General features: G+C 39.5%; 2 protein-coding genes across 10 annotated transcripts; one reads left to right on the top strand and one right to left on the bottom strand.

Annotated features, from left to right (window-relative positions):
* Nucleotides 1-2,352: 2,352 nt before the first annotated feature.
* TOR3A (torsin family 3 member A) lies at nt 2,353-16,675 on the top strand. Of its 2 annotated transcripts, none has more exons than XM_032463660.1 (6): nt 2,353-2,692; nt 3,831-3,944; nt 4,547-4,812; nt 6,521-6,635; nt 15,055-15,195; nt 15,797-16,675. In XM_032463660.1, the coding sequence occupies exons 1-6, from the start codon at nt 2,410-2,412 to the stop codon at nt 16,045-16,047; spliced, it is 1,170 nt and encodes a 389-aa protein (XP_032319551.1). In that variant the 5' UTR covers nt 2,353-2,409; the 3' UTR covers nt 16,048-16,675. The 2 variants fall into 2 exon arrangements, with proteins under 2 accessions (XP_032319551.1, XP_032319550.1); XM_032463659.1 differs by having other exon boundaries at nt 2,357-2,692; nt 6,457-6,635; nt 15,071-15,195.
* A 1,074-nt stretch (nt 16,676-17,749) lies between these two features.
* On the bottom strand, nt 17,750-112,063 carry ABL2 (ABL proto-oncogene 2, non-receptor tyrosine kinase). Of its 8 annotated transcripts, none has more exons than XM_032463654.1 (13): nt 111,624-112,063; nt 44,639-44,701; nt 43,180-43,350; nt 39,157-39,452; nt 36,317-36,589; nt 35,181-35,265; nt 34,066-34,243; nt 33,265-33,449; nt 32,078-32,230; nt 31,101-31,190; nt 27,925-28,098; nt 27,158-27,391; nt 17,750-26,848 (listed from the first exon to the last, which is right to left on the bottom strand). In XM_032463654.1, exons 1-13 carry the CDS (start codon nt 111,778-111,780, stop codon nt 25,677-25,679), a joined length of 3,231 nt encoding a protein of 1,076 aa, XP_032319545.1. In that variant the 5' UTR covers nt 111,781-112,063; the 3' UTR covers nt 17,750-25,676. The 8 variants fall into 8 exon arrangements, with proteins under 8 accessions (XP_032319545.1, XP_006183083.2, XP_032319542.1 ...); XM_006183021.3 differs by lacking the exon at nt 111,624-112,063 and adding an exon at nt 49,356-49,942; XM_032463651.1 differs by having other exon boundaries at nt 17,750-27,391.
* Between the last annotated feature and the right edge of the window lie 7,963 nt (nt 112,064-120,026).

The raw sequence follows: 120,026 nt of genomic DNA, 5'->3' as shown, positions 1-120,026 counted from the left end.
AGAGAATGGCTTGACTTTTACCCAAAGATTGTTTTCAAGGCAAACGGTGTTCTGACAGCCTTCAGCAAGGTGGGGAAGATGTCTATTGCACAGCAAGGTCCCATTCAGATGACCTCAGTAAAGGTACCGTGTGCCCATTTTCTCTTTGAAATACTTTGGTAAAATGCATAATTTTGACTGAGTAGGTTTGGCGCCTGGATTTCTGCAAGTCTAAGAAGCTCCAGGGCAGTGCCAAGGCAGCTGGTCTTTGGACCTTACAGGAGCAGCACTGAGACTGCTTGCGAAGGAATCACCCACCTGTAATTTCCACAGGCGCCTCCAGGTGTCCCCATCACCCACGAGATCCTGCTCCTGGAAGCTGAACAGTGTCTCCAAGGGCTGAGTATGAAATATTGGCAATTTATTGAAAATAGAAGCTTATCTAAAAACTGGTGTTTGGATTCACTGTTTCTACATGAAACTGACTCTGGTGAAAAGAATATATTTTTTAATCTCTCTTAGGAAAAAGAGCTCTTGAAATCAAATTGTCCAAGTACTTCCCAGCTACCTACTTTATTTACCAGAAACTGTTAAATCCTAATCAAAACATCTTAGAAATGAGCAGTTAGCCCTACGTGAAAGTTACAAGTAGAAAATCATTCCCACAGTCTTAAAACTTGGATTTTCTTTAAAGAAACCAGGGTGAATACTAGTAATTTTATCACCATAAACTCACCTGTAAATTTCACTAGTATAAATAAAAGTTTTCCAAACTTTTATTTGTGTGGACCATCCAGAGTCTCCTCCAGGGCAAGGCATATACAATAATAAAGGTTAACATGGAACTGAATTAGTTCATTAACTCTCACGGCATCACTATGAAGTGACTCTTTTAAATCCCCCCATTTTATAGGTGGGGAAACTGAAGCATAGGACAGTTAACACCCAGGCTGACACATCAGAAATGGTAGAGGCCATTCATGGACAAACAACATTTACTGAATGAGTTAATGTTTTCAATTTCCAAATAAGCATAATGGTGTGTCCCTTGTTAACTGTTCTTTGAAGGGTTTCCTGAGCTTGATTGCACATAACACAGCACTGGTGTACTGGCCACTGCTCTGTGGAAGGTTTGGATTTAGTTCTGATGTCACTCTGAATGGCTAAGACATACAATATACATACATAATGTTACTTTCCAGTGTGACTTGCTTGTCACACTGGAAAGCACTTACACAGCTGCTTATCCGATTTCTGTAGCTGTTTGAATGAAAGGCAGAAGCACACGTGGTGAGCTCTTGAGGAAGGAGCAGACCTGGCATCAAGTGCTATCGAAGAGACTGGAGTGACATATGAACCAATTTGGCTGTGACGTTTGTGAGAGATGGCGCCAGTATTCACCTTGCTGTATGGAGAGCCCGGCCTCAAAGCCACTGAGCCTACGAAATTAGTCAAGTCTCATGATTTCTAGGCAGCAATTTCTTCCTAAGACAAGATGGCACTTAGGCAATGGCTTCAGTGACTCAGGTGATTTTGAAAAATGCATTAAGTTCTTCAGAAATCTAGCAACTTTGCCATATGCTCATGTTATAGAGAAGGGAGTCCCAGGAAAGAGCCCTCCAGTCTTTTGCTAGTGGTGCCTGAGAAGTTGCCCATAGTCGCAAGCACTTGAAAGCTGCAAACTTAGCCAAGAAAGTGCAGCCAGTACTCAGCCTAACTTGTTTTTAATGGAATATGATTACATTGACAGGAGACCTTGAGATTTTTCCCCTAACTCTGGGAGTTTCCAAAACCCAGATGACTCCAGACTAGAGCCCACCAGCTTCCTCTTGCTTTTGGTGGACTCCCAGCTGTGGAAACCTGCTGACTATTTGCTGCTCTGTTTCAGTTCCCTTTGTAGAGGAGCCAGGCCCAGGGCTGACTCCCCTGGCCGACTCCCCTGGCCAACTCAAGCCCCTGGGTGAGACGGTTGCCCGGTTTCGTCTAACAGGTTGGCAGGAAGTTGATCTGCAGACGGGACCGGGCACAAATGGGGCCCTTACTGGGTAGGCCTCAAATGGGCCACCAGAGCTGCCCTAAAGTAACTGGGTAATCCCAGTGGGTGGCCATCTCAAGGCCTGAGTTCAACCTCTTTGTAGCCACAATCACCCAGAATAGACTGCTGCCCAACAGCGAGCCCCTGTCGGGTGGGCGGCGCCTGCAGTTGGGCTCGGGATGCCTTCCCGGGCACCAGCTGGGTTTCGGTTCCGGACCGGTGCGGGGCTCGCGCTGGGTCACATGAGAGGCGAGCTCAGCCTGCCCGCGGTTCCCGTGGCAACGCCAAAGCCCGGCCAATCAGGGCCTGGGAAGTGCCGGCGCGCGCCCGCCCCGCCCGGGGCTTGACAGAGTCGGGGAGGCGGGGCGGCAGAGGGACCGGCTGCCGGCCAGGCCATGCCTCGCGGGCCGCGGCGTCCGCTCGGGCTCGGGCTCGGGCTCTGGCTCGGGCTCGTGCTGCTGCTGCCGCCCCCGGGCGCGCAGGGACACGACGGCCGTGCGAGGCCGAGCGACAGGGCAGAGGAAGCGGGCTCGGGCCGGGCCTGGACGGCCTTCCAGGGCCTGCGGGAGCGGCTGCGGGCGGCCGGCGCCCTCTCCAGGCGCTACTGGGCGCTCTTCCGCTGCCGCGTTTGGCCCGAGGACTGTGGGGAGGAGGGGGAGGCGCCGGCGCGGCCCCTGGGTAAGACCCGCGGGCTCAGGAGGGCGGGAGCGCGGGCGGGATGCCCGTGGCACCGTGGAATCGGGGCGCGGCGGTCAGCGCCTCGCGCCTGCCCTGGGCCAGCGTGACTGGGGCCACCAGGCGGGCGCCTTAGCCGTCGGCTTTGCTGTTCTGGTCCCGCCTCTGGTCCAGGCTGAGGGCAGGGCAGCTTCTGCGGGACCGGGAAGCCCCATCACTGCCCTCTCCGGAACCACCCCTGGCGCTGCGCCCTTATGCAAACCAGGGGGCCTGGCTGCCCTCCCCAACGCCCGTTCCCGACTCATCCTTGCTGTCTCCCAGCCTGCCCTGGCGTTATTCCAAGGAGCTGCTCTTGCCCACCTTCTTGACGGCTTTAAGGAAAGTCCCCTGTTGGATACACCCCCAAGTGCCTTCTCTGCTGCTGTATGTGGAGGCGGAGCCTGGACTAGGAGTTTCCCGGGCCTGAGTTCTGGATTGCTGCTCTGACACTGACGAAGTGTATGGCAGGGTTGTCACATAACAGTCGTGGGCCCACTGATCTTTGAGGCTCCTTGAAGTCTGGGTCGTTAATTCTGGGTCCTGTAACAGTACTTGTGATGGTAAGCCTGTAATGGTGCTATAAACATCTCATTTAAATCAAAAGACCCCTAAATTCTAGTGAACTGGTTTTGTTTTCATTTTTGTTAATGCTAGGCACATTCAAATTGACATTTGATAGAATTTAGAGTCGCTTAGGGCTGGCTGTGATCAGATGATTCTGGAATCTAAAGCAAGTAAGAAGAATGATAATCACCAGTTACTGTTTGTCTTCCTACTCGACTGCAGACTCCTTGCAGGCAGGGCCTAGGTTTCTTACACTTCTGGTACAAAGTGCTTAGAGGCTTCTTTGTTGAGTAAATGGATTCTTTGCTGCAGCTGGAGCTGCATCTCTAGCAAAGCCATCTACTTCTCACAGCTGGAGGTTCCCACTTGTGCCCATTCCGCGGTGCCCGAGGAAGGCCCAGGGCAGAGCAGTGAGGGGTGGCTCTGGAGAGAGGATGGGAAGAACTGCCCTGGTCCATTGGTTGGTCTTAGGGAGGCAGTGCTTGGCTCTCCCTCGGCCCTAGGCTCCATCTCTGCATCACAGTGCCTCCTTTTCCAGGCTGGAGCCTTCCCCTGCTGGGCCAGCAGTATCTGGATATCCTGACGACGTGGTACTGCAGCTTCCAGGACTGCTGCGACAGTGGGGATTGCAGGATCGTCAACAACTTCACAGGTTGGACCTTACACGGCCCTAGGGGCCAGGAATCTGTGGGGGGGAGGCAATTCAGGGAAGTGCCAGGGTGAAGCGACCCAACCTCTGCCTGCCCACCCCTGGCAGCACACCCTCCCTGTCTCCACCGTGGCTCCCAACAGCCCTTGATCCAAACCCTGCAGCCTCGCTCACTGCTGAGAGGAAGTAAGGGCTTTGCTGCCCTCAACAGGTGTTTGCTGAATTGAATTAAAATGAATAAAATGAGAGTGTCCATAAAATATATAGGGGTCCTGAAACTTCCAGGAGGGAGCAGGAACCTCATGGTGGTGGTTGGGGGGGAGGTCCTCCTCCAGACAGGACTCTGCTGACCATCCTGGGACGTCCTCAGGGGTTTCAGAAAGGGTGATTCCATTCTCTCCCTAAAGTCATCCTTGATTTCTCAAATTCTTTAGAAAATAGCCCCTGCGTCTCTTCCGCTGCAAGGTCTGCCCAGTGGCTTCTTGTCCTGAGGCCACCAGACAGGATGGCTCCCACCTCAGAGGTGCTCAGTCTTGACCATGGCCGAGCCTGGTAGGGACTGCGCCTGTGTGCGCCTCTCACCCTGGCCTCTCTCCTGTCCCCAGGCCTCGAGACTGACCTGCGTGTGCGACTGCATGGCCAGCACCTGGCCCGGGAGCTGGTCCTGATGGCAGTGAGGAGCTACTTAGAGCTGCCCCGGCCAGACAAGGCCCTGGCTCTGTCGTTCCACGGCTGGTCTGGCACAGGCAAGAACTTCGTGGCGCGGATGCTGGCGGAGAACCTGTACCGGGATGGGCTGAGGAGCAACTGCGTCCAGGTGTTCATCGCTACGTTGCACTTCCCTCACCCCAAGTATGTGGACCTGTACAAGGTGAGGCTGGCCGTCCTGGGGGGCTGTGCCGGCGGGGCGGGGGCCCCACTGTGGCCTCGACAGCCGAGGCGCAGGCCTCTGTGCTGGGAGGGAGGCTGCAGCCAGCCCTTCCTGTAGGAGGTGGGCCCCAGAGAAACCTGGGTGTGGTGGCTGGGGGATGGGGGCCGTTAGGCAGAACCTGTGACCCCCACAGACGTCCACTCCACACAGACGAGGCCCTGAACAGCGAGGAAGGACTGACCGTCCAAACACTACTCATCTGAGCTCTCTCCTTATCAGCCATACCTGAGAGGCCAGACACTGAGCTTTTAAACAGAGACTCCATCTGTTCAGTTTACTGTCACAGAAGTAGTGGAAGTGCCTCGGGAAGCATGGAACAGAGAAAAGCAAAAGCGTTCACAGTCTCCCCACAAGGGACACAACCCCAGTTGGCATCCTGGTGTACTTCCTTCAAGCCTTTCCCCTGTGCTCTGCTCACTGTAATTGTATTAGGCAGAGTGTTGCACATCCCCCTATATTTTTTAAAGAGGCTTATATCATAAGTGATTTTTCCACGTCTTCCCAAAATTACTCATTATATGCCAACAAGTGGGTAGCAATGTCCCTGCTGCTCTGCTATTTTGGGCTTCGTTCATTTAGACAATAGCCAGACGACGACCAAACCCCATCCACTGCCGTACGACAGGCGCGTCTGCGTCTATCTTTGGCTCTCAGTTGCAATATTTGGAGTGTGTTAACCTGGGAGATTATGTAAGCCTTTGAGGACAGACTGCCTGAGTCACCGGCAGTTTTTGAGTGCAGCCTTGGAGAGCAGGGGTTGGCTAAACTGTCCTAAGGGCAGGCTGCGGGTCAGCCAGGCCTTCCCAGAAAGAACTGGCTGGCTTTGCAGCAAAACTGCCGTGGATCTCTGCTTTCACTGTGAAAACTGACGTGTACACACTCTCTCTCACCCCCTGCACATCCTTTCACACACACATTGAGGGGACAGAGGGCCAAAGTCAGAATCCAGGAAGGCTAGAGGTGGCTAGTGAGTGTGGGCTTTGCTGCAACACCCCACCCTGGGTCAGGAGCTCACCCTGCTTAGTAAACCCTGCAGGGCAGCATCTTTTTAGTCAAGGGCTTACTATCTTGCCTGGGGTGGGAACCCCAGTTTTGAGTTGGCTGGATCCCAGACAGGTCCTCCCCTAGGTTATTCCCTGAGATCTCAGCCAGCAGGCACTCTGCTCCTGGGAGTTCAGGACAGGGGACTGGCCGCCTCCAGGCACTGGAGCCAGTCTCTCCCCATCACCCCTGTGTGAGAGCCCGCTTCCTGCCCCTGGGTGGGAGAGTTAGCAGTTAGCTCTGAGATGAAGCTCATCCTGGAGGGGAGGGAGCAGGGCTGGGGCCACTTCCCCAAAGCCCTCTCCCCAAGCTGGCTCCACCTAGTTGACTTTCAAACCACAGGGTGCAGGAGAAACCCCTGGAAGGCTTGTTAGAGGCAGATGCCCCAGCTCCACCCCCGGAGGTTTGGACTGGGTAGTTCTGGGGGTGGGCCAAGCCCCAGGTGATCCACTGCAGCTGCCCTGGGGACACCAGCCTCACCAGGGCCCTCCGGTCGGAAGGCACCTCCCACTGCTCCCCAGCAGCTCCCTGTACTCCATGCAGGAGCAGCTGACAGGCCAGATCAGGAAGACGCAGGAGCACTGCCACCAGACCCTGTTCATTTTAGATGAGGCTGAGAAGCTGCACCCGGAACTGCTGGAGGCCCTCCGGCCACACCTGGAACACCAGGCCCCCACGAACCCCAGGCCCGAGTGCCCCAGAACCATCTTTGTTTTTCTCAGGTGAGGTCTGAGGAGCCAGAAGAGGTGGGCTGGGTGGGGGGAGGAGGAGCCCGTCCAGGTGCCGCGCAGCGCGTGCACCAGGCCCAGGAGCGGTTACTTGGCCTGTAAGCTTGTGGGGGCTTCTGCGCTTTCCTAGGCTGCCGGCTGGCCCTTTTCCACAAGGGAAACCAACACAGACTCCAAGAGAGAAAACAAAAGCGCAGCTGCTGGGGTGGTAGCAACGGGGGGAGCCTTCGGTCTCCCTGCTCCTGCCCTGATCCTACCAGGGCATTTCTGAAGGACTCTGGCCCCGCAGCACAGGCCGGCTAGCTCCCAGGAGCAGCCTGGGGAAGAGCAGCTGTCCCTCTTCTAGCCTCCTCCGTGGTGCTCTTAGGGTGGGGAGGCCTCCCTTAGCCTCCCCAGTTAGTACACAGTTTCCTGAGGGAGGGACACTCGGAGTCCCCACTTAGAAGGGCATTAAGTTTTGGGTTTTTTAAATTGAGGTATAATTGACCTGTAACATATTAGTTTCAGGTGTACAACATGATTTGGTATTTGTTCATCTTATGAAATGATCACAAGTCTAGTTAACATCTGTCACCATACATAGTTACAAAACTTCTTTGGCCTTCTGATGAGAACTTTTAAGATCTACTCTCACAGCAACTTCCAAATATGCAGTACAATGTTACCATAGCCACCATGCTGTATATTACATCCCCACAACTTATTATTTGACGTTTATACTTTTTGACCCCCTTCACCCCGTTCTTCCACTCCCACCCTCCTTTCCCCCTCTGGCAACCACTAAGCTTGGCTTTTTGGTGTTTCGAGTTTTTTGGGTTTTTTTTTTTTTTTGAGATTCCACATGTCAGATTATATAGTATTTGTCTTACATGTCTTTGATTTATTTTACTTAGCAGAATGCTCTTAAGGTCTATCTATGTGTTGCAAATGGCAAGATTGCCTTCTTTTTTATGGCTGAATACTCGTGTGTGTGTGTGTGTGTGTGTGTGTGTGTGTGTGTGTGTGTACATTTTCTATATCCATTTATCTGTTGATGGACACTTAGGTTGTTTATCTTGGCTATTGTAAATAATGCTGCAGTGAACACAGGGGTGCAGATATGTTAGTATTTTCATTATCTTTGGATAAATACTCAGAAGTAGAATTGCTGGATCATATGGCAGTTCTATTTTTTATTTTTTTGAGGAACATTCCATACTGTTTTCCATAGTGGTTGCACCAGTTTATTCCCACCAGCAGTGCACAAGGGTGCTCTTTTCTCCACTTTCTCACCAGTGCTGGTTATTTCCTGTCTTTTTGACTGTAGCCATTCTAACAGGTACAAGGTGATATCTTACTGTGGTTCTGATTTGCATTTCCCTTGTGATTAGTGCTGTTGACCATCTTTTCATGAATCTGTTGGCCACTTGTATGTCTTTGGGAAAAATGTCTATCACATCTTCTGCCCATTTTTTTATTGGATTTATTTATTTTTTGCTATTGAGTTGTATGAGTTCTTTATATATTTTGGATACCAAACCCTTACCAGAAATATGATTTGCAAATATTTTCTCCCGTTCAGTAGGTTGCCTTTTCATTTTGTTGATGGTTCCTTTGCTGTGCAGAAGCTTTTTGGTTTGAGATAGTCCCACTTGTTTATTTTTGCTTTTGTTGCCTTTGCTTTTGGTGTCAAGTCCAAAAAATAACTGCCAAGACTAGTGTCAAGGATCTTCCTGTGTTTTCTTCTAGGAGTTTTATGGTTTCAGATCTTAAGTACTTTTGTTATTTTTTGTGTAGGGTATATGATAGCAGTCCAGTTTCATTCTTCTGCATGTGGTTTACCAATACCATTTATTGAAGAAACTGTCCTTTGCCCATTGCATATTCTTAGCTCCTTTGTCATAAATTAATTGACCATATATGCATGGGTTTATTTCTGGGCTCTCAACTCTGTTCCATTTACCCATGTGCCTGTTTTTATGCCAGCACCTTACGGCATTGATTGCTAAAGCTTTGTAATATAGTTTGAAATGTAACTCACATACTGGGAGTCCTCGCTTAGAAGGGCATTACGTTTTCAAGCCAGCACATTAGTTGAAAATTAAGTACAAACTACCCTTAAAAATTCCCCCCAAAAAAGTTTAAAAAAAATTCCCAGGGTATACCCAGTTAGAGGATAGTTGCCCACTAAGTCCACCATGGCCAGTTCTTTATCCAGCCTTGGAAGGTCTGCTTCTTTGATCATGAAAGGAAGTCACTGGCCTGCAATTCAAGGTGTAATGTTTTGAATGAAACGCTCTGTGGCTGTGTTGAGATTTGCAACTCGACCATGCAGGACTAATCACTTAACCACTGCACTACATTTCCTGTGTTGCTTGCCTGTGTGCCCCAGGCTCTGGAAACGGCTTTGCAAAAAGTGAATTTTGAAATCAACTTTTCCAACCGTATCTTTTTATAGCAGCTGCAATGGAAGGTCCTGCCCAAGGTCTCTTAAAAGTCAAGTATGGGTCCCTGTTGGCCCAACTTGAATGCTTCACAAGCAGCTTCTTGCACTCAGTGGACGGCACACCAGCTGCTCCACCGCCCGCCCCTGCCATCAACCCCCCCCCCCAAAACTGGCAGGCCAGTACACGCTTGCTAGGGATTTTCCCCAGCTTTAGGGTGCGCCCTGTGAGGAGACGTAGGGAGTCTGGTTTTTCATCCGTGCTTGGAAAGTGTGAAGGAGCAAGCTGTGGAGGGCGGATCTTGTTTCACTGTAGACCCACAGGACAAGGTGGAACCGGTTTACACAGTTGCTGGGTTGGGGTTTTGGTGTGTTGCTGGTTAAGTCCTTCCGGGTCTATAAGTAAGGCAGACAGGACACTGCAATGCACTGTGAAGGAGGGCAGAGGAGCCCTAATGGGTGATTTTAAGAGAAAAACAAAGATTTTTCTGATTTTTTTAAGTGATCAGAATTGGCACATGAGGACAGTGACATCTTTGGATTAACTCGCCCCTGCAGCTCTACATTACTTATCACCTGGGGCAGCCCAGCAGGGCAGCTCTCGTCCTGAGGCAGTGAATCAGGTGGGGGCTCCGAAACGCAGAGAAGGCCAAATAAGGAATCACCTTGGTCCCCGAGGCTTCCCCGCCCTCCAAGCCCTGGCAGGGGGCGGGGGCAGGGAGCCCTCGGAACTGTTCCTGCAGTTGAGTTCTGGTGCCTGGCTGCCTGGGCACGCCCTTTCCTATCGCAGGAATCCTTTGACTTCGTGCGGGCTTCTTCCCTGTCCGCTGCCTGGTTCCTCCTCCCTCCCACCAGGCCTGAGCCAGCTTCTGCCTCGTGGCTGCGGCTGCGGCTGACCTTTCCCCGATTTGGCCCCAGATGCCTGGGTGCTGCCTTCGCACGGGTTCTCAGCTTGGAAAACCTCCCCCTCTACACTGTCGGGATTTCCTAACGCGACCCAGGTGACCCAGCTGTCTCTATGCAAATGTTTGCTTTTGTAGTAATTTGGTCATTGACCCGCTGACAGTGCCCTCGTTCCTTCCCCTTCCCACACCCTCGCCCTTTCCCCCAGTGACCTGGCCTCTGTGCACTGTCCCACTGTCCGAGGCCACACGGCCCTGGGGAGCAGATAGACAGCAGGGTGGAGGCAGGGCCTGAGAAGAGAGCCTCCAGGGAAAAGCTGCCCAGTGGGCCTATGCTGGTGGGGGATGCAGAAGCCACGCGGGCCCTTGAGGAGCCTTTGAGCCCCCTGGGGAGGAGGAAGCAAGGACGGGGCCTCCAATTCCAGTGGCGCTGGTGTGGGCCTCGGCCCAGCCCGTGGTCCCTGACAGGACTGGGCGGACTGCTTGGAGCCTGAGGGCCAGCCGGCTGACGGTGCGGCTCAGCACCCCTGCCCTAGGCGCCCAGGATAAGCAGCACCTCCAAACCCCAGCTTCAGGAATTCTGGTGATGGCTGGGGGAGGCAGTGACTTCAGACCTGACTTCTACAATGAAGGAAAAGTGCAGCTGATTCAGTCTGTGGAGGTGGTGTGAACAGGTCACTAGTGTGAGGCCAGCGGATTCATCCTGAAAAGACCCCTAAGCCCGCCGTTGGGGTCAAGTGCTGGCAGCTTCGCTGGGCCCCTGCAGAGTGGTGGCGCCTGCGGGCAGAAGCGGGGAGAGGGGAGGCTGGAGCGCCCGCTCTCAGAGCAGGCCTTCGTCTGGGCCTGAGGGATTCGGGGCCCCGGGCTGGCGCCGGAAGACCAGCACTGATGACGTTGGCCCATCTCTACCAAGTATAGGCAGTTCTGTGAACGGGGTCCCAGGCCGGGAACTCGGGCTCCGGAGATCAGAGCTACTGTCCTCGTCCCACTGAAGCTGGAAAGGACGAGGGTAACGAGCGCCTGCTCTCCTTGCTCTGATGTCAGGAGAAGAACACATAGAAAGGACTTTGATTCCATGAAAAATTTATATTAGTATAGTTCTTTTAACTTTTAAAAGGCCTTGCGCCCCAGCACATAGAAAGTGCTCAAAGAAATGTTTAATTGTTGACTGACCGCTGAATCTCAGGTAGCCTAAGGAGGGCTTTTAAAATTGTCTGGTTCAACTCTCTCGTTTTACAAATGAGGAAACCAAGGCTCAGAGAGAGTGTGATTGAGTCAAGTTTGTATCTGTTCCTCAGGCAAGACTTAGCAGGGAGGCCTGGGGCTTGTTACCGGAGTTCTGGAGAGGCCTCTGAGTGCCCGTCCTCTGCAGTCTTAGGGCTGGTGACATTGCATGTTGTCCTGTCCCAGAGCCGGGGGAGAGGGTTCGTCTCTAGAGGTGCCTTCTGTCCCTGGGTCCCTTCAGGCCTCCAGGTCAGCAGGTGACCTGGGAGGATGTGGAAGGGGACTAAGGTGCTCCAGAAAAGCAACATCTGTCTAAAGGTGTGGTGCTGGTGCCAGAGTGGCGGTCCCTCAGGAGCTGAAGATTAGGGGAGGGGGTGCTAAACAGAGAAGGGGTCCAGGTCAAGTATTGGTGGGTGAGGTAAAGCCGGTAACATGGAAGAAGAAGAGAGTCATTGGCTGTGGGACAAAAGAAGAGGAGAAATTCAGGAGGGAGGTGGAGACAGTGTAAACATGCAGAGACGTCTGTTTATTCAGCAAGCATTTAATAAACACTGAGCCCCTGATAGGCACTCAGCGTGTGCTAGGCACTGTGCTACCTAAACAAACAGGCTAAGCTTCTGTTCTCGAGAAACTTCGTATCAAGTGGCATTCCAGGTAGAAATGGAGTCTGCTCCTGGGGCTGAGTAAGTGAATCCTGCTTCTCTCCCCTCTGCCCTGGATGCCTGCCCTGCAGTCCATGCATGTGTACTCCTGCCTTTGCCCCCTGTGAGGAATGCAGGGTGGGGAAGTCCCTTGGCACAGGGCAGGTCCTGCTGCCGCTGATGCAACCGTGGTCTTGCGTGTGCACAGATGACCTGCTGGCAGGCCTTCCTGCAGCAGCTTCCGCTCTGCAGGTGTCAGGGGAAGTCTGGCCGAGCAGCTGAACTTGAGCAGGGTACAAGGCGTGGGGACTGCCCTTGTTCCTGCCAGGCTCTCCAGCTGGGGCCCACGGCCCTGGGTAAAATCTGGCTGTGAGGGGCACACTGGCACCTCCAGGAAGGAGGACTGGATCCCCCGGCAGGGAAGGACACCTGCCCCAGCCTCTCCTTGCCCATCCATGGAGGCCAGCAGGGAGAGAACCACCCAGCTCCTCTGTGTCCCGAGCCTACACAGGCCCCCAGGATACACTTAGACGAGTTAACGCACCTGAGTCAGAGAGCCAGTGAGAGCCTGGTGGGGACAGAACGCAGGTCCTGGGCCCCCACTCCTTCACTTGCCGCCCGCCCCCCTGCTTCCTTCGTGCACTTACTCCCTCACTTTCTGCTGGGCCTGAAGAGAAAAGCAGGGCAGAGCTGGGTTTGTGTTAGGAGCTGACAGAAGGGAGCCATCGCCTGGGAGGGGGGCGATGGGCACAGTGAGGTGGAGAGAAGTGCACGTGGGCGCGGGGGGCCGGGCAGGATGTGCTGCCAGCCCCGGGTCTCCACTTCCTCCTCCCAGCGTTCCAGCTTTACTTCTCTCCCTCGTCTCTCTAACAGTCCTCTTTCCTGTGCTTTAGACCCGTAATTCCAGTTGCCCAGTGAAATCACATCCCCTGGAGAGGTCACAGGCAAGTGCACAACACTCATATGTGTAACTCCACGCTGGCACCTCCGCCTTCTCTATTCGACGTCTGCTGAGGGGGCTGCAGGCCACGCGAGGCAGACACTTGTTCTCTTTGTTGACCTCCTTTCTCTCACTTATCACATCCATCAGTTACAGGGCCCTGTCAGCTGTGCCTCCTGCACTAATGCTAAACCCTTCCCCACTGCCTTCATCACCTCTAAACGTGGACTACTGCAAAAAGCTCCCTGACTAGCATTCTCTTCAATCCACTGTGGTTCAAGAATGATCTGAGGAAGTAAGGCTGATCAGGTCACCCTACTACCCTTCACTCCAATGTCAAAACCCTTCACTGGTTCTCCATGGCCCGTGAGCTGAAATCCACCTGCCTGGCTGACAAAGGCCTCCCGCCAGCCTCGGCCCACCTTGCATGCCTGCGCCCCTCCAGCCCCTCTAAGAAGCTCATAAGCCCCAAGCCCCACGAGCCCTCTCTCTGATGGTCCGTGCCTGGACACATGCCCGGACACATGCCCTCCCCTGCCGTGTCTGGTGATCACTGCTCGGTCTGCATTTGCTCAGAAGCCTCATCCTCCTCCGAGGTCTTCTCCCTAAGCCTCAGTAGCTTCTACATTAGCCCTTGCCACACTGTGACTCACACACACGTGCCTCTCCTTTCCCTCAGTCAAGGGAAAGAACTACATCCTACCATCTTTGTGCTCCGTGCAGCCAGCAGTCTGTGTTTGTCAAAAGGGAGCGAGACAGGGAGGGTGGGAGGCAAAGCAGGACAGTGTCTTTTCTGTACAGACTTTTGGGTTGTGACAAGATTTCCTGGAGGAGGGGAGGTCCAGCTCCTCTACCTCCATTATTCTAGTCTCCAGTGTAATGGCTTCAGTGGTAAGATTATCCACTTGGAAGCTAAATATAAAAATAATGAAATCTAAGACATGACACCATAAAACTCCAAGAAGAGAACAAGACAAAACAGTTTCAGACCTAAATCTCAGCAATATTTTCTTGGATGAGTCTCCCAAAGCAAAAGAAATAAAAGCAAAAATAAACAAATGGGATCTAATCAAACTTAGAATTTTTTGCACACCAAATGAAACTATCAATACAAAATGAAAAGACAGCCTACAGAAAGGGAGAAAATACTCGCAAACAATACAACCAACAGGAGGTTAATTTCCAAAATATACAAATAGCTCATACAACTCAGTATCAAAAAAACAAACAACCCAATCAAAACCTGTGCAGGCCTAATTGACATCTCTCCAAAGAAGACACAGATGGCCAACAGGCACATGAAAAGGTGTTCAACATCGCTAATTATTAGAGAAATGAAATCAACACCACAGTGAGATACCACCTCCCACTGGTCAGAATGGCCATCATCAAAAAGTCTACAAGTATTAAATGCTGGAGAGGATGTATAGAAAAGGGAACCCTCCTACACTTGGTGAATGGAAATTGGTGCAGCCACTTAGGGAAAACAGTATGGAGGTTGCTTAAAAAACTAAAAATAGAGCTACTACGTGATCCAGTAATCCCATTCCTGGGCATATATATCTGGAAAAGACAAAAACTCTAATTTGAGAAGATACACGCACCCCAGTATTCACAGCAGCACTATTTACAAAAGCCAAGACATGGAAAAAACCCAAATGCCCGTCAACCAATCATTGGTTTAAGATGTGTTTATATATACACAATGGAATATTACTCAGCCATTAAAAAGAAGTAATGCCATTTGCAGCAACATAGATGGACCTAGAGGTAGTCATACTAAGTGAAGTCAGACAGAGAAAGACAAATGTATGATATCACTTACATACGGAACCTAAAAAATAATACAAATGAATTTATATACAAAACAGAAACAGATTCACAGACATAGAAAACAAAGTTATGGTTACCAAAGGGGAGAAAGGCGGGGGAGGGGTATAGTAGGAGTATGGGAATAACAGATAAGCACTACTATATATAAAATAGACAAGTAAAGAGTTACTGTGTAACACGGGATAATATATAGTATCTTATAATAACCTATAATAGAGGATAATTTGAAAAAATACATATAACTGAATCACTTTGCTGAACACCTGGGACTAACCCAACACTGTAAATTGACTATACTTCAATTTTTAAAAAATCTGTTGGGGGGCTGGGGAGAGAATAGCTCACAGTGGTAGAGCGCATGCTTAGTATGCACAAGGTCCTGGGTTCAATCCCCAGTACCTCCTCTATAAATAAGCAAACCTAATTACCTCCCCCTCCCCAAAATTAACAGGGCTTCTCTCTTTCAGCAACCTTGGAGGCAATATCATCAATGAAGTGGTCCTGAATCTGCTTAAGGCCGGATGGTCTCGGGAAGAAATCAGTATGGAACACTTGAAGTCCCACCTCCAGGCTGAGATTGTGGAATCCACAGGTAAGTGACTCCCGGCCTCACGGAAAATAAGCCTCTAGTGAGAGCCACCGTAGCGGGTCATGTGTATGTGCTGAAAGCTGTGCCCATGAGGTAGACAGGGTGCTCAGGACCACAGAGGACGCGCTGTATAATCAGTCTCCTCATTGTCAACCTCAGGTAGGCACAAGCAAAGTGCCAAGAAAGCCAAAGTCCCTTCCTGAAAATGCTTTGAAAGGGAGTAGTCTGCCCTGGCCCTGGAAGCACGGGCCGTGGTCTGTGGAGCGGGTGGACCCTGAGGTAAGAGTCTCACTGCGAGAACCTCGTGGCTCCGCCTCCAGTCGTAGGTAGGGTGGCTCCACCTTCTGCCATCATCAGATGAAACCGTGACCTGGCAGGCACAGCCCCACCCTCTGGCTTCCCCTGCGGCACACACCCCGTTAACCGTGGCCCTCTTTCCCTAAAAGAGACAGCGGCATAGTTCTTGACACAAACCCCAGACAGCCCTCCTGGACTTGGCGTATGAGAGCAAACCTTGCCCAGGCCTGAGGATGGGGGACTCCTTACAACTCCAGTTGGGTTCAGCCCCAGGTAGGACTCCATGTCCCTTTGGTCTTGATTTCAGACAGCGGCTTTGGGCACAGCCGTCTTGTGAAAGAAAACCTGATCGACTTCTTCATCCCCTTCCTGCCACTGGAGTACCGTCACGTGAGGCTGTGTGCACGCGATGCCTTCCTGAGCCAGGAGCTCCTGTACACGGAAGAGGCACTGGATGAAATCGCCAAGATGATGGTGTACGTCCCCAAGGAGGAACAACTTTTCTCTTCTCAGGGATGCAAATCTATTTCCCAGAGAATTAACTATTTCCTGCCTTGAGGGCTAGATGGAAACGTCTCAGGAAAGCTTAGCTGCCTTCCTTCCACTAACAGGACCCCGTCAGCACACTGTCCAGGACCTTAAGGGCAGGCTAGCCTCCAGCAGTCCACAAGTGATATGTAAAAGGAAGGCTTTAAACCAGAGCAGAGCCAATTCTTAAAATCACATGGTGCCTTAAAAAAGAAATATTCCAAAATATGGGCCAGGTGGTTGGAGAAAGCCACGTGGGAGATAAATCCCAAGGATTTATTAGCATCTCAGCTCTTGCCGGCAGTCTCCTGGACTTGGGTGATGGGCCCGAGGCTGCAGTATCTTCGGTGATAGGGAAGGGGAGAATGAAGCTCTGCTTACCAGTGGCAGGGAAGACACCTCGAGTCCGCGGGCTGGGTGGGCCAGCTTTCCAGTTGTTATTCCCAGAGGGAAGCTGAACAGCTCCTACCTGAGAGATCAGCAGAGCCTCAGACTGAAGGAAAAAGTGCACAGGGGAAGTTTGTTTGTTTTAAATCAAATCAGTGTAGCCTGAGACTTGTTCTGCTCTGCAGATTTAAAAAAGAATTGTTTTTCTGAGTTAGGGATCTTGACATGATTGTGTCATATGCAAAGATTAAAATTTTGTATTTTTCTAAAACCCTTGGCCTACCTTCTTACTGAGACCTAGTAATCGTGCTCACTCTGCAGAAGTGCAGATGCCAGGCAATACGGATGGGGCCTGGTGGAGACGGGCATGTGCGGGCACTCATGGAGCTGACGGGGCGAGTGCCTGGTCCGCCAGTTTACTTCAGTTTGCTTTGGGACCACATCAGCTGAGCTAGGGTACTTCAGCCTCTTACTGAAGAGGTGTCCACAACATACTGCCCATATATATGAAAACAGCATTCCTGTGCTCCCAGCTTTAAAAAGAAAAACAGTTGTTCTTGAGGATTGTTATGCAAATTTAAATCCTTACCTTCTCCACCGATAAGCTTCTAGAGGTTTGGTCAACCTCTTCCAGATACGGCAAGGGAGCGACACCCTTACAAACAGAGCTTTCCCTCATAAATGTAAGCATCTCTTGCAAAAGGTTAACTTTGACTGTTTTCAGAGCTTCAGTGTCTGCACTTTCTTAAAGATAACCAGCTTAAAAGAATCCTTAAGCCAAAGCAGCATATTTTGGAGTGGCAAATTCTGCTCCCTGACAAAAGCCATTTTTATTGGACTTTATGTGCATACCACTTGAGTATATGTTACTCATCCTTAATCAAAATGTTACTTCTAAAAGCAGTGAACCCTTTTTTTAAAAATTAAAGACCAAGTCAGACAAGACCAGAATGTCCCCTGTGTGGTTCCACATTTACTCTGTTTAGTGCTACCTTGACTCAAAACATTTTTAGAACTTATTTGAAGCTGTCCTTAGAATGAACTTTGAGAGAATTAAGTCTCATTTTACAGTCACCTCGTGTTGGATGGATGGACCCACGCCCAGCACCCACCTTCTGTATCAGCTGGGCTTCAGATGATGCCTTTGTCCATTTCCAAAACTGTAATCCATCAAAGGATGAGAAGCCACCCCCAAAGAGGAACATTCTAAAGACTGTGCCAGCGGGATGCTTGCTCAAGCAGCTTCTTTACCTCAGATGTTTATTTTATATGTAGAGAGAGAAGTTCCGCTTACAGTACCTATCAGTTAAAATCATGGGAGAAACACTCCAATCACAAGCCCACATTGCCAATAAAATATTGCAACCTTTATTTAAAATAAAACACAAGTTGCAAGCCTTGTGAGACAACAGGCAGACAGCATTCCCCTTTCAAGGGCCTCATTTATTTACATCAAGTTTAACACTGTTAGCAGTTCACAGTCAGACAACAGGGTGAAAGTATTAAATTAGAAAAACAAAACACCTGAAAATATATTACAATAACAATTAAGAACATATACCTGACAACACTGGTAGTGTGACCCATGACTGATGAGTTTTCAGTTAAATCCCATATTGTCTCACTGTGTCCCCTTAGCAATACACACAGGCAGGCCCCCCAGACCTCCCCCTCTGCGCACCCACCACACATACACCTGCAGAGCATGACCTTTGGTATAAACATTAAACAAGTTTTAAAGAATCTGAATCATAGGTTTTAAGGACAAAGTTCTATCAACCACCATGAAATGTTCAAACTTATTTTTGCCAAGTGAGCATAAAACTAGGGTTTCTCCATGGATAGTCATTAAAGAATCAGACTGCAAGAAGGAGTGTGGGGTCCACCCAGGAGACGGGGTTCGGAGCATGCACCAACAGCTCAGCCAGCCTGTGCGTGGCACACACACGGACCAGGGCACAGCTTCCACTCACCACAGGGAAAGGTCGGGCTCCTATGTCTCTCCCCCCTCCTTTCTTAGTGAGCAGGGCGGCAGTGCACCCTCCACACAGATCTGACCTATCAGTTTTCAAACAGACGCCCTAAAACACTGTAAGATGAGTACCTCACTGTTCCTCCTAAGTTGCTGAATACTAATCTCGCTGAGGGACAAGCAGCCTAATCAAGGTGATTTCTCAGGATCTCCGCAAATCTCCCTCATAATGGAGTCCCAAGAACAGTGGCCACAGTGAAAACCGGCTTGTCACAATGCGGGAAGGCTGGTTATCTGGCCCTCGTCTACCAGAAACCTGTCACTTGGCATTCCTGCCACTCACAACACATGGTACGATGCTTCTGAATTGTACAAAACAGTATTTGGATTCTCCACCAATGACCCTAAAGTATCACAGGATCCCGTGAAATCTCAATCAAGAATAAATCTGGCATACCTGTTAGGATGTTAGAACTGCTGAAAAGTAAGTATCTTTATATGTGAAAATTTTACTAACCAGAAGTCCCACTCTCCAAGTGAAGTTTATGATGCTTAATTACATGATTTAAAACTCCTATCCTGAGGCTCAGAAGCAAATCTTAAGCAAGCTCCAAACAAACTCTGTATTTCCTTTCTGAAAGCCTGCTGGCATTTGACAGTCTGCCTCCACCGTGTCCTAAAGAGTGAACTAGAGTGTTCCGAGACCTCAAGCCCCGTGTGTATAGCTCAGCAGCTTGCAATGACACGCAGGACCTGGAAACGTGTTGCTTCGAGTACGATGATGAACAAAGAATCTCACAGAACAGGCACAGATGGCGTGCATGGGGTGTGGTCTGAGGACAGTGTGGGGCCTGGCTTTTGAATTTAAAGGAGACACCCTTTCCCTTAGATGGTCTGCAGGTCTGAAGATCTGCTCACATGCCATCTGTGACCTCAGGCTGAGGTAACAGGGTCTCGCTACTGTGTTCGGGTCACACAGTAGCTGGGAGGGTGAAGGAGATAATTTTTCTAGGAGAGGTAAACAATTCCAATTTTGTAATCGTACATAGTGCACTTGGAGGGAGAGGAGGGTCCAGTCAGCGTGTCCTCCCACCAGCTCCCCAAGCTGACGGAGAAGAGTGCAGCAGGCTACCAGATCAGCACCCTGGGTGGAAGGACATCGCACTGACTGTAGCCTGAGCCACCGCGACCCAAAAACTTCATTTCTGCCAGTTCTAATTCGATAATCGTGCAACATCAACCCAGCTGACAAGTCTTTGCCTCTGCAAAATGCACAAAACCCATCCTTGAAGGCACAATCCTCTAGGAATAATCTCTACCACTCCGCTCCCGATCGGCCCAGAATCAAGACCGCCTGGCCAGGCCTCCTCACCCAGAGAGAAACACTGCATCTTCTTACCCCGATTATCACAGGGTGCAGCCTTTCCTAATTGCCTGTCCTTTGGATCTAGGCTATTGAGTCAGAAGTGAAGGAAGTATCTTGCATACTTGTTATCTCAAGATAGACCATACACCTCAGGTGGGGGCATGAAAAGCAGCAGCCCAGAGCAGAAACTCGTCTCTTTGGACACTGCAGTAAACATCATAGAAGACAGGCTGGAGCTAAGACAGTCACTTGGGCAGACGCTCTGAAGCAGGGCACAGCCCATTCCACTGCCCTGAAATCCACCCACACTTCCCCAGTGATACCGGAAGACGGGATGGCAGTGAAGGTCTGGCTGTAACAGAGCTGCAGCAAAGCAGGTAATGATAATTGTCACTCCAAGCGCTTTTGGCTTGCTAAAAAGCTAGCCTTGTATCAGATTTTGTAAAGTCTGGTAGATGGAAAATTGGAACTCTCTCCAAAGAATAAAAATATCTTGACTGTTAAGAGTAGGGCAAGTTTTAGAACCAGCCCAAGGCCTCTGCTCTCTGACTAGTGAGGCTGTGGTTAGCAGCAGTTTCCGTGTTGCCATGTAGAAGGTACAGGCACCCCTGGGGCTGCCCTTTCCTGTTTCTCTCCCGCTCCCACATAGCCCAGACTGAAGCAGGCATTTACAAAAGAACTAAGCTACTGGCTGACAGAAGCTAAGAAATACAGAGAGCTGAAGTCCATTGATACATAATAAGAAACTTACATCCAGAGAAACTTACCTACATAAAGGGGACTGGTCACAGCAGGTGCTTAGGGCACAGAGATGGACCCCAAACCCAGGTAGAACAAGTTAATGCAAGCAAGATGACGAAACCCCAAAATCATCAAGAACAAGAACATAGACAACACGAACTCCTGTGGGGGCACAGCCTGACAGTAATGACGACGTCAGTGGCAAAAGGGGGAGGGAGCGGGGGAGGTCAGAACGCAGCACAGCTGTAACGCACAAGCAGCCGCCTCTGCAATTCACTCTTGAGTGTTTTTATAATGTAACAGGTGAGTTATGTTCAGCTACTCCTCTTAGAAAACAAAATAAACATGGATGATGAATATCAAGCTCATTCATAACTGAGAGAGAATCCTAGAAAAGTGCACTGGTTCTAGAACCATCTCTGACCACCCCCTCCCCACCAAAAAAACCCCAACAAAACTATGCAGGACATAGGTTAAAAAAGACACTGTCAACATGAACGGGTGACAAGTCTGCTCCCACCACATTCTGGGTCCTAAAAGGCTGAACATGTGGACAAACGTTCAAGGGTGAGAGGGTCTCATTCTCCTTGAGTCAAGGTCTGGAAGGGCTTCTTTGTTCTGGAGTGAGTACACATGAGTACTTTTTAAAGATTATTAATGAAACCAGAAAGTTGGTCCCTAGTTTTCTGAAGTTATTCAGTGCTGAGCTACAGTTTTAGCAAAACACTCACTATACCTGCACATATGCATTTAGCAGTTTCATGTTTATAAATGTGATAAACCACAGAGCTGACTGTTTACACATTGGCATTTTCAGGTCCCCCACAGGCAAAAGCTTATGTCAATCAGCAGCTAATTAACCGTTTTATCTTCTAAATAGACATTAATAATACAACCTTTCATTACATTTGATACTTTTCTCAAAGTGCTTTCATATACATTATCTCAGTTATTAAAATGATGTGAAACAAAGTTTTTTTTTTAAAGAAAGAGGAATGTAGAACTAAGGTTTTTAAAACTTAAGTTGTTATTTCCTTATTACAAAGTGCAGATTGCTGTGTCACTGAGGTCTGTCCAGAAGAATGACCCCATAGAACTTTCTTCAGTTACTGAGTTCTACTGAGTGCCTGCTTTACTAGTGTTGCCATTACTCAACATTCAAGCCCCTTAAGGTCAGAGAGTGCCAGGAACGTGTGCTTTAGAAAGTGTGCAGCACCATGCGGACTGATTGTCGATCGGAGCCACTCTTTTTTGCGGCGTCTCACAAGGCAACAGGAATGGTAGGAAGAGCCCACAACGAGAAACTGAACAGACCTGAACTCTAGCCTCGGCTCCGCCACTGACTGCGCTGAGTATGAGCAAGTAAATTAACTGTCCTCCCTTCCAAGTTCTTAAGCTGTAAAGAGTTGCGGTATTGCTAGTGTTCACACAGCGCTGGGTATCCGAAACACCTAGCGGGATTCTTGGAAAACACACTGGCTGAGACCCAGCCCCACAGGGAATTCTGATCTGGGGTGAGGCCAATGCATCGGTGGGGGGGAGTGTTTTTGTTAATTTCTTTTAACCCCAGGAAATTTTGTCGCACATCCCTGGCTGAGACTCACTGGACTAAGTCTGAATAACAGTAGTAGTAAACGCTTGCGGAGTGCTCCTTATGTGCCAGGCACTCAAGCTAAGTATCCTACACGCGTTACCTCCTTTAATCCTTACAACACCGTGAGGTAGTTACTATTATTACCCCTGTTTTCCAGTGAGGAAACTAAGGCCCAGGAAGTTTAAGTGACTGGCCTTCTAGACTGGTTTTAGAGTGTGAACTCTTAATCACTATCTATACTGTATCCTTTAAACTCAAAAGCTCCATGACTTTGTTAAATAAACATGGGTGGTGCCTTAGCAAAGTCAGCATTTCATTAACTGGGCGCTATTTTATTAGCCAATTTTCAACTGAATTGTAGGAAAATTCTACCTTTTTTCAACACCCCAAAATGCAGCTGGGAAAGGGTCTCCACTATACTGACCTCAGTGTATAGAGGTCATCTGGCAAAACACTGCATGAATTTCTCAGGGCCAATTTCTTTTAAGGCTGTATCTGAAAATCATGATGGAGATCTGTAGGAAAATATACATATTTTAATTTACACAAAGCCTTTTAAGAAAATACTTCACGTAAAGCACAGTCAAGATGTATTCTACACAGAACACTGCATTTTTAGGTAGTAAATCTAAACTGAAATCCCATTATCTGTACATAAGATTCAGGCTGTGGCACCCCAAAGGTATGCACACATACAACCACTGTAGAAAGTATTCAACACCTTGCAGAGGAGGTTTTGTTCCTGCTATCTGCTTTGTTTTTTAACTAGACAAAATTAAACTACATTTTTAATTTCTAAAAGCAGTTTTCTCTGCTTCGAATTCAAACTTTTAAATTTACATATGGTTATTTTTAAAAATCTGGTCCTTTTCAAGTAGAAAAAAGAGAAGCCTAAATTACACTTGACAGAAGGTTGACAGCGCCTCTGTAGCCTGACCCTGAGCCCTCAGCTCCTGAAGTTACACAGTTACAGCATCATGTGGACGGGGGTGAACAGTCAATGCTACTCTCCACAGTGTTGAGAAAAAAAGCAATTCACGAACGAACTGAGCACCTACTGTAGACGAGACAGAGCCAGGTGCTGCCCCTGAGTAAGACCCAGCCCCACCCTCAAAGACTGTTCTTCCAGGAGAAAACCAGGGAGCTTAAATACCCTCAGTAGTGTTCCTCCAAGGCTTATTTTCAGCAAAGACCTCTTGCTTAAAAAAAAAAAAAAAAAAAACCCTGAAAAAACAATTATAATCCCTCAACCTGCATCCACAAGGACAAGGATAAACTTAAAAAGCAGCATAATAATATTCTAAAGTTTTAGCTTTCCCTGCCCCACCCTTAAAAGGCTAATTGCTAAAACAACTTCAAGTTTATGGAAATACACGATGAAGGAGAGCGGCAAAGGAGGTGGGTGGAGGACTGCTGGTTTTTACATCCAAGTTAAAGGGAATGCCATCTCCTCTTCCAGCCATTACAGAATCATCCAGATCACCAGCTGCCTGTGCTGCATCTGTAGGTAACAGACAGACCGGGAATTACCCAGCCCCTGAAAGGAATGCCCAGGACTGTCTCCTCCCTTTTTATCCTCCTCTTGGCCTGGGACTCCTTTGGAACAACCATGGTAAGAATCAAGGTTTCCTTTCTTTCTAATGAAAACTAAATTTCCTCCTTGGGCAAAGATGCCGAACTCTGTCCAAAACAGTTTTTCCCCTTAGTGTTCTAGCCCAATTAATACAATCTCAGCAGTTATAAATTTCATTATCTGCTACTGAGCAAAGGCGAGAATGAGAAGTTTGTATTCAACGTAACAGACTGCACAAAAGAGCTTACCAGAGAGGCTCTCAAAGGAACAGCTATAGCCTTATTTGCAAAACGCCCTTGAGAACATGTATCATTACTTTTGTTTAATAAGGAGATGGAGCTATGGCTTGACAGTGGATCAACGACACAGCCCAGGGAGGAAACTCACTGTGCATCAAGGTTCAATTCCTATCTTCCTAATACTCCTTTGGGTGGAAAAAATAATGTATTTTTTTATATTGGGTTCTCCTTGGGGAGGGGGGATGGGGAGACACAAAGTTTTAAAAAGAGAATTAAAAAGAGAATTAGGTGGTCAATAGAATTCGACATGGTATCAAGAATATTAGTAATACCTAACCAATTAGATTTGTTTCCAAATTAGGGAGCGATCCTAATTAGCTTCCATAATAATAACTGAATAGGGAAGGAAAAGGAATCAAAAGGGATCTAACTGATGTCCCCTGAAAATGACCTGCTCCTTCAATTATGCATTCTTCAATTAGAGGTGAAATGATAAAATAGATATCAAAGGATATTCCCAATATGATCTTTACAAACAAGAACAACACTGGTGGTGGTGGGGGGTGGCCAGTACGTGAGAGGAGGAAAGTACGTGAGAATAACTTAGGGTGATGCATTTAAAAACTGTACAGAGCGAGAGAATGCTCCTCCCTACTCTCTACCTAGACTGGGTCTCAGCTGATAAGGGAGAGGAAAGGTACAGAGCAACAGCCACTAGAACCAAGCCAGCTTCTCCCCTCAGCCACAGGTCTCTGGGCTGACCGCCGGGTTTCAAGAAGAGACTCTTCCCCTGGTATTTAGTTGATGAGGAAACAGCTGCTCAAGCCCTTGGCCAGCACGTCAGTATGCAGGGGCACTGTATCAGAAGAGAAGGCCCCTGTGAGACCTGGACATGACCATTATTTTCAAATCAATGTTGCTTAATGCCCTGAATGCTGCCAGGAATAAAGGAAGACAACCTGCAAGGAGCAGAGAAGAACCACCAAGGAGACCTCTGTGCCTGTGGTTTAGCTAGGCACCAACAAGCAGAAAGCCAGTCCTGACCCACTAGGAAATAATACACTAGACTGGGCGAAGTGACTTCTGTGAAGCAACGTAAGATGTTAGGAGGAGGTTTCAATCTCCCTGACTACACTTCCTAGCATTCTTTACTTCCTGCACCAATTAACACACCAATGGAAAACAGGACAGGAGCATACAGATAGAGCCACGTTTCCTAATTTTGTATGTAACCATCTGATTTGCAGTTCTTACTACAGCAATGACCTTGAACAAAACCTCTCCTGGCACATTCCCAGCTTTCCTTTCTTCTGTCCCATCCAGTAAGTTATGAGTTGGAGCATCATCCCCGTTAGTACCTACTGGAGCCCCAAGTCAATTCCCTTCTGTGTGGTGCAGAATGAGTGCCACAGCCAACACAGTCTGGGCACAGTCCCTGTAGCCTTGCTGGGAGCAGCCGTGTCTAACCAGCTCACATCACTCCAGCCAGGAACGGGCTGGACTTGGTTCTTCATGGCACAACATACACATGTTCCCTGATGTTCCAATGCAGCTTCCAATCCTGTCCGTGACTGCCCTGCCCCCACCCATCTTCCCTCTCCTATGGGTTTTGCTTTTTGCTATTTTTGAGATGAACCTGTAAACGTGAGAACTCAGAAATCTGAGGTACTTCACAGAAACACACTCAAGTATCAGTCTTCCATTTTTTGAAAACGAGAACACAGGAAACAAGTCCCTCCCCCTCTCCCCTCAGAAACGTGTGCGTCTTCCCACTCGGAGAACAGTGGCTACCTCTGCACCACGTCGCTGATTTCCTGCACACACGACAGTAAGTTGTTAAGGACAGGGTTTGCCCCGGGCACACCAGCGGCTGCAGAAGACACCTGCAGCTCCTGCAGGCTGAGTTCCAGTTTGCTCACAGCCTCGCGGAAGGCAAACTTGTTGCGAGTTTGGGGGATGCAGTCCACATAGCCTGAGCAGTAGTCGAGCAGCTGGTGCCCAGTGTCCACCAGCTGGCTGTTGGGCACAGGTTCCGTGATTGCACTGGACAGTAGGTCAGCACATTCCAGCAGGGCCTCCTTGCTGATTTTGTCAGCTGAGACTTTCTCGGCTGCCTGTTTGGCTTTTCTCAGAGCCACTTTAGTACCTGCTGTGCCGTTGGCCATCCTGGCTGGCGAGATGGAAGGTGTGGGCAGAGGCACTTGAGGCGGAGGCATCACAGGCCTCCCAGCTTTCCCCCCAACGGGCACTGCCCCTGGAGCTGCCTTTTTCCCTCCGTCCGGGGTTTCTGAAGTGGGCTGGCCTGCAGGCGGCTCTTCAGCGGAGTCTGAGCACAGGGACGGATGCTGCAGTAGCCTCACCACTGGTGGGGGGGGTGGGGCACACTTTGGTTTTACCCGGCGGGGTCGGTCCTTGTCTCCAGAGGATGTGACCTGATGCTCAGATAAGAGCTTGAATTTATTCCCCTGAGAGTCTGTGCCAATGAGCTGCACGTCAGCTGGAGTGTGCTTTAGAGTGGGTGAGATAAGGACTGGCACTTTGTGGTTGTGAGTGGTGGGGAGGGCGGCGGCAGCCTTGGCCGGAGAAGACCAGCCTGCCTGTTCGCCATCCTCTGGGACTCCAGCCATGCCAAGTCGTGCCCCACCATTCCTCTCCTTGCTCTTTGGGGCAGCTGCCCCTCCAGCCACCCCTGCCCCTGGAGAGTCCTTCTCTGTAATGGCTGGATCCCCAGAGGGGGTTCTGAGAGGAAGAGCTGTGGCTCCTCTGGGCAAAAGTTTGGCTTTTGGTCTCTCCCTGGTTGGAGCAGCACCTTCCTCTGATTTTTTTGCAAGTGTGTCATTGGCCCTGTCCACATTCTCTTCTGGCTGAGAAGAGGTGGACACTGTCCTTTCCAGCTGGAGTTTGGACCTCTGGCAGTTCCTGGGAAGGGTCATTGCCATCCTATCCTGCTCTGGAAGCCCTGAGGACATGGAAGATGTAGAGTTTGACCTTGGAAAAGGCTTGGAAGTGTCATCACTGGCTGTGGGTTTACCTGCTCGTAAGCCCAGTGTCTTTTTGATTAAGCGAGGTGTAAAGAAGCCTGTGAGGCCAGACCACCCCCCGCCAGCAGCGCCACTGCCCCCACCCCCACCACCGTCGTCATTACAGAGGTTCCTCTGTGCAAAGCTCCCCCCATAGCACTTGGGTGGCACCAGATTCGCCTCTTGCTGGGCAGGAGTGAGAGAGAACCCATCAGCATGCTGTAGAGAAGCAACAGATGAGAAGTTACCCGTGAGTTCATATTTCTTGTGGGGCTGATTCTCCATTTCTCGGAAGGAGCTGCTGCGTTTGGGGGGTGTGGGAGCATTTCTCTTTTTCATGAAGGAGCTGAAGAAGCCTCCCTTCCTGTCCCTGGTGAAGCATGTCTCTTTGGCATCTTCCAAGAGGCTGCTGGGTGACTTGTCTCTTTGCTTTCGAGGCAGTGCTGGGGACCCACTGGGGGCCTGTGCACTTCTAATGAACCCTGATGAAAAACGGCCAATCAGTAACGTGAAAGGTAGGAAGTGACTCATTTGAGTTAGTAAGGCTGGACTGTAAGAACTTTCCAGCATCTATGAAATGTCAGGTGTTAGCAGGACTCAGAGAAAACTCGTAAGTGCATTATCATTTCACACTGCTGTTCCAATGCGATGTGGGATATAAACGGAAACAAAAACCTGAGGTTTTTAACTCAACATTCATCTTTTCTCTAGAAACTACAGCATAACCTGGCCTCACCAGTCAGGCTCAATGAAGAAATTTTGGCCGAACTGTGAAGACAGTAACTACCTGGGAATCAGGAGCTGAGGAAATGGAGTGGGAGACAGAGCTGTGCGCTGGACGAACAGATCAGGACTACCCACGCTGTCGATGCAGAGCCGAGGACCAGAGAGGTAAATAAAACAGACGCCAGCCACACTTTCCTCGGGGAAGACGGGCAGGAAAGCGGAAATAGAAGCATCACACCCCATGGCTCTTTCAACAAGGCAGTCTGACCGCCTGCCTAGGGACTCATACCTGGTGCTGAACTGGAAGCAGAATTTTCTGTGGCATCTTGTGCCCCTTCAATATTCTCCTTGTTCTCCCCCTGCTTCTTCAGCGTCCGGGTCTTGGAAGGAAGTATAGGCAGTCGGGGCAGATACGGAACAACAGATGATGAGGAGGCAGCTCTCCCAAGCTCTTCAGCTACCTCTGTGAGGAAGACAAGAGGACTGATAAAAAGAACAATTTCATGACACAAAGGGGAGTTTCTCTTTTCAGAAAAGGCATACAACTAAGAAGAACTGGAGGATGCAGCACCCAAGTATGTAAGTCTAGCCACAGAGTACTGTACTCTACATCTGGCTGCTTCTGCTCAGCACTCTCTACTGTGGATTCATTCATGTTACTGCACGTGGCAGGGTTTCTTCTTGTTGCTGTGTATTGTTCGAGTGTGTGAATATACCAACACTCGTCCATTCTCCTCTTGAATATTTAAGCCGTTTCCAGTTTGGGGCTGTGATGAATATATTGCTAGGAACATCCTGCTATGTGTCTTATGCTTCACAATCGTATGCACACACACACCTAGGAGCAGGACTGTTGTTGGGCCACAGGGAGCACAAAAATTCAGCTTTGTTGGGTCTTGCCAATCTGCCTCTCCAAACTGGCTGTACCAGTCCACATCCCCATTAGCACTGTATCAAAGTTCTGGTTACTCTGCATGCTTGCCAGAGTTTGACTTTATGGGTTTTTTTGTTTGATTTTAATTTTAGCCATTCTGGGCCAGATGTGTCATGGCATCTCATTGTTTTATTTTGTACTTCTCTGATGATGGGTGATTTCCTATGCTCTTTGGTCGTTTGCATATCCTCATTTACTAAGTGCTTGCTCAGAGGATGAACAAAGCAAACAGATGTCTGCAGATATTTTTATTTCCAGGTTATGCATTGCAAAAAAGAGAAGGGTAAATACAATCCATCCACTTTATGCCAATGAAGCAAATGAGGCTCCTGAAAATGTGTTCACCCCCATTAGCATGCCTCAGCTGACTGACTCAGCCTGGTCATGGGTTTTGTGGCTTTTACTAATAAGGCAAAGACATACTTTGCTATTCATTCCTGAACAAAAATGAATTATGGATCTACTAAATTGTGAATTTCTTTTTATTATTTTACAACTTTTTGGGGGGTAATTATTTAAAACATCGACAACTCACCCTCCCCGCACCAGAGTGGGTACGTGACACATAACCCAAGCCACGCCAGTGAGACTCCGTTCTTATGCTGCTATACATGCAGCTGGGAGGCAGACATGGGCTGTAAGGATATGACCTCAAGGAAGCTGACAAATGTGTTCCACGCCACTTGGACAATTAAGAGGATGAGATCAATGCAGGAACAAAAGTAAAGAGATAATGGGTGCATGAAAGTAAGCAAAGGAGGGAGAGAGAAAGGGGAAGGAGACTTGAAGCTATTTGAGTCCACGGCTTCAAGTGACCCAGAGGTCAGCACCATCCTGTTTCTCCATGGTTTGGTTATGAGGCAATTAAATCTTCTTATTGCTTAAGAAGAGTTTGGGTTAGATTTCTTTCACTTACAACTAATAAATACATCCTTTTCAGGTAGGAACTATGCCATACCTCTACATCCTCAGACCTAGTATAGTGCCTGCCACAGACTAAATACTTAATAAAATGTGGGTTCAACAATGTTCAATTTCTTGCTTAGCAATTTTGAACTGAAATTAGCTTTGAAAAACTGGTAAGGGTTGATTTTCTAAAAGGATATAACATTTTCAAGAGAAGCAGAAATATTTAGCCAAGGACTCAACAGAAGTTAAGAGCTTACATAAAAGTACCAAAGAACTGGACCCTAATCTTTGGCCAATGTTCACGACTTCTACCACTTCCACCACTCCGTAAGAAATAAAGGGCACACAGGGAAAAAGAGCTGTGACAGACAGCTGCTCAATCCGGCCCGAAGGCAAGCAGTGCCCTCCCAGCCCCCAGAAGGTCCCTGAATCAAAGGACTAGGATGGAAACACTTTTCACTGAACTTCGCTGGTGCACTTTTCCCTCTCTTCTTACCCACACGGGATAAATCACTAAGGGAAGCAGACAAAAATCAACTTGTCTGATTTCCTCTTCTAACACTTTTTAACTTGAGCTTAAGTACTAGTAAGTTCTGTGTTCAATTATGAAGGAAAAAAAATGTGGGAAATACGTATACAATTCTGAAACTGTATCAAAATGTCTAATAGGCAAGTATAAGTAAGAATTCTGTGTTTTCAGCTCTCTAGGGTTAGTCTCTCTTTATAACAAGTAAGTTTATCATTTGACTTCTGCAGAGAATTTTAAAGAGGCATTATACACAAAAGTAGGAAACTTCCTCTGTGTGTCTACACATTTGTTTTTGTTTTTTTAATTTTTTTCAAATTGAAGTGTAGTCAGTTTATAATGTGTCCATTTCTTGTGTACAGCATGTTTCAGTCATGCATGTACACACATATATTCGTTTTCATATTCTTTTTCATTATAGGTGACTACAAAATATTGAATACAGTTCTCTGTGCTATACGGTAGAAACTTGTCATATATTTGTTTTCAGATAAGAAAATGGTTCTCACTGCTCACAGCTTAACATTCTCATTCTAAACTCCTTTCCATGTCAATATATTTAAGAATATCATTTTGAAGTATTTAACTATATGGATATAATAATTAGCAAAATAGATACTTAAATCATTCTTAACTATTCAATATTATAAACCAACACTCTGATACAACATCTTTATAGCTAAATCTCTGTTCATACTTATTTTCTTAAGATCTATTTCCAGAAATGGAATTTCTGGATATTGCTTTTGTGACTTGGTTCTGCCTCTGTAGGTGTTGTTCAGGCAGGTGAAAAACATTCTCATTTTTTTCCTCTTCTCTTTCCTACATCTTGTTAATGCTTAACCACTGAACTTATTCTCTTCCTGAAAAGACTGAATTTCTAGTTAAAATATTTCAATATTAAAAATGAGCTAGAGACACAAAGATACATTTTAAAACAGCATAAAAAGCGAAACAAGAATAATAAAGGCCAAGAATTAATTCAATACCCTGAAATGGAGTCTCAGATTACAAGAATCTATCATTTTTGAAATGTTACTACCATCACCAGCACCCAGAGCTAGCCACCACCAACAGTAAATCACCAGATTCTCACCTTCAGAAATGCTAGAGTCATGGAACATGGTTTCAAAAGCTTGATGTGTTTCAGCAAAAGAGGGCCTGTCAGCAGGGCTCCACTTCCAGCCTATGTAACAAAAGAAAGGCACTGTTAAAAGCTCCTTGCAGGAATTAAATATCCAGTGGCCTGATGGTGAGCTCCACGTGTCAGGACGTGCGCTTGATATAGCAGAGTTACAGCAAGTTCACGATGACAGTGAGGCAGCAGCTTCTTAGTTCCAAATTCAGGGGTGCAATGAACCCACTTCCTAGGGCTGGTTCTTCCATGCAGCCTCAGCTCCTATTCCCTCTGCTATACGGATGCAGAAGGGTGGGGAGATGGTTTAGAAAATGGCAAGTCCTCTTCCACAGGAAAATGAAATAGTAAAACACCTCTTCAAATTCACTCTTATAAATAACTATCTGTACACATTCAGAAACGTAACAGGGTATCAGAAAGGAAGAACGTGGAATCCACATTTGACAAAGACAGGGCAGTAGGCAAAGCCAATGCTCAAGGAGAAAACAACACAACATACTCAAACACACTGCGATTTAATTCACTGCTCACCTTCCTACTTTCTCAACTGTAACAAGTCAGACGCTTTTTGTTTATTCATCACAGAAGTCACTTTCATGTATTCTCCTCAGTCGTTAATAATCATTTTATGTAGTTGCAAACAGCCCCCCACTGCCTAATCTCCAAACCCAATTTCTTATAATCCTTCTAAACATGCAAATTTTGGGGGGGGGAATTGAGTGAATATTTGGGCCATAGACAATGATTCTTCAGATTCCAAAAAGACTCAATGGTAGAGCGTATGATACCCCAGCTGGCTAATCAATGACCAACTTTATGTCATGAGGTTGGATTCAGTCTTACAACGCTGATAGAGGAAAAATGTTTTCAATTTTGACAATCATCCTGAATTGTTTACTTAAGCCTTCAGACTTGAAGTATGCAAAAACACTCACACGCTCTCATAAGTTCATACACCTTAGGGGGACATCCTTCAGGCTGTTCCATTCGATATCCTTTTTCCAGCAGATCATAGACTTGAGACAGATCAATCCCTGGGTATGGTGACATTCCATATGTAGCAATTTCCCACAACAGTACCCCAAAAGCTGCAGAAGGGATGAAAAAAAAGAGCTTAATTTCTTTTCTCTGATTTATTATTTATTTTATATCATTAAGTATAGGTTAACTTCTCTCTCAAATTTTGGGTAACATATCACACTGTTACAATATCAGTATAGTCTTCTAATTCATAAAAACATGACTTATTCTTCTAAGATATCTGACCCAGGAACACTTCAGGTATAATCTCAAGATGGTTTTCTTTAAATTTCCCCATTTCTATTCGGATTTCCTTTACTACAGTGAGGGAGAATAAATTATGACCATATAAGAGGTCTGTGGTATAGTCAAACTATTCTTAGAGCAATTTATGATCTGTTTAATGAATTTCATAATTTTTAAGTCAGCTAGTACTAGAAGAGTAATATAAAAATGGACTCACTTAAGATAAAGTTCACACTTGAAAAAACAATTTGCTTGACTTTGTCATAGGTTATTCCTGAGTTTGAGATTTCTGGTAAAATGTGACCTAGAATCCTTCAACTATTTCTACTGGCCCCCAGTGCAAACTTCCAGACTTGTTCTGTCCCTTGAACCTCTACTAAGTCATACTGCTTTTCAGAGCAGTAGAAACAAGATGAGTTGCAAGGACAAATTCTAGATGACACTTCATCACACCTCTGAAAAGAGGCCGCTACTCTGTGTCACAGTACTCTGTAAACAAGCAACAAAGCCCAACACAGAAAACAGGGAGCGCCACAGAGAGGGAATCATCAGAACCCCAGTGCAATGCAGTATCTAGACCGAGAGCGCTCTGAAGGCGGGGACTTTTTTTTTTTTTTTTTTTTGATTTCTTCTTCACAGCTTCTTTCTACGGTAAGTGCCTCCCTCACACAATGCCTGGCAGACAGTAAGTATTTAATAAATGCTTGCTGAATGACTGAAGAAAGATAGGCATAAAGGCAGAGGATACTGATTATAGAAAAGAGAAGGTCTAAAGAATTAAAATTAAGGAATTAAGCATTTGTGAATAAAGAAAATAAAATGACAACACAGAGAAAAACGTCCCTTTCAACCTTACCCCAGACGTCAGATTTAATTGAGAAGGTGTTGTAGGCAAGACTCTCTGGCGCTGTCCACTTAATGGGGAATTTGGCTCCGGCATGAGCAGTGTAGGTGTCCCCAGTCATCAGTCTACTCAAGCCGAAGTCGGCCACTTTGACCACGTGGTTCTCTCCCACGAGGCAGTTCCGAGCTGCAAGGTCTCTGTGGGAGAGAGAACTCTAGTGTGAGCCCATTCAGACGGTTCTGGAAAATGGTCATGAATGCTCTCTTATTGGTTCTTTGTGCTACAAGCAGAGTAGATGACTTAGTGCTGACAGATAGGGTAGCATTTTATGAAAGTCAGAAACATGGTAGAAAGCCACTAATTATCCATCACTTGTAGGGTACCCATCAAGAGGCAGTTACGTGACGCCAGAATAAAGCAGGCTTCAGAAACCGTTTTCTAAGAATATTGGGATAGGTTTCAGAGGTGAGCAACCGATGCTCTTCTACAAGGTTTTAAATTCTTTACTGAAACAGAAAGCTATTTTTAAAGTTAAGCCACTAGATGGAGCAAAAAGATCCTGGATATAGTCCTGGGCAAAATAAAGAGCTTTCTGTTCTGAAAGTAGCAGAGGCCCTGTATTAATACTTTAATCCGAGTACAGGAGGTTTATAAGTTGGAAATGAAATTACAATGGTCCCTGTGAAAGAGAAAATTACTCTCTGGAGTCGTCTGAGAATTTGGGGCAAGGTTCTCACATTCTTTCCTTTATTTGCACATTAAGCCGAGGTAGCTTCGTGGTTAATTATAGGCAATAATCAGGTTTTTACACACCTATGAATGAAATTCTTCTTCTCTAAATACTCCATTGCGGAAGAAATCTGCGTGGCCATGTACAGCAGTACAACCGCAGTCACCTCTTCTCGGTTGCATTCGCGGAGATAATCCAGCAAGTTCCCATACGGCATGTATTCGGTCACAATGTAAAATGGTGGCTCCAAAGTACACACACCTGACAATTCAACAGAGCTTGTTCTATTAGCATATATTCAAACATTCCACATCACTTTGGCAAGAATAACTGACAATTTTAGCGAGGTTAAGAAGCTGGTTGATAAGGGAGCTCTGTTTCCACTATATCATTCTCTGGAAATTCATATGCATTTTGATTATGTGCTTGTTTGGGAAAAAGCAGAGTTACCTCAACTATCCCACAGAGGGTCAGGACTACCAACACTTTCAGAGTTCCACACAGGCCCACAATTCCCAGCTGCATGCTAACGACATATCCCTGAAAGTAGCAGCGACTGTGTGTATGTTAAGACTATGTGAGCCTAGCCTGTAACAATGCTTTCTAAAAAGATTATTAACTGATTCCATAGTCCAGGATTTCACTAATATACAGAAGACTCCTTTGTAAAGAACCAAAGAAACAATCTCCTTTGGCACAGTTTGGCTCAACCTGGACACCCAAAGAAACTGGTCCTGTTTTTAAAAGGGCAGTGCTTTCAGCCAAAGGTTTCTCTGCGACCCGAACAGGTGGAGAAGCCAATCTATCACAGCACAGCACTTTTTGCTTGCACAGGCAAGCTGAGGGCAGCTGGTCACAACTTTAATCCACTTCTTTTCAACAGTCCTTTGCTCAATGTCTCTTTATTTTGTAAAAATATTCTGTGATAGTTTTTGGTTTAGTATCATTTTGAAGGATTCTAACTTTGGATCTGGGGCAATTATCACAAGCTGGGCAATTTCATATATTGCAATCAATCCAGGTCACTGTTTCTTGGGTAACTGTAAACACAGAGACAGCTGATTAAAATAATAACCATTTACTGAAGTAGATTCGTACTGGAAGCTTCCACCACAGGGATTCAAAAGAGGGATTTGGAGATAACAGGGGTGAGGACAGCATCTGTGAGGAAACCTGTGGTGCAGGCAAGCTTCCTCACCTAGCAGTTGTACCAGGTTAGGGTGCTTGATTTCCTTCATCACTGCAGCTTCTTTTAGGAATTCTTCCACCTCCATAGTATCTTCCTGGAAAAGGGGAAAGATAAGAAAAAAAGGAGAGGGACAAGCCCCCATCTTAATAATCATTTGAGTCAACTCACAATCCTAAAACTTCAGCTCTAAAAGCGGGTATCTTTTGAGTAATTTAGCACTTACTTCAAGAAATTTTATCACAACGTAATATGCTCTATACAAGTCCAATTAAAAAAGAAAAATGTCTCCTTGAATTTATTCAATATTTGAAACTGGAATAAAATATAGTAGGGTAAGCAAAACTCAGCAATCATGTCCTATAACAACTCAAAGAGGAAGAGCCTTGGATGATACCTCAGTCCTCTGATAATTTACTTCTCTACAGCTCAGCCTTTGAAAGGACAGAGAGTGTCTGTCTTCCTGACAAATTCCTTAAAGAGCAATGCTTGTTTGCAAGGCTGTGCGTAGTGTCTCACACTCAGAACAAGTGCTTGCTAAAAGAACTGACCACTACTCATAGGTCAAGGGCAGTCCTTACGAGTGACATGCCAGAGCTACTGAGGCATGTGAGGGAATCTTCAGAGAACGGAATGAGTGATGTAACTTGTAATTTGATACCAGGATGCTTAAAGGTGGTGGTGGGGGGACATATCATATTTCTGTGAATATTAAGAATAAGAAGTGATCTAATCTCATGGAGATGGGAGGAGCAAGCAGCAGAGAGAGAAAGGACAGAACAGGAAAAAGAGAGCCCATGATTCTCCAACAGTGCATGAAGAATTCTGTCCAGCGGTGGTTGCTCTGAGGAAGTTAAACAGCTTGTTTTGCTTTTATAACTTGTAATTTGCTTCTAACCTCCCACTAAGACTACATCAGCAGCCTCCAGAGACAAACCTTCCCCACATAATGGGCTTCACTGCACTGCAGTGAAGTCTGCCCCTGCGTTGTCAGCAGTGGCACCAGGGTTAATCATCACCATCTGCTGATGTGCTTGGCACCAGTGGGTGGAAAGTGTTCCAAAGTTAAAGAAGGGCACGTTGATATTTCCAAGAAATTCAGCACAAAAGAAAAAGATGCCTGAAAAGTGTAATTCTCAGCAACCCACCTTCAGTGTTTTCACAGCAACCGTAAGGCTGTATTTCTTCCAGACGCCAACGTAAACCTCTCCATACTGACCACCTCCAAGTTTGTGCTTCATGGTAATATCTGTTCGTTCCATTTCCCATTTGTCATGGATGGGGGACACACCGTAGACGGTAGGCTTATTACACTTGGGTGCTGGGTAGTGTAGTGTTGTCACCAGCCCGTCAGCCACTGTGGAGTGATGGTGAACAAGCTCAGCCAAGGTGCTAAAGCGGCTCTCAGCGGTGACATACACCTGGGGGGAGAGCGGAGAAAAGCTAAGCCAACCAGGAGGCAGTCAGTGTTCCACTGGTCTCAAGGGATGAAAATAGGGCGTTATCTCATTAAGGCAAAGGGAGAATTAAACCATGGTAGCAGAGGGAAACAGAACTTCAGTTCAGTATCATTTAAACCATTCTCCCTATGTTTCCTAAAGCAGCCCTAGTCTTGAGGAAGGGAACGCTTCCAAAATCTCTCTCTGGGTCATCAAGAGCACTGGTCTTCAAGTATTTTTAAGGAAAAAGATTGTGGAGCCCAAATACGTAAGGTAATGGAAGAGACGCGCTGATTAAAGTAGATAAGAGGGGACTGGCCTCTTGTAAGAGTTTATGAAATACCACTTCAGAACCTTGCACAGAACATAACTTAAAAACCACTTATTTTGGGCCGCCTCTCTCTCTCTCTCTCTCTTCGTTTGGAGACAGCCCGCACTGTCTATGAAGTATGTACCTACTTTTAATCTGAGCACCCAACCCCAACACCTCGTGGCCTTTCTCTTGCCTTTCAATGTATCTCTTTGAATAAACCTACTTTAACTCAAAAAAAAAATCAACAACAAAAAAAATTTATTTTGATTTACTTGGTAGAGAGAGGATATTAAAATATCTTATAATTTTTATTTCAATAGGATGTGCTTTTGAGTGTCTAGGCCATTAAAAAAGCCACAATTTTATTTCAGAGGGTTGTTAACAAAATAGTAGTTAATTTCTGATAACCAGTAAGAAGTATACAGATAGCAGTCTCTGGGCCTTATCTCCCAAGGGCACTTGTTTATTTTTTAAAAAAGAAACATCTATTGTATTTCCAAAGAGTATGCAATTAATACATGGAGAATTGATGACTTTTATAACGTGAACTCACCCACGTAAATATCTCCCACACCAAGAATTATAACATTACCAGCACCACAGAAAGCTCCCTCGTGCCTTCCCAGCTGTTTACCCCTGCAGAGGTAACCACCCTGCTGACTCCTAACACCTTGGATTAGCTCTGCCTGCCTGTGAATCACACCTACACAGGATGGAATCACATAGGTAAGTATTGTGCCTGCTTTCCTGCATTCAACTTTTTAAAAACTGTGATTATAATTCATGTATCATACCATAAAATTCACCATTTCAAGTGTACAATTCAGTGGTTTTATTATATTCAGTGGTTGTCCCACCATTACCACTACCTAACACCAGAGCATCTTCATCACCCTACAAAGAAACCTCTGGCCCATCAGCAGTCATTCCCACTACCATCAGACCCGTCCACTGGGAGTCACTAACCCCTGTAACTCAGTTTTGTGTGTATGAGATTCATCTCTGACAGGGCCAGATATCAAGTATTTTAGGCTTGTGGCCATAGCATCTCTGTCATTACTCACATCTGCCGTAGTAATGAGAAAGCAGCTGTAAACAGCACATAAACAAATGGGTGTGGCTACGTTTCAACAAAATTTTATTTTCAAAAGCAAGTAGCTGGTGGGTCATAGTTTTTTCTGATAGTATGTATAGCAGTACCAAGTTCATTTTTGTTGTTGTATGAGATTCCATTTTATGAATAGGCCAAAATTTATTAATCCATTCTACTGCTGTTAGAAAGTTGGATGCTTCCAGCCTCTGACTACTACATGTAAAGCTGCTGAGAACATCCCTGTTGGGTGTAACACCATAAGCAGAGCTGAGTCTCTCCTACATTATCAGCTGTCTGACCTTATTTGGTTTCATCAAAAGTCGTCTGTAAAGTGGTGCAAAAGAGAAAGAAAATTAACAATTTACTTATTTCCTACTTTGTACCAGCCACTATGTTTTATAGAAATTATTTCACTTAATCCTCACAAGAATCCAATAAAATGGGATGGGAAACTGAGGCTTAATTAAGATCACAAGGTTAATAAGTGGTAGAGTTACCCAGCAAACTAGACCTGCCTGCTCTAAAGCCTGTGCTTTCTCCCTACGATGCAGATCACAAAGAGGGAAAGAGTGGAAGAGACAATTCAACCTAAATTTACTGTCCAACAGAACCGACACAAGGCTATGCATTATCATTTATAAAGTAAAACAGTTCCATTCCAGCACACCCATTCTTGTATGGTTGGTCTTTCCAACACGTAAACTGCTAAGTGACTGACTGATCTATTTATATTAACATACATTAATGATCAACATCAGTCTCACAAGCCTAAATTCTTACTCTGTAAACTTTCTGGCAGAGATTATTGTAATTTTCAAAGATACGAGGTTTAATTTATAAAGGCTACATAATGTATTGGATGCCTATGTGCACACTTGTATACTGAACAGCTAACTTACACAGCTGTTTCCTTCCTTCTTCACCTTCAAACCTAGCTCATCATTAAACTATTACCGTAATACTGTTTTTAGTTTCTATTACCATACTCTTTTGACAAGAATAAGCTCCAATAATGCCAAACAGCTCACACTCGTGTCAGTGATTATTTTGCGTCAAACATAAAAACTATATTCTTTAGTCGCTCTGCATACTGAGTCTCAGGAGCGGCCAGCCCGCACGTCGGGGGCTGCCGGCCGGGCTCACCTTGCCGTCTGCAGCGGCGTTGATCCTGTAGTGGTACACGCGCCCCTCGTACCTGAGCGAGATTGACAGCTGCCCGGGGCTGCTCTCACTGTCTCGCACCAGGAAGCTGCCGTTGATCAGACTGCTGAGCAGATACTCCGCGGCGCTGCGAGACACAGGTCCGTGGTACCAGGAGTGCTTCTCCAGGCTGTTCACTGGGGTGATGTAGTTGCTTGGCACCCAACCCTGGCCATTCTTAGAGCGAACTTCACTCCACTCACCATTCTGGTTGTAACCAAGGACGCATAGTTTTTCACCTAGCCAGGAGGCCACCGCAGAGGGAAAGAAAAGATGTTAAGATTATCTCAAACAGAAGTAGTCCACTGTCAAACTTTAAACTCACTGAAAAATGCATCAAGGACTTTTATGCCCCCCAAAATCTTTAAAAACAATGAAAACAAACTTGGCTGTCATCATTGCCTGACTGTATCTTCAGCCTGTAGCTTAAACAAAAGCAGCATAGTTAGAAATGGTTTTCTGGCATTACCTACAGGTTTTTAAACATTTTTTACACCATAGGAAACTCCATGTAAGGTACTAAGGTGGCATATAAAGAGAGAAAGGCTACTCAAGTGTTTGGAAATGACGCAATTTCATCCTTCAAAAAAGATAAATAAAATTCATTTTTCCCTCAGTTTATCAGGGAATGTATCTTATGTATGGTTCAACGTTAACAACAATCAAGGATTTAAGGATAAGATATGTGAAATATAAACTTACTTCTAAATCTCAGTTGGCACCAAGACTACAAAACCAACAATGTTAAAAAAAAAAAAAAAAAAAAAAAAGGACAAACCACAGAGCTTTCAGCAACATCTTCAGGAAAAAAACCGTGTTTGGGGAAGGGGTGGCCAGTGAGGACTCCCAAAGCACAGTCTTTTCCAGGACTCAAGTTTTAAAATAGTCATAGTTTTCCAATTTCCCTCCCATTCCCCATGACGAATGAATCACCCCATCCGCTCCTCCAAAATTAGTGTGTGGGAAAGGGAAGTTGAGTCTAAAGTTGAAACCCAAGACTCAAGTTACTCAGAGTGTCACTGCCGTCAACTTCAATGCCCCTGATTTTCTAATGAAGTTGTTATCAACTTTAGACTCCCTAAGCATACATCCTGCCCCTGTGCTTGCAGCACAAACCAAACAGGAAAGGTGAAAGAGATACCAATAGTAATAAACGATAATTTAAAGAATCCTTATAAGGTCTTAGGCCCCCACTTCTGAGAGATGCAAGCCTTCCTATAGAGTTCACATCCACTTCTCAGTGTCAGAAAACAGAAGAAACCCAGCTCAATCAAAAGCACATAGCCCAGCAGTTACCAGGGAGGCAAAGGTTGTTGAGGAAAAACCCAAAATTATTATTCTGGCAGCCATCTAACTTTTTTCAGTGGCCTACAGAAATGTTTTACCGTTAAGATAGCTTTCTGTTAGCGCCTACTAACTCACCCAAGACCCTTGGACATGAGACATTCAATAAGTAAAAATAAGAGTATATGCATGTGCACACACACGAAGACATATATATATATATACACACAAATGGATAGGAGTGTGTATGCACATGGTGGTGGAAATGCACAAGTGTACAGATAAATACTTCCCAACCATATCTGCAGGGGAAAAAAAATCTTAGTGTTGCTAAAAAGCCAAATAAAACTTGGTCGGTAGCTTTTCTCTAATACACCAAGAAAACAGGAAGTGAAGACTAAGTCCAGCCCTAAGTATACTGATACTATTGTTGCTTCCTTACAAAGAACTGACGACAGGTCATCACGATCAGGATACAGTCACACACCCTAGGTCTTTGGTTGGTTTCTCTTTTTGGCAATTACAAGCAGAATTTTCTACTCTGAGAGTTTCGAGTGCCACAGAAATTGACAACGGACATAAATATTGGTCCTATTACCGGAAGAATCCTGGGAGAACTTTGTTTATTCACTGAAGCAAGATATCATCTTCCAAGAAGAAATTAAGTACTGCTATTTTATTTTTAAAATATTTTCTTGTCTTTTCAAATAATAAAATAGCTTTAGCATGGTATCTTTGTATCAATAAGAACCTGTATAAAAATCTGGCATTTCATAGGTTTTAAGAGAAATCACTGTTGGCCATAAGATAAAGAGACTCACACTTCTTGAGCCGCATACTCGTGGTTACCCTAACTGGTAACCGATGAATCAACAGACTTTCTTTATCAATGTTTCCTTGGTGACTGAGCTACCTTGGAAACTACTAATATGAAAATTATACCAAGGAAAGAATGTTCTGAGTCTTCACTTCACAAACTTCTCCACTGAAGAACCTAAAGGTAAAAGAGTGTGTTTTAGCCCAAAGAGACTACCTACCACGCAGCATAAAATGTCTCTGAAGTCCTTTGTTTTATCCTAAAACTTTGTGTAAAATTTTCCTCCCAATGCAGAAAACACCCTCTGACATACACATACAAATACCACCACCATCCCGCCCCCAAAACTACCTAAAATCTTTAGATTGACACTAGGAGATAATACTGCTCTTTATTTTTCCTGTACCTTTGAAACCTCCTGGTACATGTATTCATACCGTCACATCCACTCTGGGGACATACCTATACCCTACTTTGAGAAACTCAGTTTTAAGGATTTCTGCTTGTGATGAATTTTTAAAAACTGATGTATATAAAGATTTTATTTAGGGGTAACATTCTTTGAGTGGAGGCCTGTCCTCTATTAATTTGGTATATCCACTCCTACTTAACACCTCAATCTGAACCTTACAAATAAGAAGAATGTGTTTGACAAATAATCATTTAAGTTACAATTTCATTTAGTTAAAAATTACTAACTACTATATATAAAATAGATAAACAACAAGTTTATACTCTATTGCACAAGGAACTAATATCTTATGGTAACCTATAATGAAAAAGAATATGAAAAAGAATATATGCATACATATGTATGACTGAAACATGCTATACACCAGAAACTGACACACTGTAAACTGACTATACTTCAATTTTTTTTAAATGGGAAGAAAATAATTTAATAAAACTAAAAAATTTTTAATTATCCTTTAACATATTTTTCCCTGTAAGAAGCTTTCAGAAGTTCAAAGGACAAGAAGCGCTTATGCAAATTAGCAATTCAACTCATGTACATAATGAGAATGCCTCACTCTCCTATTTCTTTCTCGTAAAAGTTCCATATTTTCTGTCCTTGTTCAAAAAACCAATAATGGATGATTTTACTTGATCATGTTCTTGGTGTTCCCTTTGATAAGAATTTACTACTGAAATAAACTACTACTCTCTTGAGGTTATTACTACAATAGAAACCCTTCCTACTAGTCCTTTCACTAACCCACATACACACAAATGTGGGACAAGCTGTCTAGGCCAGCGCTACTCAAAGCACGTCCACAAGATAAGACACAGGTGCCAGAACGTGAATCACCGAGCTACCTTCTCATACTAAAAGTCTTGTTCCCAGGAGAAAAAACAAGTCAGCTAAACTAAATAGTTAAGTACTGAGCTTACTTATGTAGTTGGTTTACAATTTGGGTGCAAGTTCTTAATCTCAGTGCAGACTGGTTGCAAATGGTTCTCAGATAGGCAGCATCCACGAACACTGAGTTGTGCTGGGGTCTGGCACCACGACTCATCTCAGTCAGCCACGGTTCAGTGAAAAGAGGCGCACAGGTGAACCTTACCTGTGCGGCAGATGAATGCCGCTTACTACACATAGAACAGAATCTGAGGATGAGTAAATGTGTATATTGTGCGGTATTTTTTCTAAAGTATTTTATTTCACTCTATCCTTAATAAATCCTATAAAGTAGATAAAGGCGGCATTATCCCAACACAGGTTAAAAAAAAGACAATGAACCAAAAGTATCTGTGCCCAAATCACCAAGCTAATTTCAGTCAGAAGCAGAAACTAGAAAAGCCCCCTTTATTTCTTAACCACTAATGTAAACTGAGAAGTGAGAGGATGTTACACAGAAGCTCACCTTTAGTGATACTGAGTGTGTTATCACCACTTGCTACAAAATCATAAAGTGCAACAAAGAGATTAGGGTCACTCTCAGTGGCTCCGAGCAAGTTCTCCTTGGAGCTCCACCTGATGGCTTCATTCAGGGCCTGGGGCTCAACATCACAGCCATAGGGGCGGTGCAAGGCTTCTGAAAGACACAGAGAAACAAGGCCGCAGTAAGTCCAAGAACTGCAAATTCACTTCCATACAGTACATACACAGTATTTTAGCTGCTGGCATATGCTAACGGCTCCAGGGTGGAACAAAACTGTACACGTAGCTGTGATGTCATGAAGAATGAACAAATGGCACCGTCTCCTAAACATGAGAGAAGTCTACTCATTCAAAATATACCAAGATAGAGAAAAGAACACAAAATGAGCATTTAACTGTGATGAATGTGCAGTAATCAAAATCAGAAATAAATGAATAGGAAATCCAACAGTTTCCTTAAAATCTCAAAAATGGAAAAAGGAAACTTAAAAAGAAATGGCAATCCATTTTAAAAACCATACAAGATAGTTTCTCCGGGTGATGGTGGCTTTAAGATGGAATAGTTACATGTGTCTCCCAAATACTTAAGATCCCCCACCACCAAAAAAAGGAAATAGTTATGTTTTGTAAGTCCTGCCAAACTACCTTTCTTCCCTTACACTCTCCATATAAAACAAATTGTGGAAAAGATAACAGAGATTTTAAGAAACACGTACAGATGGCATTCAGACCTATTTACATATAGAAAATTATGGAAATAGTGCTTTTGGGGGAAAAATCCTAAAATTATCTACTAAGCAACAAAAATATTTTGGTTTAACACAAAATATTCTTGGCATCCCAAAATACCTTTGTGTTACTATGCACTGCCTATAACATTGCAGCTTTCAATTGTTAATTGTTTAAAGGAAAAAAAATTTAACCCTATTTTCTTTTTCTAGGTGGTATATTTTTATAAACTATCTATAACTTAATTAGGGCTTTAGAAAATATCACCAACAATGGACATGATTTACTGAGTTTCCACCACGTGTAACAGTTGAAGCCTTGTAAGACCTGGTTTCTTCAAGGCTTTAATGGTTGCCAAGTTTAGTGTGACTACACAAACAGGTGATCTCCATGCCATCTTAAAGTTCACCTGCTTCCCACAGCCCAGGACTATTAAAATACACCGCTCTTCCCCCAGCAGCAATTTTCTTAATCACTAAAGCTGTTTTTAGTGGCTATCTGCCACTATCCAACTGCCTATGTGATATAACAACACTTCTCTAGTATGCCTCTCCCTCCCTCTCCCTCCACTCATTTTTAACTTAAACTTGGTTTTATCATCACACATGAAGGAGAAAAACACTTTGATCTGCGGCTTTCTTTCTTTCCCAATCCATTCCCTCTTCTCCAGCCCTACTGCCAAAGCCTTAGTTCAGATCCCCGTCATCTCTCACCTGGACTACTGCCTCCAGTCTTGTCTCCCTCAAATCCATCCTCCACACAGCTGGCAAAGTGATCTATTTAAGACAAAAATTTGACCATGTCACACTTCTTAAGATTCTTCAGTAGTTCACCATCAAGCTAAAATCTCTTGAACATGGCCTTCGAGGTATCATGATCAGGTCTCCACCTACTTCTCCATCTTCACCTCTCCCCCACTCCACACTTCTAATTTTAAACTTTGACAGGTACCATGACACTTCCCACCTTTTTGCCTTTGTTCACACAGTCCTGTCTACCCAGATATGTGACCTCATCCCACTCTTTTTTTTGACTGGCTAATCTCTCCCTTTTTTTTTTTTTAAACATTCAAACGCCAATATAACCTCCCCTGGGAAGTTTCACATGCTCCTCCACATTGTGCTCTCAAAAGCATTACACTTGCTGCATTAATACCCCCTTATTTATATTTAGAATACCTTCAACTTATGTTTATTTCCCCAACTTCACAACATGCTCCTTGGTACAGGAACTGTATCTCTTTTCTAGTAAGTTGCATAATATGTGTTCAATAACTGCTGACTGAATGAATGACCAAATTACACAAAAATATAAGTGATGGGAAACAATGAGATGTATTTTAAACTTAAAATAGCATTAACCAATGTTTTAAAAATGGCTTCATAACCGTCTACATGATATAGGCAGACATTCCTCTCATAGGTTGGATGGTCTCCTAACAGTATGTTTAATTTCACTTCATTACATTCCTTCCTCTGCTTAAAAAGAGTATGTATTTAAAATTTCACAGCTTATTAAACTGTCTTACATTAAGAGTGTTACAACAAATCTAAAGACACGTCCAGACATCCTGAAAAGCTGATTTGAAACAAGTATGTTGTTCCTTGTTTAAATGTAGAATTATAGTGAACAGGAACAGCTGTATTATTTACTAAGACAAATTAGGATTACCCAAAACCCAAAATACCATTTTTATATAAAACACGCTTCAAACTGGTCTCATGTACTATGTTTTTCTTTATTCTAATAAAAAACTATCTACTCTAGCAGAATTTCCATTGGGCTACATTATTAAAATGAAAATACCAAAACGAAGTACAGAGAATATTCACAACTTTTTTTAAGTTCTATACTGAATACCACATGATCCACAATAATGTTTCCTGCCAGTGATAGTGGTAACACACTACAATGTTTTATGATTATTACTTGATTTAATGATTATCAAACAGTTCAAGTATATTTCCTTCTTTTTAGACAAAAGGAAGTCCCCCGTGTTTGAAACTGTAAGACCAACAAAAGCCAAGGATAATAAAAACTTTTGTATTACCAAGTCAGAAACAGTAATGAAGCAGACACTAAAGCCAACTCAAATCCTATCAGGCAAAAAACAGCAAATAACATATACTTACATCTTATTTTGTAAAACCCAATATATTAAAATTTTAAGATTTACAAAACTAATAATTTTAGTGAACATTTACTACAAACAAGTCACCATGCTGGGCTTCAGAATACGAAGATTATAAATCACCAATAACATTACTTGCACTTGCTATAAAAAAAAACTAGTCTCCATTTTTTCCACCAAATCTGCTTCTCTCACAGAATTCTACACCTCAGATAATGGCAATTTCATCTTTTTCAGCTGCTCAGGCCAAAAACCTTGGAAGTTTGGTACAAACTATAGGACAAATAAATTCTAGAGATCTAGTGTATAACAGTGGTTAAAATTAATAATACTGCATTATATACTTGAAAGTTGCTATGAGAATAGCTCTTAGATATTCTCACCACAAAAAAACAATGGTAACTATGTGACCTGACATACGTATTAGCTAATGCTATGGCGGCAATCATCTTGCAATACACGTACCAAATCAATACTTGTGTATTACACCTTAAATTTACACGTTACATGCCGACTATCAATAAAGGTAGGGGGAGAAAAACAAAAGACCTTGGAATCTTTCATGACTCCTTTTTTGCTCTCAAATACAACGTCCAATCCATCAGGAAATCCTACTGGCACTGCCTCCAAAACTGTAACTGGAATCTGTCCATTTCTCACCCCCTCCACGACTACTACACTGTCACCACCACCATCAGGTCTCACCTAGGTTATTTCACTAGACTCCTAACTGATCTCCATGCCTCAATCCTTGCTCTCTTCTGTCTACTTTCAACACACTAGCCAGCTTTATACACACTAGCCAGCTTTTAAAGCGTTAAGTCAGATCACTTAATTGCTCTGCTCAAAACTCTTTGATGGCTCCCTATCTAAGAGTAAAAGCCCTTACCAGGACCTGCAGGCCCTCTGCAACATGTCTTGCCCAAAACATTTTCCTACTACCCCTTCCCTACTTTACCTCATTCTGACCAAGAGCCTCCCTGCTGTTACCTGAACTCCTACCTCAGGACCTTTGTACTGGCTTTTCCCTCTGCCTAAGACATTCTTCCCCAAGATATCCACATGACACTTCAAGCAAATGTTACCCTCTTGGTACGGCATTCTCTGACTATTCTATTTTAAAATGCATCTATTCCTGACCCTTGCACATCCCCCATGTCTCCTTTCCTAATTTATTTCTCTCCATCGCTCTTATTATCACAAAATATGTAATCTATTTATTTATCATTATATTCATGTAAACTATTATCTCACCCTACTGGAATATTAGTTTTATGAGGACAGGTATTTTTGTCTGTTTTGTTCACTGATAAATTCCAAGCACCCAAAAAAGTGAATGTTTATAAGAGGCTCTCAAAAATGATTTGTTGAATAAATGAATCACACTTACTGCTATACTTACAGAGGGTGCTATGAGAGAACAGAATAAAAAACAAAACTCCAGAGTCAGAAAAGGTTTCAGAGAAAAGAAAGCCTTTAAACTGGATGAGCAGTAATTGTGCACTGATGACAGCAGAGTGACAGACTGTCAAAGTGCAAGAACATGCCTATGACATGAGATGCAACAAGCCTAGAGAGGAACTCCATCAAGCTCAAAGGAGGATTTTTCAAAGGCAAGTCAGCTTCTTAAAAACCATGTTATTTGACAAAAAGAGAAAAGACAACAAGACCTATGGCACAATTTTGTGAAAATTAAAAAATATATATTTAGGCCACACAAAACTCTCCATTTCTCAAATACATAAGATGATAAATATAGCGAAAAAGTCATTTTGAGGCTAAAGTACTAAAAGAACCAAAACTTAGAAAACAATTCTTTTTATTCTCCAATCCCCTTCTTCTCATCTCTGGTTTTAGAGTCTTTCTGGTCAAGTCAAAAGATCTTATTTCCTTCCTTTCTTCTTTCTTCCCACTCACACTTTTGTTCTCACAGAACTAAGGGTCAGTTTCCTGTACAGTCTGCCTACACAGGATATCCACTTACACACCATCCTACCCACTAGCACCAAACAAAAGGGGAAATTTTTCAAAGACAAAAGCATCCTAACATCTTCCTGAGGCCAAGAATGAATAAGTAATAAATCACAGAGTTAAAGAACTAAATGGGGGAGAACAAGCTAAGGAATAAAGACAAAAGGGGGTGGGGGAGAAGGAAGAGCAAGTAAACGCCACAGTGTTATCCAGTGGGTCCTGACTATTGCCACTTTCCTCACTGGCTTAAGTCAGACAAATCTGGATGATTCAGATGTACCGCACCCGCGCAAATGCAAGTGTGTAGGCTGGGAACGTTTTATTTTTGAACAACGTGAAGTGACTACTACGTAAGGTACTTGAGGTATCTTTCATTAATTCCTGTTATAGAGGTAGATCACAGACTTAAGATGAGACAACAGAAGACTCTAATTTTCACTCATGGAATATAGGACCCAGGTAGCAGGAGTACATTCTAAGCACTAAGGAAATTTTATTACTTTTTTCTGATTACACTTGGAGGATACAATAAAAATAAGGAAAACATAGAAAAAGCAGCTTGTACAAATTACCAGGATTAAACAAGTTAAACCCCAGAATAAAACTCAAACTCCAATTCAAAGATAATTTCTAAATTTAATGTTTAATTTTATTAAAAATACTTTTCAGAGGAGAGGGCATAGCTCAGTGGTAGAGCTGCATGCTTAGCATGCATGAGGTCCTGGATTCAACCCCCAGTACCCCCATTAAACTAAACTAAACTAACTAAATAAATAAAACTACCTTCTCCCCCCTCCACCAAAAAAAAAAAGAAAAAATTTTTAAAATCACTTTTCACCAATTATTCAATGACTTTTATCCGTTTAAGCAGAAATTTGTCAGGTAGTAATTGGAGAGATTAATATACAAAATTTTCAGTTTAGTCACTTTCTAGTATTCTACAAACACTTATCTTGCCAGAATTCTACTTTGTCTGCATATTCTGTAAGAAGCTAATACCTCTTTTAAAAACTAATTAAGGTGGTTGGATAGATCATTCAATTGTTCTCAATACAGCTTAAGTTCTTCATATGACGGCCACATGTATCTTAATACCACAAAATATTACATATCATTCACTCATTCTTTCACTCACTTACTGAGTCCCACTATGAGTCCTTACTTACTGAGGCCCTGCTATGAAACATCAGGAGAAAAATACATGAAACTTCACTGGCCAAGCATAAAGATAACAGATAAGATTAATTTTTTGAAATCTCCATTCATGCTTGATTGGCTGTGATTATCTTCCCTCCCCCAGACTACCACCTCTGAACCATACACCATACCTGTCAAGTTGGGTCCAACAGTTTCTGAGGCCTCACTGCACAGGCAGCAAAGGAACGTGTCCTGATCTCTGCCATAACTACTAGGCGGAAGCAGAACTGTCCCAAGGACCATTCTCTGCCCAGAAGCACAAAAGTTCAACTGTTCGATGTGAAGAGGAAGTCCTGGAATTCCACTCTCTAACAAGCAATACCACATGCATGTGACACTTACTCATGTTCTCAGTGGCTAGAATGAACCAATGGAAGGGCAGGCATTCACAAGTCCCAAAGTGGGTGGAGAGTTACCTAAAGGAAAATGTCTAGCAATCGGCAAAATATTGAGTCAGAATGGAGAACTTCAAAACATCCGGAGTATTTTGGAAAAATAAATAAGCAAAGTAAAAACCAAAACACACAAGTAACAAGTAAGATACGCAGGGATTAGTACACAGACTGGATTTCATTCCTAAGCAATGATGAATTGAGACTGTAGCGAAAAGTTTCCTTGGAGAAAACAACAAAACACCAAATATACTTTTAAGAGAGAGGAAACGCCTAAGGAGACTCATCTTCTGCATCACTTAAATTTGTTCAAGCAACCACAAATCCGAAGTCAAGGAAACAGTTACAATCTGATTTCTAAACACAGAAGCCAGGAAGTGACAGCCTTCAGTAACATTTTGGCTCTCTAACTTAATAACGGTTAAAAACATGGCATGAAAACTTGAATGTTAAAACTTTTAAAAGCAAAAGCCTAATCCTTATTAATATATAGGAACAAAATTAAATAAAATTTAAGAACCTGAAAATGAGAGTACCTTTTAAGAATTAAACTAGTAAAATCTACAAATGATCGATGCCCTTAGGGGCACAATTTACAAATACCAGAATGTTTGTTACTGTACAGCTAAGAACATTCATTGAGTCAATAAATAATTTATTAAGTACCTACTATGTACCAGCCCGTGTGATGGGTTCCAGGTCAATAAAGGTAACAGTAAAATTATAGACAGCAGGACTGAAATAGCGTTCAATATGAAGATTAAATAAAATTATAAAGTAACCTTAAGGAGTGAACAACTTTGATATAGGTAATTATTAATAGTCTTTAAAAAAAAATAAAGCTTATGCTTTCAAAGAAATTAACCTTTTATGAAGCCAGTACTGTTAACAACATAGGGAAAGCAAGAGTTAAGTTAAATGACTACCAGGTTACCTCAATTAGTAACTCAGAATTCCAAATGCTGGGTTGAATTTCTCCTTCCCTAAATTAAAAAAATGTAAGGGAAAGGAACTCCATAGCCCATGTTCTATACATGTCTATATTCTATACCATATGATTTACTATTTAATCAATAAATCTGCTAATTACCAGTAATTTATAGTTACTTTCAAATACACTTGTAATCAAGAGAACAAAGGGGATGAACAAATAAACATGTGGTACAGACATATAATGGAATATTATTCAATCACAAAAAGAATGAAATTTTGATATATGCTGCAACATAGATGGGCTTTGAAAACATGCTGAATGAAATAAGCCAGACACAGAAAAATAAATATTTTCTGATTCCATTTATATGAAATATCCAGAAGTTGCCCCAGTTCTCAAAATCTAGTTCTGCAAATGAATGGTTACACAACGCTGTGAATATACTTGAGGCTACTAAATGTACACCTAAAGATAGTTTAAAAGTTTTATATTAAGTATACTTTACAATAAAAAAGTTTAATTAAAAATTTAAAAGTATTAAACATCTCCAAACCTGTCATGTGGGTTATATCTATCATTATTTACCATATTTGAAATTAAAACTAAGAAATTGTAACAAATTAAAAATAACAATAAACCCACTACGTTAACATTTTATTAAAAAATAACTACTCTTGAAGAGAATTAAGAGGCAGGAGTAACACTGTCATAGTACATAGATACGAAAGTACAAGAGGAAGGGATATTTTGTTATTCTTTCAGATTAGTTACGGATACTCTTCTTTGACACCATACCAAAACTTGACAAGTAAGAGTCTTTTAAAGGTTACTTGTAACATGAAATCTGAAACCCATAAACAAAATTTCTATAATCTGTCAAATTAAAAATCTGTTGGTTTATCCTGTACTTGGAATGGGTCTATTTTGTCCTTTGAATTTTTTTTAACATCATGAATTGAGCACCTAAAATACTGGTTCACTAAGATGTTGATACGCATTTCATTACACAATACTGATACATCATATTCATTACGATCACCATCTATCTCATTAGAAAAGTTTTAGTACTAGGAAGCTGTGATGGTCACAATGGAGGCTACTAATTTTATTAAATTCTAATTTTTGCTTAAAAGCTCAAATTCTACCATTTCCAACAATTACTATCTGTTTTCCTTGAAGTAGCAAATTCAATCCTTTTTCAAGAAAATGTCTGCCAAATCCCAATTTTGAATAGTTTGTCATTCAGTCTTTCAAGTAAAAATAAGTGTTCCATGAAAAAAGCAGCCAATCTCAAACTCCCAATTTATCCCTTCCCACATCCTTTCCCCCTGGTAACCATAAGTTTGTTTTCTATGTCTGTGAGTCTGTTTCTGTTTTATAAATAAGTTCATTTGTCTTTTTTTTTTTTTTTTTTTTTTTAGATTCCACATATGAGTCTCCATAGGGTATTTTTCTTTCTGTTTCTGGCTTACTGCACTTAGAATGACATTCTCCAGGTCCATCCATGTTGTTGCAAATGGCATTATTTTATTATTTTTTATGGCTGAGTAGTATTCCACACTCCCTTCTTAAACAGTAGGATATTTCACACTCTTCTTGCTCTTCTCACTTATATGTAAGATCACTCCACAGCAGCACAACACAGAAATAGGTCTCTTCCTATGTACAGCTGCATAACATTTCCTGTCAATTACTACACTTAAATGAGGACAATTTAGAATAAATAGTAAGATTTTATATTCTGGATCATGGCTGTGAAAAAAAGCCAATTAAATTTAAATGGTACATTCATAAATTTGGAGAACTAATCAGTGCTATTTCTGTGTTCAACTCCTATTTAGGCATCCAGACATCTCCATTTAGGCTATAAAGTTACACACACAACCAGAAATCAACATACACTTTTTGCTTAAACATGCTGACCTCCCTCTGAATAATACTATATAGAACTGAATAAGTCACCCCTAAAATAATCTTCAATGATTCAATATTTCTCTACAAAACCAAGTTCAGATAATAACTATATTTTCATTTATAATTCATGGGTAAGAATAGTTACAATAACGATAGGATATCCAGGAGCACCATTACACTAAATACTGCTTGACTGCAGTCACACAGCTCCAAGGAGAAAGTAGAAGGAAAAAAACCTGCACAACTCCCACAGTAGAAACTAGGCAAGGTTCGGAAAAAATCAGTCATAAACAGCGTAGAAATAATGTACGAAAGAGCTCTGTGGGAAATGAAATTTAACAAGTTAGAAAGCTACAAAAATTAAGAAAGATACTACAAAAGTGGAAGATAAAAAGATACTTTTGTGATTCTATGCTGCTTTTAATTACCTAAACCCTCTAATACCTTTAACATTTTAGAGAATGAATCATACGAAAAAGTACACATGAAAAACTAATCACTAAAAAATGATAAATGAAAGCTTAGGAAGATTAAACTCAACAAAATTATTCGTGTGACATGCTTTCATTTTTTAAATTGTTTTCAGTTTATGAAAGTGGTGTATGTTCATTATATAAAATTTGGGAACTATACACAAATAGACAACACACTATCCACTTATACATCCCCACTTATTAAATTATTAAAATAATATTGATAGTTTTGCATCTTGCCCCTTTAATCTGCATCATGTTTCATTCACTCAGCCAGTATTTACTGAGGGGCTACTATGTGCAAAGCATTTTGCTAGGCAGGATATACTAGGTGCTAGGCAAGAAATAAACAAAGTCCATAAGAGACACAGAGAACTTCAGAAAAGGTGACAAGGCCAAAAGCAAAAGAAGGATCTAAGTAGAGAGAATGTAGCAAGCACAAAAACCCCAAGCTAGTAAGGAACCTGGTACATAGAGGAAATGAAGATTGTGGCTGTAATTGAGGAAGTCAGAAGAGGAGCATGAAAAAACAGTAAGGTAGACAGGGGCCAGCCAGACCAAGCACTTAAAGACTGAAAATTCTATTCCAAGTACAATGGAAATTCACTGAGTAGTGCTAAGTAGGGAGGTGATATGTTATGACTTCCACTTTGTAAAACACCACTCTGGCTACCAGGTTAAAAAAAAAAAAAAAAGGATTAGATGGGGGAACAAAATTAGAAACAAGAGAATATGCAGCAGTTCAGGAATGGGATGTTGCTGTGAAATAGAACAGTGTCAGTGAAGGCAAAGAAAAGTGGAATTGATAGGGCTTGCAGATTACTTGGATATAAGAGAGGGAAAAAATAAAGAATGGCTGCCAGTTTCCAGCCTTAAATAAATGGGTAGATGGCCATGTAATTCACTCAAAAGCTATAGTAGTATAAATCAAAAGTTCCACCACTGAGAAATAAATTTGAAAGATACAGTTAAACAGCTTGATATATAAACCTGGAGCTCAGAGAGGATCCTGGGCTACAGACATCAGCATATTCAAAACCATGGATTTGGATGAGCTCACTTTAGGGAAAGGAGACTCTGCAGGATCACACTTACAGGGGAACAATGACTGGAATACTGCAGATTTTTCATCTGAAACTTTGTGGAGTCCAGAAAGAAATGAAAAAACATTATCTTAAGCGCTGAGAGAAAAAACAGTCAGTCATCCCAAATCCCATCTCCACAGAAAATATCCTTCAGAAATGAAGGTGAAATAAAGACACTCTTAGTTGAAGGGAAGAAGAACTCGTTGCCAGCAGACCTGCTCTAAAAGAACTATTAAAGGAAGTTCTTCAGACAGAATGGAAATACCAGAAGGAAACTTTATTCATTAGGAAACTTGATTCATTAGGAATAAAGAAAGAGAAGCTAAACTGAAAATAGAATAGACTACTCTTCTTGAGTTCCTTAAAATATGTTTAATGGTTGGAAGCAAAAAGTGTAACACCACCTGTAAGGACTCTTCAATATAAGTAAATATACCATATAACAACTATAACATAAAGAGAGGGAAGAAAACAACATGATGGTAAGATTTCCATATTTCACTTGAGGTGGTAAAATAGTGACTCTTAAGTAAGGTATGAAAAGTTCAGTAAGTATAATGAACTCCCTTGAGCAATCACTAGAGAACCCATACAAAGAAATATAGCAAAAAACACAACAGATAAATTAAAATGGAATACTAAAAAAATGTTAACAATCTGTGAGAAGGCAGGAAAAGGGAAACAGGAACAAACAGAAAAAAAATAAAACAGTAGACCCAAATCCAAACTTTAACAATTACATTAAATGACAATAGTCTAAACACAATTATGTGCAGATTGTCAGAACAGATAAATAATATGATCCAACTATATCTAACAGAAACTCACTTCAAATATAATCATATAAATAGTTTAAAAATAAAAAGATGAAAAAATACACCCACACAAAAACTTGTACACGAACGTTTATAGCATTATTCGTAATAGCCAAAAGTGGGAACAACTAAAATGTCCATCAATTAATGAATGGATAAATACAATTATTCAGCAATAAAAAGGAATGAAGTGCTGATACATGCTGTAACACAGATAAACCTCGAAAGCATGGCAAGTGAAAGAAGCTGGTCAAAGTGAACACATACTGCGTGATTCTACTCAGGTCTAGAATTGGTAATCTACAGAGACAGAAAGAAGATTAGTGGCAGTCTAAAGCTGGGGGCATGGGAAGGAATATGGAATGACTGCTCATGGCTATAGTGTTTATTTAGGGGCTAAAAAAAATGTTCTAAGAATAGACTGTACTCATGGTTGAAGAACACTGTGAATATACTAAAATCACTGAATTATACACTTTAAATGGGTGAATTTTATGATATGTGAATTTGTATCTCCATAAAGCACTAAAAACATTATGCTATTTAAAGTCTACATGTTGCATGATTCCCTTCACATGAAATGTTCCAAAAAGAACATACATAGAGACAGAAAGCGGGTAAGTGGTTACATGGGCCTGGTGTAGGAAAGCTGACTGACTACCAACTAGCACAAGGGACTTTTTGGGTTATGGAAATGTTCTAAAACTGGACTATGGTGAGGGTTACACAACTACGTACATTTTTTAAAAAACCACCGAATTGTACATCTTTTAAAATATAAGTTTTATAGGCTATACATAACTGAATAAAACTATTTTTAGGCATAAAAGGTAAAAAAAAAAAAAAGCAAAATCAGACTTCTGTTCCAGTTTACAATGGGAACCAGCATTCCTTGGTTTGTGGTCACATCACTCTAATATTCAAAGTCAACGTCTTCATGTCTCTCTCTGCTCTATCTTCCTATCATCTTCTTTGCGTATGCAAAAATCTCCCACTGTCTTCCTCTCGTAAGGATAAATGTGATTGCATTTAGGGCTCATCTGGATAACCCAGATGATCTCCTAATCATATCTATAAACACACTCCCTCCTTTTATTGCCATATGAGGTAATGTTCATGGATTCCACGTATTAGGTCATGGATATCTTTTGAGGGGCACTTTTCAGCCTACCACAGCTCCCAAATCCCAACAACTCAGATCACTGTCCTGAGCAACAGATCACCTGACTCTTACAGTCTATGGATAAGTACACTTAGATATTCTAAAAGAGCCAAAACCCCATTTTGTTCCTACTTCTGATTTCATTTCTTTCTTTGTTTTAGGGTGTGTGTGTGTGTGTGTGTGTGTGTGTGTGTGTGTGTGTTTTGTTGGTTTAGGGTGTGTGTGTGTGTGTGTGTGTTTTGTTGTTGTTAATGGCACAGCCATTCACCTAGGCATCCAACCCAGAAACCTCACCATCATTCTCGACTCTTCTTTATTCCCTAATTTCTTCTATCACTATATCCTACAGATTTTGGCATCTAAATATCTCTCAAATCCATCTCTTCCTCTCCAACCACTACAACTGTCCTACTTCATGGCCTTCTTCATTTCCTTGCCTGAGCTACCACAACATCCATCTACCTCATCTTCCTGCCTTCAGTCTCATTCGGCTCCAATCTAATATCCACAAAGGCTCCAAACCAATTTTTAAAGGGCAAACCTCAAGTTATGTTCCTACTTAAAACCTCTAATTGGCTCTCTACTGCACAAAGTTAAATTCCAAATTCCTTAGCATGGTATAAGAAAGATCCACCACGATCTGGCACTTGCTTACTTCTCCAGCCTCACCTCTTACCATTCTCTCTCAAATCTTATGCTTCACCCAAATCTACAGCTCTACCAATAGTTCACTGAACATGCCAACTTGTTCAGTCTGTGTACATGCTAATTCTCTCTTCCTAAAATCCTCTTCCCTTTCAGTTACCTAGTGAACTCATCATTTAACACAATTCATATTTCATCTCTTCTGTTCAATGTTCTCATAAGTATTTTCTCCCATACCTAAAATAAATTTATAACTCTACACTTGCATCACAATCACATAGATTGATGGGAGGGTAGAAATACTGTACCATACAGAAAAATACAAAGAACTACTATTTTTATGTCTGATTCCAGTCCCACTCCACTCAAAGTCAGGGACTATATGTCTTACTCATATCCATTTTCCTAAAGTATGTACTTAATATCTGTGGACACATTTTTTCTTAATTATTGAAGCAGTATTTCCCATTTTCTAGACTCTAAAACACACATTAATGAAGACAATCATTATATGAATCATTAAATGAAGACATCATTTAAAAGCAATCTTGGGAAAGAAGGTATAGAACAGTGGCAGAGTGTGTGTTTAGGATGCATGAGGTCCTGGGTTCAATTCCCATCACCACCATTAAAAATAAACAAACAAACAAACAAACCTAATTACCTCCCCCCTCCAAATTAAGTAAATAAATTAAAAGAAACTGCCACTTAAAAAAAAAGGCAATCATGATCCCACCACCCAGATATAACTACAGACAATATTTTTCATACATTTTTATCTAGTCTCTTCCTTATTGTGTCCTTAAAGATGTTCTTTAACACATACTTGTACATCAATTTTTAGCTTTGAGGTTAAAATGAAAATATAACCTACCAATTCCTGTAACTTAAGATTTGAAATCCAGCAATAGGAGGAATTTAGTCCATAGATTTGTTTGGGACATATGCAAATTTATTTCATTTACATTTTTATTTTACATATTCAGATTCCTAAGACCCAAGATCTATAAAAGTGATATTTAAGAAATTCAAAGCAACTCTATCAAAGGTAAGTTGTTTTTATATATTTATAAAGCATAAACAATTCTAATTTTCAAGGATGAACAAAATTTAAAATGAAACACATGTTGTGATCCATTCCTGAAGTATTTTGGCCATTTATTCGCCAAAATACCAACTGCCCAAAAGTATAAATAGTCCTCACGTGTTCCCAAAATTAAACAGCAAAGTTACCAAAGTCTGGATATTTCAGAAACTTATCCTAACGAGCGTATAATTTTTGTTTATTTTTATACGTCACACTTAATTATGCACTGATCTCTATGGGAGAAAAGTTGAAGTCTCCTCTCTCCTTTACCAGATCTTCATTCTCCTCACAAAACAGAATCAGAATCTTGACTTTCAAACTCCACCCTCAAGGAAATGGAGGACTTGTTGTAATTCATTATATTCAGAGATGCTGATTGGTCTGTACTTTCTCTACCTACTGTGTTTTCCCCTTGTTTCTTATTGAAAGGCATGGTTTTTTTCATGCAACTAAAGAGGTAAGATCTATAATCTGGTCCTAGCTAATTATATTTCTTATATTTGGCTTGAGGCCAAAACTCCTCCTAACAACAGAAAGTGTATCCTACCTTGCTTAGGTTAGGTGCATGCACAGATGTCATCCTTGAAAGAAAACCCTGTTTAAAAGAGTGATACAAGGAGACTTAGGAATTCTTACGTTGTCTCCAAGAGAACCTCTTTAACAGCAACTCCCTAATAGTACCCTCTTATTATTTCCTACATTATTATTTGCTCTCTTTTTGAAGGTATAGTTGTTGTGAGACAATATTAAGATATCCGCATTTGGGAAAGAGTCACCTAGCCTTTTGCAGATAATACTCTTTAAACAGACAGCTGTTTGCATTCAACAATGTGATCATTACTTTTCCTCTGTGTTTATCACTGTACCTTGCAGGTAGTAGGCACTCAAGTATTTCTTAATTAATGTTCACAAAACTCCACTAGCATGAGGTTTTCATGCATGACTCTAAATGACTACAAATTTAAAAAAGCAATTCTAGGTCTCTCTACAGTATAATAATAGCTACCACTTATGGAGCACATATTATATACCAGGCACTTCACAAACCTTAATTGATATATTATAATTTATAATGTTATTAACTACAGCCTTGAAGGACAGTCATTAATATCACCAATGTATAAATGCTCAGAATTGCTAAGTAGATTATTCAAGCTCCAGAGCTAACTGGTGAAGCCAGGATTCAAAACTTAGGCCTTGTTTAACTCCAATTCCCATGCACCTTTCACTATTTGAGGCTGTCTCTCTTATTCAATAGCGAGTGGTACAAAAACAACTGGGAAAAGTTTTCTTCTTATCTTTTGGAGAAGAATCTGAAAACAGCCAGACTCCCCAAGTGATTCCACTGCTTCAACTGTCCATACATAGGATGACAGTTAAGAGTCAAACCTAAGACTAATTCTAACTGATTAGAATGATACACATGTGCTCACCAACCGGTCCATTCCATTATCTCCCAATTCTTTGAAGAATCTTATTTAGACCAAAACAGAATATACTATGTCTTTACTTTTGACTTGTCCTCAAATGAGCTGAACAAGTCTTCCCTTAATGCATGGCTCATCTCATAAACATCTCACATAAATAAAATACTGTATACATGGGTATTCATTAGGAAATATTTCTTATAGTTCTAAAGATCCTCTAACCTTACCCTTTAGGATACCTGTCACTGCCCTGTAGATAACTCAGTAACATAACAATCCTTTCATGTGATGCTAAAAATCAAAAAAGCTGGTTTTCCCTGTTTCAGACTGGTAGCACTAGTTTTCCAATGTCTCTGAAGAGGCATGTCTATGTGTATACACTATACTCCCTATACTTGGGTCCTGGCTGCAAGCTATTTCCTGCTGGCTGAACTCAGATATTTCCAATGGCCTTAACTAAAACAAACAAAGACTTTATTCATTACCCTTATTTCAGCAGCTACTGGCTGTCCAAAGTAACAGAACCCTCCCTAACAGCATGAGTGTTAGAGGTAAGAAGGAAAAAAAATACTTCAAATTACAAAATTCTTTTCATCTAGGGCTGATATTAATATATATTTTTTGTTTAAATAATCTATAAAAACATACTCAGGATTCAATCCCTATGATTTCATTGCTGAACTCTATATTTCTCCCCAGCTTAAAATAAGACCACCAGTGAAGTTACAAAATTACTGAAAAATTTTAATGATATATCTTAGTTAATAAAGCTCTCCATTAAAGTTATTTTTACTAGAAGATCTGTCTGTGAATACACAGTACTCTAAATAACTAGTACTATGTAAATACTATGTATTACTTGACTGGATACTATGACTCATAGTTAAAGTTCACTATTGTCACTGGTTTAATTTATGATGTGGGGTAAAAATCATACAGGGCAGCAAAAACGTCTGCTTTAACACCACCACCACCACCACCACCACTAATGTCTTTCCAGACCACTAGTTCAAATATCAGGTGAGAGTCACAGGGGAAGGGAGAAGAGGAAAGGTAGGAGGGGAAAAAAGAATACTTCAGAGGTACCCAAAAGATAAAAATACAGAATCCTTAAGAGCAAGAGCTAGTAGTTTCTTCATCAGGACGCTGGGCCCAGCTCAAGAGAGTAGTGGCTTTGTGCATTTAAACCATCCCGAAAGTATGACTAATTTCAATTTTCCTTTTCAGTTTTGCCAGATTTCCACCCATACTATCTTAATGGTGAAAGGGCAGAATATTGTACTAACAACATTTATAGGACAGACTAAGGAAGAATGTGAATCAGACATCAAAACTCTTTTTGAATGCTGAGTCAGATTGTGAGGAAAAGAAATAAGAGAGATGGAAGAATACAAGGTTGAAAAAGCAATGTTATACCAACCCTATAGGAGCAAACCTTAAATTCTGGACTTTTGAGCACCACATCACTTAGGAGCAATTGAGAAGACAGAGAATGAGAGACAGTTAACATCTAATAGTTGCTGAGTATGTGCTTATATAAACCAAGCACTTATATCTATTACCACTAATTCTCATCTTAACACTGATAGAAATATACTGGGGGAGGGTATAGCTCAGTGGTAGAGCACATGCGTAGCATGCACGAGGTCCTAGGTTCAATCCTCAGTACCTCCATTAAGATAAATAAATACATAAAAACTTAATCCCGCCACCCCTTAAAAAAATACAGAAAATTTTAAAATTAAAAAAAATACTATTACCCCATTTCTCAAGTAAACAGACCACATAATGCAGACTATATACATTTTTAATATTAATTTTGACTAAGATTTTAACTAAGATTTGAAATTCTGCCTCTGGCACTTATAAGCCTTAAAATTGTGGGCAATTAATAACTGAGAATAAATAAAGCCATTGTATTAATAGCAGGGTAAAACAGAACCATAATAGTGTCACAGAAATATACATGCCTTATTAAATATCCTTCCATGCCAGGGATCACTTGCCCTGAACTACCAACACCAGAATGTTTTATAGACACCCTCCTTCCCCCAAGTCAACTGACTGTTCAGCTTTTTGACTTGTGCAGCAAAATTGACCTCTGACCTAAAGCTAGAAGTGGGTGAGTAAAATAAGGCTTATTCTATGAGGAGGGTATAGAAGGAGGGTATAGAAGAAAAGATAAAGCCAGAAAAAGGTATCACAAGAAGAGAAAACTACAGACCAATATCCCTTATAAATATAGATGCAAAATTCCTCAGTAAATTACTAGCAAATCAAATCCAGGAATGCAGTAAAAGGCATATACACCATATCAAGTGGAATTTATCCCAGGAATACAAGGTTGGTTCAACATACAAAAATCAATCAATGCAATACACCAAGTTAACAGAATAAAGGGAAAAAGAATATGATCATCTCAATATAACTGCTATTCTTACTATGGGGAAAAATTTTAAAGCATTCCTATTTAGATATGTAATTTCTAGTTTTTTAAAATTGATGTTTTAAAGTCATACCTTATAGAATTCTTTCTAGTTGTCCTTAACAAGAATATATGAAAATATCAAGTCTCATTTTTTGAGTACCTAACACATGTAGAAGTGACAGGCACACGAAATTTGATTTAATTAAAACTGCCCTGAAAGGTGGCTGTTATGAGTATAAATAGGCAGTAAAGCATAGTAGTCAAGAGCACAGACTCTGAAGTCAGTTCTCTGGGTTTGATTCCTAGTTCTACCACTTACTATGTGACCTTCACCAAGTTAATATTTCTGTGCCTCAGTTTCCTCATTCAAAAATGTACAGTATAATAGTACCTATTCTTATAGAAGTGGCATAAGAATTAATTGTTATTGTATGGAAAGATGTTAAAACAGTATCTGATACAAAATAAGAGTGATATAAAATGTTAGTTATTTGGTTGATGAAGATGAAAAAGCTGATTAGAAGGCATATACACCAAGTCCTATTTTTAGACCTTAACAGTGAAGTTTCTGCCTTTTCTATCAAACTGTATTGAATGCTTGGATGAAAGCTGGTTTCAATTTAATGTGAGTAAAATGCATACTATAAGGACAGATAATCTCCTTTATCTGGAATCCTTAGAACCTGATGTCCAAGATTAATTAATTTTCCAATTCATAGAGAGGGTCTATGCTAACACTTTTCACAACTAAGGTAATAGATAATATAACAGTCATAGAGCACATGAAGATTATTGTATCTTGCTGGTGAAGGAGTGGTAAGTAGTCCTAGACAAGATAGAGGCTCAAATGTACTTAAAGATTATTTCATAAATTATCAGCAACAGCTGTTTATGATGGGATTTCTGGTTCAGGCAAATTCTTGATTTTCTATGAATTTAAGAGATTAGTCTGCTTAAGAAAGAGGCTAGATTCTAGGTATTTAGTTGTTTTAGATACAATGGAAATGTTTATGCCAGTTATAAAATTCTGGTTTTTGTGAAGTGAAGAAAAAAAGTGAATGAAGGGCCACAAATGGCAAATCTCCTTTTTCATGGGTGGGTTGTATTCTATTACATACATATACTACATCTTCTTTATTCACTCATCTACGGATGTGCACTTACGATGCTTCCGTAACTTGGCAATCAGTAAATAATATTGCTGTTAATAGCAAGGTGTATGTGTCTTTTTGAGTTAATGTTTTTGTTTTTCTCAGATATATGCCCAGGAGTGGAGTTGCTGGACCATGTGATAGTTCTATTTTGGGGTTTTTGAGAAAACTTCATATTGTTTTCCATAGTGGCTGTACCAATTTGCATTCCCACCAAGAGTGTACAGGGGTTCCCTTTTCTCCACATCCTTGTCAACATTTGTTATTTGCATTCTTTTTGAGGATGGCTATTCTGACAGGTGTAAGATGATATCTCATTGTGATTTTAGTTTGCATTTCCCTGATAGTGGTGATGTTGAGCAACTTTTCATGTTCTTGTTGGCCATCTGCATTTCCTCTTTTGGAAAGATGTCTGTTCAGTTTTTCTGCCCATATTTTAAATGGGTTGGTTGTTTGTTTGCTTTTTAATTGAAGTAGGGTTGATTTTAAATGCTGTATTAGTTTCTAGTGTACAGCATGGATAGACTTGGAAGGTATTATGCTAAGTGAAATAAGTCAGACAGAGAAAGACAAATACTATAAGATATCACTTACATGTGGAATCTAAAAAAATACAACTAGTGAATATAACAGAAAAGAAACAGACTCACAGATGTAAAGAAGGAACTTAGTGGTTACCAGTGGGGAGAGGAAGGGGGAGGGGCAAGATGGAGGCAGAGGATTAAGAGGTACAAACTATCAGGTATAAAGTAAGCTACAAGGATGTACATGGGGAATATAGCCAATATTTTATAATAACTACAAATGGTGTATAACCTTTAAAAATTGTGAATTACTATATTGTATAACTGTAACCTACAATATTGTACATCAACTATACTTCAATTTTAAAAATATTATATTGTAAAATAAATGCATAAATTTAAAAAAGTATTTTAAAAAAGAGGCTAGAAAATAAGGTGGGAACTATGCCTATTTCCCTTCAAAATTTGCCATGTCTGGTTGTTCTTGTAAATGTGTATCATTACCTTGCAGCCTTCCTGGAAGTCTGATTAAAAACCATAGGTAGCTACACTTTAGTACACTTGACTAACAGACTAACAAAGAATTATATTAATCTTTCAAATAAACTGGATTGAATGTGTAATGTGTTTAAAATACAGGTGTCTCTGAAGCTGCTTGCACTGATACAAAGTTTTGAATACAAATTCTCTATTTTCTTCACCATTCCTACATACCAAAACACTATTTAAATTGAAAATCAAGCTTTTGGAACATATATCAATATATATCTAATTATCATATTAGTATGTATCTAATAAGTGCACATCTAATTATCTAATTCTCATAATAATCCTGTCAGGTAAATAACTTATCCAAGATCATAAAGATTTGCTCCAATTTCCTTCATCTTCCCTACATACTATATTTTATGATAAAACTTCACCTTTGAAAGATAATACTGAGACATAAGTCTTTTTAAAATACTTAAATTATATCCTTAATAAAATATTGTGTACCTTATATGACAGTTCACAATTTTTTAAACGAAACCATTTAATTGAAGACTTCTCAACCATGACACTACTGACATTTGGGCTGACTCTCTGTTCTGGGAAGCTGTCCTGTGCATTGTAGGATGTTCAGCAGCAACCCTAGCTTCTACTCACTAAATGCCAATAGCATCCCATTCAGCTGTGACAACCAAAAATGTCTCAAAAAGTTGTCAGATGTCCCCTGGATGACAAATTGCTCCCAGCTGAAAACCACTGATTTAATATTTACAACAATCCTATGATACACAGAGCTTGGACAAAAGTTCCATCTGAGTGATACTCAAAGCCAAGTTTTCAGGCTTTGAATCCAGTACTCCTTTCTCTACAACACACTTACTCCCCCTTATATGCCCCCAACCCATAATCCACAGGAAGGAAAATATGTGATAGTGTGACCTTCCTTACAAATACGTACAAATGAAACAGTCACAAAACATATTCTTACCACCTGTGATGCATTCTTACGTTCCCTTTCCTTCTCCTCTCTACCATCTCAGCTGCTAGTGGATTCCCACTGAACTGATTTCACAACCTGTAATTGGAAAATCACTAATGCAACAAAATGAACCAAGCTATTATATTAGTGTTCTAATGTGTTTTATCAAGTTTTTCAATATCAACAATAGTACAAAAAGGTATTAAGGTTAATCCTAGTCAGACTGAGATGATTTGAATCTTCTCAGATTTTGTTGCTTTAACAAAATCCCAAATTGAGTGGTTCCCTAGAGTAGGTTCTCCAGCTTCAGCACAACTAAGAATCACCTGAAGAACCTGTTGGAAAACACAGATTATGGGACCTCACTCTGAGTTTCTGATTCAGTTGGCCTGGGGTGGGACCTAAGAATTTAGCGATATTGGTGGTACTGGTATAGGAATCAAACATTCAAACCACCTCCTAGAACTTCCTTAAAAATAGAATAAATGAGTCATAAAGAAATAACTTTAAAAAAAAAAACGAGAAGGATATAAGCTGCATAACCCATCTCAAGATAAGAGTTAATATATTTCTAAATGCTTGTTTCAAGACCTAAAACTAAATGAAATCACATATCTATATATTTACTAAATAATGAGTATTTATCATGTGCCACACTATTTGGAGTAACATATTGACTTACTAGTATTTCCCAAAGTGTGTTCCATGAAAGTAGATTAAGCAGTTATCACAGGCCAAGTATTCCATAATTATTTAAGATTAAGACAATACTCAATAAAACAAGTCCTGCAACAAAGAAATGTCTAACTTATTAAGAGTCATTAATGCCCTCATGTTTACAGCAGCCTTTCAGAAGGCAGCTACCGCAGGTAGCAATGTATCTCAGATTCCTTTTCCCAGGCTCTACTCACTGAGCATCAAAAGACTAGTATTCCAGGGAATGTACTCTGAAGTATGAACAGAGGGGGAGGAGAAAGGTTTAGGTACACTGATAAGTCAAGCACTTCATACACATCAATTTAAGTTATCTAATTTTTCATAATAATCACATCAGGTAAATAATTTGTCCAAGATCACAAGATGACTTATAAAGTAACCCACATTTAAAACCTGGCTGTTGGTCTGTCTCTGAAGTCCTGTGACACTGTGTTTTCATACGAAAAGTGATGTGAACAAGAAATATTACTCACTGAGGATATGCAAAGGCCAAAGAAAAGTGAGTTAAATGCTAAGACATTAAAAAAAACAGGCAAAGGACTTGAACAGACCCAGACCCTTCACCCAAGAGGTTATGTAAATGGTGAATAGGCACATGAACTAATGCTGAACATCAGCAGGCACTAAGAAAACGCAAATTAAAACCACCATACCACTACATTCCTATTAGAATGGGGAATATGAAACACATCGACATTATCAAGCACTAAGGATGCTGACCAACTGGAACTCTCAAACATTGCAAGGGAGAATGCAAAGTGATACAACCACTCTGGAAAACAGTATGACAGTTTCTTACAAAGTAAAAAACAAGCAAACCATATAATCCAGCATTCATACTTGTGGGCATTTACCCTAGTGAAATGAAAACTTACATTCACAAAAACCTATGAAACATTTATGGCAGGTCTATTCATAATTGCTCCAAACAAGAAAAACCTAAGTGTCCTTCAACACATGAATGGATAAACTTTCTTATGTCCATACAGTAGAAAACTACACAGCAATAAAAAAGGAATGAACTATTGATACACACAACAACCTGCATGAATCTCAAAGGCATTATGCTGAGTTTCCAATAGAAGCCAGTCTCAAAGGTTACATACTGTATGGTTCTAATTTGTATGACATTCTTGAAGAAACAAAACTACAGTTGACCCTTGAACAATATGAGTTTGAACGGTGCAAGTTCACTTACATATACTACAAATTTTCACTAAATACGTACTACAGTACTACAACAATCTGCGACTGGATGAAACTGTAAATGTACAACTGCAGATACCAGGGCCGACTGTGAAGTTATATTTGGATTTTCCACTGCTCATAGGGTTGGTACTGCTAACCCCCACGTTGTTCAAGGGTCAACTGTGTACTGATAGATAACACATCAGTGGTTGCCAGGGGTTAGGGGTGGAAGGGAGATGTGACTACAGAGGGACTGCACAAGAAAGTTTTGGGGGATGATGTAATTGTTTTGACGATGTGCTTGTGGAATTACACGAATCTATAGGGGTTAAAATTCATAAAACCATATAAGAAGCAAAAAAAAATCAATTTTACTGTAATTTAAAGAGAAAAAAGGCCAAATATGGGGCTGAAGCACATTTTCACACTCGTTCTATGAAAATAATAAAAAGTCATGCCATAAGAGTATCACAGAACACTAAATTTTAACAATACCTATAGATGAGAATTTTCAGCTTAATTTAAGAATCTAAAATTTCCACACATTTATTTATTTATAAATAAATATCCTTCTCTCCAGAATTGTGACAGAAGTTGAGAGGAAAGTAAGATCCTTCCTAAATACATAAAATTTGTGGAATTCAGCATTCCAAAAATCTTTGCATCTTAACAGAAACACATCATTGCCTATGTCGTTTAGGCAAACGATAAGGAAGTATCTATGGGATGAAAGGAATGTGCCAATCCTCTTTCCCTCATGGAATTCTCAAAGACAATGTAGCTGGCACCTGGTACAATGCAAGCTCAGAGCTGACATTCCTTAGGAGGGGCTCACAAATAAACCTAGATCATTCCTACAGATCTACAATACAATCCTTGTAATCTAAGCAGTCAGCTGTTATATTGAGACTAGGGAAGCAGGCAACAACTGCTTACATATATACACACACACATTTCTGCATGGAATGCATATGATGTGCCTAAGCCCACCTAAACAAACAACTCAATCCACACGCAATTCTAAAATGCCTAACTCTCAGTATTAATCAGTGTATTAACTATTCAAATATTTATTGAACATCCTCTTTGTGCCAAACACAATACAAAGCACCACGGATAGATCAGTAAACCAGAAAGATGAAATCTGGCTTTCATGTATCACCTCCAACTTAAAGACATACAAGTCATTTTTGTATCAACCATCTGAAGTAAAGTGAATGAGGGCGAAGGCATTACAAGTAAAGGGTGATTAATGACAGCAAACTGCATAACACATTATGGAAACAAGCAAACAAAAAATCAGTATGGCTCCAGGGTTTCTGTTTGCATTTCTGTGAGGAGGGGAGAATGGCATGAAATGAAGTGCCTGAATGCTTGACCAGGAAGTTCAGATTTATCTTGCTGGCAATTCGAAGCCATTGATAGCAGTAACAGTTCCAGTAGTTTTTCATTCAGACAAATACGTATTTTGAATTTTCTGGATTACGGAGGGGACAAATAGTTTAACCAAGGAAATAGAAAATATACACAAATATACACTAGGTCACTGAGATACTAGTTAAATATTGTTTCTCAATCTTCAATAAAATACTCACTTATTAACTCTTTTCCCAAGGAATTCAAACAAAGAACATTCTGCACGATATTAATAACTGGTATTTGTATTCAACTTTACTATTTACAAATAATAAATAGTAAAATCATTTTCAACATATACAGCCAACATTCACACTGTTTTAGAAAATTAAAGACTGAGAACATATGTTAATCGAAAAACCTCCCTGTTCTAACATTTAAATTATATATAAATGAGAGAATGTAACCAATGTACTTACACTGGCTGAAAATAGTACAAATTAGTTCTCTGTGGCTCAACAATATCTCTTTCTGGCCCTAATTCTACAACCTTAGCTTAGGCCACCTTCACTGGTCACCTGGGTTTTTCTGATGGTCTCCTCACTCGTCTCTCAGTCTCTGGTCTTATCTAATATCAACATAATATGTGTAAACAGCCAAAGGCAATTTTTTCTTCTAGAGTACAAGAAAATCTGATCAAATTACTACTCTATTTAAAACCTTCCTACGATTTCCCCACTGCATTCAAGTCAACGTCTAATCTCCCTCATACATCGTAAAAGGTTCTTTTGTGGTGACCTCAGCCTTACTCAGCCTTAGTAAACACATGACCTCTCACCTCATACTTTGGACATACTCAACTCTGTAATCCTCCAAACCCTCTTTTCCTTTGACAAATATTGTTCCCTCAGTCCCCAAATACTTTGTGCCCACTGCCCCTACTTTGACTTTGTCTGGCTAACTCCTACTGTTTCAGATTTCATTTTAGGTGTCTCATTCTAGAAAATATCCATGGACATGAGAGAAAACATCTCATAAAAGAGGCACACAATAGGTTGGATTGCTGCTCCCAATTTTTTAGTTCCTCCCTGTTACAGAATTATACATCCAAATTCTTAGCCAAAAGACTTTGCAGTTACCTACCAGAACAGGCAGAGTACATTTCCCAGCCCCACTGAGGCTGGGCTTGGTCACGTGACTTTCTCTGCTCAATAGTGTGGGTAGAACGCCAATTTTGAATTCAGGCCTTAACACTCTCTCCACGAGAAGACTATGAAACATGCAGAGCAGACACATGAGCCTGGAGCCAAAACCAGCTGAACCCAGTCAAACTCAACTGGTATCAACCAAATCCCAGCTGACCCAGAGACTCATGAGGGAGAGAAAAGAAATGTTTTAAGTCACTGAAAATTTCAGAGTATTTGCTACACAGCATTAATGCATTTCCAATAAAATCTTACTTTTAATTATCAAAAATATACTTAAATTGTTTTGATTATGTAATAGGTTAAAATCTTAAATCATAAAAATTTTTAAACATAGAGAAACTAAAAATCATCTAATTTCAATTTATATACCTATCTTAGGTGCAGGGAATTATGATATGGTATCCAGATAATCAATAAAATGAAATATTAGGATAAAATTCTAAGAGGGAAGTGGAATAGAAATACAAATACAAAGAAAAGAGGAATAATTTACAACTTTTAGCTGTTAAAAAAGAGTTTATGTAGTTTTAAAAACGGGTATGGTAAGTGACAAATCACTGTGGTATTTAAATTCCCTGGATACTTCTTTAAAATGATGTAATAGTTTTATTTTAAAATATCATTATTTATAATACATCAAAAATCATATAATTGGCAACTGTTGAAACTTGTGATGAAAAAACAGTTTTTAGACGTCACCCATAACATATGCAAGAGAGTAAAACAACTATTTCCTTCCTTCTGGAGTACAGTTCTATGAATGTAGTACGTGCATTGATTCATGTAATCATCACGTTTTTGTACAAGATACAGAATAGATACATACATTTCCCTCATGTTATCCCTTTACAGTTACATCCTCTTCTAACCTAGACATTCCAGAAGTTCTTTTAGGATATATGTGAACAAAAAAGTGTAAAGAACACTGCTGTACAACACTAACTAGCATGACTTACTTGCCCAGTGACTGAGGTTTCAAATTTTCAGCCAAATTCTAGTTCATTCAGTAATATTAATGAAAATATCCCATAAGTGATGGTAAAATCTACTCTGGGGATCAAATAATATATTCAAGTCAATTAAAATGGAGTTGGTTAATATACTTACCCGACTCACAGTTCATTTCAGTCAACATTTAAGTTTCTCCACAATATTCAGAGAATGATACAGACTAATTTAATCTGGAAACTATTCTTATCTTTAAATAGGTTTGCTTGGTTATACTAAATAAGGATTAAAAAATCCCTGAGTTAGAATTTTCTCCCATTTCCTGCCTGCTCTAATTTTTCAAAAATTTGAGACTTCAATAAAATACTACTTCTAAAGAGCAATTCCAAATGAAAATCATAAAAGTGTAATACAAACAAGAATAAACTCTTCTGCATACAAAAGGGTTTTAACCCATCTCTCAAAACACCAAGCATACCACCACCAAAAGAAGCATCAGAAAAGTCAAAACGAAGGAATGTTAAACAGCTATGAAAAAATATAAACAGGTAAAGTCAAATACAGGAAATAACCTAAAGTAGTTCTTGTTGAATTACTTAAGAATATTGTTTTCATTCTATCCAACTCTATAGAAAAATCTGGGAACAAAGGTGGATTATTTTAGCCATTAAGATTAAACATTCAGTAATACTTCTCTCTAAAAAAAAAATACACAATACAAATCTCCAACATAGTAGTATCTGAGAGTAACAAAGAATTAAATGGAAAGTAGAAACTTCAGTAGTTTGTGTTAGTATTAATTAATTAATACATACAGAAATCCCCATTCACTCAAAACATTTTGAACTAATCTGTTCAAGGGACTACAGTTGTGATATAACATGATTGGTATTTGGCTCTATAACTACTGGCCATCTGTGCAGAATCACATTGATAATTCTACAAAACCTCTTAGTAACACATCACATTTTGAACCCAGCTTACAGCAGCGTTTTACTGTTAGCAAGATACTGGGGGAATACAAAGATGAAAGACAGCAAGACTGCCCTCAAGGAGCTTAACATTTAAGTTAGAGATTTGGGTAGAATAAGTTCATTTTACACTGTTATGAAATAAAGAACCATACTACTTAATAATGCTACACCTAAATACAAAGAAATAGAAATAAAATTCTGTAAGGGAACTCTGTGAAACTTCAAAGAATGAGTTTTCATGTACCCAGGAAAAGAGCAATAAAACCATCAAATCTAAGTGTGATCACTGTTGGTCACAGGCACACCTTACTCATTGCTGTGATATTTTCCCAAGGAGGGGATCCTAATACCCTTCTCCTTATTAAAACTAATCACAGAGCTAGAGCTTAAAACAATTCATGACAAAGTAAAAAGCAAATTAATTCACCTTAAAAATAATAAAAAGTTATCAGCATTTTCAAACAGCAAAGACTAGAATTAAGAGTTGGTTTATGCAGCACCTCAAGAAAAGGTAATTTGTTAATCAGGTCTTGTCCTAGGGAAGGTCACAAAGTAGGCCGTAATGGGCAGGTGCCCTCCCTTCCTGACCTCTCTCACCAATCTGTCCCCTCACTTCCCAAGGACTCTAACCCTTCACAATGCTTTTACTACTCTCTGTACGCACACATCCGTGAATGCACATACAGACTGTCCCAGGTCAGCTTTTTTCTATCTGAAGGACTGAAGTGATTTTATCTTTAACTGGAGAGTGGTAATAGGGGGAAATGAACGGATTCTGTTTGTTTTTACTATACAGGAACTAAGGGTGTTTACTCTTCCAGGCAACATCTCTACAACTGTGCCCTAGAACCTTAGAATTTATAAAGATAATACGATAGGTAACTTCTACTAAGACGTTAATGTACAAATTAATGGTGCTGAATCCCACCCCCTCTATTATAGCAATATCTACATTTTAATAAATTATATAGTTAAAAAGAAATCCCCCCAAAGAAAGAATTTTAGGCATGAACTAGCAGACAGACACTGCTGGCGTTCCTAAAATCATGCCATAAAACCTACTGTATCCCTATTAGAAATACACATGGGCTAGCTCTGTTTTAACTCTGGCCAAAAAGCAAGCAAATCCCTTCTAAACTTACCAAATTAAAAGGGTCAGACAAATGTCCATCCAGAATACCATGGGGAACTCTGCATTGTAAAACATGTACATAACAAGCCTCACCTAGACTTTTAGACACTAGTATTAAAAATCGTAAGTTACAAAGAAAGGTTTTAGTTAAAAAAAAACTTCCATATGCATTGTTCCAGAACCCTCAAGAAATACTTTAAAAGCATGTTCTAAGAGATAGCTGATATAATTAGAGTAACGCAGTAACAAATTGTAAAGCTACAAAGGCCATTAACAGCTTTTTAGAAATAACCTTTTCCTTTGTGAAAAACAATACCAAAAGTGAAGGCAGGGAACCTACAGATCAACAAGAGATTTAAGAGACATATCAACTCCATTAGATATGATATTAAATATTACAACAATTATTTAAAATATCATTGTGATAAATAGGTCTTATCTGGATACTAATTCAAAAAAGAATGACATCTGAAACACTAACTGGGTATGTGACTATATAAAAGCAAGCAAAAAAACGTTTTTTAAAAAAATAAATTACAATGACTCTCAAAAAAACCCCTGAAGCGTAACATTGTTACCAGGGGAAAAAAAAGATTTCAAATATACTGGTAACCCAGCATTTTTGTTATGGTTTCCCCTTATTAATTATTTGTGTGTGTGCCCACGCATGCACAGTTCATATCAAAAATTTTATATAAAGAAGAAAAAATGCCATTTTTTGCTATTCTGACCTAGGTACATGCCTTAAAAGCAGCTGTAGAGCCTCCCTTCAGTACTAACGTATTCCCTTCCTTTGTGACTTTCCCTCCCCTCCCCTGCATGCCCTGGAAACGTGTTACTCTACTCCTACATCCTCACCTTGGATCAAGGAAGAAGCTAACCTGACCCCCACTACTTGCAGGCACACAAAGCCTTTCCAGTACTGTAGTTGGTTTCTCTTTGATATTCCTCACTGACATCCCCTGCATCTGTATGTACACCTGAGAATTAGTGGGACATATTTTGAAATATATATGAATGTTACTTCATTCAGTCCACGGTATGATCGTAAAACCTTCAACAACTTTCTTTTTTAATATATATCCATCAACTTTTCTGTTGGTTTTCAGCAAAAAGGAGAAGGTAGAGAAATACAAAAAGGAGATTAGCCCCTGACCTCCTCATAGGGCCTTTACCTTTTGTTATTCCCTGTGAAATTTCTTGAGCACTTTTTAATTTCAAGAGCAAGAGAAAATACGTGAGAAAGGGGGTTTCTTAGGGTTTTGCTTTGGTTTTGGTTTTTGATTGGCAAGACAGAAATACATGGCCACAGCAGCAATAGGAATTTAGGGATACCAAAACAAGAGAGAGAAAATTGAGTCAGAATGTTAGACCAGGCTGAATTAGATGTTGAGTTAGCTTCTTTACCCTATTCCCTTCACCCCTTAAACTGGCCTTCTGTTCCTTGGCCAGTCTCAGAAAAGCAAAGCCACCACCAGTCAGTTGGAGCTGGTAAAGACTAGACTTCCATAGCCAAGAATATTTCACAATAGTAAAAGCTTAGCAAATATTTTGTGGCTTATTTAGAATACTGCAACAGACAAGTTTAAAGCTACCTAAAGGAAATAAATTAGCTATTTGAGGAGTGGGATGAGAGGGGGCAGTTACTCTCCTTAAATGGATGTCCTTAAGGAATAAACATCTAGCTCTTAATTTTAGTCTCCTAGCAGACAAATGTCCTAGGAAGTTTTACTACTGTCTGGTATGCTACTGGCTTGTAAATCTAATAAATGGGAATGTGAGCTCATGCCCTAGGCAGTAAGGCATACAGGCTGATGAAAGGGACAATGAAGTAAATTAATAAAGGAGATTACAGGCTAGACAAATTCTTACCACAGACTCCACAATCAAAAGAGGTTACAAGAAATTGATCAAAATCAATTATCAAACACAACATTGCAAGTCAACTATACTTTTTTTTTTTAACGGAGGTACTGGGAATTAAACCCAGGACCCTGTACATGCTACGCATGCACTCTACCACTGAGCTATACCTTCTTCCCATACTTCAGTGTTTCAAAAAATGAAAAAAAAGGGGGGGGTAGAAATAAATTAGGAGTTTGGGATTAGTAGATACGAACTACTATATACAAAATAAACAATAAGGTCCTACTGTATAGTACAGGGAACTACAGTCAATAGCTTATAATAACCTATAATGAAAGAGAATATGAAAAAGAATATATACATGTGTAACTGAATCACTATGCTGTACAACAGAAACTAACACATCGTAAATCAACTATACTTCAATTTTTTAAAAAATCAACTTATATCAGTTCTTTTTAACTATATGCGTGAGAGTTCTCAAAGTTCTAAGAGTCTCTCACTTTGGCAGACAAAGGCAAATATCTGGGATAGTCAAGTGCTATTCAAGAAAAAAAGCCATATTAGGCAGTTATTAACAGCAACTAGTTTTTAATGTTGTTACATTTTCCTAAGAAAAATACAAGTAGTCAATCATTTTTTAGGAGTAAAACTCTAGACTTTGATGAGCCAAACTTAGGAGTGAGTACATGGATAGAAAAAAATCAGCTTTAACACCCTAGTCTGGGGAATAGAGGGACTAGTGAGGTGCATATTTCTGTTACTGACAAGAACAACAAGGTTTAAAAAGACTGTAATAGATTAAAACACAAACAAATAAAAACACCCTAAAAAAAAAAACAAAACAGAACAAAAACTCTGGTTATACACTGGGCTGTTACACTAGGCATCTTGATTATTCCAGATGCCCTGAGATTCAACCCAACCCTTCTGGCTTCTGCCAAAGAAGCACAGAAACAGCCAAGTTGAGTTCCAAGAATAGTCATGACATACCATTCCCTTCCAACTAGTCACCCTCAAGGAGACAGCCAGTCTTTAGGAGTACACTGCTCTGGGACTAAAGGGTAATGAGTTGTAATCACTGCTTCCTTCCTGATCCACTGAAACCCAACTAAACAGGAAAATAAGGAACCCTGGATTTAACAATAATTTATTCACTGAATTTTTTAATTTTAGAAAAAATGGGGGGGGGGTAATTAGGTTTCTTTCTCTCTCTCTCCCTCCCTTTCTTTCTTTCTCTCTGTTTTAATTTAACGAAGGTACTGGGGATGAACCCACAACCTTGCACATGCTAAGCCTGTGCTCTACCACTGAGCTATATTTCCCTCCTTATTTATTTAATTAAATAGCAACTATCTCATGTAATTCATTGAGGGCAGCAATAATAGGCTAGAACTGTTACTTCTTTCAGAAATCTTGTTTTCTGACGCTATCTGGAAAACAATTACTAAAATCAACTTTTAAAATACTTAAATATAGAAGATGGCCCCTTTTCTTGCAAAGCTGAGGTAAACTGTATATTAACAGGATACATAATCGGTTTAAAAGTGGGGTTTTGGTCAAGGAATAATAATTACTTATACTGTTCTTCCAGTAGTCATTAGCAGCCAGGGGAAAAATTCTTGATAAAATTTCTTTACCTTACTCCATTATGGTCTTTTGGCATGTCATAACCTTCTAACAGAATGCTCATAACGTGAGATCTAAGACTTCTGGCCTCCCTACTCATTACATGTGCAATACATTCTGGTATGTAATTCAGGTGCTAGGCAAACATACGTGTGTGTGTACACATACACACACATATGTTTCATCAATGACATAACTACACAGAATGGAATAAACAAAATTTGGCAATAAAAGGTCCAAGTTCCAAGATGCCAAAATCCTACTGAAAAATCACAACTGTATTAAAGCATGTACTGACTTAAGTTCTTGCTTATATGTCAACTAAATACACTTGTTTCAAAATACCCATTTTTTGTTACGAGAACTATTCTTTCAGGTTTTAAATTTGCAGTTATCCTTGATTCCCTTCTCCCCTTTATTTCAAGCTTTCATTAAGCATCTAGAGATAATTATCTCTATGCAAATAGTGCTACACTCTTAAAAGTAATCTGCTTTAGGGGGTGAGGGTATATATAGCTCAGTGATAGAGCACGTGCTTAGCATGTGCCAGATCCTGGGTTCAATCCCTAGTACCTCCATGCATAAAACTCCAAAAAAGAAAAAAAAGTAATCTGCTTTCTTGTAAGTGCTAAGTATTTTATTATGCAATTCTATATTTAATATATATGACAATATATAAATACAATATATATTTTTATATGTCACTAAGCAGGATGGTGTGCAGCAAAATCTTTTTTGACATAATTGTACAAAAAGTAAATTTCTGCCTAAGTTATGATTTAATGCCAAAGCATACAGTTTAATTAAAGTTTACATTTCAATGTAGATGTATCTGAAAAAGTCTTTAATAAACTTATATAAAGTGGTTCATATCTAACAAGTAAGAATTAGTATTTGACTTCAATTGAAAATAAAATAAAAATCTATCAACATTAAAAAAAATTAATATTTGGAGACTTGTATATACTTGTATCACCAGACACACAGAGGTTCTGTCTCCTAGTGTATGTCAAACTGCTCTTTTTTTTAAAATGGGAGGAGAGGACAAAAGAAGCGCAAATGTAAACATCATGGAAATTTATCATAATGTCAGTGAGGGAATTTTAGAGATAGGAGAACTTTCTACATTATCTAATTCAAGCTCCACTTTTGAGGATGAAGTAACTGAAATACAAAGAGAATTTAAAAGACTCGTCCAAGGTAATATATAACTAGTTAAAGACCTTATAGTTGGAATTATCTCCTAATAATGAATCCCAGTACATCGCATACATTGTACAGTACAATGTAAAATGGTCAGCTTCTGTGGAAGTTTGGTGGTTCCTCAAAAGCCAAATAGAGAATTATCACATGACCCAGCAATTCTACTCCCAGGTATATACTCAAAAGAATTGAAAACAGGGATTCAAACAGATACCTATATGCCAGTGTTAACTGCAGCATTATTCCCAACAGCCAAAAGACGGAAACAACCCAAGTGTCCATCAAGAAATGAATGGATAAACAAAATTGGTATATACATACGATAGAATATTATTCAGCCATAAAAAGGATTGAAGTTCTGATACATGCTATAACATGGTGAACTCTGAAAACATTATGCTAAGTAAAATAAGCTAGATACAAAAAAAAATATATATATATATATACATATATACTTCCACTTATATGAAATGTCTAGAATAGACAATTTCACAGAGACAGAAAGTAGATTAGAGGTTTACTAGGGACTGTGAAAAGGGAGGAATGGGGAATTATTGCTTACTGGTGATATTTTCTGCTTGAGTTGTTAGAAAAGGTGGAAACAGTGGTTCAACAGTTGCAACACATTGTAAATGTAATAAATGCCACTGAATTGTACACGCAAGTGATTATAACGGCAAACTTTGTTATGTATATTTATAACAATACAAAAAAATTTTTAAAGAGTTAAGTCCTGTAAAAGCTGAGGTGGTATAGGCAGGTAGTTCCAGCATGGAAGAGCTGGCCTGCACTAGGGTAAGAAAGTGATTAGAGATGTCTTCAATCTCACACTTAAATTTTAATTTTTTTAAATTATTTAAATCTAAATTAATTTGGGCTTTCACAATTGTTGTTTACAAAATTATTATTTATGGTACTTATATTCATGGCCCCAAAATCCAGGACATTTTTAGCATGCTTAAGTTTCCTTGAATACTGTTTCACCTAAATGATTATACAACTAAATTTAGGAACAGAAGAAGTCAAAACTTATGGTAAGATGATTAAGAGTCTGGGCTTTAAAAAGGAAGAACATCTAAAATAAAGCCTTCTTGTAGGAACAAATAATGTGTCATCCACTGACTAAGTCATTAATTCTAAGTAATATCCAGATGACACAACTTCTGACGTCAATAATAAAAAGGAAAGCAACACTGATAAAAGAGAGTAGAAATTAGGAAACACAAACGGATTAATAATAGTTACATCTAAAGTAGGAACAATTTAATTAGCTACCAATTTAAAATGTGCAAATTCAGATGTACTGATCTAGAAGAGTTTAAAACTTATTATAATTTTCTTCAATTATTTAAAGAGCTCAGATAATTCTTCCACATGAAGATGAAGTCTGCAATTATAATCTTCCTACTCAATATCCCAATCCCACAATTAGAAATCATATTATACGAATTATGACTTATGATATATACTCATTGGAATACTGATTATTTCTAAGCAATTTTCACTTTGGGAAGCAAAGAAATGAAATTAAAAAGCCAGGAAGAGTCAACATAAAGCTACGAATGTAAATATTAAGAAACAAGAGCAACAGCTATCTTAAAGGCTTTTTGTAATAGCAAGTGCCTGCGAAGAATAAGCCAAGAGCTAGGGAGTACTAAAATCAGTAAGATGTGGTCCCTGGCCCTCAAGAAGCTCCCATACTAATGAGAGAAATAAAAAAGTACATCAGCTGTTATATACAGAGATGTGGCCTGAATGCTTTGCTATCACAGAGCCAGAGTGCTGAATGGTCTAGTCAAAAGCAGAGAAGGCCTCTTAAAAGATTCTTGGCCTGAGTCTTCACAGAAAGTCAAGAGTTAGCCATGGAATAAAAGATAATATGTTAACTGCACCCCAATGTTCATAGCAGCACTATTTACAGTAGGCAAGACATGGAAGCAACCTGAGTGTCCATCAATAGATGAACAGATAAAGAAGATGTGGTATACATATAGTGGAATATTGCTCAACCTTTAAAAAAATGAAATAAGGCCACTTGCAGCAACAAGGATGGACCTAGAGATTATCATACTAAGTGAAGTAAGGCAGAGAAAGACAAATCTCACAGGATATCACTTATATGTGGAATACAAAAATATGATACAACGTTACTTACAAAACAGAAACAGACTCAAAGACATAGAACACAAACTTACAGTTACCAAACAGAAACTCAGTAAGGGATGGAATTCAAAAATGATGCAAATCTTTAAAGAATACAGTATTTCTACAATTTGGACTACATCTAATGACACAGAATAGAGGAGACTATTAAAATCAATCTAAGCACATGTAAAATGCGTTGATGCCTTTAGATGTTCGAGTACATTCATAGAATATCAAAAGACACAGCACCAAGAGTCATAAAACAAGAGAATGATGCAAGCTTCTAAGAATTATGTCAACATTATTAAAGCCCAGAGTAAGCAAACATTCATAAACAATGTGAAAGCCAGAAAAAAACAGAATAACTTAAAATCTATGCTTTGAGAAAGAAAATGAGGAAGGAAAGGATGGGGCTTCTTGCTGGAAAATACAAGCTAAATAAATAGATGACACCATGCTAGGAAAGAAATAATAACATAGAGACTAAAGACAGCCAAACTTAACCAATATGACAGGGGAAAAAAACCTTTAAAAATCACTTGTGGATATACTTCATTTTCAAAGATTGATTATGCTATTAGCTTCTTCTGAATGATTTCTCTATAAAATTATTTCTGTATAAAATTTAAAAAAAAATTTTTTTTAACTTCCGGTTACCAAAGGGGGAAAAGTGGGGGCATTGGGAGGATAAATTCGGAGTCTGGGATTAACAGATACACATTACTATATATAAAAGAGATAAACAACAAGGACCTACTATCTACCACGGGGAACTATATTCAGTATCTTGCAATAACCTTTATTGGAAAAGAATCTGAAAAAGAATATATATATATACACATACATAAAATATATATACATATATATAACTGAATCACTCTGTTGCATACCTGAAACTAATACAACATTGTAAATCAACTATACTTCAAATTTAAAGAAGTATGCTAGCATATAAAAAAGTACAAGCGCAATACATATATATGTGTGTATGTATATGTACGTATACAGTTTTTCCTTCATTCTTCTAAGAAATATTTCTGGGCTACCTACTACGTGCCAAGCACTGATCATGTTCAGAGAATTACATGTATTTTAGTACAGCTGAAGCCTAGAGAGCATGTATGAGACTAGGCAGGTACCAGATCATAAAAGCCTCTGATGCTCTGCTAAGGAGTTTAGACCTCATTCTGAAGATGATAAAAAAAAATAAATGAAAGCTTTTAAGGAAATAACAAGATCAAAGTTGGATACATGATTCAGGCTCCTATACAATCTCTGAGGAGCTGGCACGCAGGCTGAAAAGGAAAAGTAGTAAGGAGCTGATATGACCAATGTTACACAGGTATTGTATGAGGAACAGCAGCAGCTAAGGTCTACCACTTCTCTTGTTCTGTCATCAGACTTCACTCTAGTAGTCTCCACAGAAGGAGACAAAAGAGTAGTAACAGAGAGGAAAGGGGAATTCCTCTGGCCAAGGTACATCAGGGTCATCCACAGGGAACTACTCATTTTAAACAGAATACTATATGAACAAAAAATTAGAGTATATTAAAATATTATCTGATAAGATGGTAAATTTTATGCTGTATGTATTTTACCACAATTAAAAACAATTTTAAAAAAAGGGAAGAAAAAACATCTGCAATTTAGGTACCCTATTTTTCTGCTCTGGCAAACATCAAAAATGTAAACTTCAGTTCATACTCCATTTAATTACAATTCTCTCATTCTTCTTTCACATTTAAAGAATTCTTCAAAATCTGCCCCCCACCACAAAGCTAAATGTTTAAGAACAGAAAGAAAAGGTATGATAATTACTACCATACTAGGGAGAGAGAGGAGAATCATAGCTCAGATGGACATCATCCAATAGCCACTACTCTTTTCTAGAGACCTGCCATGGTACAAACTGCCATGATAAAGAATGCACATGGATTTGGGCAGACACATTCTAACAGCACAGCTGTTTGTTCAGGCATGCTGCTGAAAGAATAGTGCATTTCTACTTGTCCTGTCTCCCACCCACCATAAGCCCCCTCACATAAGGGAGTTTAAACTACACTGTCTTATTCACACCTCTAAAATGTGTGTGTGTGCTTAATAAGATCACTTCGGTAGTAACAGTAGCAATGACCCCTTCTAACATTACCCTTAACCCTAAGTTAGTCTCTGAAGATTCCTGAAGAGAAAAATAGATTTGTTCATGTATATTTCTCAAAAGTCTTCACTTGAGATTGCCATTTAGTTTCAAAGAGAGGATAACAAGTCACAAATTTTCACAAGATTGATATATTATGGTAGAGGAGTAAGCACTGAGACAGTGATAGAGTCTGAGTCCTAGGTAGCTTTGTGACCTTGGGGAAATTGTCCAACCTCTCTGAGCTTCAGTTTGTTCATCCATAAAACATGAATATGCTTACCCTATCTACATCACAGGGGTGCTGTGAACATCAAAGAACTAAATGTAGCCCTACCGCAGCCACACACTGTAACGTACTCTTCTCAATAACCTTAATTTCAGGCAATCTCTTTTGAATACATATTCTATCTTACTAACTCACTCCTTCCAGTACATGGACTCTGATCATCATTTGATCGCACCAGGATCTCACATCTACTGACTCAACAGTTTTTTCATTATCCCACACACCCTGAAGTCCTCTCTTCTCTTTACCCAGTTTAAGTTCCAGGAGCCATCAATATAATCACTTGCTTCTCTCTCACTTGGACATACTCACTTTTCAAAACCACAAGCTTGATTAAATTCAATTCTCTGCCTATTCTCCTACTCCTAAAATCAATATGGTTAGAGAGAGGGAAAAAACCCACAACCAAGCTGACTGGCCTCACTTTTTTTTTCCTGGCCTCACTTTTAACTCATGACCTTTAACCTCAAGTGAGCCCTTAATTCTGCCTAGTAATCATACTGTATTTTCCTTGTTTCACTCTCCCACGTCTCTAAGTGACAATAAGATGCTCTCTTCTCAAACTTCTAATGCCTTCTTCCATTCCCCTTTTTGCCCTCAGCTGATGACTTTGCTTAGAAAAACTAAAGCTATTAGAATTTCCAGGAATTACCACCACATCCACTCACAGTGATCAGCAACTAATTGCGCCTTCCTTCTTGTTCTAAATGAACAACTATCTGTTCTCTTTTCTCTAGCCAATCCCTTCTCTAGTGCATTAGCTCCAATCCCTCCCAAAAAACTAAAAGATGTCAGCTCCAGCAATTCTCCACCTTTCTTCTACATCATCAATAACTCCCTCTCCTTGGCAGATACTGATTTTTTTCTAACCAAATATGTGACCATCTGTAATTTAAGAAAATGTTGGCTCTAAAAATTGGATGTCTGGTTCATTTGGTTACTGAGATTTTTCTTTTAGATGATGATTTTAAAAGCATGTAACAATACATGTTTACTGCAGGAAAATGAAAATAAGAACTTAGAAATTAAAAAAAATATTATCTCCCTCCCCTTCCTTTATACCAGATCACTTCCATGAGCATATGAAATGCATATGAAAATGCTGTAACTCCTTCTATCACAAAAACTATACTAGCAGAAACACTGCCAGGTTGAATTAAAACAGAAAGAAAGAAAAGGTATAAAATGAAAACAGGTCTTTGGGTCCCCACATTCCTATGAGAAAATAGGCTGAGAAAATGACTCAGCTGCAAACACCAGATACATTTTATGAAAAAGGAAGACTCAAGAGGACTGAACAAAGAGGCTAACAGAGGCTATGTAACTTTTACAAGGTCTTACAACTAAGTAAGTGGCAGAACTGGGATTTAATTCAGAAAGTCTACATTCTTAACTAGTATATCTACTGTGTGCCAAGTACATTACATATATTATCTCTTTCAATCTTTACAATCCCATTCAATCTTTTCAGTCCTGTGACTTAAGTACTAGTAGTATTCCCATTTTATAAATGGAGAAATCTAAGCTTAGCTAGATTTAGTGACTTAAAACACATCTACAAAAAAAAAATTGTGCTTTTTAAACATCTATACTATATTCAGAATTGAGGAGATAAAATTTACAAACCAAAAAAAGATAAACAAAATACATATTATATATTATATTTAACAATTTCTTAAGTATGCTATTATAAGAAAATTATTGCACCAAAATGTTTAAGTAAGGGACAGGAAAGATGTCTCAAAAATAAGAAAATAATAGAATGACTGTACTCTTAAACCATGAAAATTACTGACTTGAGTCTAATACACACTAATGCTAAATATAACCACTTTCATTAAATTTATTGTATATAACAATCCTTTTCTAGTTTCATAAATTTTTTTATTGCATATTTGCTATGTGTTATTTTTACTGTGCAGTATTTTACTGTGTCTACAGGGCAGTATTTTACTGTGTCTATTAATAATTACATTTGATTTCTGTAGCATGCTTTCCAGTTAAAATCTTTCAAGGAAGTGAGGCAGGCACAAGTGTATCTCAGTAAGTTTTCAAAACTCAAATTGGATACAACTAATCAGGGAACACAATTTATATTACACAGAATGCTACTGCTTGAAATTCATGATCAAGGAAAAAGTTTAACTTTTACACATCAACATTTTTATATTCCACTTATTTACATCATGAGCAACCTAACTGCTTGAAGTCTAAGAATCTTTTGACTTTTAAATATTTTTTAGCATATGGATACACGCTGAAGAAACCAAAGCAGTTTCAAATTCTAAATGTCACCTAGTCAAATTGGAGAGGAAAAGGAGCCCCAATTATTTGTCAAAACTTTGCAACACAGCCTTTACCATTTAAAAATTAATATACATTACAAACTCACTTTCATTTCTTATCCTATTCTTCAGTAGAAGTCAAACTCTAGAGAGATGACACCTAACTATGTCTGATAAAGCTCACTGTATCCAGTACTGCTGCATATTCTATTAGACTCATAACTAGTCTCTCTTGCTTTCGCCTCTGCCCCCAAGAGTTTATTCTCCACAAAACAGCCATACTGAATCTTTTTAAATCGAATCCCCCCATCCCAACAGATCCCTATCCTGCACACAACTTAACCTTCTTTCTCCTTCTATGGATTATCTCCTCGCATCCTCCCCATGGGCCAGTCCCGTCTAGCCAGTCTAGCCTCCTCCGCTATTCTGGAAAGATTAAAACCCTCTGCTTTACAAATATTCTCCAAAATCTACCTTTGGTGGTCTTCTTCCTGGAATACTTATCTCCTGAAAGTCCTAACTCTCACTTCTTGAGATTATTCAAATTTCTACTGAAATATCACCTACCAGAGGCTTTCTCTGACCATTCTATCTGAAATAGCATCTTCTCTCAGTCTGTCGTTTTACCTAACTGTATTTTTCTCCTAGAACTCATCACTACATGACAGTAAACAAATATTTCGTGCCTGTCTCTATCCACTACAATGTAATCTCCATGAAGGTAAGGGATTTCATTTGTTCACCATATTTCCAGTGCCAAGAAAAAGCAACTATTAAATATAGTCAGTCCACCAATATTCATGGGTTCCACACTGGCAGATTCAACCATTACAGGTGAAAAATACTCAGGGGGGAAAAAAAACACCCAGACAGTTCCAAAAAGCAAACTTGAATTTACAGCACAGCAGTAATCATTTAAGCAGCATTTACATTGTATTTACAGGTGCTAGGTATTTTCACCATGAGCATCTTTGCCGCAAGCAGTTTTCACCAAACAACTAACTGGCCATAAGACCATTTTACATAAAAGATAAAATAACTGATCGACAGTTTTGGTTTCATTACACTAGAAAATGATAACACATCAGTTTTTTACAAATCCTTTGGTGAGCACTGTCATCCTTCCCACCCATCAAAATCTAAAGGTTACCAGGCTATGGCAAATATAAAAGAGGTGGCTGGTAATTTCACAGCAGTTTTCAAGAGCACTAATTACTGATTCCTTCAGCTAATTTAGGTACAACAGCTTGTTCTCTAATGCCACGTTTACCAATTTTATCGCTCAGTATTAGAAGCCGGAGGCGAAAGAAAAATCAAGCTTCTCCTATATCCCCCTCAAAGAGATGATTACGTTGATTCCTGATGAGTGTAAGTTTTTTGAAAACGGTTTTGCTATTTGAAAGTGAAGAACGTGATGCAGACAGAATTTAAGTATTTGGCACTGAATCTGCTTGCAGTAAAACTCTTCGGGGCAAAGATTCTTAGGGCAAAAATACCAGACACAGTATTTACAATGATTTACATAACATGTACATTTTATTAGGTATTATAAGTAATCAGAGATGATTTAAAGTATACAGAGGATGTGTGTAGGTTATATGCAAATACTGCACCATTTTATATAAAAGATTTGAGTATCCTTGAATTTTGGCATCCGCAGAGGGTCCTAGAACCAATACCCTGCAGACACCGAGGGACAACTGTAAATGAAAAATTTAAACATCTAACTCTAGAATCCATGCTAGACTTTAATTATTCATGCATACAAAGAAGTCCTTTAAATAATAAATGTTAAAAGTGTGTTTAAACTGGGAATATTGATTGCCTCCAGAGAAGAGAAGTGGATGGCTGAAGGGAGATAAAGGACGATTAAATGCATACCTCTTAAATCTTGAACTATATTAATGTGTTAACACTATATTACTGTGTTAACTTTTCATTAATTAATGTGTTGTCAATTTTGAACTACATTTGTTAATGTTTTACTAATTTAAATAATGTTTTAAGATTTAATAGTAATATTAATGATGAAATTACATAAACTTCCCAGTTCAATTCTGAATTTTCAAGATGTGGAACACTATTGGCAAAAATACGACATTCTTCATGTTCTGAGGTAGTTTACTCAGGAATTTCTCAGAGCACAAGAAGTTTTATGTTTCCTTTTTAAATGTTTCCTTCCTCTTATATCAACTAGTTCCCTTATTCTTGTACCACTAGCAACTTGCTAGCTGCATTCACTAGTTCATTCATCTAGAGTAAAACAGCCAAACAGCAAGTATGATAATGCCTTTACTAGTTCCGAGCTTATTCGCCAAGGACACTGTTATCAGAAATTTTACCACCAAAGATAGCAATAGCAAAGAATATTCTAAGATATACTCTAGTACAGTCAGAAGTTAAAGACCTGGCCCTGCTCATGGAGTTGGGGGAAGAAGGCTGAGAAAGGAAAAGTGGAAGCAGCTATTCAGTCACTTCCCATAATCCATTCTAACCACAGCTAACCCCAAAATGGATAGGAAGTTACTCCCAGTTCTCTTGAAAACAATGCTCCTCTCAGTTGTCATGAAGGCCATGTGAAGAGGGTTAACTTTCAGAAGAGAAAACCCAGTATGATAGTAACAAAATTCTTCACGGATCAGTTTTAGAACTAATGGCCTTCACAGTACCTTACACTTGCATTATATCACACAGATGAGAATTAAGTTTGGACCTAAGCAAAAACACTATAAATGGTCTTTTGTTTGTTCCCTTCCTTAAAACACACATACCCACACACACACATTTTATTGCAAACAAATAAAAAAGCATAAAAGCAAAAAAGTGTAACTGTGACATTGTGACATTTTGCCTTTCCTCTACTCAAAATATAACAAAACATGACCCAGTCACATCTCACTTATTAATTAATCATTGTATATAGCAGGGAACTTAACCATACGCAACAGTTACAGAACTAGTTATGAAAAATGGCTCACAGGAATGCTCTGGCTCTCATTCCACCACAGGTATACATGGCTGGCATCCAGGCCACACTAGTCAATCTAATCAGACAGACGCATAACTGAAAGGCCTAAGTACCCCAACACTCTCTAGCTCTTCCCAAATTTGGCTAAGGAGACGACAAACAGCGTCAGAACGTCAAATACAATCCTTCTACCCAACATTGTTATCGCCATAATATCCTATAAAATTATTATCCAAGCTCGAATTAAAACAAACTCTCAGTAATTCCTATACCATCTTTATTTTCAATAGACAAATACATACATATACTTGTTCTTATCCAAGGCTGCCTGATTTTCCATTTCCCAGATTGTGCTATCATGATGGCACATGATTTCACCCACTTGAGTATTTATAAATAGAAATCAGGTGAATTGATGAATTAACTGTGACAAGTCACTTTATCTTTAAGAATCTAAGTTTGAGGCATATAGGAATGAAATTCATGTCATGTAGAAAACTCATACAATCATATCTAGTAGACGAAATTTAAAAAATCACTGAGGAAAAATAAAGAATAAAATTTTGGTTAACCGAAGTATTTTTGGAAACACTGAGCCTGATAACCTTTCCCTAATAAACAGAAGAGCCTACATTCTTTCCTTGAAACTTCACTATTCTAAAAATGGAATTCAACTTTTTATACATTTTTCTTTAGAGTAGTAAGTAATCGCATTGTGTCTACTTAAATTACTAGAAAGAAATCAAGATAATATTAGTCTGTTGAGTATTTTTAACAACAATTCAATAACTTGAATTAGCCTCTGCATTATGTACATCTAAAGTCATATTTCACGCTTTCTAAGATGTATATATGTTATTATACATGATATAATGGATAAAAGTATAATAAATTCAAACCAAATAGCTTTTCTGACCTTCAAGTGAGAGCACAATTTACAAAACAAATGAGAACCATTACTTTCCCATATACTAGGGAAAAAAAAAAACAGTTTTTCTAAAGTGCTCAGTCTGAGGCACCACCACCAGAAAAAGTGGCCAACAAATCGCAAGGTGAATTTCCACACTATAAAAAATGCAGCAAATTCCATAATCTCAATTATATGTTGAGTGTAAAGTAGTCAAACTCAGAAACAGAACAGAATGGTGGTTGTGCTGGAGAGAGAGGGAATCAGAGATGTTGGTCAAAGGGTTCAAATTTTCAATTATGCAAGATGAATAAATTTTGGAGGTCTAATGTACAACATGGTGACTAGAGTTAACAGTAATGTACTGTATACTTGAAATTTGCTAATAAGAGAGTAGGTCTTAAGTGTTCGCACCACACACACACACACTCTCAAAGAAAATGACAACTATGTGAGGTGGATATGTTAATTAGCTTGATTGTGGTGTTCATTTCACAATGTATATATACCGAAACATCACACATGTTGTATCAGCAACATACATCAAAACATATCAAACAAACAACTTGGTGTCTTAATTAAATATTTTGGGGTGGGGGAGGGTATAGCTCAAGCAGTAGAGCACATGCTTAGTTAGCATGCATGAGGTCCTGGGTTCAATTCCCAGTACCTCCTCTAAAAATAAATAAATAAATAAATAAATAAATAAATAAACCTAATTACCTCCCTCCCCCTCCTCCAAAAATAAAATAAATAAATAAAAACATATTATTAAAAAAAGTACGTACAATTCCCATGTCTATTATACCTTAATAAAGCTGAAAAAAATGCTGCAAATTTTTCCAGAGATGAATATTATTGTCAAATTAATAACCCAAACCAGTCCTAAAAAGTCTTTTTTTTAATGTAAGCAAGCAGGAAAGTAATAATTTTATTAAGTATAAGATAATTTTTAAACTATAACAGCAACTGGATTTTCTTCCTAAGTACTGGAGTATCCCCTAGTGGACTGGTGAGGAACAGTTTTTTTGGTTATTAAATTGAACTTATATAAGTCTTTGATCATAACAAATACACTAACAATCCTACCTCAAAAGTGTATCTTTTTCCATGATCAAAGCAAATACTTATTTTGTAATTTTGAATTCAGTGGGGGCCCTGAAAGACAGAACTAAAGCTCTTACTTGATAAAATAAATATTGTTTACAATGTTCCAAATATAATCTCTTCTAAGAATTATTATATAAAATGAACATGAATTTGGAAATTTAAAATCAATCCTCTTTAACAGTTTCCTAACAATATAATTTAAAACAAGAGACATTATTAAGAAAATCATTCAAATTATCTCACTGATCTAAATATCAATAATCAAATTATGATTAAGCAGAGTACTTTCTAAAGAGCCAGTAGCTACAAAAAATGAATTAAAGAAACTACTAATAAAGGCTTGAAATGTTTAATGTTTGTACATATCATAATTTCTGACAACATGTAGAATAATGACTAAAAAACAAATTTTTAAAGGTATAAACACTCCATATACAAATAATTATTTCATATTTTTGCAAGTAATCAAGTTAAATCTAATGAAGAATACAAAGTATACAAAGCCTTTTCAATCATACTTGAATATACTGAAAACAATGCTACCATGCTTCTTCCATCCACATGGTCTTTATACATTCTGTTCCCTCTATATGAAACACTCTTCCCCACTCCTATCCACTAACATTTAATTACTACCCATCCTTCATATCAACTAAATCAACATCCACCTCCCTGACTGATAAAATTCCACTACTATTGCTTCTCACAGCAATATGAATCCCACCTTTTGTTGATTTACTTAAGAAATGGCTGCTCATTTTATTAGGTTATTTAGAGGGTTCTACTATCCTACAAGGTTGTTGTGAAAATTAAGTGATACATGTGTAAACCACTTAGAACACTGTTGGCCACGTGTAAATACTATTACTATTGGCCCCATTAAACCCATCAGAGATAACATTTGCTTCTGTCATCTAAGACTATTCCTTATAGAGTTTTATTTCCTTGTTAAAAACACTTCATTATTAGCATTATACCGTACTAGAGTTGGTCTAATTTATTCCTTGTCAGATTGTTTGATATCCCACTCTTCAAGAGGCAGAGCTTAATTCTTTACCCTTTGAGTAGAATTAGGGACTCACTCCTAACAAAGGGAGTAAGATGGAAGTGAAGTCGTGTGACTCAGGACTAGGTCATAAAAGGTACTATGGCATTCTGTTCACTCTCTCTAGGATTACTTGCTCTGGGGGAAGCCAACTGCCATACTACGAGGACATTCAGACAGCCCTGCAGATGGGCCTACGGAGCAAAGAACTGAAGCCAACCACCAGCAACCATGTGCATGAACCATCTTGGAAATAGATCCTCCAGCTCCAGACAAGCCTTCAGATGACTGCAGCTCCAACTGGAAGCTTCACTAAAACCTCACAAGACACCCTAAGCCAGAACCACCATCCTAAGGAACATCTAGACATCTGATACCAATAAATCATGTGAGGTCATAAATATTGGTTGTTTTAAGCTGCTAACCTCCGGGGTAACTGGACACTCAGCAACAAATATAATTAATATGTTGCATATGTTTAAAGAAAAAAGGAGATGATAGTAAATGAAGAAAAAGACACTACCAAAAAGGAACAAGTCAAAAAAAAAAAAAATTAACCTGATTTTAAAATGGGCAAAAGACTTGAATAGACATTTCTCCAAAGAAGATATATAAATGGCCAACAAGTACATGCAAAGATGCTCAACATCACTAATCACCAGGGAAGTGCAATCTGAAACTACAATGATATATCACCTGACATCCATTAGTATGGCTACTACCAAAAAAACAGAAAATAAGTGTTAACAAAGATGTGTTAATACTGGAAGCCTTATGTACTATCTATTGGTGGGAATGTAAAATGGTACAGCCACTAAGGAAAATAGTATGGCAACTTCTCAAAAAATACAGATTTACCATATGATCCACTTCTGGATACATACCCCAAAGAAATTAAAGCAGGGTCTCAAAGAGTTATTTGTACACCAGTGTTCATAGTATTAGTATTCACAGTAGTCAAAAGGTGGAGGCAACGCAAGTTGCTTTCCATTGACAGGTGAATGGATAAACAAAATGTGGAAATGCATACAATGAAATATCATCTGACACATGCTACAACATGGATGAACCTTAAGAACATTGTTAAATGAAATAAACTAATCACAAAAGGACAAATATTGTATGATTCTACTTATATAAGGTACTTAAAGTAGTCAGTCATAGAGACAAAGTAGGATGGTGGTTGCTGGGGCTGGAGGAAGGGGAAATGAAGAGTTATTGTTTAATAGGTACAGAGTTTCAACTTTGCAGGATGAAAAGAATTCTGGAGATAGACAGTGGTGATGGTTACACAATATGAATGTACTTAATGCCACTGAACTGTACACTTAAAAAGTGTTAAAATGGTAAATTTTATACTCTGTATATGCATAATTTTAAATTTTTAAAAAGACATTTTAAAGAGAATCAAATAGAACTTGCAGAAATGGAAAATAATATAATCACCGAAATCAGAAGTTCAATGGATGGATTAAACAGCTGATTAGATCAGATAAACAGTATTCTGAAGAAATACACACAATGTAGCACAATGATACAACAACTGGAAATAGGGAACAGACGTTAAGCAGTATGAGAACAGAACAAAAAGTCCAACATATGTTTAAATAATGTTTAAAAAGAAAAGAGTAGAGAATATGGGGAAACAGGCAATATTTGAAGCTACAATTACTGAGACTTTTCAAGAATGCTGAAGTTTCAGAAAACACAAAGAATCACCAGCAGGATAAATAATAAGAAATCTAACACTTAGTAGTTACTTTGTAGTGAAAGTGCAAAATACTGAAGACAAAGGATTTACAAAACCACCAGAAAGAGATGACAGGCTGACCCCATAATTATAATGACAGCTAACTTCTCAACAGCAATAATGGACCTCGGGGAAAATAGAATAATACATTGAGAAAGGTGAACATTAAAGCAGATATACTTCAAGGCTCAGAGAGTTAGTTAGCCTAGTACTTTAATCTAGGGCCTCTCTGCCCCCAGCAAAAAAATAAATAAACTTACAGTGAACTAAGTCTTAATCTGATGTGCCTATCACCAGGGAGGGTGTTTGTTTTTTCCAGAATACACCTGCTTGGTTCAGGAGGAACACATTTTCATTTCTTTTTTTAATAGTCTGCAGATGATTTTGATACATACCCCTGGTTAAGGAGAGGAGGTGAAGGAGGAAAAGGTAAAGAGGGAAGGAGGGAATATAATAAAACTAATGAAACAAAACATTAACAATCGGGGAAACTGGGCAAAGAGTAAAAGAGTTACTAATTTTTTCTTGCAAGTATTCAGTAATTCTAAATTTCAAAATAAAAAAAGCTTAAAAAGAACAAAAATACATACATACACCAGATTTATACAATTCTGTTTTAAGATGCCACTATTTCTAAACACTGATTCTAAAAATCATAACAGGAAATCATGCCTATAAATTAGTCCAAATTGTCTCATTATTACCTAGAAGTATTCATAATGAGAGAACAGACGCTGAATGTGCTTAATCAGTTACTAAAACTTACTAACACACAGGTCAAATAAATCATGACGACCTCACCATAAAAGAAAACATTCATAAAGTTTCTATGCCTTTCCTAGCCCCTCTTAACTTTGTACTTAAGATAGTTCTTAAAATAAATGACGAAATTTCCACTGGGTGATTTTGGAGATAAACTTAAAATTTTCATTTTCTAAAACCTAATGATTCTTCTCTCCTCACTGACCTTCCTACCCAATCTCACATCAAACCAATAAGAGAAAAACGACTTTCACCTTCTTTCCTTTTTCCCCTTTAAAATTTCTCTAATGTCTCTACATCTGGAAGAGAATAAAAAGTAAACTAACAATTTTTAAATCATTATGAGCAAAACATAGTAGTAGAAGCTTTGTATACATTATCTTAAATTAATTACCAAACCACCCATACAGCAGGTATTCTCAACCTCATTTTATAATGGGGAGGAAATAAGTTCAAACCATTTAGTTAACAAACCACAATTCTAACCCAAAACTGCCTAGTGTCAAAACCCCTGTACTTTCTACATCACAGTGCTTTGAGTCACATTTGTTGTCTCACTTTAAGCTCTCCTTTCAGAATAATGTATTTCTATAAAGTACAGAACCTTAGCAGATAGCCCGACACCACGATACAGTTTTACAAAAATAGAACCCTGGACAGAAGTTTCTCCAACACAGATTAAGAGCTTTTCTCCCTCTCCTATAGACCCCAAACTTACTTCTAATTTCACTTATTCTATCTACTACCCTATTCAGACATAACTTAAATCAAAAAAGTGACGTCTACCTATTGGATACCCTCATGTAGAAGCTTTATATAAGCATGGTAGAGTCCAGTTATAAATTTATTTGATTCACTGCTGTGTCGGGGGGTCCCCAAGATCACTCCCAGACTCAGTGGGTCACTAGGAGGACTCAGCACATAGTTGGACTCATAGTAATGATTTTATTAAAGTGAAAGGATAAAAAGCAAAATCAGCAAAGGAAAAAGGCAGAAGGAGCAATGTCCACAGGAAACCAGGTACAAGCTTCCAAGAGTCTTCTCCCAGGGGAGTCACACTTGACTCCTCCAGCAGTGAGTTTTAACAACAGGTGTAAAATGTAGTCTAAAGGGTAAGCTCCTTAGAGGTTCAGTACCCAAGGTCTTCCTCAGGGGCTTGTCACACAGATCCCCTCTACCTACGACTAGCTAAACTCCAGGCTGCCAGACGGAGCACAGGTGTTCAGCCTAAACCACATTGTTGTACTAACAGTTTAGATATAGTGAGCCACTCTTCTCGGTTCTGGGAACAGTAGAAACTCTCCCAAAATCCAAGTTCCCAGACGCCAGCAAAGGGCCAACCTTACAAGCAGGGGGGTTCTAAGGATTATCAGTCTCAAATCTGCTACATTCAGTCTTTTCTGCACTGAGATGTTCCTTTCAGAAACAGTATTTTGTTTTGTTTTTGGCAATCTCTGTTTTCTACCCAAAATGTGTCCTAATTTCCTGCTATTTTAACTAAAATTTCCTTTCCTGAGATTTATATGTTTTTTATAACTTATCAGACACTTATGCCCAACTTTTAAAACTCTTTTACAAGCCACAGATACAGAAATTAATCATAACTTCGTGTATAAAGTGTATCTATCCTTAAGGAGAGTACTTGTGAGAAAAAAAATCCTTTTAAGATTTAAAGACAGTAAAAAATTAGTCTTAGCATGCTGGGATAAAAGCATTTGATGCAATTCAGTAGATATTACTGATCATTTATACTGCAACATACTCAATAACTGTTAATATACTTTTTTAAGAAGGAAAAGGAAAAAAGTGGGCCCCAGTTCCATTACATTTCTACAAATTTCTAATTAATATGTACATTTACAAATTAGCTGTTAACATTGTGGCTGTGCTATTCTTTTATAAATCACCACCTAAAACTAGACAGTAAACCCACGCTTTCTTCTTCTTGAAAGAAGTTAAACTCATGACATTTTAAAAGGAACAGAATACAACCTTGCTGTCCTCCTCCACATTTTTATTTTCAAGTTAATGCCTCAGACTAAGTATGTTCTATTCAAAGGGTCATATTAAAAAATTAACATCATAGGAATATTTTACTTCAGCTTAAAAAAAAAGGAACAGTTTTTAAATATATGTATACAAATTTGTACTTTCTTACTTTGGGGTTATATCAGCAAATTAAGCAATGCTGGATTATAAGTGAATTAGTTATTGATCTGTACCCTGAAATAACTGCTGAAATGTCTTCTTTTTTCCCTATAATCTCTTCCATTACTGTATCCTGTCCTTAAACAAACTTAATATGAGCTCAGAAGAATGAATACAGAAGTCTTTAATGAGGAACTTATCTAACTAAGGAAACAGGAATAACAATAAAAAGTATAAGACAAAAGTCTGGATGTTAAATAGTGTGAGGAGGAGTAAATGCAAAAGAAGTTCTAAAAACAAGATCAAAAAACTCTTTCTCCTTTAAGATTTACAAGTTTCAAAATATATAAAGCGAAAAAAAGATAGTTAACAAAAAACTGCATGTATTTTTATATACTTTTTGGTTAACAACACAAATTATATGAAGGAGGGCTTAAAAGAATACACATCAGAACTTCAATGATTGTTGTCTCTAAAAAGGAAGGTGGGTTTGGGGGTTTGTTTTGTTTTACTTTTTGCTTACATTCTTTTTTCTTGTAATGAAATATACTGCTTTAGTAATAAGAAAAAAATATTTTTTTCCTTTCCCTTTAAAGAAATAAAGGAAATGAGTAGTAAATAAATGGCTTTTCCCCCAAACTTTATTTTAGTTTAACGAAGAAGTAAGATCTTTGTATTAAATAAACATTTTATACCTGGACAAATACTATAAAATACAAACATTACACATTTGGCCATTCTTCTGCTTGCTTTGTAAGCTGTCCCTATCAAACGTAATGACCAAAAGTAAATAAATTAAACACTCCAGGAAAGATCAAGTTAGAAACCAGTTAATATGCACCATCACCCTCCGTATTAGTACAGACTGTCCTCTCATTGAGGTCCTCCTCTCTAGGTAACTGTCTTAGATCATTCTTCACTACCATTATTTTCCTAAAAATCATCCTCCTCAAAGTAAGCTGCTTTTTTCCGTTCTATATTCATTGCAAATAACAAAAAAACAAGCTACAACACAGAAGCCCATGCATTAAGAAAGACAGCTCGGTATACTGGAAAGCACGGTGGGCTAGGTAACGTCTTACATTAAAGTCCAGCTCTGGCTGTGCCACGCATTATACATTATTTAATTTAGTATAAATAGGAGATAAGAGAATTCTCTTATGGTAGGTTATCTTAAGATATTTCTGTTTACATAACATCTGCTTACTGTAAAAAATAAATAATATAAACACAGGTAGAATTAAAAGTCTAAGTTTCCTACATCTCCCTTTCCACAACCACTACAGAGCCTGAGAAAATACTAATAGGATGCTTTTTTAATAGACTAGCTGATAACTTAACCTTTTCATTCACAGGTGTCTGGACCATAAGGAACCTCCTCTGAATATCACCCAGAGACTCTAGAGTTTGAGCTCAACATAGTTACGAGATAGAAATTTGGATTTTCTCTCCGGGGGCTGGGGAGGGGTGGTTAGTGTGTTGCATATAACACAGAGTGACCCAATATTTAGCAACCAACAGAGCAAAGTAAGTTAGTCACTACTGTTCTTCATCAAATATTTCTAGCTGCCCTCCTAGGCACATTGCAAAACTCCACCTTCCCCTTGACATGTCCCCTTGACACAATGTCATGCCAAACGACTTGCTTTGCCCAATGAAATATAAGAGGAAGTGACGTATGTCCCTTTTGATTTTTAAAGTTTCCACTAGTACTTGATTCACCATTCTCTCTTTCCCTCTGCATTTCAACTGCCAGCATTCTAGAATGATGGAGGAAGACTCTGTTAGCCTGGGTATCTGGGTGACAAAAGATAGGCAGACCCCCCTCCCCCACCACACACACTGATCTACATTGAACAGGTAGTGTAACAAACTTTTGATGTGTTAATCCACTAAGACTGGGGTGGGGAGGAGTTGCCGTTACCAACCCATAACCTAGTCTATTCTAACTAGACAAACCAACTGATTCTGAAGTTAATATAATAAAATAAGCAAGCATGAATAGGCAGGAATATTCTGAAAATAAAAAGCAATGAAGAACTAGCCCTAATGAATGGCAGCAACAATAAAGAGCTAATACTTACATAGCACTAACTACTTGCCAAACACTATTCTAAGCACTTCATATAAATTAACTCATTTAATGCTCATCACAATCTTACTAGATAGGTATCATTATCTCCACTGTACAAATAAGGAAAATGAATTACAGGGATGTTAAGTAACTGGCCCAAGATTACACAGCTAAAGAAATGATTAAGATTTAAAGCAAGACAGTTTAGCACAAGTCTATATATCCTTAGTCACCATGCGATACTACACATTACAAAAACACAATAATTAAAACAGTGTGATGCTGACACATAATCAGGTAAATCAACAGAAGACCAGAAAATTCAGAAATAGAATCAAATGCACACAGGATTTTAGTATACAAAAAGGTGGATAAAGACAGTTTATTCACTAAGTGGTTATTTTGAAATCCCTATATCCTTTCTGTCAGCAAGTCCAATTCAAGGCATTTATTCTATAGCTACAACTAACATATTAAAACAATACATATAAGAGTTTTCACTGCAGCACTGTTTGAAAACAACCTAATTATATAATTCATCCATCCAATATAATGCTATGCAGTTTTTTTTTAAAGCAAGTTCTTTATTTACTAACATGGAAGAATTTCCAAAATAAATTTAAAAAAGGAAGGTGTAGAACAGTATACATAATATGCCTCTATGCTTCCATTGGTCTTAAAAAAAAAAGGCTGGGGAAGTATACACAAGCAAGTGGTATTCTGGATTGCCAAGTCTGAGTGGCCAGGGAAAAGAGGGGGACAGAAACACTTCCATACCGCTTGACTTTTGAACCATCCAAAGGTACTGAGCATTCACTAAATAAACAAATGATTTAAATTTTACAAGAGAAAAATACTGAGCCATTCAGCAGCAGGGATAAATGCCAAAAGAAAATACTGAGAGTTGTCATGATAAAGAGAAGCTGAGCAGCCATTACACTCCATATACTACAAGCTGAAACTGAGAAAGCCAGCTGGAAGAAAGGAAAACTGAACAGATGCACAGAGTAAGAAAGATGCCAAAACCTTGCAGCCCCTGAAAGAGAAAGATGGAGTATGCAGTCTTAATTTCTAATGGCTTACCAGCTCCAGTTTCCATGAGGCCCAGCTGTACAATGATTCCTATCATGGAGTGTCACAATCCCCAGGGTACCCACATACAACACACCCTTCCACTGGAATTAGCTCCACTGGTTCACCATCCCCTTTTTCTTTCTTTTCTTAAGGCCTCTACAACTAGTTTTTCTATTCGTACGAGTGAGAAGGTATATTAGGATAATTTTTAATTGCCCTTTGTGAGAGAGGAAAGAATGAATGTGATTTATCTAAGTGAAGTGCTGTAAATACCCAATTAGAATGCTGATAATTGTACTAAAATAAAGTAAAACCACACGCTATGCTTCTCTATGTATCTAGAAGCACTGAATTGTGGGAATTAAACCTAGGTACAGAAGAAGCCTAAATACAATATACTATCTTATATTAAGGTCTCAAAATTATCTCAACCTTAACATTACAATAATTATTTTTTAATGTATTTAGAACTTTTGAAACTGAAGTATATTAACTGATATAAAGGTTAGAAAGGCAACTTTAAAAAATATTAACAGCTATCACTTTTTGAGTACTTACCACTCATGATGCACCCTCTGGGAATTTTACACGTAACTACTATTGCATTCTCACAACTCTATGAGGCAAGTATTAGCATGACTATTTTACAGATGAGGAAACAGACACATTAAAAAATTAAGAGCCCTAAGAGACCTTTAAAAATATGTATTCCTAGGCAAGTTATTTATTTTCTACCTATGTCAAGATATTGGTATGTTAAACCATAAATTTAATCCAGGATCTAAACCCACACAGTCTAACACCAGAGTCCATGCTATTAACAGCATGCTTATAAATGGCTGCAGCACTGACTGATGTTATAATTGAAAGCACTCAACTAGAAAACCCAAAAGCTTCAAGAATTGCAAGTGTAAAAAATCTGTTTACACCAGGGAGCAAACACAAAGTCATTCCTGGTAGATCAGTAATCTCTGAAATACAGTTTTTTAAAGAAATATTCTCCTGGTAAGAGTAATTATCTAGCTTTCTTTTATTAATATTCTTCTAAATTCAATTCTAAAAAATACCTGAGAAGGCACAAAACTAGTAATATGAAGGCTAGTCTCAAAATGAACAAAACAGTAATATCTATTAATCCTTAATAAAGTGAATTGTATATATTTTTCCTTCTATTTTATTGTCATGAAAGCTTTGAGAAGACAGTAGAGCATCAGTGCAGAATATCTTCCTTTAGGTGCACCACAAAACTTAAGTCAAGCTCTTCTTCCTACTAGTTATGTGGCCTTAAGGCAGGAGACAGTCTCTCTCAACTACCCATCTTCATCTGTAAAACCAGGAAATATGCGTAGCTTCCAGGCTTGTTCCAGGAGTAAATGATACAGAAGAATAAAGTGTCCAGACACAAGCACCCAATCCTCTCCCAATGCTGTTATGCTAGCTATTATAGCATAATGGTTAAAAGCACAGGTTTCAGAGTTAGACATGCCTTATTTTGAGACCCATTTTCATCACTTATTTGCCAAGGACTAAATGTACTCTACAACTTCAACTGAAGATTTTAATAAGAAACATGTTAATACCAAATACTTTAAATGAGAAAAAATTATTTTAAAAAGGAACAAGTAACAATAATGAAAAACGGTGTCAAATTTATAGTTGCTACAGAAAACTAAAAATACCTATCAGACATTTTGAATATCTGCCTAGCTCACAAAGACCCTCCTGAAACATCCTTCTCACACAGTGGTAGGCCCTGAGCAGCCGAATACATTCTAGATTAGCAGTTCTCAACCAGGGGTGATTTTACCCCCAAGGGGATTTTGGCACTATCTAAAAACACTTTTTGGTTGTTACAGTCAGAAGGTGAATGCTACTGGCATTCAGGTGGTAGGACTGGAGAAGCAGCTAAACACCCTACAATGTACAGGTCAACCTCCACAACAAAGAATCACTCAGCCCAAAATGTCAATATTACAGAAATGATCTGACTACCAATCACAGCAACTCTCCCAGAAATTTGGAACTGAGACTAAGAAATCAAAGTTTACTGTAGACCGTCCTTTTGATCAGAGAAGAGAGTACCAAAAAAAAAAAAAAAAAAAGGAAAGTATGGTACAAATTGAATGTCTAAGAGAGAAGAACAAGTGAACAAACAGAAGCCAAAACAAGAGACAGAAAATAAATACTGCCTAGCTTCCCAGCAGCTTTCCACTTCCTGCTTCTGGGCCGGCCTGGCTGCATTCCTGTCCTAGAGCCTCCACTATCCCCATATAAATCTTCTACGTATTACACAAACTGTAGTTGGTCTCTACTACTTGCAGCCAAGAGTCCTACTCACACGTATTACCTGCAGGAAACTGCTAAGGTAGAAGAAATGACCACAGCAGAGTATGTAATGGTTCAACACCAGTAAATCAGAAATAAATTTGATGAAACTTCATAATAATGAAAAACCAATGGTGAGGTATTGAAAAATGATCGATGAGAACTAATCTATAAGTATAACAAGAGGAAATAGAAAAGGCAAACAAGGTGGAAACTAGGGATCAGTCAAAATTTCCGAAACTAGAAGGACAACCAAAATCCAGAGATAGGTGGTACATTACATAAAGGTTCAGAAATAATTATTTAAAACAGACTTCTCCTCAAATATCTACCTATCAAACTCTTAAGCTTTAAGAGGAAGAATTTTGTACAACTCAATAACAATTCAATTAAAAAATAGGCCAACACTGAATAGACCTTGGAATTTTTCCAAAGAAGACATATAAATGGCCAAAACAAGTATATAAGAAGGCACTCAGCACCACTAATCACCAAGGATATGCAAATCAAAACCACAATGAGCTATCACACCATACTGGTTAGAATGGCTATCATTTAAAAAAAAAAAAAAAAAGAGAGAGAGAGAGAGAGAAAAGTGTTCCCAAGGGCGTGGAGAAAACAGACCTTGTGCACAGTTAGTGGAAATGTAAACTGGTGCAGCCGCTATGGAAAACAGTATGGAGGTTCCTCAAAAAATTAAAAATAGCAGTAGCATATGATCCAGTGATCTCACTTTTGGGTTTATACCCAAAAGAAATTAAAACAGGATCTCCAAGGTATATCTGTACTCCCATGTTCACTAAGCATTATTCATAATAGCCAAGATATGGACACTACCTAAGTGTTCATCAACAGATGAATGGATAAAGATGTAGGAGATATATCCCCCCCACATACACACACAATGGAATGTTATTCAGCCATGAGAAAGGAAATCCTGCCATTTGCAACAACTTGGATGAAACCTGAGGGCATTATGTTAAGTGAAATAAGTCAGACAGAAAAAGGCAAATACTGTATGATAACACTTGTATGTGGAATCTAAAAAAGCTGAACTCAAAAACAAGAGAAGAGAGTGGTGGTTAACCAGAGCTAAGAAGTGGGGGAAACGGAGAGATACTGATCAAAGGGTACAAACTTTCAGTTATAAGATTAACAAGTTTTGAAGATCTGATGTACAGCACGGTGATTATAACTAATAATACCATATCATATATTTGAAAGTTGCTGAAAGAGTAGATCTTACATGTTCTCACCACAAAAAAGAAATGGTAATTATGTGACTTGATGGAGGTGTTAGTTAATGCTATGGTGGGAATCATATTGCAATACATAAATGTATCAAATCAACATTTGTGTATCTTAAACTTACACGATTTATGTGTTAATTCTATCCCAATAAAGCTGGAGGAGAAAAAGAGGAAGAATTTTTAAAGTAAAAAGATTTTACATGCTACTAAGAAAGAACAGATAAATATAAAAGGATAAGCATGAACTCAAGACTTGAAAAAGGAACAGCTTAGTAGAAAATCTGCCAGAGCTAGAGCCACCTTAACACAGCCCATGACAAGATGACTTTCCTCACTGAAGACAACTAGTAATTTCAAGAAACAGATAACCTGAAATAATTAGATAAAAGAACTTACAAACCCATTAGAATTTTTCCAAACAGCAGGATTAATAACAGAAGAAATTAAATAGAAATTGAAAACATATAGTGATAAAGACAGAATGAAAACATTATGAAATTCTAAGACTTAAAAGTGCAGTTAGCTTAAAATAGGGTGATGAAAGGAAAAACATACACTGTTTACCTGGATAATAAAGCCAAATTTAAAGTAACTTTTTACCAATCAGTAACCACAAAGAAAACTCAGGTTAATTCAAAGCACCTCTATGAACTAAACTCTGCATTATAACACACAGGTATAATATCCCTAAATGAACTACTTGCTGAATGTATCAATTTATTTAAATACTTTGTGCCTGTTACTGTTAAAAGTACAGGTACTCTGGTGGTGAACAACATCAAATTTCTGCTCTCAGAGCTTACCATTCAAAGCAGAACTGTCCAAGAGAAACACGAGCCACAAGTGTGAGCAAAAATATGTCATTTAAATATTCTGGTAGCTAGGATAAATTTTTTAATCTGTAAAATTAATTTGAATAATCTATTTAATCTAATATATCTAAAACATGTAATCAATATTTAAATTTACATTCATTTCTTTCATACTAAGTTTTTGAAATAGAGTGTGTATTTTAACAGCTCTTCTCAATTAAGACAAAAGACATTTGCTCAACAGTCATATGTGGCTTAGTAGCTGCCGTACTGGACAGTGCCAACCTAGGAAGAGGGGCAGGGACTATTTTTATTTTCATTTCAAATCTTCTCATACTGTTTGACTGTTTATAAATTGTCCACATGTATTTCTGTGAAAAAAATAACTAAAAAAAGAGTTTTCTGGTCAGAGCAAATAGCAACTCCAAGCATCTATTTTATGCAAACCTGTAATCAACCTACTCTCAATATGAAAAATTCAGAATAAACTGTAGTATAGTTATACAATGGAATACTGAGCTATACTATTTCATCATGGATTGTATCTCAAACACACACAGTATAAAAAAATAGTTGCAAGATGATACATCTGGTATAGAACTTATGTAAATCTTTCAGATATATAAAGCTACAAACTGTCACACACACAGGTATGCACACACACTCTACAGATAATTACAAGTGGAATAAAATTCAACTGTGCAGGGGAGGTATAAATACCATCAGGGTAGTGTTAACCTAACCTCAGGACACGAAGGGAGAAGAATGGGTTGAAAAGGTCTGCAAAGGGTATTCAACTGTCTTTATGCTTTATTTCTTTTATTAAAAGTGTGACAAAACATTAACGTTTGTTAAATCTGGGTGGCAGGTACCTGGACTTTCTGTTACATGCTGTACTTTTCTGTATGCTTGAAATATTTCCTTTTTAAAAAAAATGCTTTCTTCATATACTAAGAATAGACTTCAGAGTGTACTGGTATCAGAAATTCAACTTCTGATAAATACACATTTTTATAAAAGAAAATATTTTCTTTGTATCTCCTTAAAGTTAAATCTCAGTTTCATAGGATTAATCACTTCACACTGAATCTGGCCTTAGAGTTAGCTAATGGATTATCAACAGAGTTCTAAAAATGTATTGATTCAGAAGCTAAACACAAGTCCAGATGCAATCTGGAGAGAATTCAGAATTCCTCTAAGAGCACCTCCTAGATGCCTGGAGTTGCTGTTTGCTCTGACCAGGAAACCCTTTTCAGTTATTTTTATCAGAGAAATACACACAGACAATTTATAAACAGTCAAAGAGTATGGCAAGATTTGAAATGAAAAGATGTATCCACAGAATACACCTTTTTCATACCTAAATGGTTTACATTTACCAAAATCAATGCTCAAAGATCTCAAATACTGATGTAGCACTGTAACTATGAATTGTCAACATCAGGAATGTATTTTACCAAACTTAATATTCCCCTCAGTGAGAAAATATAAATGGTAAGCTTTATTCTAGATGCTAGTCACCAATAATGACACTTCCTTATGCAAAATGCAGAGAAATAATTTTTCTAGTTGCCCTATTAAAATATACCAGGGAATTTCTCTGAAGACACATTTATAATATATGTATAATATTTATGTGCGTATGTACACATTTCTGTTATATATATACTTGAGATAAATGTACTACATACGCCTTAGCTATTTTGTAGAAAGTAAATGGACAAAACATGTATAATTACTTCCAAAGATAGCAGCCAGAATTCATTAAGAAATAAGGATTGGTGGTCTCCACTACGCCTCCTTCGATTAAATGCCTTACAGTATATTATGTATCATAGACGTATGATAAGGATGAATAGTAACAATAGCTTAAAACTCTTCCAAAATAATCCTTATTTTTAAAAAAAGCTCTCTAGGAATATCAGTTTTAAGAAAATAAAAGTATTGGTAGAACATTACTTCTAAAGAAAATCTGGTTGTCTACCTAGAAAAAGAATTCAAGGAAAAATGACTAGATGCAATATGAGTACAGGAAGGCAACCAGACCCAAGACTGACAAACAAAAATCACTAGTCAACTTATATACTAGCAATAAGCAATTAGCAAATGTACTGCAGAAGAATTACACTTAGAATCACAAAAAAAAATTATAAGATGCCCACAAATAAGCCTTACCAGGAATTTCCAAAAATAATACTAAGGCAATAGAAAATCTTTTACTTAAGGACACAAAAGATGACCTACACTGGCAAAGGGACAACATTTCATTATATGTAAAGACACAATAATGCAACAATGTCAATTCACCTTCAAATTAACCTGTAATACCATACAATCACTAACAAAACCTCATCAAGATTTCAAAACCTTAACAATCTGATCTTAAGAATCTCTGGAAGACATAATATGCAGTAACTTCCAAATAAATTTTGACAAAAAACACAGTAAGGGGGGTTACCCAGATAAACACATATACTTCAAGCTTATAATTCAATTATAATTAAAATTCATTAACAATGTGCAGGAAGAGATAAAGACGAATGGAACCATGGAGAGAATTTTAAAAAGAGTGTACATTTGAGAATTTAACATATGAGAAATAAAGCTCTTCAAAGCAGTGGAAATTGATGAACTATTCAATAATCAGAACAATTGTGGTTCCAACCTCAAATATTAATTTCAAATAGGTTCAAGCTGGTAATAAGAAAAAAAAATATGAGAAGAAAAACAGGAGATCTCTAATAATCTTATAAACAAATATTGATCAGTAAGAAAGTGGTTGGTATCTAAACAAAATGGTTAAAATATACATCCAGAGAATGAAACACTATAAAGCTGTTAAAAAGAACAAGAAATACACACATACTAGCATAGAAAGTTCTTCCAGACATATTAAGTGCAAAAAAACAAATCTCGGAGGGAAAAATTCATTCAGTATAATTATTTACTTGCATTAATGAAGTGGCAAGAGAAGTATTAATATGTACACTCACAGGTATAAATACATAAAAAGTTCTGGAAAATACACATCAAACATGAACAGTAGTTTCCTCTAATAAGGGAATATGCATTGTGGGTAGGAATATCAAAGAGGAGTTTCATGTCTAGTCTAGTCTGTATGATTCTGTATTGATTTTTTTTTTACATTGAGCTACCTCTCTATAAATTTTATATAATTTTAAAATGCAAATTTCAAAATTAATAAAAGAAAGCTACTGTAACAAAAATCTTCAAGTATCAACATTTCTTTCCTACAAGAAACAGATGGGTGCCTGTTAGCACTGCTAGTTTAAGGAAAATGTTTTCTTAGTAATTATCTGGAACCACAAAATGCTAAGTAGCAATCTTTAGTTCTAACTCAGTATTGTTATTTTAATTTGCTAGAATTAGCATAGGGAGGAACATGTTAACAAAACTGTATGTGTACATACTGTATTTTGTATTAAGCCACAGAACATTTTCTTTGACTTTCACCACATCAAGTAAAAGGTTTCTAAACCCTCCCTTCTCCTTGGAAAGCAAACCAGGGAAGATAAATTGCCTGGGCCTGCTGAGATTTGTGTTCTGCTGCATCAAAAGCCAATACTGGCAGAGTTCACTATGGATGGAGCCCACAGCACCACCACCACACTCAGCACATTTACAGCAGGAAGCAGAGGGGAGAAAAGCCCAATACAGTTCTTGTTTTTTTTAAGCAACGAAAATTAAATTTGGTGTAGTAGTATGTTTAATGTGTATTAATATATGCATTTGACTGAAAGTTCAATTGAAAACAATACCGAGAAATCATTCCAATTAGTATAATGACCACAAATTCACATACTGAAATTATGCCCTCAACCGAAAAAGGCAGAGATTAGTAACCAAGAGTTATACAAACTATCACACTTCCCCACTCATTGACACACAGAACAAGACTAGTTTTTTAGCTGTTTCATGAGAATGCTCATCAGTATCTACTTAAGCAGCACCATTCTTCTGGTCGGCAGTTCTATCTAAATTATACCTAAAAGTTCTCTCTGAGACAGTGACATGGGCAATTAGTGAAGAATAACTGAATAAAGAAATGTAGAAAATACTCTGGAGTGTTAAGCTAATTTTTTTTTAAATTCTGTCATCTTACCTAAAAGGGAAAAAAAAAAAAGTCCTTATAAATTGCATACTACAATAATAAACTACATGGATTAAGAGGCTACATAGATTTCCAGTACAAGTAGAAAAGAAGTTGTAACATATCAGCAGGGGTAGGGGATACAAAAGTCTTTAAGTAAGAAGTATTAGTAACACCAAGCCTAGAAATTAAGCCAGTAGTTCAACATTACCATGAGATTTCAAATTGCATTGTAAGTGCCTGTTACTCCCTTTGTTAGACCATAATATCTATGTCTCAATCCACAGCCACAGAGTATACAGATCTAACCTTGGCCTACCATTCTGAAAACCTCATCACTGATCTCAAGAGAGATGGGGTGAAAAAGACTAAAAGTCTTCCCATATACACACACATACATATACTTATGTATACATACATAAACCCCCAAAGGTAACCAGGCACCATCTTAAACCACAACTACAGAATCACAAACAGGTATCCCAATTTCTTTGGTCTCTAATCTTTCTCAATTTAAGCTAGTAGGGTTTTACGAGCTTAAATGAAAAAAAAAAAAAAAAACTGGTATTAAGTACTTACAATATGCCTGGCACACAGCACTCAATAGCTGGCAAATATTTCTTCACAGCTTCTTCCAGGGACTAAGGCCCACTGTAAGTCTGTCAGCAAAACCCTATGTGTCCTACCTACCTTTTCCCTGATAATCAAGATTCTTTCAAAAATGCATCTCTCAACAGACCTTCAACATATAAACTCTCAGAGATTAAAAAAAAAAAAAAAAAGTTGAGGCCAAAGCATCTCTTCCTGCCACAAAAAGGTGGCATAAAGCAGTGGACACTTGCATGTGGACACTAGACTTGGAACAAATGGACTTTTGAAGCTGTTTTAAGTGGAAGACAGTCAATACATTATGTTTTCTGACAATTGACAATCTTTGAATTACTTTTGATCTGCTACTCTTCTTAAACTCCCATTACCAATGGTTCTCAAAGTGTGGCCCCCAACCAGCAGCATCCTGAAAATTTGTCAGAAATGCCACTTCTCAAATCCCATCTCAGACTTAAATAAGAAACTCTGGGGGTGGGACCCAGCAATCTGGGTCTCCCCACTGAAGTTTAAGAACTGTTCTATATGATTTGATAATGTATCTATAGTGAAGCTCCAAATTTATCTATTCCAGAAGAAATCTGTTAAGGCCGATGAGGTTAACATTCTTAAGTATTTTGAAATCTCATATGCATAGTATATGAGAAAAAGCTCAATGTGACTCATAAAATTAAGAATATAAAAGTTCTACTAAAACATGCTTTTAACAAGAAACTTTGTAATCAGAGGCAAAAATGATACAGAGAGCCACAAAAAGGTCTTAAAAAGGATGTCAGATGAAGAAGATTACAATATAAAAAGTCATTAAATACTAACTAGTAAACAAATGTGCCAGCTTAGAATGAGGTCTCAACCCAAACTTTACATTTGCATTGGCCTGTGTTTCTGGTTCAGCTTCTCTGAAGGAAAAACATCCGTATGAAGAGAGTAAGAAAGAATCAGGATACATCATCTTAAGAGGATAGCATTTACTTTCAGAGGAAGGCAGGCCCAAGGTGATTTCAGATCCCAAAAATTTCCCTACCTTTTTGTCACTTTCTTAAAGTCCTTTAATAATTAAGAGTCACTTGAAAGAAAAATAGAGACTTAGCGAAAACAGAGACTTCACATTTTAAGGTTAATTTTTAATAGCATTTTCAGCAAATGAGTGAAAGAAGGAAGTAAAGCTGAAATGAAATCACTCAGTTATTGTGAGGTATGTCAGATATTAAAGACAAGGAAGTATCCAGCCCTAGATTACTAGTCATGGAACATCAGCTCACCAAGAAGGTTCAACAGCAGAGTTCAAGAGAGTCACGAAGCACTCACCCCTCTCACACCAAAAACATCCCAATTATTTTTATGCCTTTTAAATTACATTCACAAAAAGCATGTTTGGCAAGGCAAATTACTATAACTTACCCACATATTAATCAAAAAATACCATTCTCATTTTCAATGAGAAAATACCTTTTCCTTTTTCTACACAAGAAAAATCACTGATTCTGATAAACCATTTCTATATCATATGTACATTTTTACTGACTAACTACATATAATATTTGATCTGTATTTAAATTTACATGTAAATTCAACAGCCTGTCAGACCTAACTTTCATACATGAAATTATGTGCTAATATCTCAATACCTGAAACTCAAGACAGTGATTTGTATACCAGTTCTAGGACTCAGGTTTTTTGTGTAAATGTCAAACGATAGGTCCATCGAGAAGCTTGTGAATCTAATTCAATTCATTCATTCAATTCAGAATCTACCATGTGTTTCTAAGCAGTGGTTCTCACCTAGGGGCAACTTTGCTCACCAGGGGACATCTAGCAATGCCTGGAACAATTTCTGATTGTCACAACTGGAGGGGAGGGTGTTTTCCACAAAGGGGTGCTACTGGCATCTAGTGAGTAGAGACCAGGGATGCTGCTAAATTAAACATCTTACAAAACACAGGACAGCCCCCCACAAAAAAAAGTTATCTACTCCAAAATGTCAATACCACCAAGGTTGAGACATTCTGATCTACAGAGGTTTAGAAACACCCACCCATCTAAAAACAGTACTCACTTCACCTTTGTTTCCCATATTATTTGCAAATTCTATTCTTTTCATACTAGTCTTTGTCAACCCCTATTCTCATCCTTTCAATCAACTTCTAACTTCCAAACTTGTCAATACAGCCAATTTCAAAACCTTATAGTCTTTGACTCACCCCTATTTTTAATAATAATAGTAGCAGCAGTACTAGTAGTAATGATCAGAGCTAACACATAGTTAGCCCTTACTACCTGCCAGGCACTATCCTAAGTGCCCTGCATATATTAACTCATTTAGTCTAGGTACTACTATTACCAGGTATTCTTCTTATCCCCACTTTACAAATGGAGAATCCAAGGCACCAAAAGGTTAAATAACTTGTCCAGGTCACACGGATAATAAGCAGCCAAGCCAGGTTTCAAATCCAGGCAGAATGGCTCCAGAGTTCATGCCCTTAATAAGAATTCCAAAGTGGTCTCTCTTCTTGTATCCTCTGTATCAAATCATAAAGACTGTTAAGTTCCACAAGGACAGGGACCTTGTTAGACTCACAGCAACATCCTCAGAGCTCAGTACGTAACAGGTGCTCAAAAAACTTTTCTTTGTTCAATGAATGAAATAGCCCTTAAATTTACCCCTCCTGTTTCCACTGCCTCCACTCAAGGCCACATCTTTCAGCTATTCATTCTTGGTTTGTTTACATACCCTATTAAACTAGCCAGTCAGGTAAACTGATATAAACTCCTCTGCATATTTTCAATAACCCAAAGTATTCAAAGTTTTCTTCCCATTGCTTCTCAATTAGAATCATAAAATCTTAGAGTCAGAAGGTACTTTAGAGATCATTCAGTCCAACATTTAACAGATAAGGAAACCCCAAAATAGTGAGTAAATCACCCAATCAGGTAGATCTAGGACCAGAACTTGATTCTTGCAATTTTTGCTCTAGATTTTCACTCCTGGAGGATTTGCTTCACTCATGACAGATGTCTCCTCACTATTCCATCAACAAATTATGTTCATTTCAATTGTTCACGCTTAAATTGTTTCTCCTGCACAGTCTGTCCTCTTTTTCTTGCTCCATAGATCCAAATCCTATCCATCCTTCAAAATTTCTTCCTATTCCATTCTTCATGACTTCCTTCTCTGAAAATCTTTTGTCCTGAAAAAAGATGCTAGAGAAAGAGGATCACCATTGCCTACTAGGTCAAGTTTAACACATAATAACAACTCCCATAAAGCAAAACTACTTGGATCATTTCTTCCCTGAAAACTATTCACCCATTCTTTACACCTGTGTTTCAGGAAGTGATTTCAGTAAAGACTAACGTATATGGCACCTTCATAAAATGTTCCTATACCTGGGAGTGAACTTCACGCACATCCTTAATAGTAGACACGTAACGTCTGAATGGCCCCAAATCACCTCTCTTTTCCATTAAGAAATTCAGCTTACTCACAAAGTCCAAACCCAGAACTCTGACACTACTCACCTAGCAGCCACAGCTTCTAGGGTCCATCTCTTTCTTTGCATACCATCTGTTTTTACTTCCTCTAAAACTGCATTTCTAAGGAATAATTCACACTTCTTTTTCTTCCTCCTCTTCCCAACACTATGCAACATAGAATAACCCTGTCTCTTTTATCTTCTATTATGTTCCATATTCCTCTCCAGTGAAACTCCCAATTTGTTACCTCTAATCCAACCTCAGCTATCCAGTCTTTTATACTGAAGTCACCTCTCTCTCTTCTGCCTCTCTCAGGTCTTAGGGCATTTCAACCCCCATGAAGGTTAATTTTGTTTTTCCCTCCTCTCCACTATTCCTTCCTCCAGACAAACCGCCTAAAGAGTGGTGTGGGTGCAGCTCAGAGTAAAGTACAAAAGGAACCACTGGGCTGTAGGAAAAAAAAAATATACTAGAACTCCTATTACGCACTTTTTTTTCCACATCCTTTCTTAAATTCTGTTTCTATGTACGCTGTAAGTTACACATCAGTACAACAGGACAAGTATATAACTAATAAAGATACATAAACATTTGGAGTGTATGACCAAAACAGTTTGGAGATAACTACTCTAAAAGTATCTTGATAATGAGCCCAAATAGGTTCCAGACTATATAAAGAACATAAGTATCTACGTATACATGCACACACAGTAGGAAGGAAAACTCACGTTCGTATCCAAAGTCCTAACCATGACCACCAACCTCTAACCCCTGCGAGACATCTGAGAACTGTGTCCTACTCAAACAAGCAAAAACAGAGAATGGTTTGGCAAAGCCCTTCATTTCCAGCTTGGGGGAAAAAAAATTCAAAGTTCTGAGATACTACCTTTATCTTTCCCACAGAAGGGTATTTCAGGGCACAGTTCACTATCCTGACACAGCTTATCGCCTGACTTATACATATACTTCCTACGCTACTCTGTCCTGACATTCAGTTCCTATTTCCCGATCCCTCGAGGCACAACTCCCTTCATTAACCGATTTATACTAACACCTGGATTGAGCTCACACCTCCCTTTATCTCTCTCTCCCCCGGGGATACTATCCACCGTCCTCCCGGAGGCGCAGAGTCCCGTCCCAGCGTAGAGGACAGTCCATCCAAGGTCCCTAAGACCACTTCTCTTTCCTTCACTCCCAGGAGCTGCCAGCCAGGCTGGAAACGGGAGGGGGGAGGGGTGTGACTCGCCTCCCGTGACTGGCCCAGATGGCAGCGATCCGCCCCCACTCCCGGGCACCCCTCCACCCCTCGACCCCCCAGGGCTGCCTGTCTGCCTCCCTCCCTGGCCCAACCCCACCCCCAGCCTCCCCCACGCCCTCACGCCGGCTCCCGGACGCACTCACCATGCTGGGTGAAGATATTGAAGCCGGCCTCTGCGGTGCGCCCCGCCAGGTCCCGCCTGCGGCCGGAGGGCCTGGCTGCACTGCTGCCCCGGATCCCGCGGGGTTGCGACTGCTGAAGCCCCGGAGCCTCCCCGACGCGGCCCACCTGCTGCCCCATCCCTGCGCTCGCGTACTCCCGCGCCCCCGCGACCCCTGGTCACATTCCTCCTCGGCTCCGGCCTCGGGCTCCAGGCGCTGCTCCGGCCTCTCCTTCCCAGTCCAGGCCCCGGCCCTGAGCGGTCGGGCAGCCGGCGGCTCCGCACCGGGACTCCTCACGGCAGCCGCCGCGCTGCCTCTCGGCACCTCACAGACTCTCCTTCTCCCTCCCCATCCCGCGGCTCCGCGCCCCCAACGCTGCTGCTGCCGCCGCCGCCATCTTTAAACCACCGAGCACTGAGAGAGCGTGGGACAGAGCGTCTCCCGCCCCCCACCCGACCAGTCACCTCCGCCACTCGGAGGGAGGGCTTCCCAGAGGCCCCGCCCCGCCCCGCGCCGGCCCCGCCCCGCCGGCCCACGCGCCCCCGCCTCCCCACAGGGTGGGTCCCGCGTACCCACCTCATTGGCACGTCTAGCGCAGATTCAGGTTTTTCGGCCGCTGGGTTTCTTCGCGGCACCTGGGCCTCCCACGTCTGAATCCTTCCTAGCCGACCCCTCCCACTTTCCGCTCTACACACTACCGCTTTTTGCGGGGTTGGTCGGTCTAAAGCCTTCCTTGTCCCACCTCCACCTGTCAAATCTATCAGTCACACTGAGCGCCCCAGGTGCACAGCTCATGAACAGGCACAGTTGGATCAGAAAAGCACAAGGCTTTCCATGCTTGCCATCCAGGTGAGGAGCTCTAAAATGCCTAGGAGAATTCATTTAAATACGCTTGTCAGCAGCAGACCTACAGTGAAAATTAAGTTATACAAATTTACCTGGAGATAGTAATAAAGTACATTGTTATTTCATTGTGATATTTTGAAATTATTACATGATGTCAAGTTGCACTCGCTCGGTTTTCTGCTCTCTACAGTCTAATTGGAGAAGCAGTTGTGACCCCATTCCTCGTTATTATATTACCATAAATGCCTCTTGAACTCCTTTACCATCTAACCACGTATGTTTCTGTTACCCTTACACTGCTTGACAGTAAAGCTAATCTGCCCACTGCCATGCTTTATATACGGTGTATGTGGTCAGATCTTCTTTTGATGACAAAGGAGGAAAAAAATACTGTCTTTGACCCTCTTTCTGAGTTGAAATTTACTCATCTTCAATTTATATTGTCTAAAAAGAGTGACTCAAGCAAAACAAATGTTTTTCATCTGCACACATAAGCATATATATGTATAAGTATTCACTTTTCACTTGTCATCTACCCACCCCCGCATGTTTTGGCATCTTAATATTGATCCAGTTTTTTACACTCTCGAAGAACTTGGTAATTATTCTTTAGCTATTCCTCTGGCTTCTCTGTTTTCTTTATAAAGAGTATCAGTTTTGGAAATCCCACACTGAAATTTTGCTTTAAATTAAAGCAGAGAGTATGGAAACCATTGCAAAGAAGCAACAAACCAGCCATTGGGAAGATAGGTTTCTAGAGGGGGAAGGTGAATGTAGCTCTCCTTTAATGTCTTTCATAGAACCAGGCTGACCTTAGATGAACCATCCACTGACATTGATACTCACCACTATAAGAGTGCTATGAAATTATTCCATTGCCATCCAGGGTATGACCAGAAATTAATGAAATTGCTCACCAAATGGGAACAAAAACAGTATGCTTTAGCACTGGATACAATGTGAATTTTCCATTTGGATCAAAGTTTTCCTGTGTTTAAAATACTTAGTGTTTCCTTTTAATTCCTAAAGTACTTGCAACTACTGGAAAAAAAAAATTCATTCACAAGGGATAAAGTTGATCATAGAGCCAGAATTTGGTTCGGTGTTTTTATTATCTGAGAGAATTTAATTCAGGGGTAATGATCTGGCTCTGCTAATTCATGCAGAGTTTATAATGGATGAGTACAGTATAGTGCTCCTGGTAAAGGCAGGGACTCTGAAGCCAGGCTACTTGAGTTCAAAACTGGGCTCTGATACTTCTTAGCTGTTTGCTCTTGGGTACATACTTAACCTCTTTGTGCATCAGTTCCTCATCTGCAAAGTGATAATAATAACAACAGTACCTACCTTACAGAGCTGTTGTGAGAATTAAATTGGTTAATGTTAATAAAACACTTAAAACAGTATTTGGCATATAATAAGAGCCATGCAAGCACTTACTATTAGTACAAAAAAAGGTAATATTTTCAGAAATCCATCTTTTCCAGGCCTAATTTTTTCAGGAGGCACATGCTTAAATCATGGAGCAAATTCTACAGTATTTATTCAGGTGAGCCCCCCTCCACCACCTGCCACCTTGCATTTAACTAGAAACAAAAATACCAATCAACCAATAAAAACACGTAGAATCACATATCACTTCGTTAGTCATTCCAACATGATCATCACCAGCGACCCGCTCACGTGAACATGTGAAAAATTACCTTTGCTTGGCATATGAAGATAGCAAAGATTCTTGAGATCCTGCCTAGACCAAAGCAAATATCCTGTAAGTGGAGACTTAGGATACAGGTATTATCTTGTAAATGTTTTTCAAAGTGAAATGGGAATATTCAGAATTGGGGTTGGGGAGTGATAGGCTGGGGAGAAACCTACTAATTTAGGTATGGGACACTATTTCATCTCGATATAACAAAGCCAAAGTGACTTGCCTGAGAATTACATTTCAACACTTAAAATATTTACAACAATCCCAAGCATTACTATCTCAAACTAAATTAAGGGCAGCTGTGAGCTCCTGGCGGGTACAGAAACCAGGTGAAAAAAAGTAGCAGGGATTGTGCACAGCAGCACAGGGACAGCCTCACTTGAGCAATGGCCAGGGGATTGCATGAAAAATCAAACACATTACCATCATCAACAAGACATATTGAAGACACAAACCCTCAGCATCTTCACCTTCCCTATAATAGGAGCAACACCACTATTTCCAGAAGCAAGGAGCTTATAAGCAATGCCTCACTGATCCCTGTCTTAATCGAACTGGACTTCCAAGCTATTGCCCCATTCTTACACTATCTCCCACACTGACTTCTTTCTCTACATCTGTATGGACACAGTTCATATGGACTCAGGTCATCTCTCTGCTGATATCTCCTGTGACTTGCCTTTTCTTTCTAGGTTCCCTCACCTTTAGCACCAAGCAATTCACTAAAACAAAAATACTTCTCCCTCTCATTGCTTTGCGCGAGCTTCCCCTCCCCTTCATTATTTACAATGTCTAATTTTTTCACCTAATGTTTCAAAATCATTTTCCAGGACACACTGGATTATGATTGCATAATGTTCATCAGCTCCTGTTCCTCAAACGCCTACCCCATCTGCGGCAGACATATAAGTTTTATCCAATAAGCCTATTTCTAGGATGTCTTCTTTTTAGTTCTGACTTTTACAATATGCAGATTATCCCCCAATATGACTCCCAAGTGACTCCCTTTACAGGATTCAGGATTCTACTCAAATCCTGCTTCCTTCTCAGGAAAATCTCAGACTTACTCATAGAGATAAAATCGTTTCCCTGTACCCTGCTTAATCCATACGTAAAACAACCACAGCTAGTAACAACTCTTTCCCTATAAAGTTCAATTACCTTCCTCCACACCCTTAAATGTGTTTAATTGTAATACTTGGCTCAAAGTCATAAGGCTGAAAAGAACCTTACAGGTCACCTCGGTTAATCTTCTCGATTTCCCGCTACAATAACTCCAGGGAGGGAGCCCTTTATTCTGAAGGGTTCTAATTGTTAGAACCTAAAGATAAACTGACACATGCCACCCTGAAGCTTCCACCTGTCCCACCCCTGGTCCTAGTTCTACCCAGTAGCTACACAGAACAAATCTCACTTTTCTCCTACACAACAGCCCTTTAAATATTTGAGAGCTGTCATATTTCTCAGAATCTTTTCTTTTACTGTATGATGCAGAATGCTTGCTTGTATAGTTGTTTATCTCTATTTACATTACCTACATGGGCTCAAAATGTTTAAATAAATTGGAAGAAAAAAATGGCATTTTATATGCAGCATTTTCTTTTTTCTTTTTTTCACCTTGAGATTTAATTGACATACAGCATTGCCTTAGGTATACAGCACATTGATTTGATACACTTTTATATTACAAAATGATTACCACCATAGAGTTAGCTAACACATCCAGCAGTTCACAAAATTGCCATTTCTTTTTTGTGGTAAGAACAGTTAAGTTCAACTTAGCAGCTTTTAAGTATGTAATACAGTATTATTAGCTATAATCGCTGTGCTGTACATTGGATCCCCGGAACTACTTATTTACCTTGTAACTGGAAGTGTGTACCATTTGACCAATACCTTCCCCTCAGCCCCCCAGCCCCTGCTAACCACCACTCTAGTCTCTGTTTTTATGAGTTTGGCTTTTTAAGTTTCCACATAGAAATGATATCATACAGTATTTTTCTTTATCTGTCTAACATATTTCACTTAACACAATTCCCTCAGGATCAATTTATGTTGTTGCAAATGGAAAGATTTTCTTCCTTCTCATGGCTGAATAAAATTCCACTGTATATACAGGCATACCTCATTTTACTATTCTTTGCTTTATTGCACTTCATAGATACTGCATTTTTTTTCACAAATTGAAGGTTTGTAACAACCCTATATCAAGCAAGTCTATTGGTGCCATTTTTCCAATAACATTTGCTCACTTCGTGTCTCTGTATCACATTTTGGTAATTCCGGAAACACATCGAACTTTTTCGTTATTACTGTATTTGTTATGGTGATCTGTGATCAGTGATCTTTGATGTTACTGCTATGACTCACTGGCTCAGATGATGGTTAGCATTTTTAGCAATAAAGTATTTTTTAATTACTTGATAGACTACAGTATGGTGTCAACATAACTTTTCATATGCACTGGAAAACCAAAAAACTCAAGTGACTTGCTTTATTGCAGTGGTCTGGAAGCAAACCTGTAGTATCTCCTGAGGTGTACCTATATGTAGCACATCTTTTTTATCCATTCTTTTTAAGCTGTTTGTGCCTGCAGTACTTTGGGTTTTGTTTATGTGTGGTTTGTCTCTGCATTGTTGTCGTATTAAATTTTTAAAGGCCTAGAGAGTGCCAAATACAGTTCCATTTACAGAGCGACATTTTAAGTTTTTTTGGATGATAATGAGGAGAAGGATGTTAAGTCTTATCTGGCTGGGACAGAATAAGTGATTCTCTTTGAAGATAAGGAGGTGGATTAAATGTCCTCGTGTTCCTTTTAGCCCCAAGGGTCTATGATTCAGTATTTCTTTGATTAAAAAATTTTATAAATTATTAAAAGGCTATTTCAAACAATTGGCAAAGTGCTATATGAATGTTGCTAGTAGCAGGAATAGCATCTATTCATTTTAAATTTATAAATTAGTGCTCCTTTTCTACGGCAATAATGAAATAGCTGACTAAACAGTCCATTTAACATGTGGCTTATCACCAAGCAGTGTAGTGGAATTGAGCCTGGTTTAGAATTTATGTGAAAAGGGTTTTTTTCAGTTATCTGTTGCGGAATAGGAAACTACCCCAAAATCTAGTGGCCTAAAACAATACTGATTTATTATGTCTTGCAACTCTGCGGATCATCTGCATAGTTCTGCCAATTTCACCTCGGCTCAGTCATCTAACAGCACCCTGCTGGGGGGTCAGCTGAGCTGGAAGGTTGGCAATGGCCTCATTCACGTATCTGGCCGTTGGTGATGCTGTGTTGGGTCTCCTCCGTCAGCCTCTTGTTGAGGGCCGCATTATAACCCTCCTCCCTCCCACTCCTGTGTTAAAGCCCTGACCTCTAGTACCTCACAATGTGCCCGTGTTTGAGACAGGATCTTTAAAGTGGTGAATAAGTTAAAATGAGGCCCTTAAGGTGGGCCCTCATCCAACATGACTAGTGTCCTTATAAAAGAGGAAGTTTGGACACAGCCACGCAGAAGGAAGACCACGTGGAGACACAACGAAGAAGACGGCCATCTACGAGCCAGGGAGAGGCATCAGAAGAAACCAGCCCTGCTGACACTTGATGTTGGGCTTCCAGCCTCCAGGACATCAAGAAAATAAATTTCCGTTGTTTAACTCACCCTACCCGTGGCACTTTGTTATGGCAGCCCCAGCAAACTAGTGCAAACAATCTAACCTACTGGAGAATAAGAGATGTATTCGTTTACTAGGACGGCTATAACAAAGAACCACAGAAGGGGGACTTAACAGAAATTTGCTTTCTCACAGTTCTGGAGGCTTGAAGTTGAAGATCAAGGTGTCAGCGGGGTTGGTTCTCTTGACTGAAAAAAAAATACACAACCTAAAAAGGGAGACTTTTTTTTTTGAACAATATAACATTCTTTATTGATTTATAATCATTTTACAATGTTGTGTCAAATTCCAGTGTAGAGCACAATTTTTCAGTTATACATGAACATATATATATTTATTGTCACATTTTTTTCTCTGTGAGCTACCATAAGATCTTGTGTATATTTCCCTGTGCTATACAGTATAATCTTGTTTATCTATTCTACAATTTTGAAATCCCATCTATCACTTCCCACCCTCCACCCCCTTGAGACTTATGTTTTATGTGGCAGACTTTCTGATGACTTCAAGCCTGGGAGATGGCCTCTCATGTTGCTCTAAGGGACTGCTCTGAAAAGGTAAGGGAGGAGCCAGGATATATGAGTTTTTGCAACAAAGACCAGGTAGTCAGAACATCAAAAGATTAGTGTTAATTAAAGAAAACCAGGTATCTCAAGTTAAGGAATTTAGTGCTTTTCTGTGTATAGGAAGATGCAAAATTCTGGGCTCATTGAACTCTTTCATTCCTTTGATATGCACCTTAGCCATCGAGGGCCAATATCCTGTGCCTCCCAGTGGGGGCACCACTGGGGGTGGCTGCAGTGGCTGATGGCTGGATGGTAGCACCATCAGGGGCAGTTGCAATGTGATGGCTTGACGGCTGCAACATCTTTTGTTTGCTCATATGGCAGGCAATATTTTTTGTTCACAGTTTCCTCTGAGGGCTTCGAGGAAGAATCTGTTCTTTGCCTCTCTCCTAGCTTCTGGTGGTTTCCTGGTAACCTTTGGTATTCCTTAATGCATAGCATCACCCCATCTCTGCCTTTATGTTCACATGGCATTCTCCTTGTGTGTGTATCTGTGTCGGCTTCTTCTTTTTATAAGGGCATTAGTCATATTAGATTAGGGCTCACCCTAAAGACCTGATTTTAACCAGATTACCTCTGTAAAGACCCTATTTTCTAATAAGGTCAAATTGTGAGGTAGTAAGAGTTAAGACTTCAACAAATGAATTTGGTGGAACATAACACTGAGTCTCAGGATTCTAAGAGAGCAAGAACAAAAGCCGTAAGATCTCTTGAGTCCTAGGCATCAAGACTCCCACAACATCATGTCTATTACTTTCTGTTAAAGCAAATCACAGGCCAGCCCAGATTTAATGAATGAGGAAATAGACTCCACTTCTTATTAAGAGGACCAGAAAATATTATGGCCACACTTTCATTCTTCCACAGGGTCTTATCATTTTTACAATTAAGTAGCCGTATGGCTTTGGGCTAATCATAGAAGCATAGATGCTTAGAATCAGAAGGGATCCAGATCAATCTTATCCACACTATTGAATAAATTTCCTCTGCCCCTTTCCCACTCCCAAGCTCTCCTTCTCTTTCCATTCTATGAGCTATTCCTAGGTGAACTCATCAAGCCTCTGTGTCTGTGATTATGTTGTTGCCTCTGCCTTGAAAGCTGATACCCCCTTCTTTTATTTCTGTCTTTTTATTGAAGCATAATGTTCATATTAAAAATTGTGTGTGTGTGTGTGTGTGTGTGTGTGTATACTCCTTGATGAATTTCACAAACTAAATAAACATACCCATGTCATCAGCATCCAGGTCCAAAAGCAGAACATGACCAGTACCCTAGAAGCCCTCTTGATGCCTTCTTCCAGTTTCTACCCATTTCCTCCCCACTCCACAAAGGTAACAACTATCCTGCCTTTAACAGCGTATATTAATTTTTGTATGTTTTGGTACTTTATGTAATGGAGTCATACTGTATGTAATCTTTTGTGTCTGACTTCTTTCACCCAGTATTATATGTGTGAGATTCATTCGTATTTTTCTTTGTAGTTGTGTACCACTTATTTTCACTGCTGTATAGTATTCCATCATATGAGGATACATTATACTCTACTTATCCATTCTACCATTCATGAAAATTAGGGTAGTTTCATTTGG

This window comes from Camelus ferus, chromosome 21 (genome assembly GCF_009834535.1).
Source record: "Camelus ferus isolate YT-003-E chromosome 21, BCGSAC_Cfer_1.0, whole genome shotgun sequence".
In the NCBI taxonomy this organism is placed as follows: domain Eukaryota; kingdom Metazoa; phylum Chordata; class Mammalia; order Artiodactyla; family Camelidae; genus Camelus; species Camelus ferus.
The sequence above is the reverse complement of the archived record's forward strand: the minus strand, read 5'-3'. Positions and strand labels throughout refer to the sequence as shown.

Bases quoted from the DNA above. Each gene is read 5' to 3' on its own strand.
- TOR3A (XM_032463659.1), top strand. From the start codon at position 2,410: ATGCCTCGCGGGCCGCGGCGTCCGCTCGGGCTCGGGCTCGGGCTCTGG. The intron at 2,693-3,830 runs GTAAGACCCGCG...CTCCTTTTCCAG, and splicing joins GGCGCCGGCGCGGCCCCTGG to GCTGGAGCCTTCCCCTGCTG. The intron at 15,196-15,796 runs GTAAGTGACTCC...TCTTGATTTCAG, and splicing joins TGAGATTGTGGAATCCACAG to ACAGCGGCTTTGGGCACAGC.
- ABL2 (XM_032463650.1), bottom strand. From the start codon at position 49,551: ATGTGGTATTGCTTGTTAGAGAGTGGAATTCCAGGACTTCCTCTTCAC. The intron at 44,702-49,355 runs GTATGGTGTATG...TGTCTTAAATAG, and splicing joins TGTTGGACCCAACTTGACAG to ATCACTTTGCCAGCTGTGTG. The intron at 34,244-35,180 runs GTGAGGAAGCTT...TTGAATTGTCAG, and splicing joins TAACCTGGTACAACTGCTAG to GTGTGTGTACTTTGGAGCCA.